The sequence below is a fragment of the Rhopalosiphum padi genome, chromosome 4 (assembly GCF_020882245.1).
Source record: "Rhopalosiphum padi isolate XX-2018 chromosome 4, ASM2088224v1, whole genome shotgun sequence".
NCBI lineage: Eukaryota > Metazoa > Arthropoda > Insecta > Hemiptera > Aphididae > Rhopalosiphum > Rhopalosiphum padi.
The window spans coordinates 34,289,764-34,433,942 of NC_083600.1; the positions used below are offsets into that span (position 1 = coordinate 34,289,764).

The following is a 144,179-nucleotide window of genomic DNA, read 5'->3' on the forward strand; positions in this document are numbered from 1 at the left end:
TTTATTATTTTTAATATTATTATTTTGAGGAATATGAGTGAATTTATAATTATATTGTTTATCAAATGATGTGATTTTATTTTAATGGAATTTTTTTCAATGAACTTTTCAAATTAAACATTTTAGAAATATCCATTTATTGTACCTCGCTAGATTTTTATATATTTTTATAACTTAAAATTAAATACTTCGTAGTTATATGTACTGTATTTAATATAATAAAAACCTTAATTTTACGTTACAGAAATCCACAAACAAGCGTTTTCTAGAAAAAAAAATGTTAAAACATTTTTCTAAACAAATAAATATATTATATTATAACTCTATATTGTAAGATGAAAAATATAAAACTTATTGTTGAAGAGGAATATCATCGCATCGCTTTCATCCATTCTGAGGGCCGAGGCGCTATAATTATAATACCGACAAAACGATAATACCATATAAATAACGTCTTTAGAGCACCTATACATCTTATAGGTGCACACTGCGCTGGCTCTTGTATTGTTCAGTGCCTTAACGTTTCTACTAAGACCCTTTTGTGGGCGCATGTCGAGTTTACTTTGCAAGACTCGAAACTCGAAAAAGAAATACATATTATACATATATCCAGAACTGTTTTTCTTCTCTCGATTCTCACACAATAAATAACAACAATATATTACGCTTGTATCATTGTTATTGTAATCAAGTATTATGTTTTGTGATAAAAAAAAAAAAACATAAATAGTGTATATATACGCGTACCGTACGGTGGGGTGGCTATGTGAGGCCCGCGATCATATAATGAACACTTGCTTTGGCGTGCGGCGCATCATCAATTTATCGTCCTGTCGTCTCCTTATAATCCAATGTTATAATAACGTATTAATACTATGTACATTTTTTTTTATTCTCTACGGTTTTCCAATACTTATTGTCTGAGTTCATTGTTGTACGATAATAAAAATAATAATAATAATCATACCGCGATCGAAACGCCGTTATTATTAATGTTAATCTCTATCCATCTTCGTGTATAATAATATATTATAATATAATATAGTCCTATACGTATATTATTATTATTATTATTATACTGCTGTTGTAGCGGCGTGCGCGGTTTATGATTGAGTCTGTGCTGAAGTAAAAATCAAAACTCGTAGAAAAAAATCATGCACACACACTGACACCGATATCATAACGTTACTCGATTCTGTATAATTTAACTATTTGTATACAATATTACGAGTACAGGGTGGATCACTAAATATGTTATTTCATTTTTCAACATTTGAAACTGACATAAGGTACCTATATAACTATGTTATTATGTAAAAAGAAATCATAAACATCTGAACTAATAATATTATGTGACCTTTCCATTTCCCTAAATCAAATAAAAAAATATTATATTATTTTATCGGGACTCTTCCTTTAATAAATAATTATAAAAACACACCGAATCGTATTCATTTTGATTTTCACATTATTTGTAACTTATAAGCACGCATACACTATTATATAAATACGAGAACACAGATTATATTTTATTTATGATAATATTATTTTGTGTTTTATTCCTTCGAAGCGCTCAGTTTCTTGAATAGAATGTAACGATTTATGCACGCGCTGCTGTACCTATATATTACGCTTCATATAGCATTAGTATATTTTTAAATTATAGCAGACGATTTTTTGAACAATAACCGTGTTAGTGATCCATCTCCGAAATTTAAAATAAGAACAGAACGATATATATATTATTGTATATTATTATTTTATCACGAATAGTGCTAACAAAATAATATAACTAATTTTTACGGTTTACAAACACCAAAAGGTCCTAACAGGAGAACGGTGGTAAAATTGCGCATAAAATTAACTTCTCGAATCGTCGCCGCGTGGTAGCGCGTAATCATCCGGAAAAACGACGGACGTGATGATGTTGTTAAGAGTGGCGAGAGAGAGAGAGGGACAATTTTAAATAGTATTTAAAAAAAATAATAACCGTCCCACTCGTCGCCACGCCGAGGACGAGTGCAGAGTGTATTATATTGTATATTATACATACATTACATATTATTATTATTATTATTATTATTATATACGTCTTGTACACGAAAGACGGCGGGTGGTGCTGCAATGTAGACTCGTGCGCCGCGCGTATAATCGATGAAATAAAAGGAAAAAAATGAGTGAGAGAGCAGTAGAGGAGAGAAAAAACCGACACCTGGCCCACACGCACTCGGCGGATCATCGTTCGGTCTGGTGGACGTTCGATTTTTCGGAATTTTTCGACATTGTTTTTGCTCAACGTGAAAAACCACCAGTGCCCGCGGGACATCGGACTGCCCACCGAGTGTGTGCACGCGTGCGTATACTACTACTATGATTATGATTATTATTATTACTACGAGCACGCGTTTAGGATTGCCGGGCTTCCGTGAGCGTTATTATTATTGTAGTGTAAGTTGTTGATGGCTTTTAAACGATTTTCGATTGTTTTTTTTTTCCCGCTTTTCGTGCGATTTCAGTGCGCGCGTTATATATTATATAGAAGAAATTTTTTTCAAGCATTAAATCACCGCTAAAACCACAATGACATTACACATAGATGGCTGAACTTTAGCCACCTCATCGTTGGCGTCTGATCGGGTGGGAGGTTTCGATTAAAACCGTTGTCGCCGTAGTCGAATATATGCTATAGGTAGGCACGCACTATATAGAGCGGCGCGCGTACTGGTTAATACCAACAAAAAAAAAATATATATATAATATGTACATAATGTTATGTGCACGATACACGAGCATAACTGACGTTATCATTTCATAATAATCATGTGTATCGTCAAAAAATAATATCAATGAACTTTTTTCAATTATTAAGGACATTTTGTATTTTTTTAATTTTTTTTTTATATACACATTATTTACTTAAAATGTATAACTATAGTACTATAATTACTATAATAGTTATAATATACATTTTACCAATGCGTTATTAGCGACAGTAATAATAATTAAAGCTAGGATTTATATGCATTTGCATATTTTCACTGGTTCATGAAGGTGTGATGATAAAATATAAATTAATTTAGGTCATAAATGTTACATTTATTTTAACATTTTAAAACTTTAAGATTATATTACTCATATTTTTAATATTTGGTCTTTTTACATCATATTTATTTTGCAACTTAAGTAATAGTTTAATGTAGTAAATATTTTAGGCACTATTTCAAGAAAATAAAAATCAGGATTTTAAATTTTATTAAATAATGTCAATTCTTGTAAAATAAAGAAATGTAAGGAAGTTATCTATTTAATATTATAAATTATTTATCATATTATTATTTATTTATTGTATTTTTAGTTTACCTACTTTTTGAAAAATATAATAACTAATAAATAGTATTGTTATTATTTTATTTGTATACCACATACTTGTTAATCTCCGAAACTATTTATCCTTTGGCCATTAAATTTTTTAGATATATTTCTTGAGACTTGAAAAGTGTTTATAGCTTCATTTTTAAACTTATATAGGTTAAGGTTAATGGATTATGGATACAGTAAATATAAGGTGGCTATTGGTTTTAAAATTTAAAGATACTTTTGTATAATATTTATGACTTTATTTATTTATATCTATACTATATATTATTTTTAGTAAAAATTACTCCATTGTCTCCACTGTTTCTAACGAAAATTTTAGTAATTATTCTTAGAAATATTAGAAAAGTTTAAACTAATTTGAACCACGTTCAAAAATATAAAAAGTGTATTTACCTATCTTGGTCGAATTAGTCCATAAAGCAAGGTACACTTTTATCGATTTTCCAGTGAACTAAGATGTCTCCATTAAAATCCTATGTAACACACCTTTATAGCAATATATTTTGTATTAATTCATTTTTTCTTGGTGAATTCGAGTTATACGGCAATGCAATAGTAAATTAATAAATAATTGTCGCTGTTACTTATTATGTATCAATTTTAAAAAACCAAATTCATTATTTTCTTTAAATATAGTATTTACTATATTTTTACCACATATTGGTCATTTTTGGAACATATATATATTTAAGCTCTAGTATAGTTATTTAATCTATGTAAGCTTATTGCGATAAAACTCAGAACAAGGAAATGTAGTATTACAGATATTACTTTCATATTTTATTATATTATGTTATCAGCTGACAGCTGTTGCAGACGAGTGGAAATCTGTTGTGCCCGAATTGGATTATAACAAATCATTGTTTAATGAACTAAATAATACTTAAAAAAAACTATATTGATTTTTAACCTATACCAACTTTGAATCAACAACGTTTAATTCACCATGCGTTGTACGGCTGTAGATGTCACGTAACAATAATGCGGTATTGATATAATATCATGCTATATCAGAGATTTCTTGTGATGTACGTGCATTTCAACGAACGGACACCGCCCCGACTGAGTCGAGTAATTCTGAATTTTCGTCGAGCATAATGCTATGCTATATACGCACATTACATATTATAGTATGACGATAAGAGTCGATGCGAGTATCCATACGTATAATACTATAATACTAATATACAGCATACGAGTTTGTGCGGTGTAAATCGATAATTATTTTATTGTTATATACTCGTACATAATATGTATCATATATATATTAGATTTCATTCCGAAAAGCCAGACCGTAATCCGTGTATTTTGTGTGCTCTACACAGTATAATATAATTATAGGTCATATATATATATATACACGCATATACGCTATACCGGAAATAATTATATTGGACGCGTTATTAGGTTAAGTCGCGGTCGTAATAAGTGGTTCGCGTATGTACTCGTATTATACATGTATACGCGTTTATCAAACGGATAATGCGGTTTCATGACCACCGAAAGTGTTGGGCGTTTCACTTTATATTCGTCCTAAGTACCTTTATACAGACACGATATAAAGATAGCTCCATGCCGCGCTGAAGGGCGACACATCAGACTATATCTGTATATGTAATAATGTCGGTGGTCGATGACGTACATACTATAGGTAATTAAATGAACACGTCCGATACGTGTGTTGTGTATATACAAGCACGCGCCCGTACACACACGCAGTTACGTTACACGTGTATACTATTATACCTAATAGATTGCATATGGAGGGTTCGTCATCCCTCGTATGTACGATGGCCTGTCCGTTTCATTAGCGGTCCATTGAAATCGAGACCTATATAATTATACTCGAATCTCCCCCGCGGGACTAGTTTCCCAATATTGTTTTTCTTCTTTTCGTTCGTCCGATAACCCGGCTTACCTATAATATTACTGACTAAACTATATAAATGACAGGGGTAGTCGACATGGATATCAGCCATACAGATCAATACAACGATACCAAGAAGAGCTATAATGTCTATAAATACATATTATATAATTTGATACTTTTTTTGTGTTTATTTTTACTAAAGAAGTCTACATTCGTAATAATAATATTAATAAGTAAATTTTGATTTTTATAAATAAGACGCGAGCAGCAGCATCTGACTATGGCAAGAACTGTATGCGGCTCGCAAGTTGGCCACCACCGGTGTAAAATATGATATGTAGTGTCGTCATGTACGATATACACTTGTATTATTATTATTGTTATTAGTATAGTTGTAGTATTGTGGCTGTATAGACGTCGAGAACAATTACCCCTAATAATTTTAAACACCATATCGATGATAGATCTATACCTGTAATCGTCAAAGGGTGTTCTCCGCTTCGTAATAGTCTGATACATTTAAACATATAATAATATACCTATATATTGTGATAGACGATAGTGTATTGCATTGTGTAGAATAATATAATTTATATGTATAACATCGAATAATATAGTTACCGATATCAGAAAATGATTTACATGATTTACACTCCTAGCCCCTAGGGAACTTGTTGTGGCTCCTATATTTTTGAATATTTCATTATATGTTTTTTGATACTGCTATCACTCAATCACCGGGGTCAGTAATTTAATTTACTTTTAGCGATACAGTAGGTTGATTTAGTTTTTGCCAAAAACATAGTATTTATTTTTTTTATAAATATTTTATTATTATAGCAGTATATATTATTATAGTATTATTGTTATTGACTTTTATGTCGATACCGATGAGATACCGTAAAACGGTATGAGTTGGTCTATGGTATAAATAGTTTAAAATTAATCTAAATGTTTTAAAATTGCATAGGGTATATTAAACATAATGATATAAACCTAGGTAGGTAAAAGTTTTATGTTCTTATAAACAATGTTTTTATATTTTAACAGAATAATCAACATCGTTATTCATCGTGTAAATATGTAATTTTGTTAAAATATTTTGAATCTAAAATACATAACAAATAACAAATATAATATAACATATATAATTTATGTATGCTATAAAAATATGTATTATCTATGATCATATTATATTATGAGAGTGTTTATTTATAATGTTCAATTTTAGTCGTCCTACTATTTCAATAAATACCATATATGTTTCTCCTTGATTATTCGAACGGCGATTTCATGGTTCAATTTTCTTGTTCTTTAACCTTATTCATTTCGCTAATCGTTATTTAATATTATTTACTAATTTCTATCTTACTTTTTACTATTTTCACACGTAAGTCTACATCGGAGGATTATTTTATATGATGGTTCTAAATGTGTGGAAACAAAATATAAATAGAAACCAGCTGCTGTGTTATAGCACTTATTGTGCAGGTTAATACTTTATAATAATTGCAATGCACACAACCGCAACTACGCCTACACTATAACTCACACTACATTTTGTTATAATACGCATGGTACGATGATCAATGACATAATATGTGTGTATAATATTATAATAATATATGCGTAATAGCTTCGTGAATCGTAATTGTAGTGTAGGTACATATTGTTATAGCGCGTGCACGCTAAAATGTCCGGATGTGAACGAGGAGAAAAAAATGAAAAAAATTGCGGCAAACGGTCGGTGGTCCAGTATAATGCATGCCGTGTATATGCCTACCTCTAATCGTAATGATGACGATTGTACAATATATATAGCTATATTATATAAATATGAATAACAATAATTGACAGAAAATCGGGTCTATTCACTTGTGAATGGAAATGATTTCTCTTTTTGTTGTTTTTTTTTTTTTTTTGTTTATCCGACAAAAAGTCAGTTAGACCCACTGGGATACTCGATGGGAGGTTTGTTTTGTGAACGGAGACCACACTGGGTGCAACGGGAACGCTAGTTCAAAGGCAAAACGAATAAAAAAATAATAATAATACATATAAACTCGTATATTATATTATATTATATATATATATACTATCTATAACAGTTGGCAATATTTATTTTTACATATTACGGGGAATGGTTAATAAGGTAATATATCTTATATTTAAAAGTGAAATATTATATTTACGTATTAATACGCACTTATTATCGCCAATACGTCATTGCGACCGATTAGAGCTGGCTTACTATTATTTAGAAATATTATGAGTGCATTATAGGTACTCCATGTAGAATTAATACTTGAAAAAACAAATTTATCTCATCACCGTTTAAATTATTTTTTGGCAAGTATTTTATAGCTATGTACAGTATACACTATATAGACTTTAAAATATTTTTTTTAACATAATAAATTGAAATGCTGGTAGCATAGGATAAACAAAAAAAAAATATCGAAAATATTGATGAGTAATTTTTAATACATTTGCATGTGTTTACACACATTATTATTCGATAAAACTTTTTCAATAATACCCATACATAATTTATAAGTTATTTATAAGTTACAAGTTATAACCTGAAAATAATGGTCATTCATAATGTTTAAATTTCAATCATTTTTAAACATTTTCTTAAAATTTAAATGAGAAATTCAAAAAGTATAAACAATTATTTTATTGTTTGATTGTTTATGGTATATTAACATATATATAGTAAATAAAATAAACATGTCAAGATTATTTATTTTACAAGAAAATTTTAGTAACGAGAATATGTAAGATAGAATATTGAAGATAAAATTCATTAATTTATATTAAAACTTGATTATTATAGAATGTGGATATTCTAGAATATCATATCATCGCTAATATTATAGTATGAAAAATACAAATATAAAATGTGATACACTTAGAATGCTCACACACATTTTTTCTTTAATAATGAATTTATTTAAGTTCTGATTTTTGAAACTTTTAAATAAACTTAAAGATCATATTTTTAAATTCTTGGACTTTTTAAAGAGTGTTTTGTGGCAATACAAAGTTTTATTTTTCAAATAAGAATCCCCTTTTTGTTTTTTTTTAATTATTTTGTTGACATTTTTTTTTTTGAATATTTTGAAGTTTTTAATTAAAAATTCGTACGATTAGTTTTTAGATTATTGAAACGATTATAATAAGTATAACCACAGTCTTTAAAAAGAATTTTAAAAATATATAAATTTTAATATGTGATATTTAAACTAGTATTATTTAACTATTTTTATAAATTATAAATCATGATAGTTATAATATTAATTTCCACATATCTTCTAAACCTGTCCTTTATCGTAGATCTATTATTATTAGTACACAATGTTAAATAATCCAAAAATTACTTGTTGAATTTTTATTTTTATATATATCAATATTTTCAGAAAAGGATTTTTAAATAACCCAAAATTCAAAATTTGACTCAATCAATTATTATATGTCAAAATGGAAGTGAACAGTCTTTATGAATCATCCTGTATAATACAAACAAATTATTGACAATAGTACATTTATGTTATAATATAGTATTATGTATTTTGTAAAAATTGAATTATATTTATAACTTCATCGATAATTTTAATCAACTATTTGTTATTAAGAAAATGTCGGTTATTATGTTTAAAATATAAATTATATTACCTTGTATTTTAAGTTTAGTAATTTATCAAAAAAACTAATAAAAAAGTTATAAAAATTTCGATAATACCGAAATTATTTAAAAACATTGTATATCAAGGAACACCTAGTATTTATTTTACTTTTATATATCACATATAAGTTAAACTAATATTGACATTTGGTAATACAGTGCTATATACCTGTCATAAAACAGGGTAATATATATTGGAGTGGTATCTAACAGGTATAATATAATATAATGTTATATAGACCAATAATAAAGATTAATCCGGTTTGGATATAAAATATGTAATCATTTATACTAATAATTTTAAGCCTAAAACTTAAAGTAACTTTTCATATATATATATACACGTCTATTATTTGGATTAGTTAATGCATTGACGGCTAACTGCTCGTCATCGTCACACCATTTTCAACTATTACAAATTTAACATCAAAATGTTGAAAATTATTATTTTTGTTTCGTTATTTGTCGCCAATACATTAGTGTCCTCTGAGTACATATTCAAAGGATTCGATGATAAATTCAAACCAGATTGGTGGCAATCAAATATCATCTACCAGATTTACGTTCGTTCTTTTAAAGACAGTAATGGTGATGGAATTGGAGATTTCAATGGTATGTACGATGTATTATATTTTTATTGATTGATGATTATATATAATATACATTATATACATAATGGTTTTTAAATACTTAAAAAGTAAAATATAATAAATGAAACATATTATTTTCATCAATCATCTTATCATATATATTACATTTTCATGAGTTATACTCATATTTTATTTTATTTTATTTGTTTTCTAAATAAATAGTGTATACAATTTGAACAGAAAAAGTTTATTTGTTGCAATATCTAAGTAAACTTAATTTTAAATATTTAAACAAATTACATTTTTATATTTATATGAATATTTTAGTATTTTATACATTCAGATGTTTCTATATTTCACCTAAAATAATATTAAAATATTATTTTATCTATTTTCTATTAATAATTACTTATTTCAAATTGTTCGTACTTAGAACCTGAAAACTAAATCATTTATTATATTATTTTAAAAGCAAATCTGTAGAAGGAAAAGTAAAAAGCCTTTGTAACTTTTCTGTAGTTTAGAATTTAATCTAAAATATTATTTTATGAGAAAAAAATGTGCTTGTATTATCAATTATTTAGAACTGATTATCACTTCATCATTCTTGTTTTTTAATTCAATCTATTTAAAAATAACTTCATAAAATAATGAAACTCTTCTTTCTTGTAGGGTAGATAATACTTGTGCTATTATATAGTATTAGGATCTACTTATTTAGTTGTATTACTGAATTAATTTTAAATAAAGTTTTCATAATTAATATTGTTATTATTTATAAATAATATATATATTTATAAAATAATATAAAATTTAAAAAACTTTTCAAAAATATCTTAAAAATGTATAAATTATGAAAACGTTTCGTTTTGTTTAAATATAATTATCAAGTACTGCTATAGTACTATAACTATTAATTTACGTATAAAATACAAAATAGTATACGTTTGAATATATTTTATGATAAGAAAAAACACAGATTATTTCTTAATTTAAAATTTGCATTGTGATATATTTTTTTTAAAGGTATCACGGAAAAAGTGGATTATTTTAAAAGTATAAATGTTGGAGCAGTTTGGTTATCTCCAATATTTCAATCTCCTCAAGACGATTTTGGGTATGACGTCTCGAACTTTAAGATGGTTGACTCATTATTCGGTACTATGGCGGACTTTGACCGTATGAGAGATGCATTCCACGAACGTGGTACGTATGATTAGTACAAATACTAGCAATTATTGATTTTTGTACATGACGTAAGTATTAATTTTATTTATTTAAAGATATAAAAGTAATATTGGACTTTGTGCCGAACCACACGAGTGACGAACATCCGTGGTTCGTAAAATCTGTACAGCGAAAAGAACCTTATACAAATTACTACGTGTGGAAAGACCCAATTATCAGTGAAAATGGTACCCGATCACCTCCGAATAACTGGGTAAGTAATGAAAATCCATGACAAATCAACTATACAGCTGGTATATAATTATTGACTATTAACAAAATACCAACATTTTGCAAAATCATTTATCGTATCATTTGTACTGAACATATAATAATTGTTCTTTCGTAACTATTGCAGTTGGGCGTTTTCAATACCGGATCTGCGTGGGAGTGGAACGAAGTACGTCAACAATACTATTTTCATGCATTCCAAGTAAAACAACCAGATTTGAACTATAGATGTCCAATGGTCGTAGAAGAAATCAAGGTATTTATTCTCAATTCCGTCAATATTATAATATGGTATTGTATACATCATAAATAGCGTTGATTGTTTATAATATGCATGATTAATGCTAATTGTAGAAATCATCGCATAAAGTATTATTAATTATGAACAGAATAATGCAACGTAAACCCGTTTTCAGAACATCATATTATTTTGGCTGGGACGTGGTGTAGATGGATTCAGATTCGACGCTGTCAATTATCTATACGAAAGGGAAGATTTAGCCGATGAAGGAAAATCGTATAAAATTGGCATATTAGACACCGATTACGACGCGCTGGTGCACAATCATACACTAGATCAACCAGAAACTTATGAAATGGTACGCGTTTGGAGAGAATTGTTAGACGATTATTCAACATCCGAAAATAAAACCAAGTACGAAAATAATTATTAAAATCTGTTGAGATTCATACACGTTTCAAAAAATAACACCATTTGTACAAAAAATCTGTCAAATCTCGTCATATAATAATACTATGCATGTTCTTGACTGCCATAATATTAACATTAACTCATTTATAACAGCTTCTTTATGGTAGAATGTTACTCACCATTGAACAAAACTATGATGTATTACGGCAACGAAACATCTCCCGGAGCTCATTTCCCATTCAACTTTCTGTTCATCAATTCGTTTGATCAGCAATCCGATGCCTACGAAGTCAACAATATGATTAAATCCTGGATGCTGAATATGCCTAAAAATAAGTGGGCCAACTGGGTGGTAAGTATATGATACTGCATAGGCCGTTGCCATTGATGTGACATTATTGTACACAGGGTGACTTTTTTTTTATCATAAAATAGCAATTTTCTCAGTAAATTCATATGCCCAGCAGGGAAATATTGGTACTATCTAAATTCAAGTTCAGTTATATTTATTAATTATTACTTATTAAATAGGTACTAAACCTAGTTCGATAATATTGATTTTAATATATCCTCAGAAAAATATACTGTTTTTAAATATGAAATCAATAAGTTTTAATTAAATATAATATGTAATAACTAATAATAATATATAGTATGTATAAAATAATATTGATAAAATAGTAAAAACAAATAAAGTATGTTTTTCAAAAATGTTTTAATATATGTAGGTAATGACTTCAAATAAAGTAAAAAAAAAAAAAAAACAAAAACTGTTTTCTAAAACATATATATTTAATGAATAGATAAAACTCTTTCGTGACAAAAAAAAGTCATCTTGTATTATATATTTATATAATGTTGTGTCATGCCCATGCGTAAATGTAAAAAAAAAATTAACAAATATAAAAAACTGTGTTTTGTTCGTTAGATCGGCAATCACGACAATTCGCGGGTAGCGTCTAGGACCAACCCGTTGTTAGTAGACGGCCTCCACATGTTGCAAACCCTATTGCCTGGAACTCCAATCACGTACTACGCCGACGAGCTGGGTGTACAAGACACGTATGTTCGATGGAACCAGACCGTGGACCCGGCCGGACGTAACGTCGGTGTACTGCGGTACACGAAATTCAGTCGGGATCCCGCTAGAAGCCCGTTTCCCTGGGACAACTCTGAAAACGCAGGTATGTATAATTCGCCGCTATCACCAATGTGATAATTAATGAATTCGCCACGACGTTCGATGAAAATATACGAATTTTTCCGTCACAGGTTTCACCAACGGAACGAAAACGTGGCTTCCAGTCAACCCGGAATATTGGCACGAAAACTTGGTTCAGTTGTCCAAGTTTAAGAGTCATCTTAGGACGTACAGGCAGTTGTCGCGCTTGAGACAAATACCCACAATCCTCAAAGGAGACTTGCACGTATACGTACTGTCTCAATGGGTGTTCGGTTTTTCGAGGTAGGTTGAATGTGGATCTGATTGAAATACTTACCCACAATTCGATTAAAATCAATGAAAAATAAAGAAACAACTATAATTAGTTAGTCAACTGGTAACATAGTCGAGTAGCGATAACTCGAAGGTAAAGGGAGTTAAAAATTCGCTTCGAGGTGTCTATTATTCAAGATATCTAACTCAAATTTACATTATTTATACATTATAAATAATTTATATTTCTAGGGGAATAAATAAAAGATTCAAGTTGTCAAATTTTTCGAGTTATCACGGCTCGACTGATTTGAGTTAAATTTTTAAAGAAGAAAATAGGATTTTAAACCTAACCTAAAATCATCAATAAACGTAAATTTATCATCACTTACCGTTATCTTAAAATAGAAAACAAATTTTGAAATGAATTGAAATTATTATCGCCTATGTATAGTGGGGTTATACCTAATAGCTATTATTTATTTTCCTATATTCTATAATATTATACTAATCATATTATTGAAAATATTATCACGTTGGTATACGGTGAAGTAGATCTGCTGTATTGTAAAGAGTCGGGGAAAGGATACTGCTTTTATAGAATGTGAGTTGGACGTTTCATCTTCACACATCACTCAAAATCTCAAAATGTAAGATTTTATAAGAATTATTTAAAGACGAGAAATAACTGGGAGACTAACAATAATAGTTTAAACATTAGCTCTTCATGCCAGACTCGATAATTAAATGTTTTTCAGTTTATAAATTGTATTAATTTCATAGTTATATGTTGTATAAATACGTGTTATATATTCACAGTTTCGAGTGTTACGACTGTTTAACTAACGTAATACATAACATAACGTCAAGTCAATTTCAGTACCTAGAATATTCTAGAATAATAATATGAATTGTCGACACAAAAAATAATATTTACCATAAAATAGACCATTGAGTAGCCAATATAAAAATTAAAATTTCTAAAAAAAAAAAACTAAAATAAATTTTACTTAATTGACAGTTGATGAGTTGTATTTTTATTATATCATATATCAATATGCGGTCACATAATAATATATATTATATATAATCACATAATTTAAAATGTTAAAGCTAAATATTGGTAATTTATTCATTTTAGGAGTTTTTATGATCATCCAACTTTCTTCATCATCATTAACTTCGGTAGTGAAATTGAAAAAGTTAATATAAAAGCAGCTAGAGAAACTTTACCAGAAACATTAAAAGTCAAAATTTCCAGTATAAACTCAGGTTATGTAACTGGGTAAGTTTAAAAGTATTAATACGATCGTTTTTTTTAAATAATTAAAAATAACAATAGCCAAATTTTACCTAAAGCTATTGTTGTAATTTTGTAATTTTTATTTTGTTTTTAGCAATGTGGTAAGTTCGAGATACGTCATTTTGAGACCGAAAGCAGCCCTTGTTCTCTCAACAGCAAAACCAAATGAAGATGACATCGTTTCGTTTTCTGAAGACAATTAAAAATTACAGCTCATTAAATTATTGAAGCAAGTATTAAAGGTTTAAGTACAAATTAAAATAAAATTGGTTTTGAAACTTTAAGTATAGCTTTTTTATTATACTCCATAATCTATATCTGCGTACATGTTTTATTAATTTCATATCAAACGTATAGGTAACAATAATAGTTAATTCACATTAATTTATTGCTGAACAAAAATTCAAAAGTATTAAAGATTTTTACAAACACTTAATATTAAGCTTACATTGCAGTAAATAATGTCTCATAACAAAATTATGGACGATATATATTGTAGATTATTTATCGTTGTGTTATAGTTATTTGTAAAAATAAATTAAAGCATATTAGATATTTGTTTTATATATGTTTGTGTAATAGTATGTATCAATCATAATTATTTATTTTTCCTTTGAGAAATAGTATTACATATTCCTGTGTTTATGGTGCTAGATATGTTTGGATATTCAAATACTGGAACAAAAATGTTAAACAAATTGGGTGCTCATAACTGCATAAGTCTTAACTGTTATTACTCGTGTTGATATTTTAGGCCCGAATAATGACTGATGGTACTGATAGTGATTTCGTGCAGAGATTTTTTTCTCAGAAATATATCGGGATTAAATTTATGTGGTACATAATTATGTTTTGGGTTGTAATTTTTATTGGCAAAAATATCATTAATAATATGCATTTTTTCTATTTTATGTAAAATAAAAACAAACATATTTTGGTGTTTGCTACACTGTTGAGTGTACTTTAGTATTTTATATTCCACGGTATAAAAATCTAATATTTTATATCAGAACGTTGTATATCTGAAATAACTTCGGGTTTTGTAAGTATTTTTTTAGAATATAACCTTGAAAACTTTTCACTTATCATATATTACTGATAGATTATCGTATGATAATAATACAACGATAAATATGAACATTATTATAAAATATCAATTTAGATTATTATTGTTCAATACTACAAATCAGTAAGTACTTAAAAGAATATCTCGATTTCGCCAAAATAGATTGCGATAGTAGAACCTACCAACACCATATTATGTATAATAGTATAAAAAATAATATATTACTAATCTATATATAAAAAAAAAAAAAATGATGGGTACCGATAATTGATTTTTAAAATATGGAAATTAAAATGTAATAATCAATATAATATTATATGAAAGAACAATTTATAATTTTATGTCATGAAGTTATTTTTTCAAAATTTCCTGGTTTGATTAGCTGGTAACTTTTTCGATCTTAAAATCTATAGCTTAACTTGAGTTGCTTAAAATTTACGCAATCGCGCAATCAATAGGTTTTAATTAGTTTTTGAAGTGTTACTCTATGTTGAAGAATCGATGTACCTTCTACCAAATAAAAAAAGTTTAATGGAACCGATAAAATCATATTATAATCTTCCGTTGAATTTCCTTCACCAACACACGTGTCAGCAATAATTATCACTATTAAATATTATTGCCTATCTAGCTGTACTCAACCCACTATTAAGGCTACAACTATAATAGCTGCTCAACTGGACATCATCATTTTCAAATTTTTTTTAGTGTCTTAAGAGTTTTACGATTTTTGGTTGATTCAGATACAGGACATTGTAGGTATCTACGTTAAATAATTCTCTAGTGAAACAAAATATAAAAATATTTTATTTATTTTAAAAATTAAAAAAAATATAACACGCATTATATGAGAGTGAATAACAATAAATTTATTATACAAAATTTCATGTTTCATTCAATATTTCGAAAATCATAGTTATTACTTATAGTACAAAGTAAAAATACAATACAATTAAAAGTCATTCGTTATACAGTGTTGAGGGTGACAGTAAAATGACCGATTTCAAAAATAGGATGTTTTGATAATTGTACAACATAAGAATTAAAAATGTTCATTAAATATTATTAACTTAAAAATAATACACCTTTAGTAAATATTCGATGGTAAACAGTGTGCTTTTACGATAAAATATGACCTCATGACGATTAAGTGGCTGTTTAGCGTTCATAACTTGTCTTAATTTTAACCTTAAATGACATAATCCAATACGAGGATGATAGATAAGATGGCCGTCATCTTGAGGAAATATTTTTTTTATAAATAAATAGCATTTTATTTACTTCATTCTGGTATAAAATTACATAGTTATTAATTTCGACTAGCTTTTTATTGCATAATTTAATTATTTTGAAAATGTTCCATTATAATAGGCCCAACTATATAATTAATAATAGTTAAACCTATTATAAGTTATAACAAAAATACAAAATAAATTTATGTACAAATCATTAAATAATAATAATATGTTAACTGATAATTGTAATATGTTCATTCACAACTAAAAAATCTCATATTAACTTGTATATTTGTATACTCCTGTTCGAGTTCAACACAAACACATTACAGATACCTATGAAACTGTAATAAAACATTATACATTTATAACAATCATTTTTAATTACGTGCAAATAATATGGTACTACAATTTAAATTAATATCATACGTGTTATGTGTGTTTTAAAGTTAATCAGTATAATTATTTAGAATATTATCGAGAACAAATAATTTTATTTTGTTTGTAAGCTAGTTTAATTTTTAAAAGGTAGTATAATCTAACTTTAGGGATTTCGTTTAAAAAAACATTTAGACGAAAACAGATTTTTACTTAAGGTTGTCAAGTACGTTACGTTTGGTACATTTAACAATTAATAATAACGAATGAACAACAAAATAAATTATCTATACTCTGTCAGTAATAATAGATACTACGTATAATATCGAGAATAAAATAATTACTTCTAAATAAATCTGTTTCGATGTTTTTTTTTTTTTTTTTTTAAAAGTTCTAAATGTTTTTAATATTCAACTTAATATATTATGTTCAAATATACTTATTAACAAATTCAATATCCTTATTATTATATTATACAGATACAATATTATTCCTTATGAAACAAAATGTTTATAAGAAACTTGTATTTAAATACGCAATGAAAAATTAAAACTTTTATATTGCCCTATTATTTAATTAAATATTATACGTGATAATATTTTAAATAATTTACTATATTATTCTCTTATCCAATTTTTTTTATTAAACAATAAATTCGGAATTGTAAAATATATTCAATTTTGTAATAATTTAAAAAGAATTTTACCTAAACAATGATAAGAAAAAAATAATGGCATCATTGTAAATTATGCGGTTATTGTAGTAGTTATGTTTTCACTTTTATTTGGACACGTTTGTGTCATTGAACATTTTCAACAGGTATAATAGTATTATTCATAAAGAATTTAATATTTACACTTAAAGACAGTAGTTGATAAGGATGTTGTAATATAATATGAATTAAGTAGTACCTAATTTTGTTATAGTTTAAACTATAAAAAAATGTTTATTACTCAACACAAAACACATAGGTAACATATATAAATAATAATAATGTATTTTAAGAGTATAATATAAACACTAATTTTAATTCAATATAGGTTAGGTTTAGTATTCAATAATATGATAAAATTAGTTATTAATCAATATCACGTTTACTAATTATCCACTTACTTGAAAATAATATTTTGACATTGTTTTTTTTCGACACAAATATTCAAATTATAAAATTATAAAATAAATGAATTAAGTTACAGTCATACAGATGCTTGTCTTGACACTTATCTTTTTTCTTCACTCGCCTCAAATGCCAGTAAGTATTTTCTATTTTAATTTTGAATAAAAAAAATTAAAAAAAGATTATATTCCATCCTCAAAAATGATTTTAAACAGAACTGTTTAAATATTTCATTCATTACATGATGTTTTAAACATGTAAATAAAACACTCATAAAGCATTATTTAATTAATGATATACTAAATAAAAATATATCTTTTGCCGATAAATATCTACTTATTAATTATAAGTAAACAAAATTAAAACAATTACAATTTTTTTTACATAGATTGAAATTTAATTTAAATCTCTTGTATAATGAAAGCTTCACCATTTATATAAATTATATTTTTCCGCAATTTTTTTTTTAATTATTATTCATTTATAAAACAAAAAATAATTTTTTCACGTGGAAAATTAAAATTTAAAATTTACTAATTTTTCGTTTTCAAATATTTATAATTTTTTTATTTTTAAGGATAGATTTAAATTTTATTTTAATAGTATTAGTTGCTTATCAAACTGATAGCTGATTAGTATAAGATTTAAATATATCTGCAATAATTTATTGAGCAATGGGTTTATTAAGGGGTTTTAAATAGGCAATTTTAAGAGAATTTTAGCTATTAAATTACATTTAACTCGTTTACAAAATAGTTTAAAAGTTTTCTTATATCAGCGCAATATTGGGTATATACAATAATTGCTAAATTATTTATAAGATGCTATTTTGATCAATTGAAAATTATATTCTTTTATTTATAGATTTAGATATTTGAAAAACCATATTTTTATTATAACTACGGTTTAATCTTTTTATATTACCTATACCATGTGTGATTTACCAAAGCACTTGGTTATTAATTATTAAAAATCTATATTGTATAATATGGTGGTTCTTTATAAAATCTAAAAATATTTTATTAAAAATTTATAGTGTCTCAAAAAGAATGCTGGATTTAAAACTGCTATAAATCAAATTTATTTATGTAAAAATAACAAAAAAAACATATCATTCTTTTCAAAAGAGGTCGAGGTTTAAACATGAAAAATAATATCGGGCATATGCCCACCCCCCTAATAGCCCTACACGTGAACATTGTGTCCACGAAATTCTTCATCGCCCGATCACAAATTGATAATTCATATCTTTAAGATCCAATAAATTGCGTGGTTTGTTCTGGTAAATTCGTGATTTAGTGTATCCCCTTAAGAAAAAAAATTACACGGTGTAAAATCGTAAGATCGAGGTGGGTAGGTTTGGTGTTAGGACGTGTTCTTTACGAACTTGATGGGGAAAAGTGTTATGTTTTTTTGTTATTTTTACAAAAAAAAATTTTATCCAGAACAGTTTTAAATCAGGCGTTATTTTTAAGACACTCGATATATGATTTTCGTTAATGACATTAAAGCAATCTATACAAAGGAAATATATAGGAAACAACATTACTAAAACCCAATAGAAAAGAACCGTATTACTAGTGTATAATATATACATATATATTATATGTCATGCAGTTCGAAAATATGTGCAAGATAATACTATGACCACTAAGACGTATAGTGCCTCAATATTTGTTAAGTATAACAGTAAACTATTAATAATAATGATAATAATAACGCAGACATTACGTCTTTCTTGTTCACCTGTCTAAGGAAATCAAATCACTATTTTGTTTACTTTTTTAATACACGCGTTTAACGGATTGAACTACATAATGCGAGGAATTCTTGAGTGCACTGATTATGTTAACTAAAAGATAGGGAACTCAGCCACTTACAAAATGACGTCCAGATAATTTTATACAGATGTATCATATCAAAATGCATAAATAGTCCATAATTAATGACAAGTTCGACATTACGGGAGTTGTATACTTTGTATGTAACACAACCACTCAGTCAACATGTTTAAAGTAATCACGGTGTGTATGTGGCTATTCGCCTTCAACAATTTTGTGTCGTCTGAGTATATTTATGAAGGTTTGAGCAACACGTACGAACCAGATTGGTGGCAAACGGAAATTATCTATCAAATTTACGTGAGATCGTTCAGAGACAGCGATGGTGACGGGATTGGAGACCTAAACGGTGAGTAACTATACGTTTTAACAATCCAGTCACAATCGTTGGCCTGTGTAATATTTTATTATTTTTCTATACGCATAAAAATATATTAGCCAAATATTAAGTAAAACTAATAGGCCATTATAATAATATTACACTATTATATTGATTTAATTTACTTACAGAGACATTAATTTAATAATCATACTCATCAATAATAAAAAGTAAGCCTTTTAATAATTTACTTTTAAAGTGTATTAAAAAAAATGAAATAAGTTTAAAAATATCAAAGAATTGAATTCACATTAATGTCTATGTAAAATAATATTATTAATATACATAAACTATGCAATATATATATATATATATATATATATGTATGTATTGACTATTGAGTGCATTTTTTATTTATATTCTTATGTCTTTCATTATACCCATTTAAAATTTTGAAAATGTATTCATATTATATTCTACCTAAATTCTAAATTAAATTAAAAAAAATATTATGTAGGTAAGTAATGCATAATTGCATGAAACAATAATTAGTATTCAAATACTTTTTATTTACCTAAATACACATTTTAAATAATTATTATTTTAGTTTATTGATTTAATTGAGTAAAATAAAAATAAATGAGTAATGGATGTATGAATCTATGTCAGAAAGTAATATAATCCATACAAGAATATAAATATTGCAAATTTTAATGTATTTATAAATCCGTTTTTCAAATATTTATATTTGTACTCAAATATTTTTTTTTACTGAGTATTTAGATTCGTATTTTAAATATTTTTAAAAATAAGTATCTGTACTTTTAAGAATATACTGTTTGCATGCATCACATGATATTATATTATAATATTGTATACATATTGATGTAATAATCGTATTATATTATGTTTTTAAAAACATTTTTAAATAGGAATACGATATCACAGTTCGATTGATTAGAAAAATTAAACAACAAATGGTTCGGCAAGGTGATAGTAGAGTAGGCACTCACTTTCTCAAAATTCCCTTTTCCCTGGAATGGGACTATTTATAGGGACTCTCAAAAGGTCATAGAAATAGGATCGCTTCCGAGAATGAATTGAAATTTAAACATTTTATATTTATATATATATAATAATTAATAATTACTTTAAAATTATACGAACATGCCTTAGTATTGAATTTTAACCAACTGCATATTGTTTTTTAATATTAAATTTGTAATATTTTTTACATACATTTTTTATAATTTGAAAACTTTTAAAGAATTATTTATTTTTTAATAACACATAATATTATGAATGATTTTGGAAATAATTAAGAAAGTATTGTTAACCATCATACGCATTTGACATTCACATATCCTTATATTTTATATTTTATAGGTATAACAGAAAAAGTCTCATACTTCAAAAGTATAGATGTTGGCGCCGTTTGGTTATCGCCGATATTCCTTTCACCGCAAAATGATTTTGGTTACGATATTTCCGACTACAAGGAGATCGATCCTATTTATGGTACGATGGCAGACTTTGAACGAATGAGAGATGAATTTCACAAACATGGTATGCAATATTTCATTATAAATGATGTAATATGCTTTTTTTCAAAAACGATGTAATATATTTTTGGTACTTTTAAACAGGCATAAAACTCTTATTGGACTTTGTACCAAATCACACAAGTGACGAACATGAATGGTTCCAAAAATCAATCAAGAAAATAGAGCCTTTTACTGACTATTATGTATGGAAAGATCCAGTCGTTGATAAATATGGCAATAACACGCCTCCGAGTAATTGGGTTAGTAATAAAAATATTTTATTTTTTATCTAACATAAACTCACAAGATGCACAGATTTACTATCATAAATTATTTTTGAACAGTTTCCCTTTAAAATATTGTTTTCTTAATTCCAATACTATGTTTTGATGGTCCTTTCTTAAAATACCATCATATATTTCTTCTAAAATTTTAGTTTTAAGGGATTAAACTTTTCCACCACATCACGAATGGTTTAATTAACATTTACAATTTTCTAGCTTTCAAGAAAAGTATTTAATCTTAGATTCAAAGAAAAAATAATAAACACGGGAAAGTAAGATAAAATATTATAGGATTTTTTAAGATAAGTGTCAATAAAGTTAATTGTTTAGCTCCAAATACACACCAATTTGATCATCATTTTTTCCTACCATAAATTTGTGGACAATCTTTTTATACCCAATTTATTTGATAGTTAATCTAAGAAAGTTTCTAAATAATGTATTTCAAACTCTGAATTACTTCTAAATAATAATCGGCTAAAGTATCATCAGAATAATGCTTAAGGTATTGGAATTTACCAAAAACGTATTATTCATGGCCGATAGATGTCTGACATTCTTTAAAACATTTAGCCACTCAAGAGTTACACAATTGCATAACGATTAACGAGTTATCATTAAAAGATAAATTTATTAATTCTAAAGTCACTGTCATCTTTAATATTTTTACCAATTTTAAAACCGAATGTGTATTAAACACGAGCGTTATTTATAAAATCTTAATTTTGTACAACACGTTTTACTTTAAACACGCATTATAAATGTCTGGTTTGAGCTAATTGGAAATTATATCTAGTTTATATTTGTGTAATTGAATTATCGATAACTTTATAGATTTTTTTTAAACACATTTTAGGGTTGGTTAGTTCAAACTTAATATATATTATATTTTATTAGATTATAACGTTCAGACAACCCCTTCCTAAACTAATATTTATATGCAGTTGCAGTTCTAGTTCTGGTTACAAGTTTACACATAAATTTTTTTGAATTTAAAATGATCAGCCCTTCTGAATACAAACCTTAGTATTTAAGATTACATTCTTATTTGAAATAAAATATATTATGTTCGATTCATATATTTGAATAGATAACCAATAAATATATATATTTACCAAGCTGTCAACAAATAAATATTATATTTTTAAATCATCATATTTAATTTGTTTGGTTAAAAGTACCAATAATGAAATTAAAATTGAGTAAAATATATTGAATTTGAATTTGGCCATACACACTTCAAATGAAAGTTAATTTTATTATTTAAATTTTATACTTGATTTATCGCTTGAGTAAAAACTGAGATAAATATCATAGAGATAAATAGAAAAAACCAATTTTTACGTTTAATATTTATAATAGTCTCAACTTAAAAGTACATTTTATGATGTGCAAAGTTATTTAAAATTAAATAATTTCATAGTATTAATTGTATAAAATATCTTGACATATTAAAAATTATGTTGGTATTTTAAAATCGGATCAAACAGTGTTAACTATTATAGTAAACTAACTATAAAGTACTTACCAGAATGTAAGTATAATGTCAGTATGGAGTTCAATTAAAACTTAAAATTGATTTTATAACTGAAGTGTATGTCAAGAATAATGAAATTTAATCTTTAAATATAAGTAGACATTTAAAAGTGTATAATTTTTTATTTTTTTTTTTATTTTTGTATTTTAACACATTTTTATTATTAAAAATAATTTTTTATAATTGACTTTTTTAAAAATGTTTATATTCATATTATTATAAATATTAAATTACAGTGTACAAACAAAGTTAAAACAGACTCATAAAGTTTATATATAAGTACCCTCTACAGGCTTCAAGTAGTACGGAAGTAGACCTGGGACAGTTTAGGTACTACCGGAAAAGTTTACAATCGACCAGTCATATCATGCAATTAGTTTATAAATTTAAATAAAAATATAATAAACGATATTTTTACATATATAAAACTACTAGATGAACTATTAAGTACAACAATATTTTAACTGTAATTAATTTAAAAAATGTATTAAGTTGTCATTAGTTTATATTTCTTATAATTGTAAATATTTTTTAATTTTAAGTGCTAATGGATATGATGCACGTCAAAACAAAATAATAATAATTAATAATACAATTTTTGAAAACATTAATAAAATATTATAAACTACTAATTTTGATACTTATGTTTAAAATTTAAACACAATTATATTAAATAAAATCTTCTTGATTTCCAGTTGGGTGTGTTTAACAGTGGATCTGCGTGGGAATGGAACGATGAACGTCAACAATATTATTTACATCAGTTTCAAGTGAAACAACCTGACTTAAACTACAGAAATCCGTCGGTTAGAGAAGAAATTAAGGTATTTCACATATCATTTTTAAATATATACCTAGTCATTGATTGATATTTTAATCAAATAATTTAATTTTCTAAGAACACACTATTATATTGGTTGGGACGTGGCGTCGATGGGTTTAGATTCGACGCAGTTAACTATCTATTTGAAAGAGAAGATCTAGCTGATGAACCAAAGTCCAACAAAATCGGCTATTTGGACACCGATTACGATTCTTTGACGCATACGAGTACTCTTGATCAACCGGAAACTTATTCCATTGTACAGTCATGGAGACAGATGCTGGACAGTTACAGGACCAGGGAAAAGAAAACCAAGTAATTAAAACGTCAAAATACAAATATTTATGTTAAGGCGTGTGACTACATGGTACTGTGTATTGGTAATCACCACTCATCACTAACCACTGATTATTGTTGATACCTAATATTATTAGCCAGTAATATGGTAAATGTTTGCACTCGTCACATATACTATAATAATGAGAATATTTATTAGTGTTTGTTGACAACTACATTAAGTATTTAATGAATTTTATTACCTAATTAATTATATTAAATTACTTTATTAATATGTATTAATACAATATTATTGTTATTATTAATATTAATATTTCTTAGATAATTTAAATTTAAATTTTAAATTATAAATATCTATTACTTGTATGTATATTATCATTATTTATCATCTCTTTAGGATATTAAATTAAAAATAAATAAATATTAAGTTCTTATATACTTATATATACAAATAAAATTATAAATCATATAAATAATAAAATAGGCAAGGTTGCATAAGGTAAAAATAACTAATTTTCATTTACATGTCTGATTTTGCAAAATTAGAATTAAAATTGTAACAGTTACCCAAAATTAAAGATTGTATAACGTTTTAACTTAGCATTACGCCTAGACAACTTATAAGTTGCTAAGTATACGTCAACGTCCAAATTATACACGCTCATAAAAAAAACCCTATAAATTGTAAAATTAATATAATTATCGTTCCACTTAGAATCTTAAACACACCAATTAATATTATAGAACCTAAGAAATTGTATCGATTTACATATTGTTATTGTAATATTCTTTTAATAATTACACCATGAAAACTTCATAATATTTCAATGATAAAGCACGCATAAGGTATTTATTAAAATTTGGTGTTATAATTTTATTATTTATATTTATTTATTTTCTATTTTATTTTATACTTAAACTGATATTTTATATATAAGTATTTACGGTTTATCGACGTGGTATTTATAGGTTTATGATGGTGGAATGTTACTCACCTTTTGATAAAACCATGATGTACTACGGTAATCAGTCAGACCCAGGTGCTCATTTTCCATTCAACTTTTTATTCATTAACACGTTCGATCAACAATCGGATGCTGCTAGAGTTCATCAATTGATCAGATCTTGGATTAAAGGCATGCCTAGTGGCATGTGGCCCAATTGGGTGGTGAGTATAACGGGTCTGGTACAAAACGTCGACAATCAAAGTATCGACAAATTACAATGTCGATAGGTCTATATGATCAATAATAATTATTTGATTTGGTTTATAAAAACGGTATTGAAATTTTTCGATATATTGACCTGTCTAAATTTTGTACTTATCGATATAATGACCCGTCGACATTTTGTACTTATACAAGATATTTCCATTGTCGACGTTTCAACTGGCTCCCGAGTATAACAAATAGCAATTCTTATTTCGACTGTAATTATCGATGGAAAATCATTATGACATTCAGTTAGGTAACCACGATAACTCGAGAGTGGCTACGAGAAGCAATCCAATGTTAGTCGATGGATTACACATGATTCAACATCTTTTGCCTGGCACTTCAGTGACTTATTATGGAGACGAACTCGGTATGATAGACACAAACGTTCGCTGGGACCAAACTGTTGATCCAGCAGGGCTTAACGTCGGACCTTATAGGTTTTTGAAATTCAGTAGAGATCCAGTAAGGACTCCATTCCCGTGGGATAGTACATATAACGCAGGTAAATAAAGTAAATAGCGTGCACCTATAATACAGTATAATAGTTCAATAATAAAATATGATGGATTCTAAAACAGATAAACTCATTATATTACTTTCGTTATTATTTGCAGGTTTTTCTAATTCATCTAATTTGTGGCTTCCTCTTAACTCCGATTATTGGAAAAAAAATATAGCAGAAGAATCAAAGTATAAAAGTAATTTAAGGTCATACAGGCAATTGTCTCGGTTAAGGAGGAGTCTGACATTCGTCAAAGGCGATTTACATCTATACACTTTATCCAAATGGGTATTTGGATTTTCGCGGTAGGTCCTTCAATATATGTTGTATTATTGTATCATTAAATTATAAGATATTTTAATTTTGTCATTGAAAAACCCTTTCTTACAAAGTAGTTAATACCTAATTAAAAGTGTGATCATGTAAAATATCACTTCGAGTAAAACATAATATTAAAATACTTTTTTTCTTAATAACTTAATATTTAATAATAATCTAGGTCAAACATTCCCAAACTTTTTTACAAACTTCTTCAATTTTTGTAGACCCCTAAATTGAATTTTCATAAATTCATCTAGATGTTTTTTATAGCTTAAACGGAGCTGCTTATTTGAATAGGGTTTACCATAGAGTGAATTTTTTTTAAATAAAAAACGTATTAAGTTTGGTTTTATTAATTTCTTTATTTCTTTAATAATGAAAATATTTATTTAATTTTTTAGTTATTAAAACGACAGGAAAATTTAATGTAATAAGTAATTTAAATTAAATTACAATACACGCATTTTTGACTTGATAACTCTCGTAGACTCCTATTTAAACATCACGCACCTCCAATTTTCTATTTCGTTGATATAAATCATTTTGAGAAGTTCTGATCTAGATTATAATTTATGATAACTTTTACTTTTATTGGAATACTACAATAATGTCCATATAATATATTACACTAATATATTAAATATTATACTTATATAAAAATACGTTAAGTAATTTTTGTTTGCATTTTCATTAATTAATTAAATTTTTATATTTAATTTAAATAAAATAAATTAAAATATGAAGCATTGATAACGATACAAGTGCAATATATTTATTTTTTATTTATAGAACTACTAAATCTGTTTAACTTGGAAATATTTTATAAAAACAAATTAGACTAATTTATTGATTTATTATAGGAGTTTTTATGATCATCCAACATACTTCATTGTAGTCAACTTCGGAAGTGAAATAGAAATAGTTAATTTGTTGAAACATAGAAATACTTTACCGACGACTTTAAAAATTAAGGTCTCTAGTATTAACTCTGGTTATGTTACCGGGTAAGTAATATAATATTTTACAACTGAATCGAAACAAAATAAGTATTTCAAACTATACAATTAACCACAAAAATATAATATGATCAAAATTTGAATAATCTACTTTAATATGTCTAATGAATTATTAATTTGTAATTTTTGTACTGTTCTAGGAATTTAGTAAATACAGAAAGTGTGTTACTGCGTCCAAAAGCAGCTCTTGTACTCACAACCTCAAGAATAAATGAAGATTCATTTTCTAATTTGTAGAATATTAAAAATATAACGAACTTATAAAAATTATAATTAATTAAATTATTTTAATTAGTTCCCAATAAACTAAACCCGTTTAACATTATCTAATGATATGTTGATATGTAGGTACATATAAATAAAACTGTATAATAAATTATTGCCATTATTATATACTTATGAATTATTCTTATTGTGAGCTTTTTGGTAATTGGTAAATCGATGATTTCTATTTGGGTAATAGACTGCTATTAAAAATAATAAGATGATATACTTACAAGAGAAATAAATTAATGATTTTCGTTTGAAATTTGTTGATCAATCGATGATATTAGTACAAAATATAATTTTAAATTATTTAATATAATATATATTATAATTTAATTTAAATAAAACCTACACGGTTTCAGTCACAGTGGTGTATAGTATGAGTGTTGTATTTCATCGTTGAGTGTTGAGTAGTTCATTTTAATAGATGTATTAAATTTTAAATCAAAAATTAATTTTCATTTTCATTGCTCCAAAAAGAGACGACATGTAAAAAAAAAATGTGGAAATAAAATAGTCTCAACACTACGAGAAAAATAAATTTCAAAAAATATTCTTTAATAAATATATATTATAATAATAACTTGTTAAAAAGAAAACTACGAAAGATAAATTTATAAAATCTATCTTACAAGCATAAAAACACAAAGTTAACTTATTAATTTTGTACCGAATTCATTGACATCCTTCGTAATATTAGCATTTTCATTAAATGATAACATTTTTAAAATAATTAACTCCAATTGAGCTGTTAATAGCTATGAGAGATTGTTTTTATTATATCTATAAATTTCCAATGGGAGGTCTCTTCATTCCGTTATTCCTGTACTATTTTTTATTGTATCAATTAAGCTTATTGTTCAAATTTGTAACAGATTGCTAAATAAAGAATCGTGTAAAAAAAATCTATAAATGACGTAAAAAAATTATTTACTGAATCAAAATGCTTGGAAATTGAATTCAAAATCTCACTAAAGATATTCTTATACCTGATAAAAATACTAAAAATACATTAGTGCATTTTTTTTTATTTGCATTTGAAATTAGAATTTTTATGTAATTCGTCAAAATCACAAAAAAATACAGACTATTTTGTACTTAAAAATTCATGAAACTCTTATTTTTGTTTCTAAGTTTTGAAAATGTAATAAGAAATTACTTAAAATAAGTAGTTCATAGTTTGTATTGGAAACATAAAATCTAAACATTATGTGAAGACAATTATTTTTATAGACGTTTTAAGTTGGATAAAATTACTTATTTAAACGATAAATAAACGATGTGTTAATTATTCTGTTATAATTTAAAAACATATTATATGGGAACTTACACTTTTATATATTTTATATTATTAATAAATTTTATTATACGCATTAAAATGTTTAATTTATTTTAAAATATTGTTTATTTATAGGTACTTTTATAAATCTATATTTACTGTTTTACGGTATTTACAGAAAGATGTTATAAAATTGTGTATTATACAGTGAAACTTCCATTTTACGAAATTTTCTGTTTATCGAAATATTTTTAGGACTATGACCTTAATTATTGTTAATGAATACGTAATTTTATTGAACGAATGCCTCCATATTACGAATTTTTTTTGTTGCTTATTCGACTTTGTTATATGGAAGTTTAACTGTAATATATATTTACGAGTATACCATATTATATCAACTTAAATAGTTATACAGTGAAACTTCCATATAACGAAGTCGAATAAGCAACCAAAAAAATTCGTAATATGGAGGAATTTGTTAAATAGAATTACGTATTCATTAATAATGAAGGTCATAGTTCTTAAAAATATTTCGATAAACAGAAAATTTCGTAAAATGGAAATTCATTACATAGAAGTTTCACTGTATTATAATAATTATTAAATACTAAGAATATAATAAATGTAATAATTTTAGAAAAAATAATAGCAACCTACTATAATAGTAAAAGTAAAATAAATTACTAACAGCTATATATAAAAAAAACATATCAGTTGGTTATTATATAGGCTGATAGACAGTTTTCACTCAGAATCGTTTTTTGTGTAAAATTGAATTCAAATTTAACAGTGTAAATAGGTTCATGGTAGATATTAGCAAAATCTTAAAATGAATCTACATATTTTAAAAATTTCATTGCGTATAGTAAAATTCATAATGTACGTAAAAGTCCCCATAGGCCATAGTTAATGTTTTTGAATTATAACAAAATAATTTACATTGTTATTCCTTGTTTTAATATGTAATTTCATCCAAATTTGAACTTCAAATTTAAATTTAAAAAAATTTGTTTTGATTTATATTTTATATATTTTGGTTTTAATATTTACTTATTATAAGGAATATCGTACTAAATGTTCAAGTCCTTGATATAAAAATGAAACATTTTATAATACTAATATTGTTAACTATAAAATAAATTGACAATTTTGTCAATATTTTAATATCAAATACTTATACAAATAAATTGTGCCTATATATATTTAAAAAAAAAATTTTAATAGCTATAATAAAAATTCATACTATTATAATAAATATTTCATGACAATTTCTAGTGTTTACGATTATTCATTTTTAAATAATACCAAAAACATAAAATTGTTATTGTTGAAAACTAAAAAATAAATCAAATACGTTCAAAATAATCCTCAAAATTAAAGGTAAAAGCAATTTTCAAAGCTTATGGTGTATAAAGATACACAATAAAAACATCATTGTAAAAATAATACATTCATTGCTCGGCTTGTAGAATTTAAAATCTTTTAAATAATATTCAACTTTATCAAAATATAAATTATACATCTATAAGGATATACATTATAATATGTATTTTTGATATTTTAAAATTAACCAACTTAAATGAATTATATATTACATTTTCATGCCTATTAATTTTAACCAAAAATAATTTTCATTTATTGCAATGACGAATTTTTCATTTGTATGTTCTTTAATTTCCTAAAAACAATTTATAAGATACGTTATATCATGTATAATTGTTCAACTAACAAACAAATATTTTATCATACATAATTATTATATAAATCAAAAACTAGAAAAATGGATTTGTTAAAATGTCCACAAATACTACAAAACGAAATTTAATATTTTAAAAATATTACTTTATCTAGAAAATTCTACTACTGTGCATATATAGTTAAAATATCAAGTCTTTATAGTTTTACTTATTTTTGAATTTGAATTAAGAAATTATGTAAATCGATTTTTTGATAACTGGTTTTGTTTATATCTTTTCTTAATAATTTGTTAAGTCCCTTTTGCTATCATAAACCACCCTTAAATTAGGAGCCTGATATATTTATACTATACGATGATATTTAATTATGAAATCCCCTCGCAGTAAATAACTTAAAACAATGTATTATTATGTTTAATTTTTTTGTTTACTTCAAAATAAAATATCCATACATAAAAACGTGAAAAATAATTATTTATTTAATCTATTAACATTTATTTTAATTGTTATAATTTATAAATTGAACTACACATCCGATTAGCATTCGCAATATTAATAGTGCAAAACTAATTATGCTCAATAGACAATAGAAAGCCGTTAAATACTTTAATATTTAAATAGTACGACATTTTAAAGCAATATGATTTTAAACGTTCTAGAAATAAAACAAACATATGCTTTAGGTTCAATCAGCTTCAGGTTGATTTTAAAATGTAACTAAAAACATATTATATCGCAGAGATGTTTAAAACATCAAATGTGTAGTACTATTGTCAACAACAATTCCTCATATGTAATGGATTTCTTAAAGCTTATTACAAACTTCCACAGAACCAGAACAGTATAATACGTGTCAATAGTATTAACCATCAGCGTATGATTAAATAACATAATATTTATAAGATAATAAGAATTAGGATATAGATATCCTATCGTATTTTTCACCGTAAACACTTGAAATTGTTTTATAATTTCGAAATATGTTTTTTTTTTTATATTTGATTAAAAGGATTATTGAAATATTGCGACTTGTAAAATATACATATATATTTTTATTTTATTTCATATTTGTATAAAGGTATAGAATATTTGATTATTTTAGGATATTATAATAAGTTAAACCTAACTACCTTGCTTTATGTCTAGTATAAAATGTCTCCCTTTCCCACAACTTATTTTACTCTATTTTTTAAAAATATTTACTAACATACGTACAATAATTCCTAATCAAAATTAATTAATTTTAATATTAAGCGGTTAGATTAGGTCCCGCCCTATGTAAATACATATGAAAAAATCATATAACAAACTAACAACTATAAATAAATTATACATAAATGTTTTCATCACTAATCACTAAAATAGACGTGTTAAGATACTAAAAGTTGGTAGCGTTCATATATTATTATCAGCCCTTTAAATTAAAATGATTAGACTTTTTTTAAACATGATGTAGTTTTAATATACTTATAATTTATAAATATGTAATAGAGAAATATAAATACTTATTAAATATCATACATCGTTTTCGAGAAAGTATTGGTGGGTAAACATAAAAATTAAAGGAAAACAAATTAATAATGTTATTATTAATGTATAATCACAATTAAAATATTTAACATTTTGTTTCTCAATATACAATGACAATTCTTATAACAATCTTTAATATATATTATAATACTAGTCACTACAATGTCTTGACGTTAAACTGTATACAGACTATGAACAGCAGAGTCCACATAGTAAATTATTTGTATTCTACATTTTCAAATTCGCTTTAAAAAAATATAATCTAAAATTGACTTAAGTAATTTAGGTATATTTATTAAAATTAATATATAGGCAATTTCATTGAGGCATTAGCCGCTTTGTCCCATAAAATATCACTTGGCCCATATTGTACACCCCGTACGCACACCTGTGTATGTTCATCATTAAAATTATTTTTTATACAATACACATTATTCATTGTTTAATTAGCTCATCACTTAATACATAAAACACATATATATATAAGTAAAGTACTTGTATTTAGATATATATGTCATGATCATTTATATTATTTCATCAAATTGTATGCCCAATTCATTATAGCACCACTGAAACGGTTTTGAAGAATATAGTCCACCCCTTTTTTTATTTAATTAAGATGTGGTTTTGATAAAATTATTTAGGGCTTACTATACCTTGTTTATGATAAACGTGAACAGTCCCAAATTTTTTATTTTTTTTTTTAATTTTTCTCCAAAACTATTATAGCTAAAAATTTGGTTGATAGCTCATTAAAAAGGGATTATCAAGTAGATATAAAATGTGAAATTAAAAGTTTTCAAAAAAAATTATTTAAATTTTTACAGTTAAAAAAATAGTTATTTTTTGCTAGATTTCCATTTAGCGTGGTAGATTACCGAAACTGGAGAACGGATTTTATTATTTGTGTTCTTGTTAGATTCACATTGTTTAGGAGAAGTGCTCTGAAGATTTTCAGAACTTTATCTCCAATCGTTAACTCACTATAAAGCTATAAAGATGAAAAACTGTGAATTTTCTAATCTTAGAATATTGCCAGATATGTATTTTTATGTTTACATCTATGAGTACGGTAAAAATGTTTAATGATACAAACATTTCAATAAAATAAATTAATATTTTTATTTTAATATATAATATTATATAGGTTTAATTTACATATTAATTGTGTATGAATTTATTTTTAAAGTGTATGTGCCTATAGGCTGTAATTTATTGTATAAATATTGGTCAAATAAATTATTAAATATTATTTAATAATATTATAATTTTTTTGTACGGAATTTCAAATATTAAAATGAAAAATATTCGATTAAATAGTTATAATATTAATTTATATTCTTATCATTTATTATTAAAATGTTTAACCATTATTATATGAAATTTATATACTTTTACCTAGTAATTTAAATATTCTATGATATTAATGATTTAAGAAATGTAGCTTATAGTACTTGATCAGCTCAACCTTAGACACAATAATTTGATGATTTATTATAACATTTATAACAAAAATAATAATTTAATTTGTATACAACACAAAAATACGTAAAATATATTGACATAAGATAATATAAATATATAGTGCTAAGCACCAGTCATAAATCAGAATAGTTATGAAGTAGTACATGAATAAAATAGTAGGTTTAATACCTAAAAATGTCTATAATTTTTTTAGATGTTATTCGTTGAATATATGGAGGAAAAAAATAATATGCCTATAATATCTCATCGCTGTAGCTGCCAGTCGTGGTGTGTGCGTCTCTTTCCACGACGTGTTTTCTATTGTAAAGTTGTACAAGGTGGGCGTGACCAAAGTGGCAGTAGGCACTACCGCGACTGTGTGCACGACGAAAAAAAGAGGGTTGACGTTGTGGGGTCGACCCACCCTAAATACAATAATTATCGGTTTCCCTTGAGTGTGTATGTGACAGGACAGATCGGCCGATGACGTGCACGTAGTTATCGTGGAAAAAAACACACGCCTTATTCGACGTAACTGAAGTTTACGTGTACATTTCTTTTTCGTCGTAAATACGTATATAATTATATGCGTTATATTTTGCAAGTTTTAACAAACGACTAGTAGTAATATATACACATAGGCACATAATATAACGCTATATAAATTATATATATCTATATCAGAATAAGCATAACATAATCTCGTGTAGTAGACACAGTCCCACGAGATAGGATAAAATCATTAAGACATTAATAGTTATTATATTAAAATATATTATATTATTATTATTGTGTAACTATATGAGACTTAAACCCGTTAAGAGAGAGCACCAGTAAAAAAAAAATAATTACTCTACCTTACACACGCAGAATAAAGTAAAGGTTAGGTTTGGTATCATTTAGTCATTACATATTTAACAATAAATTATTAAAAATAATACTTACATTATCAGTGTTTTGTTAAAAGCATTTTTTATACTTTGATTTTTAAGAATGTAAATAGTATTTATTTATTATTTTTCAATTATGTTTATGTATTATTTAGTTATTGAATATTTATTTATTTTTTTGTAATAATTTCTGACAAAACAAAAATATTATTTTTCATAATAATCGTTATAATATATAATAGTAAGACCTCAGTAGTTTTATTTCTAAGAATAGAATGACCCTAATTGAGAAAGATTATTAAATTATTAAGGGTATTACCAAAAAAGGAACTATGTAAAAAAATTAATACAAAAATGTAATTATACGTATAATTAATTTAAATATTTTTTAAAAAAATACTTAGTGTTATATTTTTCATACATCTATTATATTAAACAAGCTATATTGAATATGTTGCATTAAAAAATTAAAATTCAATAAATGGAATTTTTAGTATATGAGAAAGATCAATTATTAAAGTGTCGAATTACTGAGGTGTTCGGACTAACTGGTATAATAGGACTTGCGAGATCTTGCTCTAGTTGGTAACTGATAAGTCAATTGCATCAATGTAACTGCTATAAGTGTAATACAGTTAAATATTATATATATATAAATATTTAATACAGTTAAATATATATATTTTATTATAAATTAAGCGTTTACATTTTAAGATGAGATGAACAATTAAAAAATAGATTTTATACTGAAATGAGGTAATTATTGAACACATAATTTTATTAATTATCGATTAAATTTTGAGAAACAGTGTCCATAATTAACTCGTGCAATATTAATTATAATTTAATATTTTAACTAAATGTTAAAACAATAAATTAAAAAATACTTAATTGAATTATATTTTTTAGATATTATTTGAGCACACCTATAACGTTCATGATACAAACGCATCAACTATGTTATAGCTATGAAAATGTCCGCAATATGTTAAATAAAAGTTTAAATAATACTTTTCTGATAAAATAATAACAGTGGTTATCAACAATTATTACGAAATAATATTAACTGCGAATATTACTGACTTTCACAATAAACGTGTGAAATTAATTAATTTAGACCATTAAGAGCAAGTATTAATACTACGCAGTATACGCTATGTTACTCAATAAACTATGATGAATTTGTTGTTTCTGTCGTCCTACATTTAACTCTCAAAATAATAAATAGCTTATATATGTGGTGATAACTATTAACTATTGCATTATTTTTTAAATCTTTAAGATATATAGCTTACACTTACTACTTAAACTTAGTATAAGAGGACCATGAGCTTATATATATATATTATCATTAACTGAGTTATTTTATTGTTTTACGACGCTATTAAATATTATTAAGGGATTAATCCACTAGAAGTGCTAATGAAAATCTCCCTAAAACATATTCAGCAAAACAGTAACCTTATCATAGTCGAGGGATCCTTTGAAAATATAAAGCGAATTAAAGACACCTCATATAACAAATTAAATTGTTCGAAATATTATAATTAATATAGTTACGTACAACTAAAAAATGTATGAGTTAAAAATACTGTTGTAAAATAATATCAGTTATAACATAAAAATTGTAAATAATATTACTAATATTTATGCAGGGCATAACATAATAGCATATTTTACGATAGAAATCAGTGTTGTCATGTATACTAGGTACTCAAATTGTATTACTTACTATTTAAGGTGAAATTTATTAAACACTTTTGTTAGGTTTTTGCCTACATACAAATGACAAAATCAAATGTTATAAATTACCAATACTATATTAATATATATTGTGAAGACTAAATAAAAAAAAATCAGTTAGGTATTAAGTACTGTTATCTCCCTTTAACAAATTACATAGCTGATACAAGTCTAAATAATAATAATAATAATAATAATAAAATAAAATATAATATAATAAAAATTGTCAATTTTAATCAACAACAGCCAGAAACACAATATCTGTACTTATCGCTCAAAACCGCAAGTAAAAAAATAAATATATATTACTATATTACTAATTATTATATTAATAAATGTATTTTACTTTAGTCTGTGAAGGAGGAGAGGAAGATTAAATTAAATTCTTAACATTATTTTATGTGATAGTTTATGATACTTGTACGTTTCGACACGCGTTCTATAATGACTCTACAATATCACGTCTACCATTGTTCGGGCTGGAAGAATCCCCGTGGGTGTTAAACGCCAGTCCGCCGTGACAAATACGCAAATCACATGCACATTAACTGCGTTCAGCGCCTCCGATGCATTTTATGATCTTCAAAATATTCACCAACAAGGGGAGTGTATTGTACGCAATTCGTTTTCTCTGTAGAAATTTAGTATGATATACAATTTTACATACTAACAAATACATAAAATTAAAATTAAATAAAAAATAAAAAAAATAAAAAAAAATTATAAAATTTGTTCGGTTGAAATGCGAACGCCTAAAAAAAATGAAAAACAGTTATTATATTATTATAGTAGCAAACAGTAAGCACTGTTTTATATAATAGCGACTGTACTGTATACAATGCGGTAAAAGAACCTATTCAAGTGCTAAACCCTATTATTATAAGAAACAAAAAAACAAATCTTCCCTGTCCTTTCATCTTTTAAAATTATTTAAAATGTTCCTAAAATTATAATAATTTAAAATTATTTTTTCGTAAAAGAAACATTAAATAATTTATCGGCTAATTTTACAAGATTGGGAATTTTTATGAATAACGACTCGTTATAATCAGTTTCCACCCAGACCATACACATTTTAAATAATAAAATTATATGTAAAATAAGATCATTTTATTAAAATTATGGTGATACTTTTATTTATTTTGTTGTCATCATAATATACGACATGCGCTACATGTAACCGGAGTATCATTGTTGGATTATTGAAGTTGCTTGAGGAGAGAATTTTCAATCAGGTCAAACGTAATATTCATAATATGTTAAAATAATGTGTGGTATAAAATGTATAAGTTAGTATATTATATGAATATATTTGTTTTGTATGTATTAAGTTTCTTGTGACTTGTGAGTATATATTCCACCGCATAGTTCTATTTTAATTTTATTGTTATTTTCATATTACCTTTCCACCTATACTTACTATATATTATATTATATTACAATAATAAGTGAAAAAGATTAGAAGATTACATAATTCGCATTTCTTATTGCCAAAAATGTTGGCGAATTCTGTTTGTAACGCAAGACCATGGTTTCAAACCGTCCAACCAACAGTTATCTTCGGTTGCCGACGCAAAAGGACACAAGATTGGACATCGGCCTTTGTTGGTTCAAGGACTCATATGTTGGGCATCAGCATGTCCCCTCAGTGATCACGGTCGTGACAATAGCAGTGGCATGAATTTGAAAAAGTGGCTATGGAAGAAATCCCGGAATCGTAGACCCGGAGACGGAGTGGTCGATCGCGAGCACGTATTGCAAGTGGCCACACCATTTCCTGGTGCATTTATGTGTGATGTTGCTGTCCGTTGAATTTCGCGATTGTCACTAATCGACTACGGTCGTCGTACGTCCACAAACTGACGCTCTATGTACACTAACGCCATGGACTCTAAACAAAATGAATTAAGCAAGAACAATGCATACTTCATCAAAAAGATAAGAAAAAAGTGAATTATACTAATTTTTTTTTTTTATTGTTTTCAATTTATAAAAGTTTAGGTAGTAAATGGTTAGAAATGTTATGGGTACGCAATAATAATAACCTATGAGTACAAACATATACCGTGACTCGTGAGGCACCCTTTACACCAAAGCAGTTGTTGTTTTATTATCATCGCGTGGGGCAGAGGTAAATAAACTTTTATTTACATTTGATTTACGACAGTGTATTTCTTATTAATTATTACAGCATGCAATGAAGATTGTTAGGTCTTACGTAAGTATAGGTACAGTTTTAATACACTCGAGGTTCAGACGGTTTTCTAAGAAATACCCTTAAAAAATTGTTTACCTTAATGTTAAATGAAAATGATTAAACTTACTTTAATCTGATATAAAAAAAATAAAAATTTAAAAAAGTTTTACCAAGTTTAATTAAATAAAAATAAGTTTATTTGTACGTAATCCAAAGCAAGTAAATAAAACTACCCGGGAGGTTAATTAAATGTGTTTTAAATTTTCGTATTTTTTTTTTTACACGCTTAAATGATAGGTACATAAAATGTATCATTGGTGAATTAACGCGTATACGGGGGTTTTTATTATATATTAAATTGTTGAACCTTTTTTCAAGTGATAGATACAAATAAATTAAGGGATGTTAAATAATTAAATCTCATTAGAACACAAAAAAAAAGATTAAAAATAAAAGTTTTATATTTTTAAAAATTATTGAAATATTGGACGGTAAAAAATTCTAATAAAATTCTATAACAAAATATTTCAGATTTGTAGAAAAATGCCTATGCTGCGTCAATATTGTACTGGTCTGACATGTTAAGCAAAATAAACAAGTTATAAATTCTTAAAATGGCAAATTATGAAAATTCTTATCAAAATATCGTCTACTACAGAAAACTCATTGTAGTCACGATTAAACATTTTCTATTCAATAAAAATGAAATGATGAATTATATCATTATACACTGTAAAGATGCCAATACGCTATATCGGTGTGAGTATTAGAAAATCCTATTTGGTTAAAATATTTACGATTACCTAAATTTTTGAAAATGAAAATGTTCTTATCGTCGTCGATAACAATATGTCACATGTTTTATGTTTATCACGTGAACTGTTTGTTTTCAATGCCAACAATATGTTAACGCGTAATCATATTATATTATTCACATTAAATACGAATAAAACAACGTTCCTCCTACAGTTGTACATACGCACTTGATATAAACAATAACAATGCACCGAATAACTGAAGGGGTTAATAACACACTACACTGCAAAAGTGTATGGTTCATCTCCATAATCAATTTATTATAGCGTGTAATATATGCGCGTATTTGAATTGACTATAGCCGTATAACATACAATTTACACGACATCTGTCTTAATATCAGATACAACGACGGTTGTAATCTAATATGTCTTATTATCATTTGCAGCGGTACAATTAACCTAACCTGCAGTATTGTGAAATAGAAAACGAGCACACACACGCACAAGCGCGCGTCTGTAACGGAGTTGTATGACCGAACGGTGGGCCAGAAATAAGAGTGAGGTAAGTTTTTTGGAGCGTGGGGGGTGACTATACCTGTCATAAACACTGCCCTTATATTCTTGTATAACCCCAGTGAGTGCAGTTCCTTTTGATCCCCCTGCCTCTTGCACAAATTTAGACAACCGTTTTATTAAAATCGTCATTATTATTATTATATTTTATAAACGATATTATTATTATTATTATTATTATTAAAACATGCTTCTAGAAATTTTTTATATATAAAATATATATTTGTGTTCTTTCTAAGTTGTGTTTTGAATTTAGAAATCAGAAATTATACATATGGAATCATTATATGAATATATAATATTGGATATGGAAACAAGATAATTATTAAAATATAGTTATATTAATTTTACATAAAGCCTAAACACCTAAAAACAATAATATTCATATGCAAAACATATATTTGAGTTTATAGATTATCAACAGCAAATACCTAAATTAAAATGAAAAATCGGCAATAGAAAGAAGATTTAGGTTTGGTTATCCATGTTTAAAATACTTACAACATAATAACAATATTATAGTAATAGCTAAGCATCCAATAAAAATAATAAAAAGGTATTCTTCTTTCAGCATATATTAGTGATGCAGTTATGATTTCACTTTGGGAAGCAATAAAAAATTTAATAATTACACACAAATAGTATTGCTATTGTTATTTTATTTTATTTGAAAATATCCGTTATTTTAATACGAAAAAAAGAATAAATTAGGAAGTATTTACTTACCTATATTATTCTTTTATACGTAAGTAGTAAATAATTGAATATACTCTATTAAATTGAATTTTTAACTTCATAAATTCTATTAGTTCTAACTATAATTATTAATCATATTAACTCCATATACATTGTGGTTAAATTTAAACGACACTATTAATTAAAAATGTCTCCGCCATTTAGTAGATTTTGAATGTGAATCATCAATAAAAATGTTTTTGTAATATTGTGTTAAGCGACTTGTGTGGATTACGTGAAGTTTTCCACTTATCCTTATTATGGTTGTGTTTTGAAAGTAAACTAGCAAATAACTTACGAGATCTTGTTGAAGATTTTGAGCTGATCAACCAATGTGAGTAGAATGTTAGAGCTATTAATGTACTAAAAAATGACTACATTTTTTCCTGAATTGTTATAAGTATTCAATGTTTTTTAAAGGCAATACAGTACTGAAAAGTGAGCGTAGGAATGTAAAAAATCACGAAGTAAAAGCCAAATAAATATATGTGTTAAATGACCTCACATTTCTATGAGTAAGTTTCAATTTATTTTTATTCGTATGAATAGTAATTGTCGATAAATAGTAAATTAAAATATGCGAGTAAAAAAAAGAATGCAGTAATAAGATCTGTCAACGTATGTAACAAGGTTAAATATCGATGATATAATATATTAATATCACATATTTTTATAATTATCTACCTACTCCAGAAGGAAGTTAATTGCATATGTCATGAATAGTATATACCAATTAAGAAATGATATCATAGACAAAATAATTATCATAATTGATTATTAGAATACTGTTATGGATGTGTTAAATATTTTATCTCATTGATAAATCATTGCATATACACAATAACATACGATTCTGAGCAGAAATAGTGTTAGCCTCCTCTATTTCACGGGATATTTCATCATGTATAAATATTAGTAATTTATTTTTCTATTAGTTATATAGAAGTTTAAACTGTAGTTTTTGCCAGAAAATCATACATTATTATTTATTAAGTATTGTGTATAGAAAATAATAATATAAACAATAACGATAATTAGTTTCAAGTGCTTAACGATTTTATCAGTAGTGGAAATACTGGTTGTATTAATTATAGGTGTCTATTATCTACAGTTATTCATTTTTAAATATAACTGTGAATAATTTTTTTTCTTTTGATGGACCTATGTACCTAACTAAAAACTAAATCCAACTAAAATTATCTACTAGAAACCACGCTCAATATTGAAGATTGGAGCATTTTCTTCAATTATAAAAAGTATGTTCAGACACAAAACTAAATATAAAAACGCATTCTGTACAATTATTTATTTATTCATCGTCTCGCTCAGAAACTAAAATATTTATCTATCAAATTGCAATTTTTTTAAATTTAATTTTGATAAAATGTTAAACTACTGGTCGTAATAGTGCGATGAATCAAAATGAATAAAAAAAGAGTAACTGTCTTCGGACATCAAGAGTATTAATTGTTTAATTTAATATACTTATAAACTATAAAAACTTATTATCATGTACCTCTAAATAAATCTATAACGTTAAAAGATATTTAGCAGTCACCATACCTTTGATTTCAGCAAGATACTTATAAATTAGGAAACGTATAATTTAAGAATAACCGCAGAAATTGTTCTTTCAGAATATGTCAATATTGAAACTCGTTATTGACATCATAATATTATACCTATAGTAAATTAAGCATTTTTCGAAGGAAATGTACTTCGTGAAACCGTTCGAAAAAACTCGAAACATATTATGTCATTCGGCCGTCGTGCGGGAACAGCGGATGAAAAGGGTTTGACGGTGCCCTCCGCTCCGTCAGAAAAAGGGTCGTAAATTATCGATAAATTAATAACGCCGACGTAGCGGCGGTGGCGGCGTACGACAACATCTCACACGCACAAAGGTCGCGCGCACAGATAGGCCTCTTTTTAATTTATAACCGCGTAATAATTTTTTTATTATTTCGTTTTCCGTCGCAAAAGCCACCGCCACAGTCACCGCCGTCGCACCAGCGCACTGGTATAGCGCCGACAAAGGGCGGCAGCCACGCGCCTATAAACCGTTTAACAGGACCCCGGCGGAGTCAATGACTCGGAATCAAGTGCGCCGTCGCTAGCAATAAATAATCTCTTCGCGTCCGCCTTTGCCTCTTGTTCCCTCGCCGCATCAAAATCTTTACTCTCCGGAGACACACTCGTCGGGTTGCGGGAAACGCGGTAAATAAACAACGTGCCCGGAACCGGGTAGTGGGTACAGTGAATGTGTTTCTTTCGGCATTACGCACGGGCGCGGGGTCGTTGATTTTGAAAAGATCGCTAACGAGGTTATATTATTATCGTCGTAGTCGCGTACAATACTAATATAATAATGTATTACGTATACATTGATACGGATGATATCGTTTTATTTTTATCAGTACCACATAATAATAATAATAATAATAACATACAGTCATTGTATAAGTGCGTACTTAAAATATGACGCGTTTTATTGAAATATGTTTATTTTCAGGTATTTCGTACATCAAAATTTGATAAGTCTTATTAATAACTACTTTTATTAAGTACAATTTTTGATTTATATATAAAAAATTAATTATATTTCACGCATTCACGCAATCGGCACTATTATTTATTAATTATTGCTTCTTTTTTTTTAATAACGTTTTTAATATTATTCAAATTTCTCAACGTCGATCTAGCAGTGAGTCATATTGTAAACCCACTAATAAAAACACATTCCCCTTACCTAAACTCTTCTCGTTTACCCTCAGAGGGTGAACGTGTTATTAAATTGGTTGTCTTATTTATATTTTGGCGGAAATAAAAACCCATCACCGCCGACCGCCGTTTTTAAGCCCGAGCTGCACACACACGGGCCATTATAATATGATGGAATATGGTAGCCGTATTTATATAATATAATATAATAATAATAATAACAACAGTAATCCGGTGTCAGAAAAAGATTCATTTGGGTTCGATAGGGATTACTAATATGGGGAGGGCGACCGACCAAGTGTTGACTTTCGCCAGTATAACGACACCGGGATCGTGGTACATTAATCGTCACATTGCCTGATCGCAACGTTGATATTAAATGAGTCCCGAAGCATAATTATTATACCGTCTGAATATTATATGAATATGAAAAAAAAATCATAACATTAAAATACTAGGATTACAAACCACAGTAAAAAGCTTTCTACAATATTTTTAAGCATCCATTCCCACAAAAATTTTCTAGGGTGATATAAAAATATTATAATCGATCTATGCCGATGACTTTTTACGTATTATTACTACGTCGAATGTCCTTTAATCATCAACAACATAACACTTTCTTTTTTTTTATTTTACTTTTCATCATCTTTTAAAGTACCCGATATATTTTAATAAAGTTTAAATCACTTATTTCATAGTACTGCTTACCTTAATTTTAATTTTTTCGATTTTACTATAGACACACGAAAATATGTTATACGACTTGAAAGTTTACATCGAGTTTAGTTAAATAAAACATACGATGAAGCAATACAAAATCAGGACATTTAAACTGATGATGAAATCGTGTATGCCGTCACCAAAGAAGACGCCGATAAAGTTACATATAGACGATTCATTTTTGACTCCAATCAATATACTTTATCCAGAAGCCACAAAAACTGTTACTTCGACGTTTGCAGGAAAAGGCACTTGATCAGCATCCAAGAACCGTATTACGTTTGGTCCGATACTACTACTTATTTATAGACTCATAATGAGAATCTTGTGTTCAGAAAACTGCTTGGATTTTTAATAAAGTTTCAAATGGATTTATGTTATCTAGTTTCCTAAAGATCCTCTATAGTTTTTTCGTTAAAATTAAATTGGAATATGGAAAGTTGACCAATGTATCTTAACCTACCATGTCCCATATAAATGCATTATATCGGTTGGGTACAAAAGCGTCTCTAAAAATATATTAAATACCAAAGTAAATATAAAACCCAAAAATACGGCTTATTTAGCAGGTGGTCCAAAAGTAACAAGACCTAGAGATTACGAAAGATGTCCAAAGCAATGGGACGATTCGATTAACAGAGGTATACTATCAATTTAATAAAAATGAATAATTTCATCTATATATCATTATTACATTTCAAGTTTAACATAACAATAGAAATGTAATAGTGTGTATCCTAAAACTTAAACACCAAGACTTTAAAATAAAATCTAACTCTATCCATCAGACCCAAATACAGTAGAGTCACAATAACTCGAACCTTGATAACTCGAAAAACTTGAAAACTCAAATTTTTTTTATACCCTAGAAATATAAATTATTATGTAAATAAATATAAATTCGAATTTGATATCTCGAAGCAAATTTTAATTTCCCTTCAACTTCGAGTTTTCGGGACTCGACTGTAACTATTAATATGAATTATTTAAAAAAAAAATAATTTATTTAAATGACTTCAAAATTAGCTTAAATTTATTTAAATATTAAATCTATTACAAACAACTAAATATGTACACAATAATTGAAAACTGTATATAAAATTATAATTTGAAACCATGCCCATTTGTTTCAAAGGTTTCACGGAAGAGAAAAAATCATGGTTACCGGTAAATCCAAATTACTACAAAGTAAATGTTGAAGACCAGAAAAAAATACCAAATAGTAACTATAATTTTTACAAAAAAATGTCTCAACTTCGAAAAACAGATACGTTAAAAAACGGCGATCTTCAGACGTATAATATTACTAAATCGATATACATTTTAAAGAGGTAAACAAAATAATAATTTTATAAAATATTATGTTATTTATTCTTTTTATTAATTATTTTTTATAGATCATTATTGGAACATGAATCGTACATAGTCGTAATGAATTTTGGCAGTGAAACTGAGTCCGTCATACCGTCCAACATTGTAAAAAACCTCAAAAACGAACTGTACGTATACTTAGAAAGTGAAAATTCTGCATACAACATTGGGTAATTAAAATTTTTGGATTTAAAAAATGTTTGTCATTACAATGAATAATTCTGTTTTTTCATTTATTGTAATTTTTGTTTTTAGAAACATTATATCAACCGTATCTTCAGCTGGTAATCCACTAACACTACGACCACAATCTGTAGTCGTATTAACAGATAAATATATTGCACCTGAAATATCTACAATTGATACTCAAAGTGCGGGCACACAAATCAGTTCCAAATTAATTAGAGTATTTAGTATCTTTCTAGTTTTAAAATATTTCTTATGAATCTATGTTTCACGATTCATGATTGTAAATAATTATATTTTATTTTTATTTTAAATTTAATGATAAGTTTGTTATATATTTATTTTTATAATATCGTAATTAATAAAATTCTAATTTATGAAGCAATAAAAACCAATTTAAAGTTTATTATAGGTACTATGGTATATACTTGTCTTATAGTTTGAGTTATTCAACTTACTAGAGCCTGTATTTTTAAAATTGAACGTTTTGGCTGGTCATATTCTTCAAAATACATACATTTTCAAATTATTCTTAGAAATGCCTGACATTTACTCATAAATATTTTAAAATAATTACAACATTGTTGTAATTTTTATCAATGAAAATCATCTTAAAATTTAGTATTTCATTTCAATTATTTTTGTACGCGTTGTGTAACCCAGTGTTTTTATTAATCGACTGAATATTTAATAAAATTTATTTAATAAAAAAAGGAACCCAATAGTATTTAGAATTAATCATTGATTATAATAATGTTTACAAACAATAAATAAATCATAGCTTATGAATAATAATACTGATAAAATTAATTACAAATAATTGCGATTTGATTTTAGAATTTGCAAATACCGTGCTTATAGATAACTAAATACATTTTTTGCGATTTTTGAAAATTTTAACTGCAAATACATACCTATGTAAAATGTTATCCTTGTATTTTTATTTTTATATTTTGATACAGATAATAACATTTATGAAATCTCGTATTACATTTTCAAGAATTTTGACTCAACAAATAATATTGTACATTATTAACAGAAAAAAAATTCTCATGCCTATAAATTGCTCAAAATGAGTCAATTATTTTTTAAAAATTGTATCATATATAATACAAATTATAATATTACCAAGGAATATTGTTAATGGTGGTACATAATTCAACACGAAATTAATTGGCTTGCTTTGTGTATTTATACTTGCGAAATGGATTTTATAAATCTGTCTTCCTTATAGTTTTTTTTTATTGCAACATAAGTTAATATTCTAATATATATATTAAAGATTTATTGTTTTTCTTTTTCTTTCTAGTATTTTATCAAGTTTAAATAGTTCTCAAACATGTTAGTAGTTTTTAGAGGGACAATTTTTCAATAAGATTGTTATTTTTATTAGGTTATTTTTCAAAAACGAATCATTTTAAGGACTTACATTATTAATCAAATATTTATAATATCATCATTTCGTAGACGAAGTACGATGATTTTAAATAAATGTTTGTCTCCTTTTTTATTGTTTATAGACATTTTCAATTTTCAATTTTTAAATACACATCAATAAAAAATGTTTTGCTCTTTGAAATTTTTAAAAATGTAATACAACGTTTGTCATACTTGTTTTTATTCCTATTTAAAAATATTAGGAACACATGCCTACTTTTTTTTCCATAAGAATGACAACATTTGGTAAAATCACAAAAATTTGAATTATATGCTTATAGACTAGGCTTGAAGCTTTGAACTTTGAATATGAGGTGCCACATAAGTAATTAATATTGGAACTAAAAAATATTAAAAAAATACAAACGTGACTTCACGTGCTATTTAAATTGTAATTTTTTATACGCAATGACTTAACGTGTTATTTAAATTATATCTCATTTAACTAAAATCTTAATTATATTTGTACTCAGTCTTTCTGTCTGCATTATGAATATAAGTGCAATAGTGTCTCGTTAATCCAAACATGGCCTAATCTGAAAGGTCTTGAGAATTATATGGCATCGCTTTAATTAGAGACATATTTATCCACAGACTACTAGACATACACAACAACAATAATATCTAATACAGCGTTTCTCAAAGTGTGGCCCACTGGTGGGTCATCAATCAATTTTTAGTGGGTTGCGAAAAATTTTTTGAATTATGATGTCAATGCTGTTATTAACCATAACAGAAAACAAGCACACATTTCGCATATACCTCATTATTAAAAGTACATTTATAAAAATAAATTGATTATAAACCTATAAAATATTAAATATATACTAAAAATGTATACATATTTATATAATACAAATTTTGTTTTTATAACTACTTTTTGAAAATTGAAGCAATGCGAGTCGCGAAAGATTTGTCGGGGTAAATTTGGGCCGCGGTACTAAAAAGATTGAGAACCACTAATCTAATATCTATAGTACACCGCATGTCTACGCCGTTTAGATATTATGCAATATATCAATTAAATTCGTCAGTTTTGTGGAATACCAGTGTTTGGAAAGAACATCATTCATGAACGCACTGGTGTTCACGCGTTCATGTTCATATATCGTGAACGACATGTGGACGTCATTCGTTTTTTATTTCAAATAGAACATGAACGTAAATGACGTTTATATTTTTAATGAATTTGATCGATTTTTAAGACGTTCAATTTATTTATAATTTAATAAATATATGTATAAAATATATTATAATACTAATGTTTTCCCATTATAATTCCTATGATATTTATTTGATTGTATCTAACTCAAATAACATGTCAGATATTAAAAATATAATTCAGATACTTTATAAATTGTACATGCACTAAAGTCTAAATTATATTTTTATTTTTGGGTTGTGTCATATATGTTTATGAATTTTATATTAGCTGTGGGTTCACGCAAAATTTATGAAATTTTTTTTCATAAAAAAAAAATTTTAAAAATTAAATGAACGCATTTATTTTTAGAAAGAACGTGAACATGAACGCATTTGTTTGAAAAAAACACGAACATGAATGAGTTCCTTTTATTAAGGACTGAATGTGAACGTAAACGAATTAATTTTTTAAGTGAACGTTCCGAACACTGTGGAATACTGTATTGTGATCATTCACACTGAAAATTCTCAGTCCGCACTTGGTCACTGTGAATGAAACTTCTTATGTTCAACAGCATTATCCTCACCTAACTTTTAGTCAAATTGATTCTACCCACAGTCATCACTAAGTATAAGATTCAACGGTGAGCATTGTGGAGGCTGCGATTAAGTAATGCAGCATCAGGACATTTAAACTGATGATGAAATTGTGCATGCCGTCACCAAAGAAGATGTCCAAAAAGTCACACATAGACGATACATTTTTGACCCCATTATAAATACCTTATCCAGAAGCCACAAAAATTGTTGCTTCGACATTTGTAGGAGAAAGCAGTTGACCAGCATACAGGAACCGTATTGCATTTGGTCCGATACTACTACTTATTTCTAGACATAATGAGAATCTTGTGCTCAGAAAACTGCTTGGATTTTTAATAGAACTTCAAATAATTTTGTGTTATCTAGTTTTCTAAGGATCTTCTATAGTTTTTTCGATTAAATTAAATTTGAATAAGAAAATTTATTTGTGACTCATGTTCTATGTACACTATATCGGTAGTTCGTACAGTGTGAGGTCAGTTCTTTACAGAAGCATCTCTAAAAATATATTAAATATCAAAGTAAATTGGAAATCCAAAAAATACGGCAACGGATTACTTATTATTAGTCATATACATAGGTATTTATACCTAAAAAAACTCATCATATAGCTGAGAAGTTACTTAGGTTTTCCTTAAGGGACATTATACTCGCATGTGTCTCTGTCTTACTAACGTACATCATTTGCGTTCAGCAGAACAGATTTTGTGATGTTAGCTTTAATATTAGAGTAAATTTACCTATCATCAAATTTAAAGATAAGAATATTATCTAGAAAATGTCTTATGCTTATTGCTTTTATTAGTATTATCATTTTAATATGAGTTTACCTATGTAGAATATTACAACTTTAAAATATCCATAACTCACTTTAAAACTATTATATCAATAAAAGTATTAAAAGCATATGAAATTTTCTAGATAATATTCTTAGCTTTAAATTTGATGATAGGAAATTTACTATAATATTAAAGCTGACATCACAAAATGTGTTCTGCTGAACGCAAATTTGCTATGATGTAGGTACGTTAGTAAGACAGAAATAACACATGCGGACATAACGTCTTCTTAATGCTAAAATGTTTAAAGGTACCTTTATCAAAAACTATTTTGAATTGTGACCCAATAACAAAAAACATAATTTTTTGTGAATATCGAACTTAGTTAAAACAGAAACTTCGAAGTTCTATGAAAAAAAATTAATTAATTTAAAAATAATTGACTAGCTGTCCCACCCGGCATTGCCCATGCTGCAGAAGTCATCTCAGGTGAAAGTCGAGATTTTTTTTACATTATATTAATAATAATAGCTGACCCGGCAAACGAATAATATGTATTTTTTAATTGTTTAATAATATTTGTTTTTTCTTCTAAGTGGTTGCTAGGATACAAAAAGTATGTCTAATTACTTTTTTTTTTTTAATTTTTTTTATTAATTTTTCTATAATATATACTATCCCCTATTTCAACCCCTTACAGCCCTTTTTAAAAGTAGCCTACGTCCTTTCTCAGTGTCTAAACTATCTATGTACTAAATTTCATTTAAATCGGTTCAATAGTTTCGGAACCTATTCAATATAAACAATCAAATTTTTCCTCTTTACAATATTATATAGTAATAATATAATATTATATTATTTAAATAAATATTTTATAGTTTGAAGAAGAATTTTTACACACAGACAAAAATATTTGTTTAAATTAGTTAAATGAGATATATTAAAAAAACACAAGCTAAGTCATTGTGTATAAAAATTAAAATAATTTTCTTTAAATTGTTTGGTTCCAGTATTAATTACTTATGAATATTATGATGCATCTTGATATAGCCTAACTTGAAGAATATGGATCCAGGGCAATATAATTTTAGGGTCTTTAATATTTGTTAGATGTAATTTAAAAAAGACATAAAAAAAAATTCCAACGTTGATAATTTAACATTCTTACCGCACCAAATGATGTTGACCAGGGCTTAGCACCCGAATCATTTATTCGGGTTTCGAGTGCTGGATGTATTCAGGTGTTCAAACACCGGAATAAAAAATTTAAACAAACATTTGGGTTTTCAAAACCGTTATTATTCGGGTTAATATTGGTCAATACAAGTGTTGAATAATCTGGAAAAATCATAGCTTTTGATTAATCTCCCCCCCCCCCCCAAAAAAGTGTTTAAAGTTATTGATAATAAAATATACATTTTTTAAACGAATTCGCAACATTTGTAGTTTGGTTTAAAACAACTGTTGTTAAAATAACTTATTTCATTAATAAAATAATAACACTAGGTATTATTAATATTTAGCGTTTAGTATTTTAATAACGACTGTCAATATGTTCAGATTTGTTGAGACCGTGTCAATTGTATATTGCTATTAGCTATATTTGGATTTATTTTATATACTATAATAATAAAGTAATAAAGTAATGAATTATATTATAAAATAGGTATAAGAAATAATTTAGTATTAGGCGATTTGGTTTAATACTTTAATTAGAATCAATTAAATTATAAAATATTTTAATGGTTTTATTTTCAAGTAAATAATTATTGAATTTACCTATGATTGATTGTAAGATTGTTCCTGTTATTATTATTATTAATTATTTAACTCTACAAAATTGAACTCGCCACAAGAAATACATACAAAATGATATATCACATGAAGATTAAAAAAATAAAACAAATATTCGGGTTTCAAGTTAACCCCAATGATCTATTCGGGTTTTAGTTAATACAGGTGTTAGGAAAACAGAATCATTCGGGTTATATGGGTTTCGGATGTTTGATTTTTTTAAGGGTATTTAGGGGTGTTAGGGGTTCGGGTTAATTCGGGTGCAAGGCCCTGGTGTTGACAGACAAAGATAAACCACATCATGGTATAATTGGTATATTATAATCAACACACTGCTCCAATCAGCATCCAAAAATAATTTGTATCGAACAAAAATCCACTATAAACTATCCTGGCATCTCCAGGCCAAATATTGATTATATTCCTACAGGTTATATCAATATTTTAATTCTGCATTGATGTCATTTGATTGATAAAAAAAATGGAAGAAATGAATTATGTCATTCAACATTGCGCAATAGAACGAAAAATATAAATAATTAAATAATATAATTATACAAATAAAATAAAATTGCGCAATACCTATCATTACGAGTATAAATATATTATTCTATGAATATAATTAATATAATAAGTGTTTGTTTTATAGTATCAATATGATACGTCACATTTTTATTTATTTTTAATTATTACATCAATATTATTTAATATATATTATATATAATATATAAATGGATGATAATTGTCACAGTAATTTAGTTTTAATTTTGTGGTTTTGTCTTTAACATTAAAGTACATACTGCGTTACTAAATTCAAATTTAATTAGGTAAGTTTTTTATTTTTATTATTCTGTGGCGACAATTTGTATGAACATTTAATGATTACTATAATTAAATAATTTATAAGTGCTATCATTAAACAGTCTTTAGAATTTTAATGGATAAAACTTTTAATTTTAAAAAGTTATTAGATTTGGTAGGTTACTGATTTTCCAACAAAAATAATTTTTCATAATAAACAATTATTATTTTATAAATAATTTTTACTTTGTTTAAAATTATATAGATTTTAAAATTATTTTTATGATATAATTTTAATTTTGAAGACTACTGATCTTTTCTATCTCATAATCTCAATTAATAGCAAAAAAAAATTTCAAAATCAAAAATGACAAAAACAGTAGATTAAATTATTTTCTTAAGAATGAATAATATAATAGTTATAATTATTCAAGAATAAAATTTAAACAAATTTAAATCATTATAAAAAATAATGTTTGAAAGTACACCTTACTTATACATATGTACGGTAGTTATGTGGCGATAATTTATTTTTGATAAAATGATATAATTTGACTTTAATATTATTTATTATTATAATTTTAATTGAAATGACCATATACAGAGCTCACAAAAATTAAAAATTATCAATATTTTAAAAACCTTTACTCAATATAGGAAACTCTAATAATAATAATAATAAAAAAAAAATTGGTGAAAAATTGAAGTATCTACAATAACCTGTTTTTGAATTAAAAAAATAAAATTTGGTTTAGATCTAAAGTGTTAAGGGTAAATTTTTCATTTTATAGTATTTGTTTTTCCCCAATTATAATTCATAAGAAAAAATAATTTATTAGTGTTACAGATAATTCTAAAACAACATGAAGACATTTTGTGCATACTGCCTTGTGATGATAGCATATTACTTACATCCTACAGTTAATTGTAGTATGTATTACAATGCTACCAAACCAAATAATGAGTGGTGGTCTAACACAATACTTTATCAAGTATATCCCAAATCGTTCAAAGACAGTAATAAAGATGGAATTGGTGATTTAAAAGGTATTTAAAATCAAAATACAATTTAATTTAAAAGACGAAAAGTAGTAGTCTCTAAAAAAACTCAGTTTTAAGTAGTCCATCTCAATGGAAGTGTTATTTGAATTCTATAATACATTTTTAAATATAAAAAAAAAATAAAAATGTTTTTGAGTGATAAACACCAACTATCATCAGCTAATTTTAATTTTATTTGTGTGTTCTATTATGCATTAGGAAATACTGACTCACATTATATTTCTCGCTCCACCTACAAATCTTAAACATTTAAATAATTGCGGTGTATTAATATTTTATTGTATAAATCACTTTCAGGCATAACCCAGAAACTTGATCATTTTGTTGATCTTGGTATTGAAACATTATGGGTTGGTCCGTTTTTCAAATCACCTATGTATGATATGGGATATGATGTGGAAGACTTTAAAATGATAGATCCTATATTTGGCACGATGAGTGATTTAGAAGAATTAGTTTTTGAAATGAACAAGCGAAGTAAATGTTATACCTTATCAGCAAGAATTCTGTTTATGTAGATGTTATATAATTTAATCATTTATTAATTAATCATTTCTCTTTAGATCTTAAACTGATAATAGATCTCATACCAAACCATTCGAGTGATAGGTGCGAGTGGTTTCAAAAATCAATCAAGCAAGAAGGAAAGTACAAAGACTATTACATATGGCGTAACGCTACAAATCAAGACGAACTTGGTAACTCGTCAGTTACACCAAAACCACCAAATAATTGGGTAAATAACTTAAGACTAACTGTTTTATCGGAATTCATAATATTTTTAAAAGATACAATTTTTCATTTAAGTATACATTATTAATAATGAATTATTAGTGATAAAAAATAAATTTAGATTAAAGATTAAGTGTTAGGATTTACAATTTTGGTAAATCATATAATGCTGAATATTAGAACTATGTACGTTCGTAAAAAAAATGTAATCTGAAAGGAATAAACTTAAGTTTTTTATTAATAAATAATTAGTATTTATCAAATGTTTTGTTAATTATTATATATTTATTTTAATACAGTTGAGTATATTTGGAGGATCAGCTTGGAAATGGAATGAAGAACGAAAACAATTTTATTTCCATCAATTTAGCAATGAACAACCGGACTTTGACATGAGAAATCCTGATGTTAAGCAACAAATATTAGTATGTTATAATGTGACCTAATTAATTGAATGTATTTAAATTTAATTCTTACTAAAGAAGTTTAATACTATGATTATGAAACATTATAGTATGTGTCTATTTCCTACATGGCTACAAGTAGATAATATGTTCTATTATTAATTTAAAGGACGTTATGGAATTTTGGATGGATAAAGGCGTTTCTGGATTCCGATTTGATGCTGTAAAATTCTTATATGAAAATAGTTCACTACCTGATGAACCATTAAAGCCGGGAATGAGCAATTCCAGCGAATACATTGAATTAAACCACATATACACAACAGACCAACCGGAAGTAATTGATATTGTAAAAGAATGGAGGGCTTTCATGGATAATTATACAAAAACCAAAAATATATCAGTTTCTAGGTAAATATAGTATATATTGTATAATGCACATATCTACTGAAACATTCTATTTGTCCGAGTACAATCATCTTTATTATATTGCACCTATTTTGTTGTTGTTATTATTATTATTATTATTATTTTGGTATACAATTTAAAAGAAATGTAATAAATACAAATTACAATTTTATGTGTTGGATAGTTTACTAGCATCAGAATCGTATACAAGACAAGATATATTAATGCAATATTACGGCAACTCATCGAACCCTGGAGCCCAAATTCCATTTAACTTAGCATTAGTGAGATTGCCGAAAAATGATAATATAGTTGAATCCATAGATAATATTATCAAAAATTGGTTGATTGATTTACCAGAAAATATGGTGGCCAACTGGGTGGTACGTGTTTTATATTGTTTAATATTAATTCGTATTACGAATTGGAATTGTTTAATACATAATATGAAAATTATACCTCGGATTACACTTAGTTATATAACTATAACTATGATTTATATGATGTTTGGTTTTTAAACATTTAGATGGAAAATCATGACAATTTAAGATTGTCGTCGAAATTTGGTGCTGAAACAGTACCAATGTTTACTGCGTTGAAATTAGCCCTTCCTGGTATTGAAGTAACATATTATGGTAGTGAAATTGGAATGGAGGACAACATGTATTTGAGACCGGAACAAGTAACAGATAATAATTTAGCGGGTGGTCCGAAAGGATCAAGACCTAGAGATTACGAAAGATGTCCAATGCAATGGGACGATTCGATTAACGGAGGTATATTATAATTTAATAAAAATGAATAATTTCATCTATATATCATTATTACATTTCAAGTTTAACATAATAATAGAAATGTAATAGTGTGTATTCTAAAACTTAAACCTAAATAATTTAAAATTAAATCTATTCCTATCCATTAGATCCAAATAATATAATTAAGTAATGTCTTGTATCACTTTTAATCTTATAATTATCAAATCTTATTTTTATTTGATTAATAAAAATCAAATAACTATAACAGAGTTATTCGTATTAATTGTGTAAATTCAAGTAAAAAATCATTGTTGGTTTGCTATTAACAAATACAGTCGTCATGATAACTCGAATCTCGTTAACTCAAAAATCTTGAAAACTGGAATTTCTATTTATCCCCTAGATTTAGGGCCTAGAAATATAAATTATATATAAACGAATATAAATTCGAATTAAATAATATCACAAATAATACATATCTCAAAGCAAATTTTTATCTCCCTTCAACTTCAAGTTATCGTGAATCGACTGTAACTATTAATATGTAATATTTGAAAAAAAAATAATTTATATTTTAAATTACTTCAAAATTAGCTTAAATTGATTTAAATATTAAATCTATTACAAACGACTAAATATGTACACAATAAATGAAAATCGTATATAAATTTATTTTTTGAAATCGTGTCCATTATTTGTTTCAAAGGTTTCACTGAAGAGAAAAAACCATGGTTACCGGTAAATCCAAATTACTACAAAATGAATGTCGAAGCACAGAAAAAAATACCAACTAGTAACTATAATTTTTACAAAAAAATGTCTCAACTTCGAAAAACAGATACGTTAAAAAACGGTGATCTTCAGACGTATAATATTACTAAATCGATATACATTTTAAAGAGGTAAACAAAATTAAAATTAACGAAACCTTATCTGAATAATAATGCAATATTTAGCTTAATTATATTACTTATCGGTCAATTATTATTTTAGGTCATTATTAGACCACGAATCATACATAGTCGTGATAAACTTTGGTAGTGAAAGTGAAACAGTCATACTGTCCAATGCCATACGTAATCTCAAAGACGAGTTATTCGTATATTTAGGAAGTGAAAATTCTGCATACATCCCCGGGTAGTTAGATTTTTCAACTAAAAAAAATTCTATAACAATTAACAGTATTATACTTTATTAATTTATCTTTTATTTTTTAGAAACATAGTGTCTACTGTTTCTTCAACTGGGCATCCATTACAACTGCGACCACAGTCAGTAGTCGTATTAACAGATAAATATATTGAACCCGAATCACCAAGAAATAGTGCCAGTTATAGTACAGAAACCAGTACAAAATTAACTAGATTACTGTGTGTTTTTATACTTGCAAGATTAATTTTATAAATCTGTTTTCCATAGTTTTTTTTTTTTTTTGTAACAAGTTTTTATTGTAATGTATATTTATTTAAGAATATTGTTTAAATTGAATTTTTTCGTGATGTTAAGGTTATTTAATTTAACACATTTTTTTTTTGTATTTCTTATCTCTTTTTGGAGCAGTTTAAATGATTTGATTTGTGATTCAGATTTTTCTAATACTTAATCAGATTTAAGTAGCTGTTAAAGAGGTTAATAGCTTTTTAGGGGAAACATTTTTTTAAAAAATTGTTATTTTTGTTATGTTGTAATTTTTTTTTTATGCCTTTTCGTAGAGCTATTTTAAATGGTTTTGAAGGTTATTCATTTGATATAACAACATTTTATAATAATTTGTATGTAAAACTACATTGTTTTTTATAGTAAATGATAATAATTGATAATTAATTTATAGTTTGTAAATATTTTCTGAATATAATAAAATGTTATGTTTATTTTATGTTTTTGAAAAAAAAAACACTTTTAAGGTCCTATTGTCTATGATACACCTATATTTTATTGACACAGAAATCACTCGATTTTGAATTATAACTGAAGAACTATAGTTTTTTGAGAATAGATGTGTACTTTAATTGCAACTACCATTGTATTTTTGATACTAAAATTATACTGAAATCTAAGATGTTATCTTATATTAGTATTATATTAGAACTAGAAATTTATTTAAAATAATAATTGATATTTTTGCCAAAAATTAGTTCAACATATCAAATTCATGAAACAATTATTATAATAAAATATAAACATAAACTACATTCATAGATATAAATGCTAAACTACTTATCTGCTTTGCTCAAACTCGTTTTTTCCGAAGTATACTTTCGACTTAAAATTTAACGTTTATATTACACTTACCTAGTAAATTATATAAGACGCGATTGAAACATACTATCTTCTATTCCAGTATTAACATTGTATGGATATTATGTAATATTTATAATATATACATTAAAATGAAAACTATAATAATTTACTCAAAATTAAAAATAATCGTTTCATGACATATAATATGTATAATTTATATAAATGACGTTGAAAAAATTATAAAAATAGTTATTTTAGATCTAACTGTGAAGTGTCTTGTTTATGTTGCAATATTCTAATAACTTAGATAAATATACTGAGCAATATTTTTCATTTATACAAATTGATTTATTGTGTTTGATTAAAAATATAATGTTTAAAAACTTAATCACTTAATAAAGATAAATCCAAATATAACACATAATAAAACACAAATAAATTATCACTAAGTAGACGATACTACACAAAATATAATTAATTTATGGTTCTAAATAATACGCATGTGTATCAATAGTACATTATCTGATTATCATAATGCTGAAAATATAGTTTCATAGTAGGTAATAACTAATAATAGGTAGCTGGTAGGTACATTTTATTCTATCTTTATCAAATAATAAAATAAAACCTTGTCCACTTTAAAGTGTGTTGCGTTATTTAATATTTTTAAATCCAAATATAAAAAAATATAAAATACTATAAATATTATCTATACATCGACAAGTATAATATCTGTTTAAGAATTGTATGTGTTTTAATACACACCCATTATTAAAACTAACTTATTTTACATTAAATTAGATGATTGAAATTCTACTCAAAAGATAAAAAAGTTCATAATATAATTATATCAAATAAATTATTATCATACTATTGAAATGTCGTTGTTATTAGTAAAATACATAATATAATTATATAAGTAAAAGCTTTAAGTTTTAAGTTCTTTTTAGTATGTTTTTGAACTACAGCAAACTAATTAATAACATTATTTTTGAATAAGTAATTTCGTTTAACTTTGAACTTAAATGTCTATAAAAAATCTTGTTTGTATATTTTTAAGATATTTTAGTTTCAAACAAAATTGAAAATTACTTATGCCTAATAATAGCTTAAAAAGAGTTACCATATTTTGAAATTCGTATGTATATATTATATTATATACACATTTGATAAAAATCTCAAATGTCTATGGTTATTTGTTTTTGAATTACAACCAAAAACAAAAATGTATGAGTAGGTATATTATTACACGAGTGGATATCAGAATCAAACAGTTATAAAAAATTAGTTTAACTTTCCATTTGAAATCTTTTTTTTCTAAAGGTAAATATAAAAATCTTGTATTTCATTTTCAAATCATAAGTGAACGGTTTTTATGGGAAGGGGCACAAGTCATTTTTCGTTGGTTTTCAGGAGAGGCATAAAATATTCTAAAATTTTTATTCTCTACTTAATCTAAATTGTTTTTTTGTTTATGTTTCATTTATAAATTTCCACGTTTTTTCAACCTACTTTTATTAAATAAATTACATTATTATTCAGTTATTAATGACTTGTGACCTTTCTCATATACTGACTTGTGTCCTATTGCACATTTAATAAAATAACATTTTTGACTTGTCCTTTTTCATACACTTCAAAATAATTATTAATATTTTAGTTTTTTTAATGTGTCAATATTATAAAATATTAATAGCTATAAGGTAGTCAACTATTACTATTATAACCTATTATTTATTTTTAACAAATGATACATAATCGGTTAATCAATTGAAAAAAATACAACTCTAGGCGGGACAGTTATGTAAAATTGAAATGTCAGAGATATCATCTACTCGTATACACCAAATCAGAAAACCAAAAATAGTTTTTATCCTTATGCTAAATGTTAGCATTGTTAGCATTATGGCCTATGGGCGACAAACTTAACATGGGTGCATTTCGTACCACTGACGAAATGCACGGGGACAGTTATATTATATAAATTTTAAATTTAATACATGGCTTGTGCTCTTTTGAATATAAAAAAATAGTGAATTTTGACTTGTGTTCTTTTGAATATAAAAAAAAATAGTTAATTTTGACTTATGCCATATCGCATTTTGAAATACTGTGATAACAAATCCTCGTGCGACTATGGCAGTGCTACTATTCGATCGGGCGTAACATTTTACATAAAATTAACGTATAAAAAGATATCATTTTTTTCTAAGTAGGTACTTGCAATATTATCTAATATTATAAGGATAGTATGTATTATCAATAGATAGGTATACCTACTTATATCATTGTAATTTCAATTAAAATATTGTTAATTGCCTATGTTATCTTTTAGCACGTGCGTGCTATAATTAATTAGCTTAAAGTTGTTAAGTATTAATAGCTTTAACAGCAAGACTAGACCAAATAAGACTAGATTGAACTAGAAATTTATTTTACACTTTTATAGTAGGCAGGGCTGAGCAAGATACCTAAAAAAATGCATTTGAATACAAGATACAAGATACGACGATATTTTTAAAGATACTAGATACAAGATACAAGTAGCTGAGATAAATTTAAGATACAAGATACTTTATACATTTATTAATATTTATTTGTTTATTTACATTAGGTAGGTACAATAAAAAAGAATATGAATATATTTATAAATTACAATGTTTATTTATTAGCTATTAAATGTTGAGATTTAAGTAAATTATATGTAGTATTATAGTAAACGTAATTTATATGTTACATCCCATGCTTTAAAATAAATTCCTGGTTACCTTATAAAAAAATCTACTTTTTTTAAAGTATCATCTGACATACTAGGTCTACATGGAACATGAATAAGCCCAACAAATGAAAATAGTCGTTCAACAGCAGCTGAAGAACTAGGCAGAATGAATGTTTAGCGCGATATAGTTTAGAAAACATTCTGCTGATAAACTGGATTTATGTAACTTATTACTGATCATAAATACAATCTATATTATGACCAAATATATGTATATATATTGTTCATTTATCAAGTGAATGCCTTTGATGTGAAAAACTTTAATCTAAGTTATTAATAATTATTATTACATAACTTTAGATTTTATCTATTATCTTTAATCATAAAAAGATACTAGATACAAGTCAAAAAAGTATTTAAATCCACAATACAAGATACAAGATACAATTTTATCTCAGATATGTATCTTAAATACTAGTATCTAAGATACTGCCTAGGTCTGTCAGTAGATACCTACTGGCTACTACCACCTAATGACTAATACTATACTGTAAAATTTCAGTTTCTTGTAAATAATATTATAAATATATGCTCTATAGTCTATACTACTAAGCTATTAAATAGTTATTTTGATTAATATTGTAACTTATGTGAGATCCAATAAATGATTAATAATTTCAAATTACATTAATTATATGTTTATTTTTTATACATAAAGTACCTAGATATTTATAGTTGATCAGTTATTTTGAATCAATAGCAAATATTCGATTCTTCCAATAAATTATTATACATATAATTCGATAAATAAAATGTTTCGTCAAAAATTAATTCAACCTACCGTAATACAAGTATAATAAATTACTGTAATTGAAATATCGAAAAAAAACATATCATGAAAAATACCTATATATCTATATTTATAGTAATAAATATCTTCGCTAAGAATCATTTTTCGTATTCAATCATTGAGTTAAAAATTAACACCAACATTGCCTTAACTTACTAATGATGAATTAGACTCAATATCTACTTTACAGCAGTTACCTAATTTCTTTTTTTTAAGATAAATAGTGCACTTTTATTGCATGCATTGGTTGAAAGTCTATTTATTTTTTAGTGTTGATTTTAGAAGAGGATATTAACACTATAATAGAGAAAGGTAATACATTTAAAAAGTGATAGAAAAAATTTATGTTTAATAACGCATTATTTTTTACTGAAAATTATTGATAATTAACACGGCTTTATCACGATTCACGAGCGTAGACCATTTGGGTGAATCGACATAAAATCTGGTCTGTTTGGGCGAATAAGTATGAAAATGATATTTACAATATTACACTCAACAATTAATTAAACAAAATCGTATAAAATATACATAATTAATAATAAGTTCTAATTAAAAAAAAATATTAGTATAGAGTATAGACTATAGATATTATAAGTAATATTATTATAAAGATAGATAGTAATCTACAGTCAAAAATGTATTTATGTACCTAATAAATAAAATCACATGTAATATAATTAGTATATTTTAAATAATCTATTAGACATTGGATTTGTATGAAAATGCCTATAATATATACTCAATAATTAATTAAACAAAATCATGTCTGAATCGTAATCTTGTTTTCAATAATAGTGAATAGTGATTATTGATTAATAATGATTAGCAACGATATCATCTGTAACTGTTACCACTCACTAGTAACTCTATACCTACACAGTTACCAACACTACCTATATCTTTTCATATTATTATTATATACATTTTAAATTTTTTAATTATTGTATCATATTACTTTTTGATACGTCTATGTATTATTATTAATATTTATTATATATATATATATATCCTATAATTCCTATAATATTATTATATTTACCAATAGAGGGTGTATACCCGTTAATTTACAAAATAAATTAATAAATTAATTTAAAACAAATAACTGTAGATACTTGAAATGTTCATCAAATATTTGTATAATCATTTTCTGTGTATGATAATGTTTTATATTCATGTTTCTACTTTAGTTTTGAAATTGTAATATAAGGTTCCATATTCGTTTTGCTTATAAGAACTCAAAAAATAAAAGAAGAAAATTAAATATACCTAGTTAAACAAATATTTTTTATGGGCGTTTAAAGTTTACATCTCAATGAATCATGGATATTCACGAATAAAATAAGTATTTCTCAACCAACGATTTTATTTTTATTTAAATTAATAAACCATCATAGTCTATAACAGAGATAAAAAGTTTTTTGCTCTTTAAAAAATAGACATTTTTATATTTAAATTTCTTTTAACCCAGCACCATCCAAATGTACAAACTATAACATAGTTTTGAGGTAACGATGGTGATGAGCATACGTTAAATTATTTTAAATTATAAATAGAGGTATAAAATACAATTTGTCCGTGGATTTACCGCTGAAGTAGTTAATACCGGGCACGAGGCCAGTTAACACTTATCTGAACATGTTTTGTATTAATGAACAACTGGTGTTAAATTCGGAATTATTTTTGGCGTGAATTTCCTCAATTCAACGATATAGACGATTAATTTAAATGATTAAACCGGTACTGATTTATGAATCAGTACCAGCCTATGGGCTGGACTCATAGTTTTAATGAAAAACTTTTTAGAAATTGAAATATTTTGGTTATTAACTTTTTTAGTTATATTAGTTGATTTGATACATTTTACCTACGTATTGTCGTTAATTGTATTATAATGTAATACTAGTATTTATAATCGATAATATTATGGGATAAGCATTAGGCATAATATAATGTACTCGGAATAAGTTAAGCTCGCCATCATATAGCGAGAATCGAAACAAGAAATTAAAATACTACCTAGATTTATATTATCATCACGTGTGCATGATAAACATAAAACAATAATTCATACATTTGTTTTATAACGTACTGTCAGTGATTATGCTTATAATACAATGTACCTATATATTTATGTCGATTGCTTTAATCTTTATTAAGTGATTAAGTTCTTAAATGTATCATCCTTTGTTTTTTTTGATCAAACACACAATAAATTAATTGATATAAATAAAGAATATTTTTCGGGGTAATACAGTTTTATTGGAACGTTGCACCATTGCACACGCCTTACAGTTGGCTCTAAAATTGCTTTTTTCTTAAACATCTATTAATCCGTGTTATACGTGTTATATTACACCATAATTTCAATTGATAAATTAATTATTGTATTGAACTATCTTTAATTGTTGTAAGTTAAATTTTAATACACATTATAGTTTCATTAAACATTTTTGATTAATAAAATAAATTATATGACAAAAGGCACTACAATAAAGCTCATTACAGCTCATTTCAATAAATTAAAATAAAACCATATGTTTTGACTTGTTCGTTTAAATTTGCTTTAATATTCATAGTTTCTTTGTTAAGCATTATTTTATATCTAAAGAAAAAAATATTTAAATATTATAATTTATAAATTACAAAAATGTATACCTAGTAAAAAATAATTCAAACGTTATAAGTAAATAACAATTGTTCGTATTTATAATTATTGAAACAAACAATAGTGGGTAGGTACTAGGTACAGGTATTAATTGTACGCGTGTTGTTTAAATTACTACTATTCTCAACATAAATACTAACCGTGGTATAAATAAAATACTTATTATGTATATATATAATAAATATACTTACAAAATTATTCAAATATAGTTAAATTAATTTAATGTTTATTTCAACTTTTTTAATCTATTTTTAATATCCTTTTACATCCACACTTACGTTTTCACATATTAAAAACCAACATTTTTTAACAATCGATAATATAATATTTATTATTTCAGGTTATTTATTATATTTTAAAACAATATGAGGTCATTTCATGTGTTTTCGTTTTTGGTGATAGCATATATATGCGTCACAGTAAACGGTTTGTATTTTAAAGCTAATAAACCAATTGATGATTGGTGGTCAAACACAATAACATATCAAGTGTATCCAAGATCATTTAAAGACAGTAACAAAGATGGTATTGGTGATTTAAAAGGTATTTATTTATGAATTATTCATCATTAAATTAAGAAGAAATAAATGGAAACAAATTTTTATTTATTTTATACAAAATGTTCAGGTATTGTTCAGAAACTTGATCATTTTGTTGATCTTAATATTGAGACATTATGGATTGGTCCTTTTTACAAATCACCTATGGATGATATGGGATATGATGTAGAAGACTTTAGAATGATAGACCCGATATACGGTACAATGGATGATTTTAAAGAATTAGTTGCAGAAATGAAGAAAAGAAGTAATAAAATTGTCATTTATTAGTCAGAATAACAGAACATTACATTTGATAAGTAACTGTAAATATATATATTTTTTTTTTAGATCTTAAATTAGTAACTGACTTTATACCTAACCATTCGAGTTATAAATGCGAATGGTTTCAAAAATCAATTAAACGTGAAGGAAAATACGCAGAATATTATGTATGGCGTGACGCTTTAAACCAAAATGATGTAATGAGTGATTCTTCAATAAAACCAATACCTCCAAATAATTGGGTAAATAACATTTTATTTATTTCAGAACTCTTTATATCTTGATACTACTAATATTGTCATTTTTGTAGTTATTTATTAAAACTAAAACTACTTAACTATCATAAAATCTAGTTTTACCAACCCAATTATGTAAAATAAATTTAATTGTTTTTAAAAATAATTTATAAATTAAAAATAATAATTTTAAATATAAAAAAAACCGATTTTTTACAGTTGAGTATATTTGGAGGAAGTGGCTGGACTTGGAATGATATCCGAAAACAATTTTATTTCCATCATTTCAATATAAAACAGCCGGATTTTAACATTAGAAACCCTGATGTTCGGAAAGAACTGTTGGTAAGTAAATAAAATATAGTTAAGAGTACATTACATACACATACATATTTTTTGTTTTATTATACACACGCATACTAATTAATTAAATAAATAATAATAATAACAATTGTAACATACTAATTTTTTTAAAACAAATCACCATTATATTGGTGATATCATCGGTATTATTCGATATTTTGATTTTGAAACGAAAATAAGTATTTATAATTAATATTTAATCTAATTGCAATTTGCATTCGCTTCAATATTAAAAAATTAAATAACCAATAAAGAAGTACTATATTGAAGCTTTATTTAATACGCCAATTGTTTAAAAAGAAACTAAAAAATTGTATTGGAAATATGAAATGTTAAGTTAATATATTATGCGTGTTTAAGACTAAAACAGCGAGTCATTCCTATAAAATTATCATTATAAATTTATTTTATACCGTTATTTAAGGATATAATTGCATTTTGGATGGATAGAGGCGTAGTTGGATTTCGATTTGATGCACTTAGACATTTATATGAAAACAAAGATTTCCTAAACGAACCTTGTTTAAAGGAAGGCAACGAATGTTCTTCAACAAAATATGATAATTGGGATCATATCTATACAATAGATCAACCAGAAAACATTGATATTATTATGGAATGGAGAGAATTCATGGATAATCATACGAGAAGTAAAAACTTTCCAATTTCTAGGTAAATTAGTAAATAAGTAAATAAGTATGTGAATGTAAATTTAAAATCAATCACTTATATTTTTATATTTAAACAGTTTTATAGCCACTGAATCCTATTCACCAATAGATATATTAATGCAATATTATGGCAATTCAACGAAACTTGGTGCTCATGTACCGTTTAACTTCGGATTATTATCTGTTGATAGACGTAACATAGTTGAATCAATAGAAAACAGAATTAAAGAGTGGTTAGACAATATGCCTAAAGACCAGGTGGCTAACTGGGTGGTAAGTGTTTTGAAATATATTACTTCTTATTTTTAAAAAATATCAAATGTAATGTTTAGTATGTAATAACAAACACTACTAAATTGTATTGTATAACAACTGACATACGATTCAATGCGTTGACACGTTTATAAAATATCATTCAGTGCTATGAATCTATGATGTATAATTAAAATAATTTTAAATCATCATTTTTTTTTTTAAGATTGAAAATCATGACAATCCAAGAATACCGACGAAATTTGGTGCTGAAATGATTCCACTCTTTACAGCTCTAAAACTATCGCTTCCTGGTATAGAAGTTACATACTATGGTAGTGAAATTGGCATGGACAATTCGTACGTGAGACCAGATCAAAGACAAGATCCTAATAATGCGGGAGGCGATAGAACGGATGAATCCAGAGATTCTGAAAGGTCCCCAATGCAATGGGATAGTTCAATAAACGCAGGTACAACATAATTATTACACAAGACAATTGTTTTTTTAGTTAAAACAAACACATTTTTATAAATATTTATTCAATTTTGGGTAATACACAAAAACTAAACTGGTCGATTGATTAAAATTAAATGCTTAATTATCCCAAAAAATGTATCGAATAATATATATTAAATATATTGAATGATATGAATGCAACGTAATTACACGTAATTATAAAATATTATAGAATTAACTTAATTTGAAAACTATAAGATACGTAATAATATAGCAAACAAAATAGGTAATACATTCCAACGATCGCTTGAAAATTTGAAATTTTATACTTCACGCAACATAATATAGAAGATTGTGTATTTTTTTTCTTATTCGATCCATCCATTTACGATTTAACCTATCTATATTTATATGATATAAAAAAAAAATGTAAGAAAGAATGTAAGAATGTACCTTTACATTTTAAGGTTTATAAACTTTGAAACTACGGATAAATTGGCATCAAATTGTGTACACATATTCTTTATACTCTAGGAGTATTTATATTATGGCTCACAAAAATTGTTTTTTTATTTTACATTTATTTATATATCTTGGTTACAGACATAGAATAAACTTATATATAATCTAAATATATTATATACAAATTTTTGTAGCTTATAAGTATACTCAAAAATACAAAACATACATAGGCGAAAATGTCTATGTTAAAAAATATATCTGTGTATATTATACTCGTATTAGTTTACAAAGCAAGGTACACCGATGCTGATTTGACCGTGAACTAAACACTAAAGTACACTAAAACCTAGTTACACCTATGTATAAGTGTATACAGTGCCAAATTGTATATTTGTTTATTTTCCCGGGTTAAGTTAGATTATACAGCTGGCTATATATATTTTAGATTTTAATATTACCTATTAAATATGAATAAATTATTAAAATATAGTCATAGATTAAATCAATCATAATACATAATGTATTTAAAATGAGTAGTTTGATAATAAAGGTTAGGTTATAATATTAATTACTATATTTATAATTATAAATATATTTATTAATTGTTAAATTAAATGTCTTTGATCAAGCATTTAAAAATTAAAAAATTGAAATTGATAGGTCCCTTTTTTTTAAATTGAAGATATTAAAAAATAATAATAACCATTGACAAATTGACGTCAAACTTAATAAATACGTTTTAAGTTTTTATAATATAGTTTGTATTGCATTAAATGTTTTAAGGATTTACCGAAAAAAAAAATCTTGTTTATCAATAAATCCAAAAAATTATAAATTAAAAGTCAAAATTAGCTTAAATTGATTTAAATAATATTTAATCTACTACAAACTACTAAATATGAACAAAATAGATGAAAATTGTATGCGCTGCGGAAGCAATACGAAAGCAGATCCCGCGGCGTCGTCGGTTATAATGGAAAAAAAAAGATGAATATTGTATATAAAATTATAATTTGAAATCATGTCCATTTGTTTCAAAGGTTTCACGGAAGAGAAAAAATCATGGTTACCGGTAAATCCAAATTACTACAAAGTGAATGTCGAATACCAGAAAAAAATACCAAATAGTAACTATAATTTTTACAAAAAAATGTCTCAACTTCGAAAAACAGATACGTTAAAAAACGGCGATCTTCAGACGTATAATATTACTAAATCGATATACATTTTAAAGAGGTAAACAAAATAATAATTTTATGAAATATTATGTTATTTATTCTTTTCATTAATTTTTTTTTATAGATCATTATTGGAACATGAATCGTACATAGTCGTAATGAATTTTGGCAGTGAAACTGAAACCGTCATACTGTCCAACATTATAAAAAACCTCAATGACGAACTGTACGTATATTTAGGAAGTGAAAATTCTGCATACAACCCTGGGTAATTAAAATTTTTGAATTTAAAAAAGTTTGTCATTACAATTAATAATTCTGTTTTTTAATTTATTGTAATTTTTGTTTTTAGAAACATTATATCAACCGTATCTTCAGCTGGTAATCCACTAACACTACGACCACAATCTGTAGTCGTATTAACAGATAAATATATTGCACCTGAAATATCTACAATGGATACTCAAAGTGCGGGCACACAAATCAGTTCCAAATTAATTAGTGTATTCAGTATCTTTCTAGTTTTAAAATATTTCTTATGAATCTATGTATCATGATTAATGATTGTAAATAATTATATTTTATTTTAATTTTAATTTTAATGATAAGTTTGTTATATATTTATTTTTATAATATCGTAGTTAATAAAATTCTAATTTATGAAGCAATAAAAACCAATTTAAAGTTTATTATAGGTACTATGGTATATACTTGTATTATAGTTTGAGTTATTCAACTTACTAGAGCCTGTATTTTTAAATTTGAACGTTTTGGCTGGTCATATTCTTCAAAATACATACATTTTCAAATTATTTTTAGAAATATCTGACATTTACTCATAATTATTTTAAAATAATTACAACATTGTTGTAATTTTTATAATTAAAAATATTCTTAAAATATATAATTATTTCATTCAAAAATTGATCATAATTCAAAAAAACTAACTTCAAAATATTCATAATTTATTAATTATCTATTTAATAAATTCTTCCTTTTTACACTAAGCAATTAAATAGATAAAAATTACTTACCAATTTTTATAATATATCAAATATATATTATGCTCGGTCAATTAATTTGTTGATGAGGTTTATATTGTTGAATTTATGGTTGGAACTTAATGCTCATTGAGAAAAGCTTTAAAACTGATTCTTGATAATTTTCAAGTATTTTCGTTAAATTTTCAGTAGCATACCTATTTGCGTCACCTATTACCTAAAAATTAAAAAAAATATAAGCAGCTAAGATTGGAAAATTAAGTAAAATAACTTAGTTACATTTTGTAACTTGAATTAGTACAAGTCTTTTGAATTTTACTCAGTAAATAATACTGAGACTGATATTTTTGATTTTCATTATTTTGCATTCAATTTAAAAAAAATAAAAATGATAAGTTTTTTGGAATGGTTTTATTCGTTCAATTTCTTGTTTATACATTTTTACTATTGGATAGTGAAAGCTGGCAAAAGGGAGCGTGGGTTCTTTATTCTTTCCTTCCTGTTTCCTTCCGGATCCCATTTGAACGTTGAGCCTCTCTTGTTAGACCCTTCTGCAAATGTCAAGCCCAGCAATAGGCAATATTGTAATATTTCGTTTGTACGTTGGATCACAAATTTCTCTCCCTTTCTGTGCGTCCTTCATCTCTTTATTTCTGTCAGTTTCTTTTTCTTTTTTTTCGGTTTTGATTTTCTTATGTTCTTTACACACTGGAGTCATAATAAATAATTATTAGACCAACGAAATTCAATACATTATACAGTACGAATAATTGTTAAACGGAAATATTATGCCGTTTATTAATTGGTTTTAAATTTAATTTGTTCTTATTTTTCTTTATATGAGGAACAGTAAACACGTGTTAGTAGTGTGTTTATTGTATTCGCGGTTTACGTGTGAACCGTTAATAGGATTACTGAAACATGGTATCGTTACCCCTTTAGTTTCTTCTACCCCACTGAGATATTATTAAATAGTTTTTTTCCCCATTGCCATTGAAATAAACAAGCAATGACAAGGTGATTGATCGTCGTGTGGGTTGTTTCCTTATTGGATTTGATTAAAAAACATGTTTTTTTTTATTAACTTAATAATATTCCGAATTAAAACTGTAAATATATATTTTGTTGTAATGTCTGTATGTTTTTTTTATTTTTATTATTATTATATTGATTTATAGACGTAAAACCTAATAGTAATAATATTATTATGAATAGAAATAGTTTGTATTTGTGTAATCTAAAGCTTAGAAAATGTATGGATATAAAAGAAAATATTAAACTATATAATATTGGTATCATATAGGTGTCTCAGATGATTTCTCGGTTCACCAACACCCAATATTTACCTATTTTTCTTTAAAATCGTCTTTGTTCACATCTATATCTGTAGTTACTACTAATTGATTTATTTTTATCACGCTATGATATACAATTATTTTAAACAAAAATAAACAAATAAATACTTTTGGATTTAATAATTTAATTGACACACACAACTAATTATCTAAACCACTACAGCTAAAATAAATAGTAGGTATATGATGCATTTTTAACAAAATTTAAAAACATTAAAAATTAGTTATTCTGTCGAATAATTTGTTTTCGATAAACTTATTACGAATATTGTCATGTAAAACGATTAATTTCGACGTTGCTATTATTTTTATTTAATAATTAATAATAATAATAATTTTATTTTTTTTGTAAACAACAAAAAACAAAAGAAATAACAAATATAATAAAACGAAATAATATACTATATACGTTATTAAAATATAAACCATTTAATTATAGTTTTATTTCTGCAATAGCCGTGTCACACAATTTCGCACGATAGCTTAACTTAGCTTTTATGTTGACTAAATAATAAACACCCAATCAATACCTTGTAGATAGCGCTGTATAATTCATATTTTATCGTATTATATTAAAATATAATAATTATTATTATATCATATATTTTGGCTATTAGAAAATACATATATTATATAAGTTATAGTAATATAGGTACGCATAATTAATTAACAATTAAATAATATTAAAATGTAATATTTTAAGAGTTATCTTAAAACCTTTGTAATAACAAAAAATAAATATTTATTAATATAAATGTATTCAGTATTTAAACTATCAAGATTCATTGATAATAATATTATATTACATATTTACATTATACATATATTTTAAGTATACAATATTGTTTATGCTACTGTTGCTCTATTTGTTTACTGTTATCTAGCTTTAGAAAATCCAAATTAAAAAATTGTTTATAATTTATATTTCCGTAAATTAACCACTAAAAATTTAAATATGTATATATTTTACATTACAGTTCTACATAATAACATACAATAATTGTAATCGTGTATCGATTATAGATTTCAAAACTGCAGTTAAATGATGCAGGTGTCATTTTATTTAGTATCGATTTTAAAATAGCCAACCTTTAACGTCTCTACGACAGTTCATCAACTCATTTTCGAGTGTTATAAACGCACCATGTGGTCACAATGAAACATTATTACCTAACAGCAAAAATGGCTTCCGGCGACATATATGAGAAATAAAAGGGCCAAAATCGACGAGTGTACTCATATGATTTTTTTCCACAGTAACGAACCTATTCTCTGTGTATTTTCTAAACACGAAAAAGAAACTGAAGATTCGAATACCCTCCCGCTGGGAGCTCTCCGCGAGTATATAGGTTTTTAAAATTTTTTGGATTGGTACAAATTCAAAGTGAAAGACTTCAAATAATCTAACCTAACCCATGGTCAACTACAATTTCTTAATCTCGGTATTATTAGAAGTGTTTTGTACTTTTATTCGAAATAAAATAATGATAACGAAACAATAATGTGTTATTTTAACTACCACAGTCTCGTATTCTTTATACGAAAAATTATGAACTAACAAATAATTCCACTAATGGTTGAATGGTATGATATTATGATCTATCATAGTATGTTGTGACCAATTTGCGGTTAAGATAAGAAATTGATTGTATCAATTTAATAGAATTTTCAAGAACCATTTTTTAAATAAAATTTTTAATCAGTTTACAAAAGGTTTTATAACCTATCTTATATATAGACAAATCATAAAAAATTTCCCCGTTGAATTTCATTGTTTAACTCATACTCTGCGTCTGCTTTCTCTTGTAATCTTCAATACTACAGAGTTACTCAGGTAATAGTGCGCGATATTGTATTATATTATTTCAGACCTTATATGACATATTGGTTACACGTTTTTATATTGTCTTATCGCCAGAATCACCGTCAACAGCAAATACTATAAAAAAATTTACCCCGAAAACATCTGCATTTTCCATTCTCTCGTGACAAAAACCAAAGTCTATTATCATCGAAGTACTGTCTGTTGTATTAAGCGTTTAAGAAAAATATAAATTAAAATAGATAATGTTAGGTTAGAAATGTTAGTATTTAAAAATTAGGTTAATAAAACAATTTTGTAACAATATAATAACTAGTATAATCATTTATAAGCATATTGTAACTAGGGTAAAATAACAATAATATTACAATTAGTATAATTGTATGCATAGTAAATAAGATAACTAGGAGGCTAAACATAAAATAAACAATATAATATAATTAATATATAAGGATAATGAGATGACCAAAGGATGGTCAGTGGTGGTAACCGCGTGACTCGGTCACTACTAGACACCGCGTATTAATTAAGTATTTTTACAATATTTTGGTTGTTGATTTACTAATTGTGTACGTTCGAGTTATCGGCGTATACAACATATCGGACCTACAAATTCAGGCGCAAATACACACTACCAATCATACATCAACGACAATATTATTTCCACCTATATTTATTAAGGGCGTCATTGACTTTTTATAATTATAAGTGCAGAGAAACAGTTTTATCGAACAAATCAGTCCAAATAGTTTCTCTTACAAATCTTCCTCAAATCACCTAAAAATACAAGCTGATAACCCTGACAAAGTGAAAATTATAGAAAAATTCTGCACTTCCTAAAAGGAATCAATGCTCAATACCACACTTATCAACTTATCACACATTTTATAATATGAACTATGAATTATACTATAAAATATCAATAAAATAGGATTAATGCTTATGAAAAAAAATAATAAACTTTGAATAGCATATATTCAATATTATTAAATAATAATCTAATATAAATAAAATTATATCATTTCACTATAATACTATTTATCCATTTATATTTTATATTTAAATAAAATAATCTACGACTGTTTTTGTTTTGGTTATTAGTTATTTAGATTATAATAACTAATAAGTAATAACTAATATTAACATTATACGCTAGCAACAGACTAGAGTCTTGAAAAGTTTAATAAATTAAGTTGAATTTAAATTAATTTTTTATTATGCCAGTCAAATAAAAATTGCAGAGTTAATATTATAATATTTTTAATAATAAAATTATTACTGCACTTACTTAAAGGCTTTTAAGTTAAAATTTTGTTTTTTTTATGATATATTTAAATTAAATTTACTATATTATTTGTTACCTAAATATGCAATAATACAATTTATGGTGTTAAATCAGATCCATAAAAATAATATATTTCTGGCTACGATACTGAACCGCCACATCAGTGTAATTGTAATATAGGTAGGTAGTTTTCCTAACCAAACGACAAATTATTAAAATATTTTTATTGCATTTTATTTATAACAAATTTTTAAATGTCACATATTCATAATTAAATATAATGATATGTATTATGTATTGATCTATATGTTTAAGAATCAATAATATTAAGAACAAACTGTAATTAACTTTAATTAAAAAAATATCGTATAAACTAACGCGTACTTGACTTGTTACTTCCAAAAACATGTACCAAAAGTTTCTTTAATATTCGAGTATAGGTAAGTTAATAGTAAAAACTAGTATTAATTATTATTATAAATAACATGATGATACAGCAAAATTTGTGTTTATTACATAGATTACAATAACTATAGGCTATAACAGAGAATTCTAATTTGATAACATTATTCTACATTTTCCTAAAATAATCTGTGTAACTATTTAAAAAAAAAAAAATGAGAAGTTTGTTCAATGTAAGCAATAATTAAATTATTTGAGCTTCAAAAGTTCTTTTCTCTGTCGATCCAAAAGTCTTTCCATGTTACTGCACTGATCCAAGGCAGCATTTCGTTCACTTTTTAATGTCTGAATTGTTTCATCTTTTCGTTTAATTGCTTCTTTTACCCTGGAATAATAACAAACGAATGAACAAGTTGGTATATGCATTTAATTGAAAACTTATACCGAACGTAAACGTGATTTATTTCTCTTTCTTTTTCATTTTCAATAGTTTTTATTTTAGTTTCGAAACTCAGTTTTGATTGAATTAATTCTGTTTGTAATATTCCAATCTTAGTGACAGCTTCGTTTTTTATAGTATTTCCTTTTTCAGCAAGGTCATTTTTTAGTTTGGAAACCAACTGCAAAAAAATTATCATGAGTACCGTTTTCATGTCAAAATCTAGTATAATTAATAAAATACCTCTTGTAATCGTATTTGTTCAATATTACACTTATTCAATTCACTAGTGAGATCTGCTATTTTATCTTCGTACTCTTGTGCTTTGGTACGAGCTTCGTTTAATTTCATACGATGACCAGATATGGTATTTTCTAGTTCACGAATGTCAGCCTCGTACTCAGATTTTATTCGTCTACAATCAGAAAATCAATTAAATTTTTTTATCAAATCTATTTTTAAGTATATATTTTACTAACGCACTTAAATCTTAACAGGCTATAAAAATATTATAAAATATACAATTATTATAAGCAAGAATTTAATTAACTCGTTAATAATTTAATCAATTGTATAAATTATTACTTAATTTTCATTTCTGAACTTTTTTCTCTTTCAGAAGCTTCGTTCTCTAATTTTTGAACAACCAATTCAATATGTTTGTCTCGTTCTTTTTTGCACATTTCTTTGATATTACTTTCTTTATCTGCTAATACAGCTGTTTGATGTTGTATCCATTTAGTCTTTTCTGTTTCACAAGTTTCTCGAATTGTTTTCAACTCGTTCTGAAAACAGGTCGTATTTTTAGTAAAATATTCCAAATTTCATTTATATATATATATATATATATATTAGATTAATTTTGTTTTAAAAGATTTTATATATTTTTATGTTAGCGATAAACCTTTAAATTTTAATACAATTTAAGCCATTTATTATTTTTGAATTACTTACCTTTGAATATTATAATTTATATTATTGAAAATATTCAATAGGAACTCGCTTTATTTTTTTATAATCAGAATTTAACCTTGCAGTACCCGTTAACATTTACTTATACAGTATACAGTATACACATAAACATTTTTTATTCTTTTTAAGTAAATATTATTTGTGTTTATTAATATATTTTGTATACAATAATTAATAATTATTAATTATTCTATATAATTTAAATAACACTTTACCTACACTTTATTGAAAATGGCAAATTAAAGATAAATCCCACTAAAATTCAATGTCTACTCTCTGTTCTGTTTTGTAATATATTTTTATTATTCTTAAAAACAATAGGTTTTATTTTTAACTTATTATCATTCTTAAAGTTACCTACCTGGAACTCTTGCTCCTTTTTATTAATTTTTTCCTGGATCTCTAATACTAATTTTTCAAACTTTTGTTCGAGGGCTTTTTGTTTTTCCATCAGTGTCACTTCATTTTCTCTTTCTTGACGTAATCTTTCCCCGTGAATTTCACCTAATAGTCGTTTCCGTTGATCTTGATAACTCTTTTCAAGCTCAGCAATTTCCATTTCCAAGCTAATTATAGATAATAGTTTGTTAATTTTAAATAAAAATATCACATAATATCAGAAAATTTAATATTATTATTTAAATAAAGATCAAAGGACTATTTTTTTCTATTTTAATTTTAAAAAACATAAAAATAAGTATAAACACTTATTTCATTAAATAACTTATGGTTGTGTTTTAATTTATTAGAAACTTTATTTTGTAAATAATTATTATAATAATAATATTATATTATATTATATTATTATATTATTATAATTATTCACTATAAAATCGTTGGTTTAAGATTTATAAATTAATAATATAATAATAACACTATATATAAAAATACACAAAAAGACACCTAATAGTGATTCATATAATAAAAATTAAAACATAAGTACCGATTTCTTGAATTTTCTCTTTCTGTCACAATTGCTTGTTCTCGTTCTGCGTCCATTTTATCCCTCATAGTAGCCATTCTCCGATGCCATGTTGCTTCGATTTCTTCAATTTGTGATTGATGAATTCTTCGAAGTTCTGACAATTCTTCTTGATACGCTACGGACATCCTATTAAGTTCAGGTTCAATGCCTTTAATCGTCATCTCCTGTATTTATAAAAGTTGTTACCTTTAAACAGTATATAAATAATAAGATAAAATTTATATTTACTTTAATTTTTTTTGTCTTAAGATCAACCCATCGATCTTTTTTTATTTTCTCAGATGCTGTCTGTTTGTCGATAGCCTTTTTCAATTCAACTTTATGTCGCTCTTCTTGACTCGATAGTGCATCGTTCATTTTTTTGGTCAGTTCCTTTACAGTCAAAGAACAACTTTCACTAAGTTGTTTTTTCTCGTTCAATAACTAAGCGAATATAATTTTTAATGTAATTTGTACACACAATATTTTAATATTATTTACTTTATCGATGAATTTTTGGTGTCTCATCACAGTGGATTCATATTCAGATTTAGTTTTAGCGTGCTCCGCTTGTAGTTCAGATATATTAATTTTCAATTTTTCAGTTATATCTTCTTTTTCTGATAATTGAATTTGTAGCATGGCTACTTTTTGAGCCAATTCTGCTTTGTCGAGATCCATAACTTGTTGAAGGTTTCCCTTTTTTACATCTATAACTCTTTTACCTGGCCTATACACAAAAATATTGTATATCATACAATAGGCGATCACAAAATGAACTTACGATGGTGGTGGTGTGTTTGGCAAGTTTACGGGCGATTTGTGTTTAGGTGATTTGGGAGTAGATGGACAATTTGAATTTTTCTCTACCTCGTCCAGAAATGACCATAATGCCCTTTGAAAAAATGCATTAAATATAAAAATAAGAAAAATTATTTAAAAAGTCCACATTAGAAGTGTCATAAAAAAAAAAAAAAACAAAAATTTATAATGATTTCCAAGTGATATTAACTTTGAACTAGACGAAGATTCTGGTACTAATGTTTGATGTTTATTATTATCTGTAACACCACTTTTCCTGACATTCATGTCTACAATAAATCAGTATACATCATTATAAAACAAATATAAAATATATATAAATGTATGTGTAGATAATAATTAAGTATTATAATACGTGATAGTATGTGGCGATAACAAAAACAATTTGAGGTAAGTGAATTCTATAAACTAACTACCGATATCGTTATTTTCGGACTCGAGTTCTTTAAGAATATTAACGATCTCGTCGTACGTTGACGTCTTGTGTTTTTCTTCGGAAAACGCGTCCTTTAAACACGAACATTACATTAAAGTTTACTCTGGTTTCTAAAAATAACAAACTGCGGTGCGAATACCGGTCACCGGGAATACTCACGAGTGTACCGCCGTCGAAGTCGGGTGTGGACGGTCTCTGCAGGTGACTGGACATCCACGAGACCACGTCTTCCCTCACGTAATCCTGCACCGGCGAACGGTCGGCGTTTTTCGGACGGTCTCTCTTCGTTTCCGGCTGTCTTTCCGGAAGTTGCTCATTCCGCGTCGGCAACGCTTCGACCGGCTGTACTGCTGCGGCCACGACCGACTTCGATTTTACCGCATCCCTCGTGTTTTTAGGTCTATGGCTGACCACCGCCGCCGCCACCGGTGCGATCTTCTTCTTTAACTTGTTCTTCGGCTTTACGATGGACCGCGTTCGGCTTCGTTCGCCGCCATCCGCGTTGGCGCCCCGAAGCGCTCCGGACAGATCGACGGACACCGAGCCACCGAATCTGTCGCTCGCGCCACCGATGGCCGCGCTCAAGTTCGAGTAAAGGTGTTCTTCGTCCAGCTGACCGCGACCACTCTTCGCGTGCGCTACGACCCGGTCCTCCTTGACGCTGACCACGTTTTCTACGTATACGTCCGTGACGGGCGTCGGTACGGGAACCAGAACAGGTACTGAGTTCGGGAACCAGCGCTGGAACTTGAGCTCCACCGCGTCGTCGAACGTCGCCGCGGAAACGTTTGCCACGCGGCCGAACGTTTCCGGTACGCGCGCGTCTGCACCACCGGGTGGTATAGGTGGCTTGGAAGTCAAGCCTGGTTCGAGCGCCGGTTGTCCATCGCCATCGTCGCCACCGCCGCCACCCGCGCTGCCGTCGTTTGGGGGAACGGGGGTCGAACGACCGTCGCTGGACGACGACATTTCGGCACCGTCTGATTCGTCAAAAGCGTTTTCCGGCCGATCTGTGCGATTTCCGACATCTGCGTTAAATTAATACAAATTTTAAATTCGTTTGGTTTTTCAGCTTTCACGATGATCCCAGCACACCGAGAAACACAGCATTTAATCGATATTCTCCTATAATATGAGTTGTATTCGGGACATAATATGGTGAACGATAACTTAGGTAAAATGTGTGTACAATATGGTCTTTAAGAGTGTATGAGCACCATCACAATTTATTATAAATAATTAATACTAAAATAGTATAAATTATTTTCAATAAAAGTATAATAACGCTATTGCAGTACATCACAGTCCGTACCAAAGTACACATTCGTGATTTTCAATAAATAACTGTTGGCAGCTGTGATTGATTAATAATTATTAATTAGTAGCGAGTGCCTACTACTTACTGGTACTTAATTAATTAACATTTATTACACCAGTATACATATATATATATATGTATTTGTTTGTTATTCGGCATGCACATATAACGTTGTGGCATGTGTATTGTGTATGAATTATGAACACATAAAAACTTTGGAAATGTAAATGTATAAATTGCAAAGATTTTTATACGTACACAAAGAAACACGCTGAATCGCGTGATGAACCAGATTATACTGTTATGACGGTATTATAACTTATAGGCTAGAATTTTTGCTATTATTATTTTATTGGTTTAGAAGATATATATTAAAATAAATTGTACCATTTGATAATAATGAATCAAATAATAATATCTTCGTATTTTTCTTTAATTTTTAAGGCGTAATAATAAGTAATTCTAAACGTGATTTAAATCAATATAATATATTATCAATATTTTCTACTGTGTAATAATTGTCTTTATCACATACCTAATCGTCTTTAAGTTTGATTGCGTTTCATTAAAATAAATATCGAATTTGTTCAATTAAAAACTCGTTAAAAATGTATTTAGATAAGTACATTTATGTATATATATAAATTATATTATAAGTTTTTACAAATTTGTGACAAGATGAGCATTGCACAGTAAGCTTTGAAAAACAATGCAAAGTGCATCGAAATCCCAGCCCTATATATAATATATATATATTTACTCGTGTCGGTCTGTTGATCATTGAAATCAAATGAAATGTGTCGACTTTTGTTAATCTTATTTATTGTATCTGCAGACTGTGGACGTTTAACTAATCTTAACCTTCGTGGTGAATCCTAAAAAATATAAAAATTAAATTTGAAAATCATTTTTTTTTTAAGAATAATTTGAACATCATTTTTCATCTAATCATTAAACCTGATTTGTAGCACTCAGTGTAAGTGCAGACATCGGTCTTCCGCGCGATGGCGTATCAACGTTTTCGTTATACAAATAATGCAAAGGATTTGATATGTTCAAATTCGATAAGCGTGTTGAGAGATTAATCTGAAGAAAATAATATATATAATACATAAATATTTGCAATATAGTATAGACATTTATAACAATATATTATTTTATTATAACAAACTTCAAATTATAAGTATTTAATTATATATATATATTATAAATATATTAATTAATGTGGATATTATATCATTCTATAGTAAATAGTAATACAAAAACCATAAACATTTTGTTATGAAATAAATTATCACGTATTTTAAAATTATAGCCAAAACAAAAAAAAAATACTGATCAAATTTTATGTTTTCACTCGTTATCAATATCAGAAGGTATGTACATAATTTAAGTAGGTATATATTATTATGTACATTATAAATTATAAAAACATATTTTTATATCATAAATTAATATTGTCTTATAATAATTATTAAATGACAAAATCCATTTACCCACAACAATTCCCAGTTATCAGTAGTTAATAGTTATACAAAGTTTCTTATTGATATTACTTATACAAGTACGCACAATGTCTAGTGAAAACTCCATTCGCACACATACACGGTTGTTGCATAAATTAATATTCATTCAAATTTAAGATATCGCGTGACTAGCAAAGTAGGTACACGCACAAACAATTCAATAATATTACAGGATAGAGAAAATAATTTATAAATCAACAACTTTGATGGATAGAAAAGTTTATGGATGTGAAAATGTCATGGTTTCTATAAAATTAAATCTTACTAAAAATACATACGCTTTTTAAATCTATTGAAGTATTAGTTTATTTAGGTTAAGCTTTTAAATTAATTTAGTTAAGTACATACGTATATAGCGCTATGAATTGCCTATGATAGTGTCTATATAATTCTATATTATTATAGACACTATAGGTACACCGCTTATTGTATACACCATATAGACATACAGTACTCGTATTATCATTAATTATTTTGTACATACTTGAAAAATATTATATAATCGTTATTATTTACAGAACATGTATCTTTATTTATTTATTTTTATTATAAACAACATTTGACGGATACTCAATAGTTTTATAGTAACTAATATTGTCTACATTTATCAAAAATGTTAACAAAATAGTTCGAATATATTTATGTATATAGCCCGATATAGGTATATTTTTGTATTATTATTATTATTAAAAATACACGTTTTAACTGCAGTTATGTCATAAGCTAGCCATATTGACATTAATTAATGTTAATTATTTGCTTAACTGTGTATAGTTTTATAGTGGAATTACAATGCAAGGTTTACATTGACATACATTATTTATTTTATTATACTTTTTTAAGTTATTTACATAATGTGTCTGGTGTCATCACTGTCATCTTATTTTCAAATGCTGATATTGATACTTATGATTTTGAAAAGCCACAGATTAGTGCTTTGCTCCGCGAGTGCTTTTTCTATTGTTTAAGGATGGTTAAGAATGCCTCTTGCAATGGTGAATAATGAAAAATGTAGGAGTATTTATGTATTTTATCGTGAATCAAATATAGTTATAAAATTGAATAAATTATTTAAGATATCTAGTACAATATTTTCAGTAACAAAAAATATGTTATTAAAAAATAATAATTAGATATTATAGAACAATAAATTATTGGGCTCTGTCGTGTTTTAATTATATTGTTATAAGAATCAGTAGCATATAATGACATAAGTAATTTAAAGATGGTCCACATCTCTTTTCCGAGAAAACGAAATATTTTTTATGGTACTATGATATAATACAATGTTTTAATATGTCTTTCCCTAACCACTGTATGATACGTATTGATTAAATTGTATTTATTTTAAGCCAAATATGGGTTCGTTTATTTTACTCAACACTACGATAAATACAAAAATACTTTATTTTTTTTATATACGAGTTAATAAAATCCTAGGGTGCGTGTAGTATAATAATATGCTTGAAAGAAAGCAGACAATAAACTATATGTTATTTGGTATTTGTCTATTTCTGTTATAGTGAAATCGGAATAAAAAAAATAATAATATTACAAGCATTTTCATCATAATTTTTTAAGCTATTACACTGTAGGAATGTAAAACATATTATAAATGTGTATTTATAAAAATATCGTCAGTCTAATCTTTGTTTATAAAAAAAAGTTATACCATTATTTAACAAGCTTCATTGTCCTGACTTTCGTTTGAAGCATATTTTCTATGTATGGGGTTCTCAAACTGTTGATGATGAGTCCTCCAATTTGAGCGAGTTCAACAAACGTTTTTAAAGTTTAGTGGTTTTGATCTATGTAATTATCATGGCTTCATAATTTATTGTGCACTCGTTGGCCGTTACGAATCTTGGTTTTAAATTTTAGACGGGCACTTATAACTTATAACTTATAGTATTAAAATGTTTAAGCGCCGTTGTCAAATGGAATTGACTTACCTGTTGTGTTAATCAAGTTTTATTTTAACTTTCCTAAGTTTCATTAACTTTCCGTTCCATAGCAGTAATACACCCGATCTTCTAAATCGTTGTTTTAAAATGTAGTTTTATGAATCACTTAGACAGACACTTTATTATATAATTTTATTATGTCTCTATTACCGACAACGTGAATCCCACACTTTTATAATTTAATTTTTAATAACTGTAATATCTTTTTTTTTAGTTTTTTTATTGTATTTATTGTCAATTAATATGTCTATGATTGCGTAATATTTCAAAAGTCTTAACCCGTTAAAATAGATAATTATAAATTTATAAATAAATAAACCATTAACGACTTTATCTATTTTCGTATATTTAAAATATATATCTATTATATTATTAAACTGCAGTACGTACTTGAGAGCCTTGCAACGATAGTCCAGTGGACGTCACAATGTGCTTATTGGCCTTTGATTTCTTTTTAAAATTGGACATATTAACCAAACTCACTATCAATAAAAATGTATCGTAAACATCAAGCCGCTGCCAATAATAGCAGAGCACATAAATTAATTAATAATAGGTATAAGTTATAACTAATACGACATTATAGCGACGTGTGGTCGATAATACTATTTTCATGGATGTCGCAATACACGACTATTATTCACGTACAGAGAACTCCGAATAAGTTTGAGGCCTATACCATATTATACCTGCAACCCGAATCTCGTCCACATAACGCCTACAACAAAACGGTTGCCAAGCAACGCAACACAGAGCACTTAATAGTAATAACCGATGTCCCTTCACATAAATGTATGTGTATGTTTTTCACACACACTACGGTTCGTCATCAAGCAGTGTTTGGGAACAATCTATCATATTTTATAGAATTCGATCGGTCTAGCTCGGCTACTCTGTCGATAAGTATGATAAAATTAATTCTTAATAATGTTTAAACACGACAAATAACTTAATGTAAATAGTAAATACAAACATTATTACAGTACCATATTAGTAATAATATCAAATTCTTATTGATTATTGTCCTGATCAAATTTTTTATTTTTTTAAACAATTTAAACTGACATAACGTCAAACACGGTAGTACATTTAATGTAAACCAGCGTGTGTGATACGTGCCTGCTGATGTGTGAACTACCTACAACAAAATTAGTCAATCGAAACGTTTACAAACACACAGATTAATATTTTTAATTTTCAATTTCATAACAAAACCCACTCATAATTGGTAACTCAATTATAAAATATTTTGAAAGATTTATTTATTATTTTGGTACTTCTTATAACTTTCATTGTATGCCTACATCGCCTACTTTATTAAATAACAAAATATTACACCGTTTATTATTTCAATGATACAGAAGGACACTATTATTTATAATATTATTAGAATAATAGTTTTAATAAATTCATAATTTAGTAAAATAAAAAGTAGAATTTGTAACTAAACTTGAAATCAATTGTGAATTATTTCATTAAAAATACTATTCTTAGCCACAGCTAAGATTAAAACTAGCTTTTTAACATTCCTTAAAAAATATTGAACGGTTATTAGTAATTTTTTATTATGTTTAAAATTACGTCTGAATAAATCAATTTTCTCAGATATTTCCATAAGCATTAAAAAATTAAACACTACTCACGACAATTGTTAAAACAATTTTAAAACAATTATCAGTAAGTATAGACTTTGTCGAACTCCGTTTGGAAACATTTTCAATGCGACATTAATAATTGATATTCAATTTCATATCGCTATAATCACACCACTAATCTGCATTTATATAAACAAAATCAAACGATAAGTAATTTGTGACATATTGTCGTTGTCAGGCTTTTTTTTTTGGTGAGTATATGTTCATCATTAACATTAATTAAATATAAAATCACAAAATTAAAATTAATTTAAAGTCCCATTATGTGTCACTCCGTCATTTGGTTTAGAACATCTCTTATATTCAGGTTTGGTTAATATATACACGACCAATGCACCATAAAAAATTAGTACTATCCCTACACAATTTAAAAACAGTCCTTCCGTCGGCATATGTTCATGCTGTTGGTTCCTAAAATAATAAAAAAAAATGTTTATATTATATTAATATTTAAAACTTCCTTTGCATATTTTTTTTAATGGTGAATAGATACATACAAAGCAAACATGATTTTTTCACTAAATCCCAATACTGAAGTTACAATAGATAATGCAAACGTCAATATACCAAATATAATGTGATAAGGCATAACAGCTTCTTTATATTTCATTGCTATTTCAGGGTAGAGAAATGATATAAATCCACTTGTAAACTATAAAATATATTAAATAAATGCACAATATATTAAATTTTAAATGCATTTTGTTTAATAATATGTGTGTTATGTGTACCCTTTTAATTTATTTACGTTTAAGAATTTTTAACCAAAGAATATAATTTCCAATCAACTTACCTGAGAAAGAAACATTATAACAGTAATAATTCCCAACCAACTATGCAAACTGTAAAATTTTGGAATAGGTGGATTAGCAATTAAATTTGAATTTAAACCAGTCCATAAACCAAGTACCCCGAAGATTATAATACAGCTATGAATTGTTGCATGCTGCATTTTTAATTTTTGTTTTGTAGTATTTCGAAAATTTCTGAAATGAAGGATAGCTGGAAAAAATACATGTGTTATGTTTTATTTGAATTTATTATAATCTAATATTCTACCATTAACCTAAAGATAAAAAGTTATTTTAATAAGATAGTAATTTTTATATGGTATGATACATGACTAATTTTTTCGTTAGAGAATAACTAGTAAAAAAATGTGTATGACTTTTAACAATTAAATTAAAACAAAAAATCTAGTAACTCGCTTTACTGTAGATATATAATATGTTTTAAATATACATCATCATTAAGTAGGTCACTATTACAGTGATTCATTATGGATGTGATAAATTTGGATTTAACGATAAATTAATGTAAACGAAAAATAATTCTGAGCAGAGACGATATGTTTGCGGATTTGTTTGAAAGATATTTTATACTTAATATATTAATATATTATTAGTAATAAGGAAAGTTGAAATATTTTTTTTCAAAATATTACACATATTGTATCTATTATTAATTTGTAAGTTAATATTTACGTACCGGTAGTAGAATAAATTCAAAGTAAAATTTAAAAATAGCAAAAAATTAGTCTAAATATTTAAAAAATTAATTAAGTACATAGAAATATAGTATTATTTTATACGTATCTAATAGTATAAAGTTTCAAGTCCCTATATTTATATGTTTTCTTAATTATAACCAAATGACTAAAATGGTTAAATGAATAAAAAAAATGGATTGTGCCCAAGTAGTGTTGTTGATATTTTTAAATTGCTTCGAAGAACAACATTTAAAGAACCTTGTTTTAAATTGTTTAGCCTTAGGTATCAATTTGAAAATATTATAAATGTTTAACTATCAATTATTGTATCTTTTATTCAATTATAATTATTGAATAATTTTAATGTTGTTAAAGTCAATATTATAAACAAAAATGTTTAAAAAAATAAATCGTTTGATATGTTGAAATGTTTATAAGATAACATATCTGAAAGCTTGCATTTTATATTTAATCTTTTCAACTTAGAAATAAAGATTGATAAAATAGAAATTAAATTAAAGATTGCAAATGTCTATAAATAGCTCTAGAAGAGCCAAATTACATTCAAAATTATATCATTTTTATATACAATATTGATGCAAAAAAATTGGTAAAAATATCAAACCTTTTAAATTACAATTAAAAAAATATATTTTTCTTAGTGTTTTGTGTTGGTTATAATTAGTTAATTAGCCAATTTTGTTACCTTCAGGAACCACCCTTAATCTTAAAAATTAAAGCATTTCTTTTAATTTCAAAAGGTTTTTCATTAGAGAAAAATAATCATTGCAAGACCAATACATTTATTAGTCCACTCAGAATTTTAAATGATAGAAATATTTACACCGAAACATTAAATTTCAAGTCTGAAGTCATAACATATAGAATCTATATTATAGATTATACTTTTAACTGCAATATAAATATTTAATCGGAAATTATAAATTACTATTCTTACTAATCTTATACGATTTAAAATTAAGCATTTAATATAATTTATAATATTTTATCATATTCTGTTAAATTATAATGTCTACATCATTTTGGTAGGAGTTTGATAATATATTTATAACTTATTTAAATATGATAATTCCAATAAATTAATATTTATAAACAATTTTGAAATAAATGCTTACAATTTGCGAATAAATAAATAAATGTGATTGTCATTAATAAAGGATGCCAGTTGCATATTTTTATTGTTCCGCTAAAACCAAAACCAGTGCGATAAAATTGAAGCCATACAAAGACGGATAATATAAGCAATATTCCGATTAACTGAAATCAAAATGGATATATATATTTATTAATTTTTACTACGTAACATAAAAATGGATATCATCAAATTGATCATATTTCGGTAATTATTAAAAAAAAAAAATACTTGAAATAATGTATAAATTGACAAATAACCAGGAATCTGATTTTCTTTCTTGAGTTCTATATTGTGACCGTTTTGTTTATTTGAAACACAATTATTATTCGGTGTAGGCGTTTCTTGAATGCTACCATTTTCTAATTCCACTGTAACTGCAATAAAAATAAAATACATAACATAATTTGGTTATCAAAAATAATAAATAATTAAGTCATGGGTAAGAATATCGCAATTATATCGCAAATTTTCTGTAGAAAAAAAGTTCCGTTGACGATGATGGTGTGGATGATAAAAATAGTAAATTAGTTTAAACGTGTGAAGGGTATAAGTTTAAACTGAAATTCAATATTATGAAAATGTTTTATGATTAAACTGATTAAATTTATATGTATACGTATATTATACGAGTACGCGAGAGATTGTGAGAATTTGACGTTATACTCCGGAAAATATTGTTAAGTAAATACGATTACCGTACTTCAAATAAAAATATACAATGCTAATACTTAAGTACACGTTTATTTACCTATGAATGACATAGGTGTGTAAATAAAACAATAATTTTTTTTTAAAGTTTTGATGAATAATATGCCTTATAAATAATTAAATAATATTTATTATATTAATATAATACTACTAGTATCACTAGAAATATTTTATCAGATACAATAAAATATTATACATACCCATTTTTAATATCCAATTTTTCAAATTATTTCAGCACCTAAAATACATCACAATAATATCTAGTAAATTTTAAAATTTGCAAAATATATTATTACCAAATTATTATCATTAAATTAATATATACATGATAATATACGGTGATCTGCATTCATTGCATTTAATACTATTCACTATTGTATATTATACACTGAATAAATTCACGATAAACGTTTTTAAGGAATAAAGTAAATCACACGTTTCGCCACGACTGTGTCCGTTTTATGTTTAAAAACAACTAAGCCAATACTACATATAATATATTGACCGATATATTTGTCTATAAGTACATACAAAGATATTTTAACATCTGGAATGACCAGAATGGTGAAATGTAAAATTTTCACATAATAATATCTTATTTTTATCTATGAAATACTAAAAATAATAACTCTATAACTTTTTAGTATTAAACTATGTGACTACTATAAATTCATAATAGTATTGTATATATTTTTAGTAAAATTCGTAATAAATAATAATACAAGTTATAACTATATATATATATATATATATTATAAATAATAAATATATGTATAATATGGGTATATTTGTATGTATAAAAATCTTTTAATTTTAATTTTTAAAATTCCATTTCTGACAAGCATATTTCACTTTCTGGATAAATCAACTAATTACTTTCTAACGAGTGTGTAAAGACTAAAGACTATAAAGACTAGTGAGAATTAAATCATAAGACGTTATTAATCGTCATTAAGTATATTTTAAGCTGGAGATTAACTTATATGATTTAAAAAATTACATATTTGTGTATAGTGATAATAGTGATTTACTACTACTGCCTACTGGTGTCAGGTGATGATAGTGAATATAGAAAACACAACGTTCCGTATATAACTAAACTACTGCACAGAGTGATTAAAGAAGCATGTTCGGCCTTATTGTTTCCTATAATAATAAATAATATATTCTTATTTATTATTATTAATTAAATATTTGTTATATATGTATAGGTACATTAATTTAATAAACTGTGTACCTAATTTAAAATTCGAACGAGTAGTTTTTCAATTATTAAAATGTTTACGCTAAGAATAATTAATTGTTAAAAATAGTTGTACACAAGTATAAAATATATAATATAATATTGGAACTAGTATCAATATTAAACATAAAGTATTTTTATAAATTAAAAATTTTAATAGACCAAAAATTAATATTAATATCTAAAAATTTTAAATTAGGTGTCCATATCCTTCATCATAGACCTATTTTCCTTAGTGTACAAAATAACTCAAGACTTATTCGCTCGAATTTTAGTTTTGTTTCATCAACATCTTAAAAAAAAAAAAATTTTCTGCTAAGTAATTTACAATGAAAAAGAGGGCTTTTTATTTGAAAAACAAAAGTTTATATTTGTAAAGAAGACTTCCATAATAAAGTACAAAAAATCTCAAGAATTTTAAAATATAAGTAGTCTATAAGTATATTTTGAAAATTGCATAACTCAAATAACTTCATTATTCAAAATAAAAAGTGAATAATTATGTTTGGTATCACCCTGTATACTATTAGAGCAGCACAATTACGAACTTTTTCCTTATTTAACTTGAAAATCATAACAATAACAACACAATTGCACACCAAAAAATATATATAGATAGTATATTATTGCATATAAAAATACATTAAAATAATATGTGTTAGGAAATTTTGTATAAAAATACAAACATTTCAAAATTAGTTGTATTTCTTATATTTTTCTTATATTCACTCCAGAATTAGCTCATTATTAATTTACAATTAACCTTCCATATTACAGGCTTATGAAGTTATGAGTTAGAGTTATGGCTGACAATAAAATAACTATCATCGTTTAACATGGTCAAAAAATTATTTGGTATCTACCTAACATTTTTATTTTTCAGCTGATTTAAAATATATTATAGTAAATAAATAATATCTCACTGATTTTTAAATAATAATCTACAAAGTTATATATAAATTAAAACGATTTAATTTTTTTAATTTACCAATTGTATGTAGTTTATATACAATATACACATATACAATTTATGAACAATCTTGTTGTAATTTTTTGAGTCAATATAGGAAAAATTTCAATAATCGTGTTGTACCTAAGTTTGTTTTTCGAATATATTAATTTATTAATAAATTACTTTAAAACTAATGTTGTATGTTGTTATATAATTTCAAAATGTTTAGTCTATCTTGACATTGATAAAGCAACCAAGTATGCTGAAACTTGAAACTTGTCGTTTGTATAAAAAAAAATATAAGTAGGTTCATACACTGAAACATAATAAGAATATATTTTAACAGCTTGATATTATAACACTCTAATATGTACTCATTTATTTTTATTATATTAGTTTACAGTAACTATTTAAGAATGGTAGATACATGTCTAAAAATGTAGTAAATGTATCGTAATTTGGACTTAATACTTAACAGTGAATATCAGTTATCAGTTCATGATGATAAAATAAAAATGAAATTTAAAAATATGTTCAGTTCACCTAAAATCTAACTAAATTGGCTCTGAAGAGTAAAGACCCAATAAATTTTAGAATACTTTCAAATAATTAAAAACTAAGTATTATTGAAAATACCTGTTATATTTATATTGTTTATAAACAAACAAAAAAAAAAATTGTAAAAATGTAAATTAAATTACACAACAACTAAGACACAGGTATATTATTTGGTATGGAAATGTGGGTGGCGAATTTATTAATATTTAGTAACTAAAATAACACAATTAATGAAAAATATAAATACTTACTATAGTATATTATAATGAAGTATCAAAATTTGTCGAATATTACCATAATTGCAGTCGTTAACAATTACTTGTAAATAAATGTATGCAATAAATTATTGAAAATATTTATACATGTAAAAACTTCAGAGAAGGGGGACTCCGAACAATTTTTAAATAGATATCCTAGGTACTTAAAAAAATTAAAGAAAACAATGTCAAGAAAATCACAGTAGTTATTAATGTATAATCACTTCAATACACACTGATTTTAAATTAGTTTAAAAAATTCGATAAGATAATGTTATTTAAAAAAATTATTATGAAGTCCGGCATTGTAAATGTATAACAGTTGTATACACAATAATTTTTCGATAAATAATTAAAATTGTATCTTCTCGTATCTTTCTGTCTTAAACGTCTAGTTACACTTTATAAGTACATAAAACATCAATAGCTTATTATATCTCTGATTATAATATAATATATATTTTTATTCATCTTCTGATTCACGTTACAAATAATCTATTGTTTAATTATTATAATAAGTACTTGTACCAACATTGATACGTTCAACACGTACACTCATTTTAGCCACCCAAATTGTTAGACAAAAATATTCTGTTTTCATGTACACCGACCTCAGTCATGTAATCACTCAACTATGGTTGTAAAACATTGATTCTATCCACTAAACTGAAGTTTAATTTAAATATTTAAGAGCTAATAATAATGATGCAGGTATTTATTATTTTTACATTTTGAATGGAGTAGTTATTAATTAATATATATATATATATGTATATGTGTGTGTGTGTGTGTGTGTGTGTGTGTCATTATTAGTAAAATATCGTTAAGATGACAATAATTCTCCAAACATGTCATAATGCAATTACTCATTTATTTTTAATAGGACGCATAAAAACTACGTCAAAATTTAAAAAAAAAAAACTTCATTTGGTTATTGCTCTAATAGAACATATACCTACCAAGTAAGAAGTATTGTAAAAATGTGTAAAACATTTTGTTGTTAAAAATGCATTACATTTTGGATATTAATAATCATAGCTAAGGTTAGACAATTTAATAAAAGGTTCTTTACAAGTTTTGCTTACGATAATTTTAGTTATTATAATATTAAAGCGTAAAATAACGTATTTTTATGAAACTAATTTAGTTTTTATGATGTAGTTTAAAACCATAGATTCTTGAAATTTTCATCAAAGGTTTATTCTAGCATTTTATATATACGTTAAAATTTTCAAAATATATTTTTTTAACTATAAATAGACATATACGAGTATAAACGATTTTTAATGTTTTTGCTTACAAGAAATTTAACATAAAAAAGTTATGTGTGATTACACAATTATTTTTTATCCGTATAACCTCAAGTTAAAATTGTTAACGATATTTCAAACTTAAAATAAGGATTTATCATCAAATATTTTTTGATATTTTATTTTAAAACAAAAAATATTAAACAGAGAAATTTGATATATTCCACTTTTATTAAAATTATTATGTATGTCAATAATCCAATACTCAATACAGTTAAAAAATGTTTATACTAAAATATAAGTTATTTTATTTATATTTTTTTTTTTTTGATTTTTTTGATATTTGAAATATTCTACATTTTTTTTTAATTTTTATAGATCCTGATAATTTTTTTCATAATCATTTTAAGTTTAACACAATTTGGTAAAATCACGATAATTTGGAAATTATTTTAGTGAAATGTAAAAATGTATACACACATAATAATCGTTAGTTGTTTTAACTCCAAATGTAGTTAATGTCCAATACATTTGAGAATTGAGCGTCGATTTACGTAAAATAATTGACCTACTCCTTTGGCATAGTGAATTAAAATCATAATTAATATTTTACAAGTATAATTAACCGTGGACATTTTAAAGTTAGCTATTTATAAGTTACATGAAAAATAAAATTGAGTGTATGAACTTCAAGCAACCTATCTTGTGTCACTCTAAAATTTCAAAATGTATGTTATACCAAAAGATTTTTCGAGATTTGCAAGTCTACCCTTTACATACAAAACCTATTTTTCGATAGTGAAGTGAGCTGTTATCCTATAAATTTGAAATTTAAATAAAACGATACCCGCTTGTTATTTGCAATTTTTTTTAATTTACTGAATTTTTTTTCAAAAATAAAATTTTTATACTTGGCAAACATAACATGTGTAGTATATACTAATATAGGTATATGACAAGATTGCAGAGGCTTACCGTCGGAGGGAGGGGAGGTTAAGGGGCTTAACTCCTCAAGTAAAACATGTATAATGATTTCTTTTATAGAATATTACATTTAGACTAGGAATGCTAGGATCACTACACTATGCTTGCTTGTAAATGGTACCCCCCCCCTATAAACGAATTCTGCGTACGCGTATGTAATAAGATTGCACCAAATTGTAGGTATATATAGGTTAGGGTACCCTGGGACAAAAAAAAACAGTTGGGGCGTGCTAGTGATAGGTTCTAACATAGAGATTATTGTTTATAACATACAATATTATTATAAGGGATTTACGAACCAAAACAATAGTTTGTATTATAATAACTAATAAGTAATAACTATTATAACTGAAATGATTAATATGTACCTATTGGTTGTACGAATGATAGTTTTTTAGAATTTGAATTTATGTACTTATTTATTTTATAAGGATGTGTGTGTTTTTAATTCTTTTTATAATGTAAAAAACTTCTATTTTCAACTTCAATATTTTCCTATTAGGAAAGTGAATCTATAATATTGTTACTTTAGGCCCATTAGGGTGTCGCACTATTATTAAAAATGTAAACAAATCAATTATTCGATTACAATATTACTACTTTTATACGAAACACACATAGATATTATTGTTTTATACATTAAAATTTATTGTTATAATAATATTGTTACTAAAAGTTAATTAATAACATATTATATGACATATTTTAGATTAAATAAGATTGAAAATTATCAGAACAATTTCATAAAATATACCATGATTAAATAAATAAAATAAAATCTTAAAGAACGATCCAAAATAATTGGGAAAATGATAATCAATTGAAACGTAGATAATTTATTTAAATAATTACTTTCACAGTTTTTATTAGTTTTAAATCATTTGCAAGACCATTCCATCCAAAGAATAGATCATAATATATTCATATTATACTAGTATACTACCATATTGATACAATAGTATGCTAAAAATCTGTCCGTTTGAACAATTATGTATATTTTTCGCTAATTGTCATGTCAAACTGGATTCAATCTATATATAACTTATTTACACATTTTTTTTTATGTATTTTGATGTTTCAAACCATTCGAAACAAAGCAACAGGCCATGCGGTATACGATTCGGATATTCTCCGATTCCTCCGTGCAACTATGATACTGGAATTCGGCCCGTTTAAAAAATACCTAATGCATATTTTTTGCTAATTTTCATATTAAACGACAGGCTCTTAATTAAATTTAATCTAGGTGTACTTATTATATTTTGTTTTGTATAAATAATATTAGTTTTAAATCATTTGGGACTTAGCCACAAACCGTCCCATACCTCCCTTCCTAATAAGTAATAATTCGTAAGTGTATAATGTATAAATGATAATATTATATTTAATAATCTAACACCAATAAATATATGACTGTAGTCTGTAGGTACTTGTTAAATATATTATGGGTAGATAGAAAATTACAGGTAAGTAGGTACATGATGCACATGACTGCACACCGACTACTCGAATCGATACCGAAATAAAGGTGATTAGGTACACCTATACCTGATGATTATAATTTATAATATTACTGTTAATTATACTATGATCATATGGACTATTATAATATTATCACGTAATACTAATTACGAGGATGTCGGGATGTGCGCATGCCGTATGGAATATGCGTATTAGAATATAACAATTCCGGCACATCGCAAAACACAATTAACATATTATCATTGCAAATAACCAATAGTCAATAAGTACTAAATAGGTAGCCAGGTAGGTATATTTACATAAATTATAATATTGTGGTTTGCAATTCAAATCAAACGCATTAAAATGTATATATTTTTTTTCGTAAAAATACAACAAATTAATATCGAAGCATATAGATAACTCGGTTAAGTAATAGAAATATTACGGGTGAAGTAAGCCTATAATAATTAATGCAATTTTAAGACCAATAACCAATAGGCATTTTTAACGATCTCACGGCAAGCAGATAAGTATGGATGACATTATGTGGTTATATAGATAGTACAGCACATTATTATTAAATTTGGCCTTTTATTTTCTTTCGTTGTCGGTTACGGTTGGTATTACTGAAATGCTAGACTTCATTTTTACTTATCAATAATAAAAAATAATAACAATATCATACTGCAAATCGTAATAGCACGTAATAATGTTAATACAACAATATTATTATTATTATTATTATTCGTCGCGCAGAGCACGCTCAACACCGCGTTAAGCGTTTATCAGGTTACCAAAAGTCTTACAACTTTACGGTTTATAGCTCTACCTACTGTTGCCGTGTTTTGTATGACGATAAGAGATTTTTCGCTTTCAGATTTTCAGTTTTCACACTACGGTTTCGTCAATCCTCACAGGACACAGTAATATCGTTCATTGATATTGTTTGTCGTCTCGACGTGGTGTCGACTGTCAGCGTGCACCAAACACCGGTACATCGCGTCCAGTTTTCAACGGACTACGGCGAGGCCTGAGCACCATGAGCGAATCATTCTCCAACGGTTGTGAACAGGAAGCGCTAAAGTTCGCTAGTCATCTGTCGCCGACCAAAATTGGCATGCTCGCCCCGAGCCCAATAGTGACCAGACGGACAAGAACTGATTCAACGTGAGTAGAATTATGATTTTTTACCATGACATTGGCTATGAGTTATGATGTTATTGTGTAAAGACGATGGCCGTTGTGTCACTGATCGTTCGGCTGTTGAAATGCGTTTTCGTATGTCAACGGTTATGTATGAGCAGCACAAGTCATTTGTCTTGGTTCTATGCGAGTTTTATTATGAACTATAAATTTTCAATTTCATTGTTGCGTGTAGGTCTGCTCTTGCTCTCAAGAATCCGCAAATATCTGGAAAGGTCAAGTACTTTTGCAAATCTAAAGGACACGGCTTTATCACTCCAGATAATGGTGATCCAGACACATTCGTACATATATCAGAGTAAGACATGTTGTTATGGTTTTAATATTTATTTTGATTTGTTACTTATAGCATGCTATTTTTTTTTAGTATTGAAGGAGAATTTGTTCCGTTACCTGGCGATCAAGTACACTATCGTCTCTGCCCCATTCCTCCAAAACTAGAAAAGTTCCAAGCCGTACATGTGGAAATTGTTAATCTAACACCTCAAGTACATTTAAAATGGGATGCGCCAGAAAACAATTAAATCCTTCATGATATTTTAGTGATCATTTGTACACAAATATGTCCATTAATGTGTGATGTTTTGCAAATATCTAAACCTTCATTAAAACTGGTACATTCCAATTGTCCATGCTCTACAATATAACGAAGAGACTTTATCAGTTTTACTGATATTTTTTTTTTTGATTTTAGCTAAGTGCCAAAATAAAATAATCCATCTAATTATACATAATTTTTTAAGATATTTGCTTCAATAGTTTTATAGGTATTATTGTATCAATCTAGATTAATTATTCATTATACGTTTAATGTCAAATTTTTAAATGACAAAGTTTAATTAATAAATCATTAGATAAAAACTTACCCACTTTTATAATAATTATTTTTTAATTAAACTATTTTATACAAATGTATTTTTATGTATGTAAATCCATTGCCACTTAATATCAGAATTGCATATACTTAAATTATTATAATAAATTATATTAACGGTAAAAAATTATCAAAAGCAATGCAGCAAAGGTAAACTATTATCAAATTAATTTTTTTACAGTGGATTTAATACTTTTATCAGTTGTATCATAATTAACAACTTAGTCAGTTAATGCTGTAAAATATAATCAAACAAAAAAATTGTTAGGTATGTAATGAAATAGTTCGGTAATACATATAATTAAAATTATATGTATGCTCATTAAAAAAATAAACAACAATATAATATATGCCTTTATTTTTTTCAAGTTACTTTTTATAATAAACATAACAGTTATGTTTAAATTATCATTAAATTGTAAGAATATTAATTGGGGTTGAATTTTCATCATTCATAATTTTGATGAATTTTAATTTTTGAACAGTGTATGGTTTTTCATTAAAATTATATCACATTTGTTAACTAATACATTTTGTTACTTTAATAATACATCGGTATACTATTGTTATATTGATTTACAGATATATATATATTTATATATATATATTATGTTTGTAAAAATATGAGTAGTCTAATTTCCTTTTTTAAAGTATATTTTTTGATTGTTGTACTATGCGTTTTTAAAACTAATGCCGCATTGCTTATGTTAAATATAATTTAGTATTTTAGTATTGCACTTTAACATCGATGTACATTGATCATGTATTAATTTTATATTCAAATGTGTCCCAATAATAAATGCAATTTTAAAAGTGATCTAATCCTTTGCAATTTTGTTTATCAAAAATTGTACTTACCTTTAATTTTCTAAATAAAAGTAAGGTTGTTTATACATTTACACATCATTTTGAATAGCTAATATTTTGGTAATTAGTTAATTTTCCGTTATATACATGTATTTATTTTTATTAAAAATGATTTTATTTTTTATAATTTTAAATGACCTTAACTACTTATATTATTATTTTCAATATTGTGTAACTCCCTAATCAATATCTATAGTTTTATTAAGTGATTTTTATAATCTTTCATAATTTAATGTAATTAATTAAATACTTAAGTTTTATAAGTAAATACGTTGAATTATCAATTTCCAATATGATGTGTTGTAGAATGTAGATAAATGTTGATAAATTAATTGTATTAATATAATATTTCCAGTTATTTGTTGATGGTAAATTTGTTTTTTGTGTTTATTTCTCTTATTTCTTATCTAACTGAAAATAAATATTCAAAATAGACTTTAAGTCTGCAAAAAAAGCTAAATTGAGCTATTATAACATATTTCCATGATTTATTAGTGCCTCGTCAAATGGAAAATAGACGTTAACAATTTTTAATTTTTAATCACAAAGTGAGCCGAAATTAAAAATCAATCATTTATATTTATATGTAAATTATTCTAATTTGTAATTGAAAATGAAAATTTTTGTATTTTTTTCTCATTCCCTAGATGGAATGTAATTTTTCTAAGAAAAAAATTAATTTAATTTAAGTCCTAAGATACATACAAACAACTTTTTTGAGAAATGCAATGGTTTGTAATTTCTTAAAAAGTAAAAATTGTATTAAACATTTTGTAATTTTTTTTAAAATATTGTACAACTTCCTATAATTAATCTTCAATATATATAAATAACAACTGTTTATGATAATAATATTTTTAAAAGTTTTACTAGTTATTTATTGTCCATGTTAATCAATAGCACACTATGGGTCTATAGCCTCTATTGACTGTGATCACAGCTCTTCTGAATAAAATAAAAAGAATTTGGGTTATAAATTTATTTTAATTATCTACACAATCAAACTATACTCCAAACCATAGGGAAGCGCACGGCGGTGGGAGTGCAACTGCACCACCAATGAGTTCAGCTTAGTTTAGTGTTGAGGTACTGAGTTAAATATTTCATAAATTAAAAAAATGTTAAATCTGTTTTTAGTATTTTACACCCCCCGCAAAAATGTTCTGCTCATGCCTATGCTCCAGATTGTCCACTTAGATATAAAATTTAAATAGCTTGTACACGTGTATTCATGAAGAATACTTTTGATGATTAAAACCATTTACAATCTTTTTTTCAAAAAAATCTTATAATACCTACCCGATGCTTATTATACTGATGCGTTATTGACATTGTTGCAGATCCAATATTACAATTAATGTTTAGTAATAAAATATACATAGTTTATACTTTATATAGTAGGTACATGACATTATAGTTGTAATAGTTGTATTAGTATAACAATTAAATAATATTCTATTACATTAATATTATTATAGCTTTTAGAATAACTCATAGTCTCAACGTTGCGATCAAATTTTCCAGGCACAAATGCCGAGATTACCACCGAAAAACATGTACATCAACGTATTGGTCTGGTGGGTTATCTGTATGCCGAACGCTTCTCCGACCACCGCGTTCCATTGTGGACCGTATTTTTTGTCGAGCATTTGTTTTACAGTCTTGGCTGCCGCCTGTTAAAGTTATGTAATTATTATATTATTTATATTGTTAATGCAGCGGTGCAGTTTAGGTACTCCAAGGTGATAAGGGCTCTCCCCCTTAATTATTATTTATTTTGTTCAATTTATTTCGATATTATTCAATTAAACTCTGTACATTGTACTGTAGCAACAAATCGTATAATATATATGATATAGCGGTAACTACTATAGAGACAAAGCGATTAGTGATTACCCGATCACTTATTTTTGAATTGCATAAGTCCTTGCGAGGTCAATCTCTCAAACTCAACTATAACATATAATCTATCTATATATATTTTTGATTTAAAATTTGTACAATTTATAAATGTAAATATATATATAATATACAATAAGAAAATTACGTTTAAATTTAATCAAATAAGATGAAATAAATTAACCAAGTAGGTACATCTTATTGACTGAGGACTTGAAAGAAAAAGTTATCCAGTGATAAAATGTTGTGACATAGATTGATCTATAGTAAGTTGAAGTAATGTAATGCAGCAGGATATGTTTTTTATACTACCTTAAAATTATATTACATTTTTCAAAAATTATGATTTAGTTATACCTATCTTAAAATTACCTTTAATCAATATGCTTTATTATCGATAAAGTTAATTAATTTAGCGATTATTAAAGTACATATACTAAAATACTTATAGATTAAAATATTTTCTTGATCGGTAGATTTAAAATTGTTTATTAATAAATGTTTTTTTTTACATTTTAAGTAGGAATATAGGTACTATTTTTAATTTGTTATAGTTTGTATTGCCATCAAATCTAAATCATACCAGTTAGGACTCACTCAAGAAAACTAGTAATAACTAGGTATCAATTAATGTCAGGAACAAAAATAGAATTATAAATTAAATACTTTATAAGTATCAGTTGTGCATACTAGTAAATAAAATTTAATAACGAATCCTTTTTTATGTTTGGGTCAAAGTCTCAAAATAATAAATAAATAGTAATAATAACTAATTTAGTCAATTTTTTTCTATGGATTTCAGTGTTACATGTAGATTGTATTTATTGGTGATAACTAATTATATAAATAGCCAGATAGCCAGATAGATAGATATTATTAAAAACAATTTATTTGCAGATTATCCATCAGTCACCATTTTACAATAATGAATCTATATAGGTATTTGAAATTTCGAAATCCCGAGGACACTGTAGAAGTAATATCTATTATCATATGTAAATAATATTTTCTTAGGTAGATACAATATTATCTAATAATGGTCCTAATATATTGGTACAGACATCAAGTTTAAAAGGTTAGACTTAAAAATATTCTAAATTCCAGTTCCTATGAATAAATTAACAAACTTATTAATCTTACAAAGTAATCTGTTCCAAATTTTTCACAGGCTGTTATTATAACTTCAACCGTTTCAGCTTTCATTTCTTCTGACATATCACACTGCTAACAATTAATAATATTATTTTATTTTTAAAATATAAATTATTCATAATATAGGTGTACATTTTTGTTAAAAAGAAAGTTTAGTAGATTTTTGATTTTCAAACTTTTAAAGCATATTATATTATTTTTTTTATGGTTTGGCACCTATTAAAAAAAAATAACAAAATTAATTTATGTCCAATAATATTTTTATCAATATCCATCAAATACCTTTGTTGGTACCTAAAAAAACATATATAATAACTTAAAACTATTAATATTTATATAAGTATTCAATAATCAATGGTAATAAAAGTATTTAAGTATTTGTATATATATATATAATATACTCAAATATTTTTGTCACCAATACATACAGGGTCATTCAAATATTGCATTACAAAATAAACGGGATTTCAGAAAATTTTAATTTAATATCATTACAAGTTTTGTAACATAATATAGTGAATACCCTATTTCTGTTTATTTTAAGTAGCATTGCCAAAAGTAGTCTATGAGAGTACCCTCAGATATTTCTGGAAAATTAAAGAACTATTTAATTTTAAATTATAATTTATTGCAATAGTCTACAACATTGTATACGTACCAACGGCATCGGCATACCCCAGACTTATGAAAGATATACTAGTTAAATCTCATGTACATAAACAATTATCAGCCTCTCCCAATCAAAATCCTGGTGTAAGCATTAGGTATGTCGTATGTACTAAGCATAAGTTCAGACGTGGGTACACTCACTTGCACCAGTGGATAGGTGTGAACAATTTTTTTGTTTTCATCTTCTTTAGTGTCTGCAAACTCTTCCATGGTTTATATACACTAATTGTTTATGTATGGTTAATATACGTATTATAAGTACACAGATAAACGTGTCCAATTGTGGATAACTTAATACATTTTCAAATAGGATGCTACGGCAAAAACAATGGGAGTCATACAACACTCGTTAAGTCGAATACTACTAGCTATACAGTGCGACTATTGATTCTTAGAGGTCTATTGTCCATAAATGAGTTGCTATGGATAAATAACGACGCTACATTATATAATTATATAAATTATATTACAGCTGATTCCATTGGCTAATAAAATATGTTTTCAACTGAAAAAAAAATTGTATTACGAAAATTTACGAATTAATATCTATACCTCATACAATTTAATGAAATGTATTAATTAAATATTTGGTTTATTATAGTTATTGAAAAGTTAGAATCGTATTAATAAATTAATATTATTGTTACCTATTTAAGAGATTTTACAGCGAAAACAAATAATATTAATGTAGGTACTTATTTATTAATAAATAATTTATCTATAAACACTAAATAGTCATATCAAATCGTAAAACTGGCATCAAACTAGTCAGTGACCACACCCACCTGTTGACAGTGTTTTTTAAATAAAAACTAATTTTGCGTATTTTTAACGGTGTAGGTTGTTTGTTATACTTCTACAAATATTATAGAACGTTCAAGGGACAGTTGCTTAATCTTTTAAAACAATAATACATTTTATTGTTATTTACTGTGGTCTGCTGTTGGAAATATTTAATTGATATGGCATCCCAGCATATACTCTTATTGTAATAACAGTGGCCTATACGACGCTGTATGAGTGAAGTCAGAGCAGATTTTCTAGGATATAAAATAAAGTATAAAACATAAAAAAAAATTTATAATTCATTGGATTAATATAAAAATGAAATTAGAAACATAATTATAAGAGTAATAATTTTACTTTTTGGTACAAATTGCACAATTATTATCCATATAGTTGAAAAATCATTTAATAGTCTTATACATTTATATTATTTTATTTTTTAATTATTATAGGAAACATCAATTAAAACGTACACATACTATATCTTAAAATGTAATACAGGATCGGGATTATAGTGAAATAATAATGAATATAAATATAGGTAAACGTGACATTCAAACCTCCGTGATTGCGATAAATTATAATGCGAACAAATGGCGGTGAGACATATCCTCGAGGAATCGGGTTGTCGTTCAAAAGCTGTGACATAATATATTATAATGTATAAAGGTGTTCGTTTAATCTATATTCTATCATCATCGCGGTACACCTGCAGATTATACTGTCGAAAATATGACTACACATTTAAACAGTACTATATATATATATAATATACTACAGCGGTACACAATGTCCGTTGGGAAATTTTAGCCAGACGGCCGCTAAGTGGACGCACTGAGTGGCGTGTTGGCCGTGGTTGTCTGCGTTTCGGACACGGTCGGGTTTTTGCGGAACACGACCAACTTCTGCACGGTTTTCCAGTTACAGTCGAACGCGATGAATATGAAAGCGCCCTGCAGCGAGTTTAGCGCCGTGTTGAGCGTCCAGGCCACGTCGCTGTCGGTGACGGCGCCGATCAGCGCGAACACCCACGCCAGTCCCATCATCAGCGACAGGCGCACGTAGATCTTGAGGTTCCTGCGCGTCCGGTTCATGGCTGTCGCGTTGCTGCAGCTGCCGCCCGTCTTGAGCCCTTCGTCGGAAGTGGCGATCAGCCGGACGGCGCCGAAGAACGACACGTAGTTGGCGGCGATCGCGGTTCCGGCCGGGAGCACGAACAGCGCGACCAGTGACTGGGGGTTCCGGAACCAGCAGTCGTACTGGAAGTTGGGCCGGAGCTCGGAGAACAGCGAGTCGGATGGCTGAAACTGCAACTGTACGACGGCAGAGAGCGCGGTGAGCGCGGCGGGCGCGAGCCACGCGAACAACGAATAGACGATGAACCGGCCGCGACGCTGGCCGCCGGCCACGCGGAGTTTCTTCGTGGACGCGTGCAGCACGATCCACACGTCGGCCGACATGACGAACATCCACGCGAAAGCCGACAGGAAACCGAACTGCGTGGTGAGCGCTGACACGAGGCACGGCAGCCCGTCGCCCGGCGGCACGGCCCGCAGAGCCACTGACAGGTAGCCCGCGTAGCCGACCAGCAGGCCCGTCGACAGGCTGGCCAGGTTCTTTTCGGGAAGGTTTTTGGGCTCGGCGCCCGCGCAACATCCGCCGCAACCGAACAGCGCGAGATGTGCCACCAGCGCGACGGCCGACACGCACGATCCCGCCACGCCCGCGTACGACAGATACACCGCGTACGTCGACTGCTCGTACGGCCGGAGAAGCCCGTCCGCGTCCTCGGTGCACACCTGCAGCGGAGACCCGGCTCCCGTGGCCGCCACGACGGTCGGACGGTCTCCGGTCCTGTACCGGACGCGTTTCTTGTACGCGTACACGTACGCCGTCCCGTTCTCCGCGGTCCGTCTGTCGTACTCGCCCTGGCCGAACGTCACGAACGTCAGACACGCGCCCGGCAGCTCGTCCCGGATCACGTTCCTGCACTTTGCCGCGAGAACGTCGTAAATCTCGTCCGGGGCGCAAAGGTCGCGCCGTTCGCCGGCCGCGTGGACCGCGAACAGCGACCCAAACCCGTGCGGCGAGCTGCTCAACGGCGGCGGCGGCGGTTCGCACGTCAACTGGTCGGTGGTCAATCCGTTGCACCGGGCGCAGTCGGCGTTCCGGAACACGCGCCTATTCTGGCCGCCGCTCGGACGGTACTCGAAAAGGGCGTACGTGTGCGAAGCGCAAGCCCGGGCCGTCGCGTCCGGCGTACCGTCGGGACAACCGTCCACGACCCGGGTGGATCCCTCGTTGACGCAAGGCCGCAGCGGCGGAGTGCCGGTCGCGTCGTCCGGCGGTTGTATCCGGAAGTTGCACGCGAGCAACGTCCTGTTTCCGTAGTCGGCGTAGTACCACTGGCCGTCCCGGTATAACAGGGTGTGGTCGGACGCGTTCTCCAGCCGAACGGTCGCCGCCACCCGGCCGCCGCTTCCGGAACACTGGAACAGCGGTTTCCAGTAGACGACCCGCCGACGTTCGCCGTTGCACCAAGCGCACCAGACGTTCTTGTACGCGTGGCCGGTGTCCACGCTTGACACGGGGTAGGCGGATATCAAGTCGTCGCCCCGTCGCTCGCACTTGTTGCGTATCTCGCGGTCTAGTGACGTCTCCCGCGGACACCTGCCGATCATCAGCGCTCGCACCGCTTCCGTGCCGTCCGTACCGTAACACCCGTACTGGCTATTGTTGTACGCGTTGCCGGTGATGGCAGCGGTCTGCTCTGACTCGACGTAGAACTTACTGTCCCGACAACAGTCGCCGTACAGCTTGCAGTGCGAGTCGTCGTAACAGTGCGACAACGTTTGATGGCCGTATTCGAACGTTTTTCGACATATCAATTCCGTTTCGGTCCTAAGTACAGAGAAATTGTGTGTTCATTTTTTGTTCAATTAAATTCAGTCTAGTTTGTACATTTTGCACGATTTCAAGTTCCGTTTTACTCTATTTTATTGTCATTTCTTCGATCGCATATATGACACGCTGTGCCAACAAAGATTTAATTTTTGGTCCCATTTAGGTCCGTTTCACAATCATGTGATTGTGAAATTAGCCGTATCCATGATTGTATATTAAAAACTTTATATAGATTGTATATGGACTAATATTATTATTTTTTTTTTTTTACAATGTAGGTTACGTAATGTTAATAATGCAAATACGACTAATACGTTTTTATGAAAATAAAATAAAATATTAAAATACACATAATAGGTATTATGTAGTTATAACTACTATCTGCGTATGAATACACACCTCTTAATAACGCCGACGTTAAACGTTTTCGTGTTCTGATTTATTGGAGCTTCATCGTCGTCATCGTCATCGTCATCGTCCAGAAGCAATGTGGTTTCATAATCGTCCGTCTTTGATCTATAATAATATATTATTAATCAATCTATGTAATAGAACAACAACTTTAAATATAAATAAAACAAATTGTCTGGATTAGACATGGTCCAGAAAAATTAGGTAAACATCATCGAAATAAATTAAGTAATTTAATAATATTTTAATTTTTAAAATAATAATAAATTATCTCTAGGAGGCATACAATATTATAGGTTACTACAAAACGTGTGACTGAATTAATCCTTTTTCGTTACATATTTATTAGTATAGTTGTTTACAAAAACAATACAATAAAAAGTATCAGCTTTTGTCGATATCCTCTTTAGGCCACTTCCACCGCGTCCCAAAATCGTTTTCTGGTTTACGCATCTGAATTATTATTTAACCTAAAAATAGACATGCAATGACATGATGTAAAATTATATCGTTAAATATCTAGTTCTAGTACAATATTATTTGGTAACATGTAAATAACCACATAAAGTGAACTATTTAACCCTTTTGACAAAGCGTAAATTTCGTATATTTTTAGATTCTTTAGTATAGCAATATTGTGGGAACCTATAGTTGTTTTACAATATTCCTTTTTGTGCTTGATATTATTAAACAATAATTTTCAAATTTGAGAATGGTATCAAAGAAAATTTAATCTAGTTGGTAGATGCATATCTACTAAAAAAAAGTGGGACATAATTAAAATACGCTAAAACTTACGCATAACTGTATAATGTCAATAAATATCTATACTTGATAGGTACTATGTATTTAGGTATAATGTGTACCTATATAGGTCATACTATAAAATACTATCCTGTATTCCTGTGTAAAACAACAAATTAAAATTGTTAGTTTTATGAATAAACATGTGCTATATGCCGATACCGGTATAGCTAAGTACTAAGTACTATATATACTTTATACCAAACATTATCTATATTAGAGTGCAGTCAATATTTACTAACTAATAACATTTCTCTACTAACTTAAAATAGATACATAAACATCTGTTTGTGTTTACGTGGAAGTTACATTTATATATATATATATATATATATATATATATATATATGTACCATGTACCTATAAATCGATATCTAAAAAACGTATTAATTTATTTGCTGTATATTTATCAAACGTCTTATTTCAATAGTATTTGTCTATATAACTTTTTTCATTTTGTGAGGATTGGAGTATTATTCGAATTTTTAAACTAAATGGATAAACCTATACAAATGGTGTGCTAAATATATTTTTTTTAAAGATATCTCCACAGTATGGACATTTCAGATTTATTTATATCCTATTTTTTGTACTGACTTATGCTAATATCGATATAATAATATGTTAATCATAAAAAAGAACTGTAGCCGGTGATTATATTTTAAATTAAATATACAATACATAAGCCAAAAGTAACTATTTTATAAAATAAGTACCTGTTTGAAAGTTGCTGTCGGTGTTTCTAAAAAATACACGGAATGCAGCCTAAGTGTTTTTTAAAAAAAGTTGTATCTTCTAAACCACGCTGTATATTTTCAATGTAGTTCGTCGTTTTTGGTGTTAATGCTTTAGTATGTGTTTGACATTTGTTTTTGATGTTGTGTCATTGCGTATTACAATTTTATGAATAACTTATAGAAAATAGATACAATTGTAAAATTACGTATTACATTATTATATTTATATTATGAAATATGAATTATAATATAATTATACTATACACTATACACATATTATAACAGTATACAAATATAAATAAACCGAAATAAAATATTAACATAATATTTTGACCGTCAGTTTTTATTTTTGAGATTACATTATTACAAATATTTCTCAGACTGATGAGTAAAAATAATTGATTAATTTGAAACACAAACAATATATAATTAAACTAGTTAGGTAGGTTAGTGAGGTACGATAAATATAGAATATATTACGTATACCAATATAAATTTAATGTAATGATTAAATTATGGAATATAACTTATAAGTAGGTACTACACGTAGTGTATAATGTATATATAACCAATAAACTATATTTTATTAAACTTTATATAATTAAATCGATGATTTAAAAATAAAATTATAGTTTTTATAGTTTATTTTATATAATAATATAGGTACTTATGCTAAATTAAAGTATTAAAATTATACAATAAATTATGTGTTTGGCGTGTAAATAAAGTATAATATTATTATTACTTGCTATCGAATTGCATCAACAAAATTAATATTTTTATTTTGGTAATAACTATTTATATATTATTATTGTTAAAAATTATATATTTATATTCAATGTCTTAGAACATTAATGTCAATAAGAACTTTTTCTTTGTATTATACTATAGTTTTTTTATTATTACAAATGTTATTGTTCATGTATTAAATAAACATTACATTTTCTGTAAGTACGGAAAATGTTACTTACTTATTTAAGTTGTTAAGATCTTGATTTCGAATGTCAATAGCAGCTATCCACGACTCAAAGAAAATAAATGTGGCGATAATCAAATGTATTCTAATATACTGTAAGACACAAAATAAAAACAGTTTAATTAGATAAATGTACATTTCAGTTCATTTAAAAATTGTCCTCATAAGTTATTATTTATATTTTAGTTAAGATCATTGAACAATATAATCATAAAATTATGAATTAGCCAATATTAGTAGGTAAAATATAATAATTAATAATTTTAATTTATAATCAATAATACAAAAATTACTAACCATAGTCTTATTGAATCTTAATTATTATTCTTAAACGATTTTCTAAATCAATACCAAACGTTTCTATTTTATGCGCTTATGCTATATTATTGTTACATACAATAAATTATATTTCCTACACGGGAAATATGGTTTGTTCTTATACTTAGTTTTTTTTTTATTTGAAACATTTACTACAGTTAAACTAGTTAAAGATATGTAATAGCGGCATTATAAATGTTTTAAACCGATGTTATAAAATTATCACTTGGTACTTCATTCGGTCATTCAAAACTTGCAAATTCTTATACTTTATACTTTAATTTACTGTGAGAAATGAAAAATAGTAATGAGAATAGCGAAAATTCAAGGTTTTACGAATTTATAACTTTATAAGACGTTCAATTATTTAAAGGATATTTAATTTGAATTTAATATCTTTCTGATATGCCTTTTAGCTTTGTGAACTTAATTAATTAATTAATTAATTTAGTGTAATTAATTTGTCCAACAATTGGAAAAACATATGTATCTAACACAATATAGAATAAAAAAAATAAATATAGAATTTATCAACATACTACAATTACTCATAGGTGTAAATTTGGCTTGTTAGAAGGGGGGGGGCTAAAATTATAAACATAAAATAGTGTCTCGGAAGGCTTTGTCCCCGTAGCTCCTACATACAAATTTTGCAATTTTATTGTAACATTTATTATATAAGATTATATATATATATATATATAAACACTTCAAAATTATTTATTTATCGGCGTATACATAACGTTGTCGTTATAAAATATTAACGTATAGTTCAATAATTTTAATTGTATTACAAATTTACAATACAAAATTCTTACATAAACCTTAAAAGTTCACATAACACATATCTATCGAAATTAAAGTAATCCTTACCTGTTGAGGAATTTCGTAGTACATTTTATAATTTTCTTTAATAAATAACCTAAAATTTGTTGAAAAACTTAAAAAAATTAGAGAGCCAAGTCTCCCTAAGCCCCCTCCCAAATTTACGCCTATGCAACTAACTCAACGATGTACGGTAGTTGTGCGTGTGTTTTTATTGTTTTTAACACCTTCATGTTAAAAAAATATTGAATCACTCAGCCATATTTAAAAATACTACATCCAGCAAAATTATGCTATGCACTGCCTAACAAATTTTAGACAATGCGAGTCTAAAATTACGACTATGAACACAAAATGTATAACTACACAGAGGGTTGTACGGTTGTACAGTATTTTATACTTCTCATTATGTTACTATAATAGAACCATTTACAGAATAATATATATCATTGGAGTATCCATTCGGTAAAAATATTGTCTTTAATTTAAATAACCCAGTATTTAAAAATTATAAGTTTAACAATTAAGTTTAATACTTAGACTCATGAACTGTATAATATTGAAATTAGATACGTAATTTAGGTGATTGTAATGCTTATGGCTATATAGCCTATATATAAACTGTGACAAAACCGATAAGATACATAAATATATTTGTACCCCTATTTTTTTAGTATTTTATTATTTTTATCGGCCTAGTATATAATTTACTTGCGTATCGATTATACGGATAACTTATGAATAAAGTTAGAATATATAATGTAAATCATATAATACGTACCTATAATATATCATATATAATATATGTTTACTAATATATATATACGTATAATAAATGGCTAATAATATTATAATTCATCAAAATATTATATGTATTACAATTTAACCACACACATGCACCACTAAATAAAATACACACGTATATAGAGACAAGTTGGCCTGCTTAATTTTGGCAGCGCTATAATAACACACTCATTTGGCGCTACTGCATCATTAGAAATATATATATATATATATATATATATATATTAATTATATAAATATTATATTGAATAATATATAAATATCTCGTTTTAGTTATCGTTTCTTTGATCTGATCTTACTTTACGCAGAGATAATATTTATTTTGAAGTGCCTATTACCTACAATAGTATTCTTGATAAAATTCTTGTAAATTAATTAAAGAAAATTTTCATATTGATTTGGTATTATCTGGGAACAGTTTTAAGTTTTAACTAAACAGCTATCAACATTCAAAGCCTAAACGTATTTTGTATATAATTATAGTAAATCATTAGCATTTTTGATTTAAAAACATAATGTCATCCTGTTTGTTCCAATAAATGGGTTAAATATTTTGTTCTTATAGCACGACGCATAATCTTGAATAATATTATATTATATTAGGTGTCTAAATTCTAAATCATTTTTACTATCGAATAATATTACACAATACAATAATCTATCTAATATTACTAATATTGGGTTACTAATAAAATCGTACCTAACTCAATTTTTAATTAATGAACATACTATAATTTATTTTAACCTTATAGACATGTTAGTTAGGTATACAATTTATGGATAAAACCCTAAACGAATGCTTGAACAGATTTAAATATTAATTATTTACGAATAATTGCGACTGAAACAATTGTTACAGAACTTGAATATTACTATGTTTATTATAATTTGTATCAAATTAATAATGTCGCTATTACGTCTCTTTTTTTGATTGCCTATTGCAGAAGTTATAATTTTATATTTTTTATGGCATTTATGTATAAAATAAAAGGTGCAAAGTGTAAATTTATATTGAAAAACAATATAATATTATAAGAACAAATCTTAAAATACTATTAAAATGTATTTTAAAACGTAAGGTAAACATTGACACCATAAATTGCGTATTTCAGTCGTTATATTTTAATGTATTTATTGGGAATATCTTACTTATATACATGCTGGTTGTAACTTGTAAACAATAACAACATGAAACATCTGTGATCTGTTCATTGCATTTTCTTTGTACAATCTTAGAAAGCTGTTATATTTTGGAAGACATTTTTAGTTGAGGCAACATTAATAATGTAACTTTTTCAGTCTATTAGATAGGTATTTGTTTAAAATATTAATTTTTATATGAATTATAGTAAAAATATTTTTAAAATATACTAATATACTACTTATTTTTTTTAATTAGTCAATAAGTTTATTTTAAATGTTTTAAATTATATTTTATAAAAAATGATATATTATTATCATGATTATTTATTTTTAATTTATTTTCATGATGATATCTATAAAACTGTATTTTAATGTATAATTAAAGTTGTTACTATTTTTTTCGAAAATATTAATCTGATAACTTAAATTGACGTCATATTATGTAATTTATTTAAATACTCAACTAACAATTGAAATAAATATGTAAATAATAACTATAATGCTGTAGAGTTCACTATAAAAAAGCATTTGGTTTTAACATATACTTTCTATCATTAAAGAAAACATACATGAATGTTTTTATAATTATAAAAGGATAAGTAAGTTGTGTAGGTTATAGAGTAATTTAAATTTAAAAAAATTATAATTTTTCCAATGAAATTATACTAAAATTATTATAGTAGAATGTACCAAAAAAGTGCAGCATAATATTATGCATATTAATAAATTATAGTTTTATTGTAATACTCATAAGTCATAATACTCAAGCAATACCTAGCGGTATAGTTGTTTAAAATCAGTCAAGATAAAGTGATACTTTCTTGTAGATAGGTAGGTTGATACTAATCAGAACTCTTAGGAAATATAATTTTATCTTACACTAATAATATAATATTATTATAGATTAATTGTAAATACATTATTCTTATTGACATGTTTACAATTTTTTTTTTAGTTTTTATACAGCAAATGTTATGTAAAAATTCAATCACGCATAATATTATGTAATTTATTGAATTTATTAAGGCATCGTATACAAAAAATAATATTTTTTTTTAAATAGGTACATTTGTCTATTTACTGAATAAAATATTATAAATGGAAAAATATACTAGTATAGTTTTCATACTTAATCACTTATAAATTTACCACATCAGAATTCTAGTATCTATATAATTTATATTAAAATAAATGTACAACTATATTTCTACTCACGTCAGCTTTCATAATGGCGGCCGTGTCGTATGCTATATCACATCCATGGTCAATAGAGTGCAATAAAGATCAGAATAACTTGTAAAACGAACAAAAAGAAATGACCATACATTGAAATTTTTAAAATATTAATAATATTATAAACAGCACACTTATGCACAACGTGGTTAATATCTTAGCGAGTGAACCATCGCCGGTGGCAAGCACTATGCGACTATAATACCTAATCATAATAATACACTTATCTTGGGCGGCGGTGATACCGAAACACATCGCCAACGCATGTTCATCTTGCCCCCACCAACTTTTATATTGCCAATATGCCATAAACTTTAGGTTCTTTTAACGCCGTAGCTCGCTCTTCTACTATAAGCGACTGCTGTCTGTGTTATACAGTTTGAATTTGATTTTTTTTTTTGGGAAAAAAAATTGTTTAAAATTGTTTACTATTCATTCATAATTTTGAATATATTTCAAAACAAATCATGTATAATATAAAATAAATTATAAAGAGTCTATAAATTATAGACCATGGAATGAATGAATTCAAACTTTAGAATTTAGATTAAGACATTCGTTTGTTATTAATTCAAAGTTCAAATATACATAAACGAAAATGAATGATTTTTATTTTGTTAATCAATTTATTTTAAATATTGTTTTGATTTTTTGAAAGCTCTTGTAAAAAAAATATATTTTTGAATACATTCACTATGTTATTAACTATTTCATAATATGGAATGAAAAGTTTTGGATATAATAAAGAAAAAATAGTCGCACTACCTACTCTGTAGTACATATAGTATGTATTTAGAGTATATTTCGTTAGGATTATTGAAGTGTTAAATTTTAATTCAATGAAAAAGAATTGTATACGAATAACGATTCTGAGCAAAGATGATTCATCAACTTCTATCCCTAAGAGTATTTTATAATTTATTTATATTCATCTAACTTTTTACAAAAACCTCGAGTAAGTAGGTACATTATTATTATTATATTATCATAGGCCATACTATATATAATTATTGTAATTAACTTATAATAAGTCAATACCTGTAATATTTACAGTAAAGCACTTAACAGCATAATAACAAGTAGTGGTAATATTAGTTTAAAATTAGGATAGGTAGACACTTAAAAATTGCATTGTAGGTATAAAATAATAAAATACTTAATGGTATTAAGATTCAAGATCCTACGATTGCATATACGAATACACGTTTGTGTATATTTAGGTTTATATGAAATATAAATAGATGGATTAAGATACAATATGATTAATATTATAATAATATGTAATTTAAATTTGTGTGTGCAACGTTTATTATGTGATGTCTATGATTTTATCTCAATATAATATTTTATTATAACAGTACATTATAGGTATACCTACCTATCTATAAATATCTAAGACATAATGTTTAAAGGCTGAAATGCGAAAACAGTAAAATATGTGTTAAAATTATAAACAAACTATGTTGACACTCAAAATGTAATAACAAATTAATATAAAGTTTTACGCGTTTTAGTAGGACGCATAAAAAACAATTTGGTAATGCGGTCGTCGGATAAATATTATTATATTCTTGTATTATTATTAAAATGGGCGTTGGGTCATTATTTAATTACTTTTATAATATTTGCTCCATAATTGATAAGTATTTTAGTACCTAGCTATAGCTATTAGTTAATTAGTTGTGTAGATAGTTTTCGATTAAATTGTATACTATACGTGTAAACACAGATCAGGTGAATCCAAACTTAGTTAAAATAATGGATCTAGATTAAATGTCAGATTAACTAGACTATAATATAATTTATATATTATGATATAAATATAAATTATGTTGTGGATATCGGAAGAGTAAATATTATCTCTAAATTTTTATTTTTTGTGAAAATATACAATATTAAATTACATTTATACATAAGAAACTATAACTATACATGGCATATTGCTTATGAAACATAAAACTTCAACTCAAAATGTTGTAATTGCTTTACCGATCATAGTATGCGCAATTTTGTTAGCTTATAACACTAACTTAACTTCAGTTGTTATTATCATGGAATATATTATAATGCAGCAATGCACTGCAATTATTATAATACCTATACATATTAGATTCTGAGCGGAGCTGTGAATGCAGTGGCGTGGTCTGAGGAGGAGGTCTATCCCCATTATCTTATTATTATTATTTTTTTTTTATATAGCCCATCAGCTTTATATTAGAGTTCTTATTATGTAATGATTTATACCTCAGTTCATAAAAAATTCAAATCACATGAAGTAGCTAGAAACACATATTTCCAATTCTATCCTAGTAAAGATTAAGATTTTACATTTTGTTTTACAAATAATATTATATATACGTCATTATTATAAATTAATTCAACTGTGTAATATTAACATTTCAACATTTAGCGATATCAATATATTGATAATTAGTTTGAATATTATTCTTATTAATTTTCTAAAAATTGTAAGTACATTAGTTGGATTAAAAAAAAAAAAATATTAAATATACATGATATAATATAAAAATAACAACATTCAATAACCTTATTTTTTTAATCATACATTTTATTTATTTTTAAAAATAAGCAGTTTGGTTGATTAGTTAAAAAAGTTCTATGCCAATATTTTAAATGGATATATTTTAATTAACATAATTAGTAACAATTAAAATAGTGTTAGACAATATAAAATCATTTTGGTTAGTATGTATACGATTATTACGGGGGTATATAATGTTAAATAGTATAAATATTATATAATATATAGATATATTAAATACCTGTATTAATATAAATGTCTACAATTTGAATCATCGATAAATAAAATAAAAATGACATTATTTGAGCCTCAATGATAATAACAATATTGATAATATAATATAGATGATAATAAATAACGTACTGAGTAACACTAATTTATTCAAGGTACAATACTATGAAATGAGGTACTTAAAACGAGAGTTTATACTTCATAATTAGTAATTTGAAAAATAGCCCTATAAAACACAATGTTGGAATGAAGAGTAGTTTGTCTGTGGAGTGTGGACTTGTGACTAACATTTTTGAAATTTCGCATCAACGAATCGATACGCAGTGATTTTTTGTTTAAAATATTTTTATTTTTGATACCACACAATTGAAGTGGTGTATAATAATAATATGTTGACGGCACCGCAGCGGAAAATTGAACGAGCAAACCGTTCTGAATGGCACGTAAATCGGTGGTGATCAGACAAAAGTCACAAACTATTTTCTGTGGAACAGAAATATCACGCCTTCAGCAAGGTGAACCAATTCCGATCGACCACTTTCTTGCACTTTGCTTCGTGCAAGTCGTTAATCTCGTCTGAAGTGCAAAGTTGGCTAGCTTTCAAATTAAAAAGATTTTCTAGCTTAAGATTTGAAGATTTATGTATCTTTGGTTCACACACCATCTGCTCAGTGGCCAAGTCGTATTCAGGGTTCCAAAACTTTCTTTGTGGCACGTCTTGGTCAGTGTACTGTACTCAAACACCGTGTACGTGTACGATGCGCAGGTCTAAGATATCGCAACCGGCGTGTTGGCCGGACAGCCGTTCACCGTTGATTGCTTTAAGCACGGTCGCAACAGCACCATGTCTTCTTTGTCCGGGGGCTGTAATAAATATGTGGTGGGCCAGATAAGACTCTACGTACGGGTGCAGAGTACTCTCTGGTTGTTCGCCTCAATTGGCTTGGGTAGTGACGAGACTCAGCAGCGCACAGCTTCATCCAGTCACGACTACTGGCAGACATCGACTGTACAAACAAGCCACGAACACCAGACCAACGTCCTCACGGACGCCGGCTGGTCAGATCTTTTGTGCGCTCCGTCAAAGATATTTACATTTTAGTAACGTCTGTAAATTTAAGTCCAAGTAAAACCACTGGTTGTTTTTGTAAATAAGAGTTTGGTCGATTTCCATGTGAATGTCATTCTTTACCTGGTCATAATCGGAATCGTAACACTCGAACAGCGGTTTCCAGTTGTAGACGACTCGTTGTCGTTCGCCATTGTACCAGGTCATCAGACGTTCCTGAACACGTGTTCTGAATCGGCTGAATCACTGCGCTGATGCCCGGAACCCAGTCGACCATATCATCACCAATCTGTTTGCACTTGTTACGGATTTCGTAGTTACAACCGTGGGCGCCATTGGACACTCGTCAATCACCAGCACTATTTTCGCGTTTTCACCGTGGCCTATACTGTAGCACTTGCTATACTAGCCTACTAGCCGTTGTTATACGCACTGCCGGTGATTGCCATGGTCGTAGAACGTACTGTTCTGACAACAGTCGCCGCACAGCTTGCAATGCTTGTCATCGTAACAGTGTGAAAACTTTTGGTCATTGCACCAGAAATTTTCATTGCACATTTATACATCTCCAAACCTGTTTACAAATATTTTGTATTAAGTACAGTTCATATTATTTTACAGTTGAAATGGAAGTCGGAAGTCGTTTCAATCCACACATGCTCTTTTCCGTATGCTATATTATATTCTCATCACTCGACCCTAATCCAATTTCTTCGCCCAAGAGTCTATTTCTAACTATATAGTTAAGTTTTTTGTAACTAAAACCATGATACCTCTAATTGTTGTTGATGGACTAGTTAGTATCTCTCTCTCTCTCTCTCTCTATATATATATATATATATATAAATGGGCTATAAGTTTGTATAATTTATTTATAGTTATATGCTTTATATCGATAGTATTACTGAGTTATAGAGCAATATTTTAACACTTTTTTATTAGTTATTGATCAAAGTGGAGTATTCCAGTTATTTTTTTAAATTTGTTCACGTTATTTTGAAATTATAAAATATGTTCGATATTCACATATATTTTATTGAAGAATAAGTGGGTTTCAAAACGTGCATATAAAGTTGACCCACTTAATAAGTGGATTAGTTAGTAAAAAGTAATCTATTAATTGTGATTTGATTATTTGTATTTATTTACAAACTTATGAGGTATGGTACATTTTTTTTTAAAATAATGATGAAGTGGTTAGAATAATTAAATTATGCTCTATAATTAATTATTTGCAATTTTTATTTAACACATAAATCTCAACTGATCTGGTCCGCATATCATTATTGCGGCGTAAATAAGTATTTAATAATTTGTGGTTTTGAAAATTCTGTGTACATTGAGCTCCGACTTCACACAATATAATTTTGAAGACCCAACATTACACGTTTTTCATACCTATATATTGCAAAACCTGTGCGTTATTTGTTTTCACTGCACTACCGGACGTTCCGTTACACTACTTACCACGATTCAACACGGCCTAATAATAATATGTATACTACAACATTATCTGGTCTTATGCGTTCCTCTGTTGATTCCAGACTTAACCCGGTCAATTAAAAAAAAAATTCATATGTGTACGCATTAAAATATAATATAATAATATTATAATAATCTAATCCTGCGTGTATACATCATGCACGTCAGGCGCCACGGTACGTTTCCTTACATGTGCGCGCTCACATACATACACATGAGCCACTCACCGTTTTCATCGTTGGTATGTAGGTATAATTATTATTACGTAAGAATTCATTTTAGTACACCGCGTCCTATCCACAATACACACTAACTTTCACCTCCCAACTCATCTGTGTTTAGAAAAATAAAAATAAATCACGTACCACACACATTCTAACATTTAAATATTATTATTACATACACCGACACATTGGTGTGAAGCATGAGAAAATAAAATATATTTATATTTGTTGTCATATTGTACTAATCGATTATATGCTACTGATGTTTTACGTTATACAATAATATTATGGTTTTACGATCATTATTGTCATTATTATTTTTATTATTTTTTTGAATTTTTATCATTTACGACTGTTTTCATTCATACAATGTTATACCAATGATTTGATAAGCAATAACTGGCTTTTATTGAATTTATTGTAAACGAGTCTGGCTTTTTAATAATGTTATAAATTTATAATTTTTGATATTACACATTTTGTAAATGGACTAATTATTATTTTTTAGCCAGCCTATAACGAGAAACTAGTTTTTTTGCTACTAAACGTCAGATATGGTTCATTTAATAAGTTTATATTAATACCTCAACATGCCAATAGGAATCAGATCAGCTGCTCCATTGCGGTGGTCCGTCGAGCCCGTCGAAGTATGACTATCGTTCGCCTTCGACCTATAATTTAAATAATAATAAACAAACTCGTGTAGACGTGTAGTAGAACACTATAAGAAGAACAATTAAACAACGATTCGAAATGGTCCGAACAAAATAAAATAAAAGTCATTCTTTGTCAATACTGTTTTAATTATCAAAATGATAATAAATAATAAACCGTACGCAAACCACGTAATTGAATTAATCGTAACATATACATCTGGAATCAAAAATGTAAATTTAACATGTATAATATTGTAAATACTTACAGGCTACACAATTTAATAGGTAGTATAATAATTATTACGTATACAAATTTAAGTGCGCTTTTATTATTTATCAATTTGCTTCGTAAACCTATAAACGCAAAAACGAAAATATATACATACATATGCGTACAAAATAGTATATAATATTATATAGAGTGGTATACATAGAATCGTCAAAAACTCGCGCTCAGAGAATTTAAATGACATGAGTAAAATTCAAAAATCTATAAATATATATATATAAAAAAAGATCTTGAGAGAGGATTATCGCGTTCTGCCGGCGGCAATCGAGTGTCCGCAAACGTAACAACATAATATAATATAATATAGTGGTCATCGTCATTGGCCGACTGCGAACCGTCGTGCTCAGTCTTGGAGTTGTGTTTTGATTCGTGTGTCCGGTGGTTTAATAAAAATCGAACGCGCGAGACAAATGCCGGATCAGTAGAGCGTGTCCGTGGTTTTCTCCGAACTGACGGGCGCGCCGTTGTCGCTGGACGACCAGGAGAACGACGACAGGGGCGGGCCGCGGTAGTTCTTGTTGGCGTCCTTGGACTTTTCGTTGAACGGGTTGAGCCCAAAGTTGCCGTCGCCGACGCCGCCGACGCCGCGGACGAGCGAGTCCAGTATGCGCCGCCGGCACGTGAACGCGACGAACACGAACAGGCCCTGGAACGTGTTGAGCACCACGAACAGCAACCACATGTACGCGGCGTCCGTGTAGCTGGCCACGATGCCGGTGGACCACGTCAGGCCCATGAGCACGGCCAGCCGGCAGTACATGCGGAAGTCGCGGCGCACGTGGCGCGTGTTGACGTGCCGGACGGTGGCTCGGCTCGAGTGGATCATGTACGCGGTCCAGCCGAACAGCACGACATTGACGACCATGACGGCGGTCAGCGGGCCGGCGAAGAACATCAGCAGCGCCGTCTTGCTGCCGAACCAGCACTGGCCGGCGCCGAACCGGGGACGGGCGTCGTAGGGCACGGCGGGCACGGCGTCCGCGGCCACCGCCACGAACGTCATCATGGCCGGCACCAGCCAGCAGACTGCTGAGTAGACGAGGAACTTTTTCGTCTGCCGGCCACTGGTGACGCGCAACTCGACGGTGGCCAGCCGGAGCGTGCGCCAGCAGTCGAAGCTCATCACCAACATCCACGCGAACGACGTGAGGAACGCGTAATAGGTGACGGCGGCGCCGGCGTAGCACGCGGGACCGGTCAGCCAGTTGCCGGCGACGAAGGCCGCGTACGAGCACACGAGCGACACGCAAAACGACGCCAAGTTCTTGCCGGACAGGTTCTTCATCTCGGGCAGCGCGGCGAACACGGCCAGGTGCACCAACAGCAGTACCGCGGACACGCCGAGGCCCACGTAAGTGACCACCACGTACTTGGCCGTCACGGCGGCGGTAGTCGGGTCGGCGGGGTCCACGCACACGGCCATCGTGCCGTTGTCCAGCGTCACGTACTGGGCGTTGGCGTCGGGCGGCCGCCAGCCCTCGAGCGGGACCGGGTACATGGCCACCGTGGAACAGTTGAGCGGCACGCCGTCGTCGGCCGCCGTCGTCCGCAACGTCCGGCACGTCTTGTCGAACGGGTCGTAATACGTGTCGGGGCCGCGGCACTCGCGGTGACCGGTCTGCGCGACGAACAACGCGGTGAAGCTCCTCGCCCCGAGATTGGGAAACCTCAAGTATATGTCGGACGTCTGACACGAGACGTTCTGAACGGCCACGTGATTGCATATGGCGCAGTGTATGTTCTTGTACGGCTGTTCTTCGTAGTACACCACCGTGGTGTACGCCTCGCAGTTGGACCGGATGTCGTTGTTCGGCCACCGGGGGTGACACGTGACCACGGCGTTCGGCAGACACGGCCGGGTGCGGACCGCGGCCGGCGGCACCATCACCGGGTCGCATTGGTACGTGTCACCGTCGTACTTGACCGTCCACCGGCCTCCGGTCGCGTCGTATTTGAGCGTGTCGAGCACCGTTTGTTCGGCGCCCGCGGCCACGCTGATAAGCGAATGGCAAACGATCCGCGTGCCCCAGAGCACCGGGTCGGCCGCGTCACCGTTGCACGCGGCGCAGAACCGATTGCGGTACGCGCGTCCCGTCGTCCGGCTGGTCACGGGATTGCCGAGCATGTTGTCCCGATCGCCTTTGGCCGCCGCATGGCACGCGTCCCGCACCCGCGCGTTCGTCCACGCCACCGGACACCTGTTCACCACGTACGCGCCGCCGTTCACGTCGGTGAGTACGCAACTGTGCCGAGCGGCGGCGTTCTGCTGTTCCACGGGATCGAAGTGCGCCGAGTCGGTGCAACAGTCGCCGTACTCGCCGCACCGGTCGTCGCACAGGCAGTTTCGCCGTAGCCCGCCCATGCCGTCGCCGTTCTCAGCCTCCGCGGCTGCCACTTTCTGGCCCACTCCCGCACAGCTCGACTGCGGTGGACATAACCTGAAAGCAATACCGTCGTCATATAATTACATATTATATATTATACGATTGCTGATCGCTGAGATCGGAGTTTATCGATCGTAAGACTTGTCGTGTGACGCCCGACACGCGTAAATATGAAAATCGTATATGCGCTGGTCTGCGAAATAAAAATAACAAAAATAGGTTATAGTTGAGGAGGTTTATGTTTTTAATGTAAGTTCAGTAGTAATCGAGATCAGTAACCGATCGGTATGGTTCCGACTAAATTTCAGATTTTACTATTGCGAAAAAGACGTTTTGCGAATGTGAAAAACGATATTTTCGTATACGAAAAGTATAAGATATCCATATATGTATATCGGGGTCAGTCTCAGACAAGTCTCACTGTTACTTAACGTATATATTGTGATTTATACCGGACAAATAGGTACAGTATTAATATGTGAATTATGAAGTAATAATAACGTTAATATCAAATACACACAAATGATATGATTTTTTCATGCCAAGCGAAACAGTAATGTTAAAAACATACACACATATACGATGGGTCAATGTGATCCGCACACAATATACTATTATGAGAAGCACTTACAGAATCCACAATAATAATACACGACGTAATGTGTACATAGTTAAATGATACGCTAAAAACAATAATAAATAAACGCAGCTACACACATAAACTGTGTTATACATAGGTTGTCTCCCAAATGTTGACCTCGTAGTTTTTGAAAGACAAAACGTGATTTTTTTTTTGACACGACTCGCACGTGGGATAACAATCGGCAAAGAAAACAATGGATCTCTGCTGTGTTTCATCCACTTAAGATTTGAATTCGATATTTAATCGATTATCGTATTATAATTATATTATGTAAACGCGTTCTTATGATAAAAAATAACCTGTACGTAATACAGCGGTTATTACTGTACCTACCTATTAAAATGTGTGAAAACCTACACACAACATCAAATATTAAGGGGGCGGCCCCCTATTCGGCTAAAATATACCCTTCCCTTTTCGGCCAACACTTACAGTTCCCTTTTCGGCCAAAACTTACTGTTTACTTTTCGGCCACTGTTCCTTTTCGGCCAGCACAGTTTTAACAACTTATGAGTTATGATTGTATCCAAAACTATGATTAAAAAAAAAAAAATTATTAACTACCTAATACTTTATGAAAAAATAATAAAATAAAATAATATAAAATAACAAAATGTTACAATAAAATGTTATAATATAATACATTATTCGAATAAAAATTAATATAGTATTATAATAACTATACAATATATACCTATATAATATACTATTATTTTATCATGTTTTCATAAAGTATTAGGTATAGGTAATAATTTAAAAAAAAAAATCACATTTTTGGATACAATCATAACTCATAAGTTGTTAAAAGAAAACTGTGCTGGCCGAAAAGTAAACAGTTAGTTTTGGCCGAAAAGGGAAGGGTACATTTTGGCCGAAAACGGTGACGCCCACAATTATAATTTATAATACTTTAATGCTTGTATGCGTTTTCGAAAAATTATACATTTTAACGCTAAATATATAATATTATAATATAATTTTTCGAAAACGCATACAAGCATTAAAGTATTATAAATTATAATTGTTACATTATAGTAACATGCGAATAAGAATACTATATACATCATTATTTGACATAATAATTGAAATAATTCGAAAATGTACAAATAAGTAAATCAAACAAATGTAATTGATATTATGTATTAAATAATATACACAAAATAAACTCAATTAACCGAATAAGCTAATAAAGCGAAAGGTCTAAGGATAAAAACATATACATAATATGCATTGAAGTAAATATATAAAATTTAACCATGTACTAATAAAGTAATAAATATTCACTATTATGTATTTAAAATGAATGTTATCATTTATAAAGAAAAAAAACATGAAAATTTATACCGATAAAATTATAAAATGTTGTTTTGTAAATAAAAAAATATTTTTAAATCTTAATACTTTTCGATGAGAAGTAGAAAAAATAAATAAAATAGATATTCACGATAAAATCAGGAAAAAGAACTAAACATTTTACAAATATTGATTTAACATTGATTCATTAACTAGTGTAATAAGTTCAATATCAGAAATTGTTCTTATGCGTAAGTATACAAATAAATCGAGACCAGCCTGTTTGAGTTAGGCAAATAGGACCATTAACCGTTAAGTTCAATAAGCGGCAACTACTGTATATATTTTAAAATATATTACACAATATGTAGGTACAATTTATACTTAAATTCTAATAAATATTAAAGCTATAAAAAAAAAATATAATTAATGGAACAAAATTAAAAATGGAAATTAATGTAATAGTTTATTACAAGCATATATTTATAAGTTATTTACTTTTTTTGTTATTAAACACAAATAAAAAAAATTGATTTTCAATCTTTTTTTTCTAATGTGACATAACTCAAGTATTTTATTACTGAAATAATGTAATACATTGAAATATTTCCATTTTTTCGTAATTTTAAAATGCACTCAAGTATCTAAAGCCAATATATAAATTTATGTATTTTTACCTATTAAAAAATAATATTGCCCGCTATTTTTTTTAAGTTAATTTGTAAGTCAAAGTGAACTAATATAACCTTATTCAAAGAGGAGCTATTCGGTTGATATTTTTTTTTGGTAAAATTATGCTCTGCAGTTTTCAGTTTAAGTAGTCATTAAAAGGAATTACGACTTGAAAAAATCGAAACCACGTCGGATATTATCTGCTATTTTTTGGTATTTGTGCACGAAATAAACTCCGTTATAAATAGTAATTTTAAATACAAATTTAGTGCCGAAAAAAAAATACCGAAATACATATAAATGAATTAATAATATATAAGTCATTACTCACAGTTTAAAATTTCAGAGATTACAACAAAACCTATATTTTTCTAGTACTGATTAATAATAATTAAAAAATTCAAAACGTAATACAATTATAAACTTCCCAGAGGTAGGTTAGTAAGGTATCCATTGTAAGCCTAAGATATTACATTCCAGTAAAACCTTATCCATATAACACTTATAAATATTTAGTATAAACTATTATTCAATTAGACATTAAGTTATATAATGTTACATTAAAAATTAAGTAACAATAAAATATATTTTTAAGATTTATGTGTTTGATTACATTAGTTATAAAGATATTATTTCCTACGTGAAGTTACAATAAATTGCATTTCGTGTGTTAATAAATATTACTGCTGTTACTCTAGAATTTCAAAACAAAATTAATACTATCATACTAATTGTGTTACGTAAATTCCACTTGTCTATAATGTCTGTTTATATTTTTTTCTACTAAAAAAATTACCAAACGTATTAATGTTTTCTAGTATTCTGAATTTCTGACTAGATGACGATAATATTTTAATGTGTTCTTGAGTTGAAAACTCAACACAGTAAATTACAATTAAAAAATAAATAAATAAAATTATTGTTCATAATTAAATTACGTGTTAAATACTATTAAAATCATTATTTATAAAAAAATAGTTTCTTACTTATATGGGTTGTTAAGATCTTCATACGGAATTTCAATAGCAGCTGTCCATGACTCGAACAAAATGAATATTGTGATGATAAAATGTATTCCAATCTGTTAAAACATAAAATAAAAAACCGCTTTATTATAGATACGTATAGGTACACTGCAAATTGGTCTGCTAAGTAAATTATTTTCAAATCAGTGTTTCGTTATATTCATTCATTGATCTATTATTCAAAAACAAACAATATAATATAATTATATAATAATAAAGTCCTTAATAAAACATTCCCAAAAGCGTGATGAAATCTCATGAAACGAAGACTTTAGCAAAATAATAAAATATAAGATTCAACGAAGGATAAAATGTCTGCACGTTCCTTAATTACTTCATAATAACTATATAGAATTCTTATGTGTCATTTTAAACGTTGGCGATAAAATATTATTTTTGTTGCATCAGACGTAGTGTAAGCACACGGAGAAAGGAGACAGACGTATTTAACAAAAAAATAAAATAATAATGAAAGGAGATTCACATATGTATTATATACGAGTATTTGAACCAGCATAAAACTACGATAGAAATGTTGGTTTATTTGTCGGTGTAAAATCATTGTCACACGTCCATTCGTTTTAAATCATAGAATGCAGATAGTATAAAAAAAATATTATGAAATAATTAGATTGGGATAAGAGTAACTTATTTTAGATAAAATATTTTTAAGTTGTGTTGACCGCCAATAACACTTGCAGATCAGATGTCGATGACAAGCTGGTTATGATGATTTGAATAGACTTTTTTTTTATTGCAAAACGAGAAAATGATTTGTATCATTACTAATATCATCAAAGTAATATGCCATTTACATTTGGATATTTCCTTAGAGTTGTATAACATAAAAGGTAGGTATGTATACTGTCCCAGACCTAAAAAACGATCAAGTCACATTATCGTAGTGATTTACTTGTTATATAAATCGAATTAATGTGCATATACGTATTGTACGCGTGCATCTAAAACAAAAAATATATCACACCGTAACGTTTGTTAAAAAAAATATTGTAACTATCTTAGATTTCCCTGACGTCAATGGCATATTGTAAGTGTCCTCATGACTTATGAATCATAATAGACCGTAGACAAATATCATAAAAATTTTCACCAACCAAACACTGGCATATTGTAAAATTATAATAAATACAAATAAATAGGTTTAATGTAGGTACATTTCAATTTGTAATCGTAAATCGGAAACGATTCAACTACATAATATATTTATTAGTATTATTGGTATATCATTACGACGTATTGCATAAAATAATTTATTTTAAATTATGCACGGAAAATATGGTTAGTCATTGAACTTATTTTTTTTTTTATTATTATTTTTATCAAACAACGGTTAGACGGATAAGTGATGACGTCATTATGAGCGTTTAAACCGATGTAGTCGAATTATCGTCCAAAACGTTCTTCGAGTCGTTTGCAAGTATATACCTACATAAAATAATTGTGGGAACAAAGTTAAACAGTCGCAATTTAAGGTTCTACGTATTTGTAAAGCACTATTCAGTCACTGGTAGAGGATATTATTTAATGATGGCTTAATATTTTTCTCACGTGCCATATACCTTTCTACTATAGATAGACGATATTTTTGTGTGAGTCAAATGTACCGCGCAAAAAAAAAATGTAACACATAATATATATTATGAATAAATGAAAATGACATAATATTGATAAAAAAAAAAACAGAGGCACGAAGATAGAAGTTTGTGAATAATAAATAATTGGATTTACAATTTATTTTTACAAACATTTAAAAACTGATATTATTATAATATTATTCGCCACTGAATATATTTAATGATCCAAATGAAGTTTAGCATTTCAAAAAAACACGTCATATTATATTTTATTGTGTTGTATTTTACATACAAATTGTGTGTACCTATAACATAAAATATACCTATACTAATATTATTGACACAAAGAATCAACAACTACCTACTTTATGTGTCTAAACTCTAAATATTAAATACATTAATAATAACTTATGATATCAGTCTATCACTAAAGTTACTAATTATTGTATTTCCGTTTGGAGAGTATTGTTTATTTTTTATTTTATAACGACTCATAAAGTTTTATTGTACATAGGTACAACTAGACCAATAATTATACTAATATGTATATATTTTTTTATCTGATCACAAATGCCATTTACAAATAATATTTGTACAAGCAACCAGTGCAGGTCAAAAACATTATATTTATTTTAAATATATTATAACCTATATCATATTATATTAGTTTATATTTCAATTCAATAAATTGTTTTCCTTTGACTTACAGATATATTAGACTTTTGGATTTATTTAAATTAATCATGATATGTATAAATATCTCGTTTTGATTATCATTTATTCGATCTGACATCAAACCCCACTTGTTTAAGACTGGTTGAATTCTAATTCATGTTATTAAACTATTCGTACATATTATTGTAATTATTCAAGGATTTAATTAAATTTTTTTGCATAGTCGTGTGTAATACATAGTTCTTAAAATACTTAAAAAAGTTGTTATAGAAAAAATCCCTATTAATTAATTATTATAATATTATAATGAAGTCCCCGTAAAAAATATTGTATTATACGAGTGATCGTAATTTTTATTTTGAAATATTTATCATACAAGTTTTCAATTTTATAAAGAACAATGTAACAATCACGAAATTTCAAAAGCACCCGCGCGTATACTAAGTAATATAGGAGGTATATATATATTCTTTTTTTTTACTATGACATCGATATCTATATATTTTACACATGCCTCCTTGTAGCCAAAAAATTGTACACTTGTATAGAATACCAAGCATAATGTTTGTTATTAATTCGCAGTTCCCACGATATACACGTTGAACCTCTATGTTTACGACTGTATTCAAATATTAAATTAATTTCCAAGGTCTTATGCATATTTTTTTTATGTAAGATATATTATGTTTCGCTAAGTTTTTCTTTTTACATGTAATTCTTATTTTATTTAATCCTAGTGAAAGCGTTTTGTGTATATGGTCTAATAAACTTGGACTTGAATCTGCAAGTTGCACTCTTCTGTTTAAACCATAAGCAACGGTCAGTAACCATTACACGCTTAACACTTTAGAATATATTTAACTAACAAGTATTATTTTTATCGTATAGGTCTCAAAAATGTACAATTAAGAAGTGATCTTAAAAATCAAAAAATCAAAACTAACTCTTTAACAACAGAATTTATCATAGTTAAAAATTGCAGCATAATAATATAAAAATAAACCTAAAAGATTCTAAGCTTGGCAATTAAAATAAGTACTTTATTGCTTAAATCGCATAAACAAAACAATTTCCAACAACTTCCTCCTATATAGACGCCACGATATATAATAACAAATCCGTTTTGTAGATAATAATGTATTTGTACTTGAAAAATATGTTGGCACGACCTGTACTTACGTTTCGTGGTTTAAAGATAATTTAGATAAGTCTTTGAAAAAAAATAATAAAAAACATCACCATCATAATCAAAAACATTGATAAATTACTTATATTATGGTAGTTAATACTTGTAATATTAGAGGAAGTATTTAACCTAAACGTTTATACTCGTACATTAAATGGTATTAAATATTAGGTATACCATTATATTAATATTTAATATGCATGATATAATACAATAGATCCTCTATACAGATTAAATTTATAAATGTGTAATTTTTTTCCATAAAAAACTAGAAATTCGCACGATTACAAAAACGGAAAAGTTTACTCATTATTAAATTATTATCAAATTACGATTCCGAAGTAAAAACAAAGCTATAAAACAACGTAATGATGTTATGTTAATTTTTCATTCAACTTCTTGTTATTATTATTAAGTTTTAATTACAATATTCTTAAATCGTTGGACTAATAGCAGCTGTATGAATTTTGTTTTTCTATACAACTCTCAGGAAAAACATAATTTTACTTAACATGCTATCCAATAGTAAGTTATTCCATTGGCTATTGAAATAAGTTTAATATTGATTTTTATTATATAAATATTCTTGAAGGTAAAAGTAATTAGGATGTCAGTGCACTATTTGTTTTCTCTCTCCGACCTACGCGTAACACTTCGAATTTTCGTTAAGCAGGACCAATATTGTTAACTTTAGTATTACAGCGAATAAACCTATTATCTATCTTTAAGTTTAACATCTTATATGTATCTCTACGCTGGCCTTTTTCGCAATATTTCAATTTAAATGTTGAAGTATGGCCATTTTTATATTATAATAATTTATATACTCATTGCTTGAGTACAATTTAAATACCGTAAAAGACAAATTTACAAACACAAATACATAAATAGATAATATTTTTATAACAGGTCTATTTACTTTAAAACTAACAAAACGTGTTTAGTTTTGCTTTACTCAATTTTTTTATGTTGCGTGTTGTTGAGAGATAAAAATACTAATAGTGCAATGACATCCTAAGAAGACGATGTTTAAACTATGTACTCAAAATAATAGTTGAATACTGTTCAATAGCATTTTAGCTGATAGGATGCAAAGCATTGTTCATGTAAACGATTGGCAATACAATTAGTACAATATAAAAATCTATTTTTGGCTTACCACTATTGATTATCATTTATCACTAATAAGTAATAACAATTAACAGTATTAATTAACAAGCACCTTTTATTATAATATGTCAGTACTCAGCACCCATTCATCAAAATTAGTTTGACTGAAATCTCATGAGCTAATCGAATCCTTCGCGTTTGTCTGAGTAGTAATCACTCGTGTGTTTAATTGTTGTAATAATGATAATGAAAATCTTTTCTACGAAATCTTTCAATACTCTAATAGTGTAATGTTATTCTTCAATATTTTTCATTCCATTAGACATGTCATGTTGTGTGACAAGCATGTAGAAGGTGCTCTGCTGTTTACATAATATCATATTATATTAGTCTGGTAATCATTACACTGCATTTAACCTTAATATGAGCTACGAGTATTATGACAAAAAATACAATTCATTATAAATTAAATGATTGTTTTTGTTTAATTTAATTTTAGAATTGATTCATTTTATACATTCATAGTTTATACCTACCTACGTTATAAAACAATTTGAGCTAAAAATATTTTAAAAATTTTAAGATAAGCTTTATTTTTTAATTATAGTTATGACTGTATACATGTAAAAAAAAAATAATAAATATATTACACTCCCGGTTTATCATAATGGATTTAATTATAAAGTGTCTACTAGAAAAAAAACGACATCAATAATACATGTTCGTGTTGTTTATGTATCATTGTATGCATTTATGCATATACTATACGAGTATATTATATATCATATTATTATAATATTAGACAACATCACAACACTAGTTAAAGTAACAATGTAGCTATCTTTCTATCTTTATAAATCGTTCGCACCAATTATCTATTGGAAAATCTTAAGACATTGTCATGTCCCTTTAAATAGTGTACACGTTTTGTTGAATCATTAAGTCCTAAAACGGTTCCTATAGGCTCAATAGTGAATAATAGTTTTACAGGACAACATTTTGTAATAATTAGTATACACGTATATAGTACATATAGCCTAACCTACGATTATTGATAGAAGCTGATAAAACTATGTCATGCACCAGACAAAGTAATATTAGGTACAACATTATAATAGATATTATAATATAACATTTCACAACGTAAACGGTGCTCTCGACTTACAATAATTTCCACGAAAACTATTTCTCACCAAATACTAATCATCATTTGTATATCGTAGCTGCGGAACCCGTGTACCTGCAGTTACAGTTAAGTGCATTAAAAATAAATTGTTTTTGTAATTTTTTGAAAATACAAACTATGATTAAGAAAAGTAGTTATACTTATTTTGATAACAGTACTGTATAAGATTATTGTTACCAAAATTATCGAATAAAATAAGCGGAATTTCCATTTTTTAAATTACTACGTGAAAGCATAATGACGATGTAGGTAGATACTCAAAAACTAGTGGAAACGATTTTCGTCTTCACCAACGTGTTTTCACTTTATACTCAGTGGTTCGACAGTCACGTGTTATAATCGCCTAAGGCCGGGGAATATATCATTTTTGCATCAACAGCCTCAGTGTTGGCGTATAAAAAAAATATGACGTCATTATAATGTGGAATGATAATGATACGCAATTCGTAACGGATTTAAGTTATATTTGTAAAATAAAATCAATATTGTGTTTCACATTTTGTCTATAAGTACATAATTCATCAATAAATTGATTAATTAATTTAATTTAATTATTTTTTCAGCTAAAATATATTGAAATTAAAATGTTTGTATGGTAAGCTTCAATAAGGTTGATGAGTGATTTTGTCTTTGTTAGTTGTATTAAAGGTAAAGGAATTGTATTGAAATGTATAAATGAAAAATGAATGAAAATTTAAATTTACAATACAAATTAACTAACTAATTTAGATGTATAAAACTAGATTAATTAATTCGAGTACTTGTATACGGTATACCTACATAATAAATAGATGTATTTTAAGTGATTGCTTATTATTTAATTTAAATTTAACAGCTTTTGATTGAAGTAAATTATTCAAGAAAAACTATATTGTCTACGTATATAGATATTTAAATACTATAAAATGAATAAATAATAAATATTTTTTTTATATTATCCTGGTCCGTGTTAGTTTTTTTAATCTTAAGTATTGATTAAGGTATCAAAAATAAAGTAAAAATTGAAATTTATAAAATAAAAACATTTTGTAAAAAATGTATACCTTCAATTGTAATTATAATTATAATTATAATCAACTTTCCACCTATTATAGGTTTTTTAAAGGTATATACAAAATTGCTTAATAGTAAATTCGTTAATGTTTCATTGGTTTATCTATATATATAAAAATGGAGCCAAAAATGTATAACAATTCATCAATTGAGAACGGCTGGCCGATTTGGCTAAAATTGTATTATAATTGTTCGTATTTGCCAGGAGAAGGTTTTTACGAAAAAAAATTTTGGAAAAACTCTAAACACCCGCACCACAAATATTTTTAATATTTAACGTGTAAATCCATTGGCGGAAATCCATTGGAATTTCGGGGTGGGCTAAATTAACTAAAAAAAAAAAACATAAAATATCATGTGGTTTCACATGAAACATGACAACATTTTGGGAAGCATATTACGATATTTGGGGGAACTAAAACCCCTCAAGCCCTCCCCCCATTTCCGCCTATGTATAACATGAATGTTTAATTAATCTGTTTAAATTTTTTGTTGTCATAGTAAAAAACCAAATTAAAAATTATCCATTCGTGTATAATATTATTATTATTTAATTAAAAATTAAAAAATAATAATGTTAAGTTCGCCGGGTCCACTTAATATTTAAAAAAACTTTTTGGCAAAACAACGTTTGCCGGGTCAGCTAGTTTTATATATATAAATATTTTTTTAAGTATTTTAATATTAAGCTATTTAAAGTATTCTACTTTTTTCTAAAATTATATGAATGTATTTAAATATTTAACAAGTATGGATTTTAGGTAAAATTTTTAAAATATTAAATTGAAAAAAAAAATTTATTTTACCGTACATTACAAAATTTAAGTTACTAAATTGTATTTTTAATAATTTGCATACGGTATGTTATCAGTTATCACTTATTACAAAACGATCATAATACGAATTACAGGTAAACCCTGAAATGAATGCGTGATGGATTTATTTAAATATCAGACTGTAATCTACGAATAATTGCGATTAAAACAATACTGTGATATATGTTTATGCATTGAATATATAACGTCCTTACTTAATTTTATACATATTATGTTATTTTGCCGTGCAAAAGGTTAATTAAATTTGGATTCGGTTAAGGGTCACCATCAGATTATCGCTTGGAAGCAGTTGTGCACCGAAAGTAAATCCTTGACGTCCCGATACACGCGGGTCGTGGTTCAATGAAGGTGTCCAAAACCCGAACTAATTGTATCGCATTTACTCAATGTATAATTAGAATAAAAATAAAATAAAATAAGGAATTTCCACACGTATGACGGTGAGTGCTATGTTAATAATTTATATTTAAAAAACAAAAACAAATAAACTGTTTAAAATTGATATTACGCTTTCACGTCTCAAGTTACTTTGAAACAATAAAATTTAAAATGTCTCGAAGGACAGTACATGATTTTTGCACACATTTGTCATTTGCGAATTTAATAGACGAATATTATCTTCGATACAGAATTTTAGTATAAACAACTAAGATCAATAAATTATAAATGTACAATGTTAGTATACAATGAATCACTAAATATTTTGTAGCTATGAATGGCTGAATGATTAAATAAGTATTATTTAATTTAGGTATGTACTCGTAATGTATGGTAAGAAATGTACTCGTAAATAGTAACCAAGAATTTGATAAATTTATTAAGTTTATAATATTACTGTTATTATTGGGTGAACTAAGTATTTTATTTTTAATTGCCACGGTTCGTTCAAAGACATTTGGTTTATAGTGTGGACGGATGTTATGCTTTGAAAAAATAATAATAAAAAATCGTTATACGGATTCAACATGCATCCTTTTTGATAAGACTACGTGTTTAATGTAACTATACTCGTATTGTCTATACATCTGAATTCCATTGACCAAATACACACAATTTATTTCTTGGAAATCATAATTCTTCTTATATTAGTTCATTACAAAAATAAATTTTAAATAATATTTATGTTGTTAAAAACAAAAGATTTTAATTAGACTTGGATAAACAACATAAAATATCTATTCATTTGTAAAAATGGTTATTTCGAGATCAATTTCAATCAAAAAACAATAAGGATGACAAATTGCTGGTTCCATGGCTTAATTTAATTTTAGAAAGGATTTAATATAGTTTCATATTAAATCATCTATAATTACGAATTGATCCAAAACCAATTATGTTTAACTAACCCATACTAATAAGGATCTTTAATACATTTTTTAGTATTAGCTAGGTACATTTATTTATGAGCTCTTAACTCGATACTATAATATTTTAAAAGTCACGTTTTATACTAAATTTAAAACAACTATTACTAAAATTAATTTTTCTTAAACTAGTATTTAAACAAATTAATGATTTGAAGTAAATTAAAAAGTTGGTTATTCATACATCTTTTATCTGAATATGATCCATTAAATTAAAATTGGTTTAATCAAATTCTAATACGATCATAGAAAGTTAGCAATATTATATATTATCTATTTTTATTATTCATAAATTGGATATTAAAATTTAAAAACATAATATTTATAATAACCACATATGAATATTTTTTTCCTCAGGGCTGAAAATGTATTGATAAATATTTATTAATTAAGTATAAAAATATCCAACGAATATTACCATTAACCATAGTATTATTTTTTAAATTTTAACTCTATATTTCCTAAATTATGTACTTAAGTATAATAAAAATAAAAATAAATTTGATAAGTACTCTCTCTGATTTTGAGAATACACTAACAAAATATAATTTCTAAGATTTTGACTATATAGCTGCAGTTATTCTTTCCTTAATCTGTCGAGTAATTTACAGCATTTTATCTTCAGTAGTTCAAATTCAACCAATTTTAAGAAGTTCTTATTGACAAATAGTTCTACATTTTTTTTTTAAATTAATATTATATCATTTTTAAATAATTTTACTATCAATATTATTAATTTCTTTAACCTTAATGTAATCTGGTTGTTTGTATATTAAAAGATAAATAGCATGTTATGTAAAAATATATTATTTTAAATACTTATAATAAATACAAAAAAAAAATATATTACTTATTTATATTATTCAAATAACTTTAGCCGATCCATAGCTAACATTGTGTAACTATTATTCAACTTGTCAATAAAATATTTGATTCAATTAAAATAAAAGTATGAATGTTAAGTTATTTCATTTCTATTACTATGTTCATTTTGCAAACTGATAATGGATTATCTAACAACGGATTTAAATAGATATAATTGAAAAAACTATAATTGTATGATGTGTAACTATACGTATATTGGTAAACTTATGTTACCAAATAAATTTTAAACCCTATTATTGAATATTGCATACTAGAAAAACGTTTGTTAATAATAAAATAGTATATAATTAAATATGTTTAGATTTTTTTGTTATAAGTATGTCATTTTAAATATTTTAAGTTCTATTTTAATTACAGTTTTAAATAACAAAATTATAAAGGTATTTGTAAATTGTATTAAACAATAGGTTAGATTTTTTTAAATGTATTAAGTCAAAAAAGATGAAGGTACGTATTGTCTTCATAATCCGCATAGAAATATATAAATAAATAATATAAAAAAAATAATATATTTTAAATTATACATATTAAATACTAAATTGTAGTTCAATATTTGTATAATAAAAATACTAAACAGTCAACTAAAGTGACCTTATGAATTATAATATGCGGAATAAATGTTTGATAGTCAATGAATAATTTATGATTAAAATATGTAAATAATATAATCACGCATGTTGCAATTTTATTTTATTTCCTATATTATGCTATTTAATAAAAATTATTATATAATAAAAAGGTATCAAGCTAAAAAGTAGTAGGATATTTAGTACAAACATGTATACATCAATATTAAAATAATAGACATTCTTTATTTTAAATATATGTAGGTATCCATAGATAAAGTTTAAATAATTTAGTTCTGTAGTCTGCAGAAAAATTTGATTAAATTTATGATTTAACAAAAATTTTATGCACTTAAATAATTGTAGATTTTTTTCACTACTTTTTAACGTCCTATAATAATTTTGTTTCATGTATTAATAGTAATAATTATTTTTATTGACAGAACTTCGTACTATTAGGTGTGTAACTACAATTATATATAATAAACCAGTCCGTCCGGAACCTCCAAAAGTGAAAATATTTTGTTCCACTTAAACATGATAAACATTTTTTATATTTGATTTTTGTAAACAAACCAAAGTGTCTAACAGAATTATAGTAATTCAAATCCAATATAGATGCTACCTATAGTAAAAATAGATACCTATATTATTTTTATATTGTTATACCTATTTCCGATATCACGTAGATACCCGCTGAACATAAAATAAAAATGTTGGTTCATAAACGCCTGTATTTAGACTTTCATCATACTTGGGCGACCAACTTAAATTCTCTTCCCCGTAAATGAACACCTTTTTTACCTAAAAATATTTCTTTTCAATTATAATTTTTATAATCATACAGTCAATATTTATTTATTTCTGTTAACAAACAATAAATAAATTTATATTTTAGTTTAGTTTTATTTTACTTTATTATTAGGTAAAACTAGGAAATTTACTGGCCCAATCAAGATTACTGATTCTTTAAAAAGCCCGCTAAATCTGGTCATGGATATCTAATGTGCAAATATTTTTATTTTATAATATATACATAAAATATTAATAATTTGTTTCCATACACGCATACGTTAAATTTGAAGTAGCCAAATAGGTACCTATCTATTATAATTATATATTATAATATTACATTATATTTATAACAGTTTTACTCACATCAGCTTTCATATTGTCGACCGTTGTATATTGTGTTACATGTCAATGGTCACCTTTAATAATAACAACGTTTACGATAATATATTAATGTATTACGACTAACGACATGAAACGCACTAAAATCGAATAAGTCCGCCAAACATAATGACATAAATGTGACTGCGTACTGTTTCATACGAAAAATATACAAATATATAATATTTTACCTAACGAGTGAACCTGCGCCCGTCACACGCACGAGGACTGAGGAGACTGAAGAGACAATATCATTATACCTACCTAACCAGCTACTTGGATGACGGCGGCCTCATCGTTCCCAACGTGTGTCCATCTCGCACTATCGTCCCCACCATTCGTCCACAAGCTCGGTGTTCTTGTGGTCTTGTAGTCTGGTCTCTACGATTATTTTAACACGGCAGTACGTGCGTGCGTTTTAGATTTAATTTCGTAAAACGAAATAAAAAAAAAAATAAACCTACTGGGAATTCGTATAAACTTGTTTTCGTTTCCATGCGCGATTGTCTGCTATACATAATATGTGTTATGTTATTATATGCACTTATTTTATTACTACCTATAATGTAGGAAGCACCATTGATACGCAGCATAAATGCGCGAACACCGTTTGATTATCGATGGTCGATTTCTATGTACCTATAAAATATTGAGTTTAAAATATTACTATCATTATATTATTTACTTCCGAAAATCGATACGTCGTTATAATAGTATCGTAAAAACAATTTTTAGAAACCTTTTTTCTGATTTTCAAATTGAGTAGGTAAAATAAAATAAAAAAATCAATCCAATTTTTATTTGTAAAAAGTCAAACTTTATTAAAAATATTAGTTTTACATAATTTTATCTCATTAAAAAACAAAATAATCGAAAAAGTTAGTTTATTTTTTTCATTTTTATATTATTAGCTACTGCTATACCTACTAGGAAAATTAATTTTTCCATCGTCTATTTGTCATTATTTTTAAATTAAGATTAAAATATATGTGTCCACTATTCGGAGGTTTTCCCATTGAAAAGTAATGAAAAGGTTCACGTTTCCAAAAAACCGTCTGCTATTGAGATGTTTCCGTTAGGGAAAGTTCCACTGCAGTAATTTTTAATTTATTATTTTAGACTTCTCATAACATACCTGTATACTGTGTACGTATAAATGACAAATAATATTATTACCAAAATTCGTGTTTATTATTTGTATTTTTATATTTTTACCATCACATTTTTACATTGACATTTTTCTGTAACATAATTACGGTCAAATTATTATGACGTGAGTTCCTTGAAATGGATTATCTCACTACGTTTTGTAAATGGTGTATAATACTCAATATTATAATGGAATGATTGTAATGGACAACTAAATAGTTTTTATTCGTTCAAAGTGTAAACAATACATTGTCATCATATTTGTATATTCTTTCATTGTAAAATTACAGTAAAAATAGTTTGTAAGTTTTGTTCTTAAAATAAATGTAATACAAACATTATTTTTACGATATGTTTTATAAGGTAAAGCCGTAAAGGAGCGATTGATTTTTACACATCCCGTAGTCCAAAAACCGCAAACAGTTGAGAAATATTACACAACAATATGATTAAATCAGACACCTACCATTATATACTTGTGTAAGTGTGTTTATATTTTAAAAAAATACTCAAAAATAGTTTTTTTTATAATTTATCTCTACCTTAAGGATGAAACCTATCGGTATAATATTATGTATGTCGATTTACCAACTAGTAATCATCGCAGGATTACAAGAATACCATATTATTATTTATTATGAATGTGTTAATGTTATGTTATGTGGATTTTATCATTGTAAGTCGTCACGAGGATATGTACTATGTAGGTAGTATTGAAATGAAATGTCGAACGCATCTTAATTACATAATAATGTAATATTATGGTCATTATATAATTTCACTATCTGTACGAAAATACCAATCCATAATATTATTGTCATACGAATAACCTAAGAATATTAAATACCTATCAAAATAAAGAAAAAACAACTTAATGTTTAGGATTAATAAAATACATTTTAATAATTTCAAATTATGATCGGTACCTGCAACAGTTATATAATATCCAAGTTGTATGAAAACTAAAAAATGTGATATGCTGCAACACTATCATAGTTATAGTTATTTATTGGAAATGAACCACTACAGCTGCAGAAACGAGTATATTTTTAGATTTAAGGCTATACATGGTACGCACAAGTTAAAACGATTTTTCTATAATTGAAAAAATAATCGTCAATATTTTTTCAAATATCCGCGTTTAGTTCAATATATTTGCATTACTAACCGATATAGGTCATAGACCATAGTTCATAATAATATTAAATGTTCCTAAAATAATATACGCACTAGTAAATAATTTGTTGGCTACCTACCTAGCATTTCATAAAAATATAACGTTACGTAGGTACCCATGTGCAACTTTTTGTCAGTATTCCTCATAGCTTAATAGTTTTCATCGAGACTTCTATGAAAATATTAATCCATCAGATTTTGCAATCCTCGTGCATTTCATTAACCGCGTTGATCCGTATCGCGCGCAACAGACGTTAATCACTGTTACGCGGAGTGCGCACGCTGTACCACCGTCAATAGTATTTGAAGTTTCAAAACTCCGGATTTTCACTCGATCAACGGGTATTGTAAACTATGATTATGATTTTTATTGTTAGCAGTGCAGTATCGATTTCCATCGATTGTATATTTTCGCTTCGGGTCGGGTGATAACGGACGTGGCCCACTGCGGTGTATGTAAACCTACTGTATAAGATCGATCGATCTCTCACGGCATTGGAATATTTCCAAGCGCATAATAATTGTGGTATTTGATATTTGGTGTTGTGCGTTTAAATATCACGCACATAAATCTATAAAAACGAAAAACAACTAAATACTTTTGATTAAAATTGTATTAATTATTGATTCGCAAAATAATTATTATAATTTATAACCTATTAATAATTAATAATATGTATTAATAATAAACTGCTATTATATTTATATCGTCCTCCGACAATACCAATATCCACAATAGTGTAAACAGTAGTCAACAGTACACACTAACGTGATAACTAAACTATAGTCTATTCTAGTTAAGAACAGGCTTCATCAGTCGTCTTGTAACATATTGTGCGCACTGCACATGCGCATGGCTTAACAACACAGCAGGCATACAGGTAGGTTAGGAGTGTTAGGACAAACGGGTGACGTCTGACAATCGCGAACCTACGGTCGCCGCCGATGGTGGAAGGTCAGCTTCCATTTCGCCGCCGATGGTAGAAGACATATGCCATATGCGCCAAAATGAGATAAGAAAAAAAAGTCTTATCGTACAAAAGTGAACAATATGATGCCCAATGTCATATTTTACGCAATAATTGTAAAAGAAAAACAACCGAAAATAATGCGTCACGAGTTGTGTGCTGCTGAAAATACTGAAATGGTTTCATTCATAACCGCTTTATTTAATTTATATTTATTTGCATATTATTATATAATGTATATCATAATTTACCTATATTATTATTTTAAAAATTAATTATTGATATTTTTTTTATTATTTTATATAATATTTTAATATTTTATAAGATAGCAATTTTTAAATAACTACTTATAACTTACTTATATTAATTTTGGCGCAAATGATATGTCATTTTTACACCTTTGGCGCTTATGCCATTATAGCCGCCATCAAAGCCTGTTCTTATTTTTTTTGGAATAGACTATAGTTATAATGTGTAATCTATATAGCAGCATATTATACGTAAATGCTATTTAGATAATGAGCTTTTGAGATCAATTTATGATTTCTTGTAAGTTATGGCTTACAATAATAATATTTATTCATTTGAATTTATTATGTTGACTTTGGTTATTGACTTATTGTAAATTTTCAAATACGTGATCAGAAGACATATTATATGAATTTAATACTTATTATATTTATAGAAGATTCTAATATTATTAATTTATTTATTTTTTTATTTAATTTCATGTATATATATATATATATATATATATGAATTCCACATCGTGTGGTGAACCAGGCATTCTAAATCAAATTATATAAAATAATGACATAAGTACAAATATCTGCTGAAGTGCCAACCGACAACCGGAGTGACCGCATCGTTATAGTATATAGTTTCAATAATTCCTAGGAGCATATTATACAATATTATATACTTATACACAGTTGAAAATATCAAATGCTATAAAATATTCTACGTTGCTACGATATTTTAACACACCTATGGGTATATATCGTATACATTAAAAACAGTTAAATCAATATCGTATAATTTGGTGATGATAAAGTTAACACCGATACTGCAGGAGTTGAGGAATAATATACCTAATTGTTATTCGGCGTTGTTTCGTTATTTTTTTTTTTTACACGGCTGATACCAATTACTTGCGTTTTGGTAAAATCGCTACTCGCTAGGCGTATTTATTAGTTATAGTACTGTAGTTGTAGTAGGTACGTACACATTACGCAGTATAATAATATAATATTATCGTCAACTTTACTATACTCTCGGCGTAAAATGTATGTTGAACATTCCGAAAGAATCGCGGCGCTGCCCGCCTGCCTACTCCTGCTGCAACATTACCAAGTACTGACTACTGACACGTTGGCCATTTTCCACTAGTGACTCGCCCGTTATTACCATCATGTCCGTTTTTCGTCAGAGATGATATTCTGATAATATTATTGTTGATGGCAACTATAATGTGATTAGTATACGACAAATATTAATCGTTGTGTGCGTCGTCATTTACGCAAGAATGTTAAATTATAATAAATTAGCGATAACAATATGTCGATATTTCAGAAAAAAAAACTCCATAAAACGATATTGCTATACAAGTATAGTATTCCAAAAAAATTATATATTTATAATATACATATGTAAGTAAAATCAAACGATTATTTTTGTTGGGCAATTTTAATTTTTCCTCATTTTGGTTTGGTGGCGAAAACGATAGATTGTTTTTAGACTACCTTACTGGCAAAATTGATATACTTTTCCTCTAGTATAAAAATATATGACGAAATCGACGAAATCTCGTAATCATTATAATTTGATTGATTTAGATTTAAAATTTGAAATACATGTAAATTTAAGTATAACTTTAGGTAGATAACTGTTTAAGTTCATTTTGACGGAAAACAGTTACGCTATAGTATGATCATCCATACAAGTAGCTGAGTAGGTACAACAATATCGCATACATAATTTTTATATTAAATTTATACTCATACATAAGGTATACCTACCTACTTTTATAGGTCAACGCATTTTATACCTATACCGGCTATACCTACTATCTAATGCAATATAATTGGGTATATTACACGATGACGACTACAACAGCAGTTATTGCGACGTTCGTTCGTCTCGTTAGGTAAAAGATCACTGCAGACATGGCGTGTTCGTCTTGTTGAAAATAAAAACAATGGTCGTTTGACTAAACAGTAAACACTACCTGAAATTACTAGATGCAATATTAGATATGAAATATCAAAACATTTATGTTCTATACTATACATAGGTATATTATATTATAATATATTATATAATATGTGTGCAAACGTTAAATATACTATAAAATAAACATATTATGAACCATCAAATCACATATTATACAAATTTAAATTTTGACTACTTGTTTAGATTATTACAAACACATATTATGATCAAAAGTTATGCTCGAGTGTAGTCTTAGTAGTTCACAATACCGTAATACCGTAATACCCTGTATTTAAAACTATCTTGAGTTCAAAATATCCCCTTTAAAATAATTATCCCTTAATCAAAATTATTCCCATTAATACTAGAACTTATTTAAAATAAGATTTTTAATTTTTAAATTAGATGATGTGTATTGAAGTCAATACAGTATATTATATTGAAATATATTGTTCTTGTTACGAGAATTGAATATTAATTATATATTTTTAAGGAACCAAAGTGCGCTTGTAAATCGTAGTATTATATTGTATATATAGTATACTATAATTATTATACCAGTATAATATTATTATAAAAATATCGAATAAATCCATCATTTTAATCGTTTTAATTTAGGTTGATAAATAATATAATTATTATTATTGACCATACCCAGATAGAGTGAGATGCATTATATAATTGAATTTATAACAAAATTCTATGAGAAATATTTTTGTGATCATTTTAAAATGTTCATATTATTAAAAATAGTATTACCTATTATAAGTTATGGATTATACCTATTAATGGAAATATTTTGTGATGGGATATTCTATCACCCTAATGGTAATTTTTTGAACACGGGATATTTTTAACAGGTAATACGTATTTTAAAGCATAGGATAATAGTAGGTGCTTCACAAAAACACTCATTAGCTGTTTAAAAACACTTAAAAACAAATAGATTTCAACTAGCTGTTATATTGGCCTGATATTATTATATTACTGAAAGCGAAACAGCTTTGCAGGAGAGACATTAATTATCAACAACTAAAACAACTTTATATGTTTAAATTAATCAGTGTCAGACAAAACAAAATTCAGCTGTATTACAGCAACTCGGTTTTTTTACTTATAGTGATATGTATATAGTAATATAAAATAGATTTATGTTTATAATATATATGACTAGTAAGGTCGTAATTGTAATGAGTAAACTCATTTATTATAATAATAAAAGTAATGCATGTAAATAATTATATAAATAATTTAATAATAAAGCTTTTCGAATGATTCCCAGGGACTATTCTATTTTAAGCAAGTATATATTACCTACATATTATAATGCTGTATTTTTTTATCAAGCGTAGGTACGTGTTTAAAATTAATGGTATTATCGTAGTTAAAAATACCTGTCTAAAATACAATAATTTCTTTTTGCAAATCATCACATTTAATACAGGTATAATTTATAATTTATATTATTAATTAATATTATACATATATTATATCCACACCAACAACTTAAATAAGTCAATGCTACTTTCCGCAGAATGGTATGAATAGGTTCGTGTCATTCTTCGTATTATTTATACTATATAGATTATAGGTATTATATATTATTTAAAATTAATTATCTTGCTGTAATAGTGTAATCACAAGTAATTAGTAACAAACAAGTGTAACGATTTTAAAGTTTTATCGTGTATACAAATAATAATAGTATATAGGTACCTAGTATAATGCCAAATAGTTTCATATGTCCCTGTAATAAATATTTTTTTGAATTACGACATAGCACTATGGTGCTCGATTCAAGTAGCATATGTAAATACGCTGACCGATCATGATCGGTTATAATTCGGTATATTATATTGTCGGTGAAAATAAATCGTGTACTCCGTACATAATGTATATATTAGTAATATATGATAAGAAACACATTCGCATATTATTTACTCTTTTATGGATGACCGCAAATTAGTAACAATAATAATAACTGTTTACTTAGAAAATATATTCACCTGTACCTTCATATTTGATAGCGTTTTATTATATGTCATAATAATATTATACTCGT

General features: G+C 27.2%; 11 protein-coding genes and 1 long non-coding RNA gene across 19 annotated transcripts; 6 read left to right on the top strand and 6 right to left on the bottom strand.

Annotated features, from left to right (window-relative positions):
• Positions 1-9,282: 9,282 nt before the first annotated feature.
• On the top strand, positions 9,283-14,658 carry LOC132929574 (maltase 2-like). The gene is made up of 10 exons (XM_060995022.1): positions 9,283-9,548; positions 10,553-10,732; positions 10,810-10,967; positions 11,112-11,240; positions 11,401-11,639; positions 11,790-11,988; positions 12,565-12,820; positions 12,909-13,101; positions 14,213-14,356; positions 14,469-14,658. The coding sequence occupies exons 1-10, from the start codon at positions 9,368-9,370 to the stop codon at positions 14,575-14,577; spliced, it is 1,788 nt and encodes a 595-aa protein (XP_060851005.1). The 5' UTR covers positions 9,283-9,367; the 3' UTR covers positions 14,578-14,658.
• A 5,453-nt stretch (positions 14,659-20,111) lies between these two features.
• Positions 20,112-28,266, top strand: LOC132928355 (maltase A1-like). Its single transcript, XM_060992968.1, has 10 exons — positions 20,112-20,360; positions 21,717-21,896; positions 21,977-22,134; positions 24,391-24,519; positions 24,595-24,833; positions 25,785-25,983; positions 26,279-26,534; positions 26,647-26,839; positions 27,716-27,859; positions 28,012-28,266. Exons 1-10 carry the CDS (start codon positions 20,177-20,179, stop codon positions 28,106-28,108), a joined length of 1,779 nt encoding a protein of 592 aa, XP_060848951.1. The 5' UTR covers positions 20,112-20,176; the 3' UTR covers positions 28,109-28,266.
• An 8,259-nt stretch (positions 28,267-36,525) lies between these two features.
• Positions 36,526-58,434, bottom strand: LOC132928357 (uncharacterized). 2 transcript variants are annotated; one of them, XR_009662016.1, is made up of 2 exons: positions 58,216-58,434; positions 36,526-38,635 (listed from the first exon to the last, which is right to left on the bottom strand). It is a non-coding gene; the product is annotated as an uncharacterized LOC132928357 (long non-coding RNA). The 2 variants fall into 2 exon arrangements; XR_009662017.1 differs by lacking the exon at positions 58,216-58,434 and adding an exon at positions 41,306-41,546.
• Positions 44,889-46,287, top strand: LOC132928356 (uncharacterized). Its single transcript, XM_060992969.1, has 4 exons — positions 44,889-45,092; positions 45,587-45,782; positions 45,849-45,992; positions 46,078-46,287. Exons 2-4 carry the CDS (start codon positions 45,697-45,699, stop codon positions 46,265-46,267), a joined length of 420 nt encoding a protein of 139 aa, XP_060848952.1. The 5' UTR covers positions 44,889-45,092; positions 45,587-45,696; the 3' UTR covers positions 46,268-46,287.
• Positions 52,460-57,794, top strand: LOC132928354 (maltase 2-like). 2 transcript variants are annotated; one of them, XM_060992967.1, is made up of 11 exons: positions 52,460-52,588; positions 53,402-53,609; positions 53,922-54,101; positions 54,188-54,360; positions 54,656-54,781; positions 54,930-55,171; positions 55,353-55,551; positions 55,695-55,944; positions 56,630-56,825; positions 56,917-57,060; positions 57,141-57,794. In XM_060992967.1, exons 2-11 carry the CDS (start codon positions 53,426-53,428, stop codon positions 57,325-57,327), a joined length of 1,881 nt encoding a protein of 626 aa, XP_060848950.1. In that variant the 5' UTR covers positions 52,460-52,588; positions 53,402-53,425; the 3' UTR covers positions 57,328-57,794. The 2 variants fall into 2 exon arrangements, with proteins under 2 accessions (XP_060848950.1, XP_060848949.1); XM_060992966.1 differs by having other exon boundaries at positions 52,505-52,588; positions 53,410-53,609.
• A 5,552-nt stretch (positions 58,435-63,986) lies between the features above and the next one.
• Positions 63,987-69,536, top strand: LOC132929409 (maltase A3-like). Its single transcript, XM_060994743.1, has 11 exons — positions 63,987-64,143; positions 64,742-64,944; positions 65,029-65,208; positions 65,292-65,467; positions 65,681-65,806; positions 66,249-66,496; positions 66,573-66,768; positions 66,974-67,220; positions 68,710-68,905; positions 68,972-69,115; positions 69,200-69,536. Exons 2-11 carry the CDS (start codon positions 64,767-64,769, stop codon positions 69,387-69,389), a joined length of 1,881 nt encoding a protein of 626 aa, XP_060850726.1. The 5' UTR covers positions 63,987-64,143; positions 64,742-64,766; the 3' UTR covers positions 69,390-69,536.
• Positions 69,537-74,802: 5,266 nt separating this feature from the next.
• LOC132930489 (centrosomal protein of 131 kDa) lies at positions 74,803-84,598 on the bottom strand. The gene is given in 16 exon segments (XM_060996396.1): positions 74,803-75,012; positions 75,015-75,097; positions 75,157-75,332; positions 75,395-75,566; positions 75,737-75,936; positions 76,485-76,689; positions 77,067-77,272; positions 77,337-77,531; positions 77,589-77,817; positions 77,872-77,982; positions 78,100-78,178; positions 78,326-78,416; positions 78,505-79,373; positions 80,424-80,538; positions 80,621-80,749; positions 83,544-84,598. Coding segments are annotated over 16 exon segments (2,994 nt in total). The 5' UTR covers positions 83,622-84,598; the 3' UTR covers positions 74,803-74,956.
• Positions 84,599-84,693: 95 nt separating this feature from the next.
• On the bottom strand, positions 84,694-91,289 carry LOC132930490 (transmembrane ascorbate-dependent reductase CYB561-like). 3 transcript variants are annotated; one of them, XM_060996398.1, is made up of 8 exons: positions 91,166-91,289; positions 90,540-90,672; positions 88,362-88,399; positions 87,682-87,827; positions 87,434-87,575; positions 85,602-85,810; positions 85,306-85,460; positions 84,694-85,219 (listed from the first exon to the last, which is right to left on the bottom strand). In XM_060996398.1, the coding sequence occupies exons 3-8, from the start codon at positions 88,363-88,365 to the stop codon at positions 85,054-85,056; spliced, it is 822 nt and encodes a 273-aa protein (XP_060852381.1). In that variant the 5' UTR covers positions 88,366-88,399; positions 90,540-90,672; positions 91,166-91,289; the 3' UTR covers positions 84,694-85,053. The 3 variants fall into 3 exon arrangements, with proteins under 3 accessions (XP_060852381.1, XP_060852380.1, XP_060852382.1); XM_060996397.1 differs by lacking the exon at positions 90,540-90,672 and having other exon boundaries at positions 91,166-91,272; XM_060996399.1 differs by lacking the exons at positions 90,540-90,672; positions 91,166-91,289 and adding an exon at positions 88,487-88,623.
• A 4,227-nt stretch (positions 91,290-95,516) lies between these two features.
• On the top strand, positions 95,517-98,186 carry LOC132930196 (cold shock domain-containing protein CG9705). Of its 2 annotated transcripts, none has more exons than XM_060995924.1 (4): positions 95,517-95,658; positions 95,747-96,036; positions 96,248-96,370; positions 96,440-98,186. In XM_060995924.1, exons 2-4 carry the CDS (start codon positions 95,909-95,911, stop codon positions 96,594-96,596), a joined length of 408 nt encoding a protein of 135 aa, XP_060851907.1. In that variant the 5' UTR covers positions 95,517-95,658; positions 95,747-95,908; the 3' UTR covers positions 96,597-98,186. The 2 variants fall into 2 exon arrangements, with proteins under 2 accessions (XP_060851907.1, XP_060851908.1); XM_060995925.1 differs by having other exon boundaries at positions 95,566-95,684.
• A 985-nt stretch (positions 98,187-99,171) lies between these two features.
• Positions 99,172-102,016, bottom strand: LOC132930197 (dynein axonemal light chain 4). 3 transcript variants are annotated; one of them, XM_060995927.1, is made up of 3 exons: positions 101,675-102,016; positions 100,853-100,933; positions 99,172-99,486 (listed from the first exon to the last, which is right to left on the bottom strand). In XM_060995927.1, exons 1-3 carry the CDS (start codon positions 101,741-101,743, stop codon positions 99,325-99,327), a joined length of 312 nt encoding a protein of 103 aa, XP_060851910.1. In that variant the 5' UTR covers positions 101,744-102,016; the 3' UTR covers positions 99,172-99,324. The 3 variants fall into 3 exon arrangements, with proteins under 3 accessions (XP_060851910.1, XP_060851909.1, XP_060851911.1); XM_060995926.1 differs by having other exon boundaries at positions 100,853-100,936; positions 101,675-102,010; XM_060995928.1 differs by lacking the exon at positions 101,675-102,016 and adding an exon at positions 101,523-101,668 and having other exon boundaries at positions 100,853-100,936.
• A 577-nt stretch (positions 102,017-102,593) lies between these two features.
• Positions 102,594-112,687, bottom strand: LOC132930298 (uncharacterized). Its single transcript, XM_060996084.1, has 4 exons — positions 112,457-112,687; positions 108,147-108,244; positions 105,623-105,739; positions 102,594-105,220 (listed from the first exon to the last, which is right to left on the bottom strand). The coding sequence occupies exons 1-4, from the start codon at positions 112,466-112,468 to the stop codon at positions 103,141-103,143; spliced, it is 2,307 nt and encodes a 768-aa protein (XP_060852067.1). The 5' UTR covers positions 112,469-112,687; the 3' UTR covers positions 102,594-103,140.
• Positions 112,688-118,804: 6,117 nt separating this feature from the next.
• On the bottom strand, positions 118,805-136,867 carry LOC132929326 (uncharacterized). The gene is made up of 3 exons (XM_060994609.1): positions 136,599-136,867; positions 124,946-125,040; positions 118,805-121,405 (listed from the first exon to the last, which is right to left on the bottom strand). Exons 1-3 carry the CDS (start codon positions 136,608-136,610, stop codon positions 119,386-119,388), a joined length of 2,127 nt encoding a protein of 708 aa, XP_060850592.1. The 5' UTR covers positions 136,611-136,867; the 3' UTR covers positions 118,805-119,385.
• Positions 136,868-144,179: the final 7,312 nt, after the last annotated feature.

Excerpts from the sequence above, each read along its gene's own strand:
- LOC132928355 (XM_060992968.1), top strand. The coding sequence starts at position 20,177 with ATGTTTAAAGTAATCACGGTGTGTATGTGGCTATTCGCCTTCAACAAT. Across the intron at positions 26,840-27,715 it reads TGGGTATTTGGATTTTCGCG|GAGTTTTTATGATCATCCAA; the intron begins GTAGGTCCTTCA and ends GATTTATTATAG. Across the intron at positions 27,860-28,011 it reads AACTCTGGTTATGTTACCGG|GAATTTAGTAAATACAGAAA; the intron begins GTAAGTAATATA and ends GTACTGTTCTAG.
- LOC132929326 (XM_060994609.1), bottom strand. Across the intron at positions 121,406-124,945 it reads GATCTTAACAACCCATATAA|GTTATGTCCACCGCAGTCGA; the intron begins GTAAGAAACTAT and ends TATTGCTTTCAG.
- LOC132929574 (XM_060995022.1), top strand. The coding sequence starts at position 9,368 with ATGTTGAAAATTATTATTTTTGTTTCGTTATTTGTCGCCAATACATTA. Across the intron at positions 10,733-10,809 it reads AGATGCATTCCACGAACGTG|ATATAAAAGTAATATTGGAC; the intron begins GTACGTATGATT and ends ATTTATTTAAAG. Across the intron at positions 13,102-14,212 it reads TGGGTGTTCGGTTTTTCGAG|GAGTTTTTATGATCATCCAA; the intron begins GTAGGTTGAATG and ends TATTCATTTTAG.
- LOC132928356 (XM_060992969.1), top strand. The coding sequence starts at position 45,697 with ATGTCTCAACTTCGAAAAACAGATACGTTAAAAAACGGCGATCTTCAG. Across the intron at positions 45,783-45,848 it reads TCGATATACATTTTAAAGAG|ATCATTATTGGAACATGAAT; the intron begins GTAAACAAAATA and ends TATTTTTTATAG. Across the intron at positions 45,993-46,077 it reads AATTCTGCATACAACATTGG|AAACATTATATCAACCGTAT; the intron begins GTAATTAAAATT and ends TTTTGTTTTTAG.
- LOC132930298 (XM_060996084.1), bottom strand. Across the intron at positions 105,740-108,146 it reads GATCTTAACAACTTAAATAA|ATCAAAGACGGACGATTATG; the intron begins GTAAGTAACATT and ends ATATTATTATAG. Across the intron at positions 105,221-105,622 it reads AACGTCGGCGTTATTAAGAG|GACCGAAACGGAATTGATAT; the intron begins GTGTGTATTCAT and ends CTCTGTACTTAG.
- LOC132930197 (XM_060995926.1), bottom strand. The coding sequence starts at position 101,743 with ATGGAAGAGTTTGCAGACACTAAAGAAGATGAAAACAAAAAAATTGTT. Across the intron at positions 100,937-101,674 it reads ACACCTATCCACTGGTGCAA|CAGTGTGATATGTCAGAAGA; the intron begins GTGAGTGTACCC and ends ATTAATTGTTAG. Across the intron at positions 99,487-100,852 it reads AATTTGGAACAGATTACTTT|GCGGCAGCCAAGACTGTAAA; the intron begins GTAAGATTAATA and ends TAACTTTAACAG.
- LOC132929409 (XM_060994743.1), top strand. The coding sequence starts at position 64,767 with ATGAGGTCATTTCATGTGTTTTCGTTTTTGGTGATAGCATATATATGC. Across the intron at positions 66,497-66,572 it reads AAAAACTTTCCAATTTCTAG|TTTTATAGCCACTGAATCCT; the intron begins GTAAATTAGTAA and ends ATATTTAAACAG. Across the intron at positions 69,116-69,199 it reads AATTCTGCATACAACCCTGG|AAACATTATATCAACCGTAT; the intron begins GTAATTAAAATT and ends TTTTGTTTTTAG.
- LOC132928354 (XM_060992967.1), top strand. The coding sequence starts at position 53,426 with ATGAAGACATTTTGTGCATACTGCCTTGTGATGATAGCATATTACTTA. Across the intron at positions 54,361-54,655 it reads CAAAACCACCAAATAATTGG|TTGAGTATATTTGGAGGATC; the intron begins GTAAATAACTTA and ends ATTTTAATACAG. Across the intron at positions 56,826-56,916 it reads TCGATATACATTTTAAAGAG|GTCATTATTAGACCACGAAT; the intron begins GTAAACAAAATT and ends TTATTATTTTAG.
- LOC132930490 (XM_060996398.1), bottom strand. Across the intron at positions 87,576-87,681 it reads CAATTTATACATTATTTCAA|TTAATCGGAATATTGCTTAT; the intron begins GTATTTTTTTTT and ends TTTTGATTTCAG. Across the intron at positions 85,220-85,305 it reads GAAAAAATCATGTTTGCTTT|GAACCAACAGCATGAACATA; the intron begins GTATGTATCTAT and ends TTATTATTTTAG.
- LOC132930196 (XM_060995924.1), top strand. The coding sequence starts at position 95,909 with ATGAGCGAATCATTCTCCAACGGTTGTGAACAGGAAGCGCTAAAGTTC. Across the intron at positions 96,037-96,247 it reads CGGACAAGAACTGATTCAAC|GTCTGCTCTTGCTCTCAAGA; the intron begins GTGAGTAGAATT and ends TGTTGCGTGTAG. Across the intron at positions 96,371-96,439 it reads ACATTCGTACATATATCAGA|TATTGAAGGAGAATTTGTTC; the intron begins GTAAGACATGTT and ends ATTTTTTTTTAG.